The sequence below is a fragment of the Clavelina lepadiformis genome, chromosome 5 (assembly GCF_947623445.1).
Source record: "Clavelina lepadiformis chromosome 5, kaClaLepa1.1, whole genome shotgun sequence".
In the NCBI taxonomy this organism is placed as follows: domain Eukaryota; kingdom Metazoa; phylum Chordata; class Ascidiacea; order Aplousobranchia; family Clavelinidae; genus Clavelina; species Clavelina lepadiformis.
In genome coordinates, this window is record NC_135244.1 from 102,221 (window position 1) to 223,316 (window position 121,096).

The 121,096-nt window shown below is 40.6% G+C and overlaps 11 protein-coding genes across 19 annotated transcripts; 5 read left to right on the forward strand and 6 right to left on the reverse strand.

Annotated features, from left to right (window-relative positions):
- Positions 1 to 27,807: 27,807 nt before the first annotated feature.
- On the forward strand, positions 27,808 to 29,727 carry LOC143458744 (zinc finger MYM-type protein 1-like). Its single transcript, XM_076955596.1, has one exon. The coding sequence runs from the start codon at positions 27,808 to 27,810 to the stop codon at positions 29,725 to 29,727; it is 1,920 nt and encodes a 639-aa protein (XP_076811711.1).
- Positions 29,728 to 39,462: 9,735 nt separating this feature from the next.
- Positions 39,463 to 43,190, forward strand: LOC143459871 (histone-arginine methyltransferase CARM1-like). Its single transcript, XM_076957178.1, has 14 exons — positions 39,463 to 39,793; positions 39,913 to 40,032; positions 40,091 to 40,188; positions 40,278 to 40,316; positions 40,389 to 40,454; positions 40,508 to 40,646; positions 41,224 to 41,376; positions 41,436 to 41,578; positions 41,636 to 41,841; positions 41,911 to 42,048; positions 42,106 to 42,227; positions 42,315 to 42,493; positions 42,555 to 42,621; positions 42,713 to 43,190. Exons 1-14 carry the CDS (start codon positions 39,646 to 39,648, stop codon positions 42,835 to 42,837), a joined length of 1,743 nt encoding a protein of 580 aa, XP_076813293.1. The 5' UTR covers positions 39,463 to 39,645; the 3' UTR covers positions 42,838 to 43,190.
- Positions 43,191 to 51,487: 8,297 nt separating this feature from the next.
- LOC143459662 (uncharacterized) lies at positions 51,488 to 54,184 on the forward strand. The gene is made up of 10 exons (XM_076956887.1): positions 51,488 to 51,629; positions 51,767 to 51,870; positions 51,942 to 52,139; positions 52,204 to 52,348; positions 52,426 to 52,574; positions 52,632 to 52,819; positions 52,884 to 53,012; positions 53,408 to 53,533; positions 53,590 to 53,692; positions 53,761 to 54,184. The coding sequence occupies exons 1-10, from the start codon at positions 51,605 to 51,607 to the stop codon at positions 53,836 to 53,838; spliced, it is 1,245 nt and encodes a 414-aa protein (XP_076813002.1). The 5' UTR covers positions 51,488 to 51,604; the 3' UTR covers positions 53,839 to 54,184.
- Positions 51,517 to 60,107, reverse strand: LOC143459661 (DNA repair and recombination protein RAD54-like). 2 transcript variants are annotated; one of them, XM_076956885.1, is made up of 13 exons: positions 59,341 to 60,107; positions 58,992 to 59,147; positions 58,778 to 58,926; positions 58,542 to 58,682; positions 58,315 to 58,482; positions 58,120 to 58,257; positions 57,886 to 58,042; positions 57,704 to 57,811; positions 55,178 to 55,314; positions 54,998 to 55,117; positions 54,805 to 54,933; positions 54,550 to 54,744; positions 51,517 to 54,467 (listed from the first exon to the last, which is right to left on the reverse strand). In XM_076956885.1, the coding sequence occupies exons 1-13, from the start codon at positions 59,791 to 59,793 to the stop codon at positions 54,278 to 54,280; spliced, it is 2,241 nt and encodes a 746-aa protein (XP_076813000.1). In that variant the 5' UTR covers positions 59,794 to 60,107; the 3' UTR covers positions 51,517 to 54,277. The 2 variants fall into 2 exon arrangements, with proteins under 2 accessions (XP_076813000.1, XP_076813001.1); XM_076956886.1 differs by lacking the exon at positions 54,998 to 55,117.
- Positions 60,108 to 61,134: 1,027 nt separating this feature from the next.
- Positions 61,135 to 63,136, reverse strand: LOC143460167 (doublesex- and mab-3-related transcription factor A2-like). The gene is made up of 5 exons (XM_076957582.1): positions 62,698 to 63,136; positions 62,125 to 62,269; positions 61,827 to 62,034; positions 61,456 to 61,758; positions 61,135 to 61,395 (listed from the first exon to the last, which is right to left on the reverse strand). Exons 1-4 carry the CDS (start codon positions 62,953 to 62,955, stop codon positions 61,584 to 61,586), a joined length of 786 nt encoding a protein of 261 aa, XP_076813697.1. The 5' UTR covers positions 62,956 to 63,136; the 3' UTR covers positions 61,135 to 61,395; positions 61,456 to 61,583.
- Positions 63,137 to 64,806: 1,670 nt separating this feature from the next.
- Positions 64,807 to 68,028, forward strand: LOC143460169 (uncharacterized). Its single transcript, XM_076957585.1, has 7 exons — positions 64,807 to 65,269; positions 65,356 to 65,466; positions 65,522 to 65,641; positions 65,719 to 65,810; positions 67,160 to 67,226; positions 67,290 to 67,429; positions 67,548 to 68,028. Exons 1-7 carry the CDS (start codon positions 65,179 to 65,181, stop codon positions 67,788 to 67,790), a joined length of 864 nt encoding a protein of 287 aa, XP_076813700.1. The 5' UTR covers positions 64,807 to 65,178; the 3' UTR covers positions 67,791 to 68,028.
- On the reverse strand, positions 67,122 to 74,594 carry LOC143460168 (ribosome biogenesis protein wdr12-like). The gene is made up of 12 exons (XM_076957583.1): positions 74,501 to 74,594; positions 71,687 to 71,780; positions 71,510 to 71,620; positions 71,322 to 71,439; positions 70,174 to 70,287; positions 69,931 to 70,082; positions 69,725 to 69,865; positions 69,117 to 69,257; positions 68,946 to 69,051; positions 68,466 to 68,598; positions 68,059 to 68,131; positions 67,122 to 67,998 (listed from the first exon to the last, which is right to left on the reverse strand). The coding sequence occupies exons 1-12, from the start codon at positions 74,539 to 74,541 to the stop codon at positions 67,918 to 67,920; spliced, it is 1,305 nt and encodes a 434-aa protein (XP_076813698.1). The 5' UTR covers positions 74,542 to 74,594; the 3' UTR covers positions 67,122 to 67,917.
- A 1,805-nt stretch (positions 74,595 to 76,399) lies between these two features.
- LOC143458553 (CD109 antigen-like) lies at positions 76,400 to 88,232 on the reverse strand. Of its 5 annotated transcripts, none has more exons than XM_076955330.1 (35): positions 88,101 to 88,232; positions 87,814 to 87,971; positions 87,570 to 87,598; positions 87,274 to 87,445; positions 86,941 to 87,137; positions 86,735 to 86,859; positions 86,522 to 86,663; positions 86,228 to 86,458; positions 86,057 to 86,139; positions 85,829 to 85,988; positions 85,585 to 85,761; positions 85,299 to 85,499; positions 85,078 to 85,230; positions 84,901 to 85,017; positions 84,783 to 84,837; positions 82,211 to 82,367; positions 81,830 to 81,944; positions 81,639 to 81,752; positions 80,682 to 80,900; positions 80,483 to 80,624; positions 80,218 to 80,413; positions 79,854 to 80,160; positions 79,600 to 79,768; positions 79,313 to 79,527; positions 79,096 to 79,254; positions 78,839 to 79,014; positions 78,617 to 78,773; positions 78,456 to 78,561; positions 78,305 to 78,394; positions 77,747 to 77,932; positions 77,550 to 77,672; positions 77,298 to 77,490; positions 77,157 to 77,225; positions 76,899 to 77,086; positions 76,400 to 76,833 (listed from the first exon to the last, which is right to left on the reverse strand). In XM_076955330.1, exons 1-35 carry the CDS (start codon positions 88,160 to 88,162, stop codon positions 76,595 to 76,597), a joined length of 5,382 nt encoding a protein of 1,793 aa, XP_076811445.1. In that variant the 5' UTR covers positions 88,163 to 88,232; the 3' UTR covers positions 76,400 to 76,594. The 5 variants fall into 5 exon arrangements, with proteins under 5 accessions (XP_076811445.1, XP_076811446.1, XP_076811443.1 ...); XM_076955331.1 differs by lacking the exon at positions 82,211 to 82,367 and adding an exon at positions 82,461 to 82,605; XM_076955328.1 differs by lacking the exon at positions 82,211 to 82,367 and adding an exon at positions 84,473 to 84,641.
- A 3,854-nt stretch (positions 88,233 to 92,086) lies between these two features.
- Positions 92,087 to 94,855, reverse strand: LOC143458555 (leucine-rich repeat-containing protein 45-like). The gene is made up of 9 exons (XM_076955333.1): positions 94,465 to 94,855; positions 94,117 to 94,395; positions 93,906 to 94,030; positions 93,666 to 93,833; positions 93,432 to 93,591; positions 93,224 to 93,372; positions 92,886 to 93,168; positions 92,593 to 92,831; positions 92,087 to 92,524 (listed from the first exon to the last, which is right to left on the reverse strand). Exons 1-9 carry the CDS (start codon positions 94,804 to 94,806, stop codon positions 92,248 to 92,250), a joined length of 2,022 nt encoding a protein of 673 aa, XP_076811448.1. The 5' UTR covers positions 94,807 to 94,855; the 3' UTR covers positions 92,087 to 92,247.
- A 5,226-nt stretch (positions 94,856 to 100,081) lies between these two features.
- On the forward strand, positions 100,082 to 111,958 carry LOC143460951 (CD109 antigen-like). Of its 4 annotated transcripts, none has more exons than XM_076958649.1 (36): positions 100,082 to 100,239; positions 100,311 to 100,456; positions 100,565 to 100,596; positions 100,962 to 101,133; positions 101,228 to 101,424; positions 101,493 to 101,617; positions 101,688 to 101,793; positions 101,863 to 102,093; positions 102,159 to 102,241; positions 102,355 to 102,535; positions 102,598 to 102,777; positions 102,849 to 103,049; positions 103,133 to 103,285; positions 103,355 to 103,474; positions 103,572 to 103,626; positions 103,930 to 104,116; positions 106,972 to 107,086; positions 107,162 to 107,275; positions 107,345 to 107,563; positions 107,669 to 107,813; positions 107,886 to 108,081; positions 108,159 to 108,384; positions 108,454 to 108,534; positions 108,609 to 108,777; positions 108,850 to 109,064; positions 109,134 to 109,292; positions 109,394 to 109,569; positions 109,643 to 109,799; positions 109,863 to 109,968; positions 110,047 to 110,136; positions 110,213 to 110,398; positions 110,464 to 110,577; positions 110,704 to 110,890; positions 110,965 to 111,033; positions 111,192 to 111,379; positions 111,448 to 111,958. In XM_076958649.1, exons 1-36 carry the CDS (start codon positions 100,157 to 100,159, stop codon positions 111,723 to 111,725), a joined length of 5,442 nt encoding a protein of 1,813 aa, XP_076814764.1. In that variant the 5' UTR covers positions 100,082 to 100,156; the 3' UTR covers positions 111,726 to 111,958. The 4 variants fall into 4 exon arrangements, with proteins under 4 accessions (XP_076814764.1, XP_076814766.1, XP_076814767.1 ...); XM_076958651.1 differs by lacking the exon at positions 103,930 to 104,116 and adding an exon at positions 104,635 to 104,788; XM_076958652.1 differs by lacking the exon at positions 103,930 to 104,116 and adding an exon at positions 105,910 to 106,048.
- Positions 111,959 to 113,834: 1,876 nt separating this feature from the next.
- LOC143460903 (cytochrome P450 2B1-like) lies at positions 113,835 to 117,279 on the reverse strand. Its single transcript, XM_076958584.1, has 9 exons — positions 116,809 to 117,279; positions 116,498 to 116,643; positions 116,302 to 116,404; positions 116,073 to 116,182; positions 115,605 to 115,723; positions 115,158 to 115,276; positions 114,946 to 115,090; positions 114,463 to 114,623; positions 113,835 to 114,370 (listed from the first exon to the last, which is right to left on the reverse strand). Exons 1-9 carry the CDS (start codon positions 117,094 to 117,096, stop codon positions 114,059 to 114,061), a joined length of 1,503 nt encoding a protein of 500 aa, XP_076814699.1. The 5' UTR covers positions 117,097 to 117,279; the 3' UTR covers positions 113,835 to 114,058.
- Between the last annotated feature and the right edge of the window lie 3,817 nt (positions 117,280 to 121,096).

The following is a 121,096-nucleotide window of genomic DNA, read 5'->3' on the forward strand; positions in this document are numbered from 1 at the left end:
CCATTTAATTGAGGGGTTAGGGTTAGGGGTGAAATCGATTTTAAAATTGAGGGTTAGCATCGTAGGAAATGGTGTCTGGACAAGATCTCTATGGTGGAATTGTTCTCTACCAAATAAATTAAATACATAACCGTTTTCCAAACATTCAGGGTTAGGACTTAATGACCGGTCGAATCTGACAAAATGACTCCATTTATTTACGGGGTTAGGGTTAGGGGTGAAATCGATTTTAAAATTGAGGGTTAGCATCGTAGGAAATGGTGTCTGGACAAGTTCTCTATGGTGGAATTGTTCTCTACCAAATAAATTAAATACAATACCGGTTTCCAAATACTCAGGGTTAGGACTTAATGACCGGTCGCATCTGGCAAAATGACTCCATTTAATTGAGGGGTTAGGGTTAAGGGTGAATTAGCTTTTAAAATTGAGGGTTATCATCGTAGGAAATAGTGTCTGGACAATTTCTCTATGGTGGAATTGTTCTCTACCAAATAAATTAAATACAATACCGGTTTCCAAACATTCAGGGTTAAGACTTAATGACCGGTCAAATCTGGCAAAATGACTCCATTTAATTGAGGGGTTAGGTATTGGGGTGAAATCGCTTTTAAAATTGAGGGTTAGCATCGTAGGAAATGGTGTCTGGACAAGTTCTCTATGGTGGAATTGTCCTCTACCAAATAAATTAAATACAATACCGGTTTCCAAACATTCAGGGTTATGACTTATTGACCGGTCGAATCTGGCAAAATGACTCCATTTAATTAAGGGGTTAGGGTTAGGGGTGAAATCGATTTTAAAATTGAGGGTTAGCATCGTAGGAAATGGTGTCTGGACAAGTTCTCTATGGTGGAATTGTTCACTACCAAATAAATTAAATACAATACCGGTTTCCAAATATTCAGGGTTAGGACTTAAGGACAGGTCGCATCTGGCAAAATGACTCCATTTAATTGAGGGGTTAGGGTTAGGGGTGAAATAGTCTTTAAAATTGAAGGTTAGCATCGTAGGAAATGGTATCTGGACAAGTTCTCTATGGTGGAATTGTTCTCTACCAAATAAATTAAATACAAAATCGGTTTCCAAATATTCAGGGTTAGGACTTAATGTCCGGTCGCATCTGGCAAAATGACTACATTTAATTGAGGGGTTAGGGTTAAGGGTGAATTAGCTTTTAAAATTGAGGGTTAGCATCGTAGGAAATGGTGTCTGGACAAGATCTCTATGGTGGAATTGTTCTCTACCAAATACATTAAATACAATACCAGTTTCCAAACATTCAGGGTTAGGACTTAATGACCGGTCGAATCTGGCAAAATGACTCCATTTAATTGAAGGGTTAGGGTTAAGGGTGAAATAGTCTTTAAAATTGAGGGTTATCATCGTAGGAAATAGTGTCTGGACAAGATCTCTATGGTGGAATTGTTCTTTACCAAATAAATTAAATACAATACCGGTTTCCAAACATTCAGGGTTAGGACTTAATGACAGGTCGAATCTGGCAAAATGACTCCATTTAATTGATGGGTTAGGGTTAGGGGTGAAATAGTCTTTAAAATTGAGGGTTAGCATCGTAGGAAATGGTGTCTGGACAAGTTCTCTATGGTGGAATTGTTCTCTACCAAATAAATTAAATACATAACTGGTTTCCAAATCTTCAGGGTAAGGACTTAATGACCGGACGTATCTGGCAAAATGACTCCATTTAAATGAGAGGTTAGGGTTAGGGGTGAAAGAGCCCTTAAAATTGAGGCTCATTATCGTAGGAAATGGTGTCTGGACAAGTTTTCCATATTGGAATTGTTCTCTACCAAATAAATTAAATACAATACCGGTTTCCAAATAATTAGGGTTAGGACTTAATGACCGGTTAGGACTTAATGTGTCGCATCTGGCAAAATGACTCCATTTAATTGAGGGGTTAGGGGTGAATTAGCTTTTAAAATGAGGGTTAGTATCGTAGGAATTGTTGACTGGACAAGTTCCCTATGGTGGAATTGTACTCTACGATATAATATAAATACAATACCAGTTTCCAAATCTTCGGAGTTAGGACTTAATGACCGTTCGCATCTGGCAAAATGACTCCATTTAATTGAGGGGTTAGGGGTGAATTAGCTTTTAAAATGAGGGTTAGCATCGTAGGAAATGTTGACTGGACAAGTTCCCTATGGTGGAATTGTACTCTACGATATAATATAAATACAATACCAGTTTCCAAATCTTCGGAGTTAGGACTTAATGACCGTTCGCATCTGGCAAAATGACTCCATTTAAATTGAGGGGTTAGGGTTAGGGGTGAAATCGATTTTAAAATTGAGGGTTAGCATCGTTGGAAATGGTGTCTGGACAAGTTCTCTATGGTGGAATTGTTCTCTACCAAATAAATTAAATACAATACCGGTTTCCAAGTATTCAGGGTTAGGACTTAATGACCGGTCGCATCTGGCAAAATGACTCCATTTAATTGAGGGGTTAGGGTTAAGGGTGAATTAGCTTTTAAAATTGAGGGTTATCATCGTAGGAAATAGTGTCTGGACAATTTCTCTATGGTGGAATTGTTCTCTACCAAATAAATTAAATACAATACCGGTTTCCAAACATTCAGGGTTAGGACTTAATGACCGGTCAAATCTGGCAAAATGACTCCATTTAATTGAGGGGTTAGGTATTGGGGTGAAATCGCTTTTAAAATTGAGGGTTAGCATCGTAGGAAATGGTGTCTGGACAAGTTCTCTATGGTGGAATTGTCCTCTACCAAATAAATTAAATACAATACCGGTTTCCAAACATTCAGGGTTATGACTTATTGACCGGTCGAATCTGGCAAAATGACTCCATTTAATTAAGGGGTTAGGGTTAGGGGTGAAATCGATTTTAAAATTGAGGGTTAGCATCGTAGGAAATGGTGTCTGGACAAGTTCTCTATGGTGGAATTGTTCACTACCAAATAAATTAAATACAATACCGGTTTCCAATTATTCAGGGTTAGGACTTAAGGACAGGTCGCATCTGGCAAAATGACTCCATTTAATTGAGGGGTTAGGGTTAGGGGTGAAATAGTCTTTAAAATTGAAGGTTAGCATCGTAGGAAATGGTATCTGGACAAGTTCTCTATGGTGGAATTGTTCTCTACCAAATAAATTAAATACAAAATCGGTTTCCAAATATTCAGGGTTAGGACTTAATGTCCGGTCGCATCTGGCAAAATGACTACATTTAATTGAGGGGTTAGGGTTAAGGGTGAATTAGCTTTTAAAATTGAGGGTTAGCATCGTAGGAAATGGTGTCTGGACAAGATCTCTATGGTGGAATTGTTCTCTACCAAATACATTAAATACAATACCAGTTTCCAAACATTCAGGGTTAGGACTTAATGACCGGTCGAATCTGGCAAAATGACTCCATTTAATTGAGGGGTTAGGGTTAGGGGTGAAATAGTCTTTAAAATTGAGGGTTATCATCGTAGGAAATAGTGTCTGGACAATTTCTCTATGGTGGAATTGTTCTTTACCAAATAAATTAAATACAATACCGGTTTCCAAACATTCAGGGTTAGGACTTAATGACAGGTCGAATCTGGCAAAATGACTCCATTTAATTGAGGGGTTAGGGTTAGGGGTGAAATAGTCTTTAAAATTGAGGGTTAGCATCGTAGGAAATGGTGTCTGGACAAGTTCTCTATGGTGGAATTGTTCTCTACCAAATAAATTAAATACATAACCGGTTTCCAAATCTTCAGGGTAAGGACTTAATGACCGGACGTATCTGGCAAAATGACTCCATTTAAATGAGAGGTTAGGGTTAGGGGTGAAAGAGCCCTTAAAATTGAGGCTCATTATCGTAGGAAATGGTGTCTGGACAAGTTTTCCATATTGGAATTGTTCTCTACCAAATAAATTAAATACAATACCGGTTTCCAAATAATTAGGGTTAGGACTTAATGACCGGTCGCATCTGGCAAAATGACTCCATTTAATTGAGGGGTTAGGGTTAGGGGTGAAATAGTCTTTAAAATTGAGGGTTAGCATCGTAGGAAATGGTGTCTGGACAAGTTCTCTATGGTGGAATTGTTCTCTACCAAATAAATTAAATACATAACCGGTTTCCAAATCTTCAGGGTAAGGACTTAATGACCGGACGTATCTGGCAAAATGACTCCATTTAAATGAGAGGTTAGGGTTAGGGGTGAAAGAGCCCTTAAAATTGAGGCTCATTATCGTAGGAAATGGTGTCTGGACAAGTTTTCCATATTGGAATTGTTCTCTACCAAATAAATTAAATACAATACCGGTTTCCAAATAATTAGGGTTAGGACTTAATGACCGGTCGCATCTGGCAAAATGACTCCATTTAATTGAGGGGTTAGGGGTGAATTAGCTTTTAAAATGAGGGTTAGTATCGTAGGAATTGTTGACTGGACAAGTTCCCTATGGTGGAATTGTACTCTACGATATAATATAAATACAATACCAGTTTCCAAATCTTCGGAGTTAGGACTTAATGACCGTTCGTATCTGGCAAAATGACTCCATTTAATTGAGGGGTTAGGGTTAGGGGTGAAATCGATTTTAAAATTGAGGGTTAGCATCGTTGGAAATGGTGTCTGGACAAGTTCTCTATGGTGGAATTGTTCTCTACCATATAAATTAAATACAATACCGGTTTCAAAATCTTCAGAATTAGGACTTATTGACCGGTCGAATTTGGGAAAATGACTCCATTTAATTGAGAGGTTAGGGTTATGGGTGAAATTGCTTTTAAAATGAGGGTTAGTATCGTAGGAAATGTTGTCTGGACAAGTTCTCCATGATGGAATTGTACTCTACGATATAATATAAATACAATACCAGTTTCCAAATCTTCGGGTTTAGGACTTAATGACCGGTCACAACTGGCATAACGAATCCATTTAATTGAGGGGTTAGGGTTAGGGGTGAAATCGATTTTAAAATTGAGAGTTAGCATCGTAGGAAATAGTGTCTGGACAAGTTCTCTATGGTGGAATTGTTCTCTACCAAATAAATTAAATACATAACCGTTTTCCAAACATTCAGGGTTAGGACTTAATGACCGGTCGAATCTGACAAAATGACTCCATTTATTTAAGGGGTTTGGGTTAGGGGTGAAATCGATTTTAAAATTGAGGGTTAGCATCGTGGGAAATGGTGTCTGGACAAGTTCTCTATGGTGGAATTGTTCTCTACCAAATAAATTAAATACATAACCGTTTTCCAAACATTCAGGGTTAGGACTTAATGACCGGTCGAATCTGGAAAAATGACTCCATTTAATTGAGGGGTTAGGGGTGAAATAGCTTTTAAACTGAGGGTTAGTATCGTAGGAAATGTTGACTGGACAAGTTCCCTATGGTGGAATTGTTCTCTACCATATAAATTAAATACAATACCGGTTTCCAAATCTTCGGAGTTAGGACTTAATGACCGTTCGCATCTGGCAAAATGACTCCATTTAATTGAGGGGTTAGGGTTAGGGGTGAAATCGATTTTAAAATTGAGGGTTAGCATCGTTGGAAATGGTGTCTGGAAAAGTTCTCTATGGTGGAATTGTTCTCTACCATATAAATTAAATACAATACCGGTTTCCAAATCTTCAGAGTTAGGACTTATTGACCGGTCGAATTTGGGAAAATGACTCCATTTAATTGAGAGGTTAGGGTTATGGGTGAAATTGCTTTTGAAAATGAGGGTTAGTATCGTAGGAAATGTTGTCTGGACAAGTTCTCCATGATGGAATTGTACTCTACGATATAATATAAATACAATACCAGTTTCCAAATCTTCGGGTTTAAGACTTAATGACCGGTCACAACTGGCATAATGAATCCATTTAATTGAGGGGTTGGGGTTAAGGGTGAATTAGCTTTTAAAATTGGGGGTTATCATCGTAGGAACAAGTGTCTGGACAATTTCTCTATGGTGGAATTGTTCTCTACCAAATAAATTAAATACAATACCGGTTTCCAAACATTCAGGGTTAGGACTTAAGGACCGGTCAAATCTGGCAAAATGACTCCATTTAATTATAAGGTTAGGGTTAGGGGTGAAATTGATTTTAAAATTGAGGGTTAGCATCGTAAGAAATGGTGTCTGGACAAGTTCTCTATGGTGGAATTGTCTTCTACCAAATAAATTAAATACAATACCGGTTTCCAAACATTCAGGGTTAGGACTTAATGACCGGTCGCATCTGGCAAAATGACTCCATTTAATTGAGGGGTTAGGGTTAGGGGTGAAATCGAATTTAAAATTGACGGTTAGCATCGTAGGAAATGGTGTCTGGACAAGTTCTCTATGGTGGAATTTTTCTCTACCAAATAAATTAAATACAATACCGGATTCCAATTATTCAGGGTTAGGACTTAATGAGCGGTCGCATCTGGCAAAATGACTCCATTTAATTGAGAAGTTAGGGTTAAGGGTGAATTAGCTTTTACAATTGAGGGTTAGCATCGTAGGAAATAGTGTCTGGCCAATTTCTCTATGGTGGAATTGTTCTCTACCAAATAAATTAAATACAATACCGGTTTCCAAACATTCAGGTTTAGGACTTAATGACCGGTCGAATCTGGCAAAATGACTCCATTTAATTGATGGGTTAGTGTTAAGGGTGAAATCGATTTTAAAATTGAGGGTTATCATCGTAGGAAATAGTGTCTGGACAAGTTCTCTATGATGGAATTGTTCTCTACCAAATAAATTAAATACATAACCGGTTTCCAAACATTCACGGTTAGGACTTAATGACCGGTCGAATCTGGCAAAATGACTCCATTTAATTATAAGGTTAGGGTTAGGGGTGAAATCGATTTTAAAATTGATGGTTAGCTTCGTAGGAAATAGTGTCTGGACAATTTCTCTATGGTGGAATCGTTCTCTACCAAATAAATTAAATACAATACCGGGTTAGGACATTCAGGGTTAGGACTTAATGACAGGTCGAATCTGGCAAAATGACTCCATTTAATTGAGGGGTTAGGGTTAGGGGTGAAATCGATTTTAAAATTGAGGGTTAGCATCGTAGGAAATGGTGTCTGGACAAGATCTCTATGGTGGAATTGTTCTCTACCAAATAAATTAAATACATAACCGTTTTCCAAACATTCAGGGTTAGGACTTAATGACCGGTCGAATCTGACAAATTGACTCCATTTATTTACGGGGTTAGGGTTAGGGGTGAAATCGATTTTAAAATTGAGGGTTAGCATCGTAGGAAATGGTGTCTGGACAAGTTCTCTATGGTGGAATTGTTCTCTACCAAATAAATTAAATACAATACCGGTTTCCAAATATTCAGGGTTAGGACTTAATGACCGGTCGCATCTGGCAAAATGACTCCATTTAATTGAGGGGTTAGGGTTAAGGGTGAATTAGCTTTTAAAATTGAGGGTTATCATCGTAGGAAATAGTGTCTGGACAATTTCTCTATGGTGGAATTGTTCTCTACCAAATAAATTAAATACAATACCGGTTTCCAAACATTCAGGGTTAGGACTTAATGACCGGTCAAATCTGGCAAAATGACTCCATTTAATTGAGGGGTTAGGTATTGGGGTGAAATCGCTTTTAAAATTGAGGGTTAGCATCGTAGGAAATGGTGTCTGGACAAGTTCTCTATGGTGGAATTGTCCTCTACCAAAAAAATTAAATACAATACCGGTTTCCAAATATTTAGGGTTATGACTTATTGACCGGTCGAATCTGGCAAAATGACTCCATTTAATTAAGGGGTTAGGGTTAGGGGTGAAATCGATTTTAAAATTGAGGGTTAGCATCGTAGGAAATGGTGTCTGGACAAGTTCTCTATGGTGGAATTGTTCACTACCAAATAAATTAAATACAATACCGGTTTCCAAATATTCAGGTTTAGGACTTAAGGACAGGTCGCATCTGGCAAAATGACTCCATTTAATTGAGGGGTTAGGGTTAGGGGTGAAATAGTCTTTAAAATTGAAGGTTAGCATCGTAGGAAATGGTATCTGGACAAGTTCTCTATGGTGGAATTGTTCTCTACCAAATAAATTAAATACAAAATCGGTTTCCAAATATTCAGGGTTAGGACTTAATGTCCGGTCGCATCTGGCAAAATGACTACATTTAATTGAGGGGTTAGGGTTAAGGGTGAATTAGCTTTTAAAATTGAGGGTTAGCATCGTAGGAAATGGTGTCTGGACAAGATCTCTATGGTGGAATTGTTCTCTACCAAATACATTAAATACAATACCAGTTTCCAAACATTCAGGGTTAGGACTTAATGAGCGGTCGCATCTGGCAAAATGACTCCATTTAATTGAGAAGTTAGGGTTAAGGGTGAATTAGCTTTTAAAATTGAGAGTTAGCATCGTAGGAAATAGTGTCTGGCCAATTTCTCTATGGTGGAAGTGTTCTCTACCAAATAAATTAAATACAATACCGGTTTCCAAACATTCAGGGTTAGGACTTAATGACCGGTCGAATCTGGCAAAATGACTCCATTTAATTGATGGGTTAGTGTTAAGGGTGAAATCGATTTTAAAATTGAGGGTTATCATCGTAGGAAATAGTGTCTGGACAAGTTCTCTATGATGGAATTGTTCTCTACCAAATAAATTAAATACATAACCGGTTTCCAAACATTCAGGGTTAGGACTTAATGACCGGTCGAATCTGGCAAAATGACTCCATTTAATTATAAGGTTAGGGTTAGGGGTGAAATCGATTTTAAAATTGATGGTTAGCTTCGTAGGAAATAGTGTCTGGACAATTTCTCTATGGTGGAATCGTTCTCTACCAAATAAATTAAATACAATACCGGGTTAGGACATTCAGGGTTAGGACTTAATGACAGGTCGAATCTGGCAAAATGACTCCATTTAATTGAGGGGTTAGGGTTAGGGGTGAAATCGATTTTAAAATTAAGGGTTAGCATCGTAGGAAATGGTGTCTGGACAAGATCTCTATGGTGGAATTGTTCTTTACCAAATAAATTAAATACATAACCGTTTTCCAAACATTCAGGGTTAGGACTTAATGACCGGTCGAATCTGACAAAATGACTCCATTTATTTACGGGGTTAGGGTTAGGGGTGAAATCGATTTTAAAATTGAGGGTTAGCATCGTAGGAAATGGTGTCTGGACAAGTTCTCTATGGTGGAATTGTTCACTACCAAATAAATTAAATACAATACCGGTTTCCAAATATTCAGGTTTAGGACTTAAGGACAGGTCGCATCTGGCAAAATGACTCCATTTAATTGAGGGGTTAGGGTTAGGGGTGAAATAGTCTTTAAAATTGAAGGTTAGCATCGTAGGAAATGGTATCTGGACAAGTTCTCTATGGTGGAATTGTTCTCTACCAAATAAATTAAATACAAAATCGGTTTCCAAATATTCAGGGTTAGGACTTAATGTCCGGTCGCATCTGGCAAAATGACTACATTTAATTGAGGGGTTAGGGTTAAGGGTGAATTAGCTTTTAAAATTGAGGGTTAGCATCGTAGGAAATGGTGTCTGGACAAGATCTCTATGGTGGAATTGTTCTCTACCAAATACATTAAATACAATACCAGTTTCCAAACATTCAGGGTTAGGACTTAATGAGCGGTCGCATCTGGCAAAATGACTCCATTTAATTGAGAAGTTAGGGTTAAGGGTGAATTAGCTTTTAAAATTGAGGGTTAGCATCGTAGGAAATAGTGTCTGGCCAATTTCTCTATGGTGGAAGTGTTCTCTACCAAATAAATTAAATACAATACCGGTTTCCAAACATTCAGGGTTAGGACTTAATGACCGGTCGAATCTGGCAAAATGACTCCATTTAATTGATGGGTTAGTGTTAAGGGTGAAATCGATTTTAAAATTGAGGGTTATCATCGTAGGAAATAGTGTCTGGACAAGTTCTCTATGATGGAATTGTTCTCTACCAAATAAATTAAATACATAACCGGTTTCCAAACATTCAGGGTTAGGACTTAATGACAGGTCGAATCTGGCAAAATGACTCCATTTAATTATAAGGTTATGGTTAGGGGTGAAATCGATTTTAAAATTGATGGTTAGCTTCGTAGGAAATAGTGTCTGGACAATTTCTCTATGGTGGAATCGTTCTCTACCAAATAAATTAAATACAATACCGGGTTAGGACATTCAGGGTTAGGACTTAATGACAGGTCGAATCTGGCAAAATGACTCCATTTAATTGAGGGGTTAGGGTTAGGGGTGAAATCGATTTTAAAATTAAGGGTTAGCATCGTAGGAAATGGTGTCTGGACAAGATCTCTATGGTGGAATTGTTCTCTACCAAATAAATTAAATACATAACCGTTTTCCAAACATTCAGGGTTAGGACTTAATGACCGGTCGAATCTGGCAAAATGACTCCATTTAATTAAGGGGTTAGGGTTAGGGATGAAATCGATTTTAAAATTGAGGGTTAGCATCGTAGGAAATGGTGTCTGGACAAGTTCTCTATGGTGGAATTGTTCACTACCAAATAAATTAAATACAATACCGGTTTCCAAATATTCAGGGTTAGGACTTAAGGACAGGTCGCATCTGGCAAAATGACTCCATTTAATTGAGGGGTTAGGGTTAGGGGTGAAATAGTCTTTAAAATTGAAGGTTAGCATCGTAGGAAATGGTATCTGGACAAGTTCTCTATGGTGGAATTGTTCTCTACCAAATAAATTAAATACAAAATCGGTTTCCAAATATTCAGGGTTAGGACTTAATGTCCGGTCGCATCTGGCAAAATGACTACATTTAATTGAGGGGTTAGGGTTAAGGGTGAATTAGCTTTTAAAATTGAGGGTTAGCATCGTAGGAAATGGTGTCTGGACAAGATCTCTATGGTGGAATTGTTCTCTACCAAATACATTAAATACAATACCAGTTTCCAAACATTCAGGGTTAGGACTTAATGACCGGTCGAATCTGGCAAAATGACTCCATTTAATTGAGGGGTTAGGGTTAGGGGTGAAATAGTCTTTAAAATTGAGGGTTATCATCGTAGGAAATAGTGTCTGGACAAGATCTCTATGGTGGAATTGTTCTTTACCAAATAAATTAAATACAATACCGGTTTCCAAACATTCAGGGTTAGGACTTAATGACAGGTCGAATCTGGCAAAATGACTCCATTTAATTGAGGGGTTAGGGTTAGGGGTGAAATAGTCTTTAAAATTGAGGGTTAGCATCGTAGGAAATGGTGTCTGGACAAGTTCTCTATGGTGGAATTGTCCTCTACCAAATAAATTAAATACATAACCGGTTTCCAAATCTTCAGGGTAAGGACTTAATGACCGGACGTATCTGGCAAAATGACTCCATTTAAATGAGAGGTTAGGGTTAGGGGTGAAAGAGCCCTTAAAATTGAGGCTCATTATCGTAGGAAATGGTGTCTGGACAAGTTTTCCATATTGGAATTGTTCTCTACCAAATAAATTAAATACAATACCGGTTTCCAAATAATTAGGGTTAGGACTTAATGACCGGTCGCATCTGGCAAAATGACTCCATTTAATTGAGGGGTTAGGGGTGAATTAGCTTTTAAAATGAGGGTTAGTATCGTAGGAATTGTTGACTGGACAAGTTCCCTATGGTGGAATTGTACTCTACGATATAATATAAATACAATACCAGTTTCCAAATCTTCGGAGTTAGGACTTAATGACCGTTCGCATCTGGCAAAATGACTCCATTTAATTGAGGGGTTAGGGGTGAATTAGTATTTAAAATGAGGGTTAGCATCGTAGGAAATGTTGACTGGACAAGTTTCCTATGGTGGAATTGTACTCTACGATATAATATAAATACAATACCAGTTTCCAAATCTTCGGAGTTAGGACTTAATGACCGTTCGCATCTGGCAAAATGACTCCATTTAAATTGAGGGGTTAGGGTTAGGGGTGAAATCGATTTTAAAATTGAGGGTTAGCATCGTTGGAAATGGTGTCTGGACAAGTTCTCTATGGTGGAATTGTTCTCTACCAAATAAATTAAATACAATACCGGTTTCCAAATATTCAGGGTTAGGACTTAATGACCGGTCGCATCTGGCAAAATGACTCCATTTAATTGAGGGGTTAGGGTTAAGGGTCAATTAGCTTTTAAAATTGAGGGTTATCATCGCAGGAAATAGTGTCTGGACAATTTCTCTATGGTGGAATTGTTCTCTACCAAATAAATTAAATACAATACCGGTTTCCAAACATTCAGGGTTAGGACTTAATGACCGGTCAAATCTGGCAAAATGACTCCATTTAATTGAGGGGTTAGGTATTGGGGTGAAATCGCTTTTAAAATTGAGGGTTAGCATCGTAGGAAATGGTGTCTGGACAAGTTCTCTATGGTGGAATTGTCCTCTACCAAATAAATTAAATACAATACCGGTTTCCAAACATTCAGGGTTATGACTTATTGACCGGTCGAATCTGGCAAAATGACTCCATTTAATTAAGGGGTTAGGGTTAGGGGTGAAATCGATTTTAAAATTGAGGGTTAGCATCGTAGGAAATGGTGTCTGGACCAGTTCTCTATGGTGGAATTGTTCTCTACCAAATAAATTAAATACAATACCGGTTTCCAAATATTCAGGGTTAGGACTTAAGGACAGGTCGCATCTGGCAAAATGACTCCATTTAATTGAGGGGTTAGGGTTAGGGGTGAAATAGTCTTTAAAATTGAAGGTTAGCATCGTAGGAAATGGTATCTGGACAAGTTCTCTATGGTGGAATTGTTCTCTACCAAATAAATTAAATACAAAATCGGTTTCCAAATATTCAGGGTTAGGACTTAATGTCCGGTCGCATCTGGCAAAATGACTACATTTAATTGAGGGGTTGGGGTTAAGGGTGAATTAGCTTTTAAAATTGAGGGTTATCATCGTAGGAACAAGTGTCTGGACAATTTCTCTATGGTGGAATTGTTCTCTACCAAATAAATTAAATACAATACCGGTTTCCAAACATTCAGGGTTAGGACTTAATGACCGGTCAAATCTGGCAAAATGACTCCATTTAATTGAGGGGTTAGGTATTGGGGTGAAATCGCTTTTAAAATTGAGGGTTAGCATCGTAGGAAATGGTGTCTGGACAAGTTCTCTATGATGGAATTGTTCTCTACCAAATAAATTAAATACAATACCGTTTTCCAAACATTCAGGGTTAGGACTTAATGACCGGTCGAATCTGGCAAAATGACTCCATTTAATTGAGAAGTTAGGGTTAGGGGTGAATTCGATTTTAAAATTGAGGGTTAGCATCGTAGGAAATAGTGTCTGGCCAATTTCTCTATGGTGGAATTGTTCTTTACCAAATAAATTAAATACAATACCGGTTTCCAAACATTCAGGGTTAGGACTTAATGACCGGTCGAATCTGGTAAAATGACTCTATTTAATTGATGGGTTAGGGTTAGGGGTGAAATCAATTTTAAAGTTGAGGGTTAGCATCGTAGGAAATAGTGTCTGGACAAGTTCTCTATGGTGGAATTGTTCTCTACCAAATAAATTAAATACATAACCGGTTTCCAAACATTCAGAGTTAGGACTTAATGACCGGTCGAATCTGGCAAAATGACTCCATTTAATTAAAAGGTTAGGGTTAGGGGTGAAATCGATTTTAAAATTGAGGGTTAGCATCGTAGGAAATGGTGTCTGGACAAGTTCTCTATGGTGGAATTGTTCTCTACCAAATAAATTAAATACAAAACCGGTTTCCAAATATTCAGGGTTAGGACTTAATGTCTGGTCGCATCTGGCAAAATGACTACATTTAATTGAGGGGTTAGGGTTAAGGGTGAATTAGCTTTTAAAATTGAGGGTTAGCATCGTAGGAAATAGTGTCTGGACAATTTCTCTATGGTGGAATTGTTCTCTACCAAATAAATTAAATACAATACCGGGTTAGGACATTCAGGGTTAGGACTTAATGACCGGTCGCATCTGGCAAAATGACTCCATTTAATTAAGGGGTTAGGGTTAGGGGTGAAATCGCTTTTAAAATTGAGGGTTAGCATCGTAGGAAATGGTGTCTGGACAAGATCTCTATGGTGGAATTGTTCTCCACCAAATACATTAAATACAATACCAGTTTCCAAACATTCAGGGTTAGGACTTAATGACCGGTCGAATCTGGCAAAATGACTTCATTTACGTGAGGGGATAGGGTTAGGGGTGAAATAGTCTTTAAATATGAGGGTTATCATCGTAGGAAATAGTGTCTGGACAATTTCTCTATGGTGGAATTGTTCTTTACCAAATAAATTAAATACAATACCGGTTTCCAAACATTCAGGGTTAGGACTTAATGACAGGTCGAATCTGGCAAAATGACTCCATTTAATTGAGGGGTTAGGGTTAGGGGTGAAATAGTCTTTAAAATTGAGGGTTAGCATCGTAGGAAATGGTGTCTGGACAAGTTCTCTATGGTGGAATTGTTCTCTACCAAATAAATTAAATACATAACCGGTTTCCAAATCTTTAGGGTAAGGACTTAATGACCGGACGCATCTGGCAAAATGACTCCATTTAAATGAGAGGTTAGGGTTAGGGGTGAAAGAGCCCTTAAAATTGAGGCTCATTATCGTAGGAAATGGTGTCTGGACAAGTTTTCCATATTGGAATTGTTCTCTACCAAATAAATTAAATACAATACCGGTTTCCAAATAATTAGGGTTAGGACTTAATGACCGGTCGCATCTGGCAAAATGACTCCATTTAATTGAGGGGTTAGGGTTAGAGGTGAATTAGCTTTTAAAATGAGGGTTAGTATCGTAGGAAATGTTGACTGGACAAGTTCCCTATGGTGGAATTGTACTCTACGATATAATATAAATACAATACCAGTTTCCAAATCTTCGGAGTTAGGACTTAATGACCGGTCGCATCTGGCAAAATGACTCCATTTAATTGAGGGGTTAGGGTTAGGGGTGAAATCGATTTTAAAATTGAGGGTTAGCATCGTTGGAAATGGTGTCTGGAAAAGTTCTCTATGGTGGAATTGTTCTCTACCATATAAATTAAATACAATACCGGTTTCCAAATCTTCAGAGTTAGGACTTATTGACCGGTCGCATTTGGGAAAATGACTCCATTTAATTGAGAGGTTAGGGTTATGGGTGAAATTGCTTTTTAAAATGAGGGTTAGTATCGTAGGAAATGTTTTCTGGACAAGTTCTCCATGATGGAATTGTACTCTACGATATAATATAAATACAATACCAGTTTCCAAATCTTCGGGTTTAGGAATTAATGACAGGTCACAACTGGCATAATGAATCCATTTAATTGAGGGGTTAGGGTTAGGGGTGAAATCGATTTTAAAATTGAGAGTTAGCATCGTAGGAAATAGTGTCTGGACAAGTTCTCTATGGTGGAATTGTTCTCTACCAAATAAATTAAATACAATACCGGTTTCCAAAAATTCAGGGTAAGGACTTAATGACCGGTCGCATCTGGCAAAATGACTCCATTTAATTGAGGGGTTAGGGTTAGGGGTGAATTAGTTTTTAAAATTGAGGGTCAGCATCGTAGGAAATAGTGTCTGGACAATTTCTCTATTGTGGAATTGTTCTCTACCAAATAAGTTAAATACAATACCGGTTTCCAAACATTCAGGGTTAGGACTTAATAACCGGTCGAATCTGGCAAAATGACTCCATTTAATTGAGGGGTTAGGGTTAGGGGAGAAATCGCTTTTAAAATTGAGGGTTAGAAGCGTAAGAAATGGTGTCTGGACAAGTTCTCCATGGTGGAATTGTACTCTACGATATAATATAAATACAATACCGGTTTCCAAATCTTCAGGGGTAGAACTTAATGACCGGTCGCATCTGGCAAAATGTCTCCATTTAATTGATGGGTGAGGGTTAGCGGTGAAAGCGCGCCTTAGACTTGAGATTTAGCACCATAGGAATGCGCGTATGGAAAAGTTGTTCATCGTGGAGCTGTTCTCTACGATCTAAAATAAATGCAATAACGGTTTCTAAAATTATAGTGTTAGAACCTAATGTCCGTTTGCATCTGGCAAAATGACTCCATTTAATTGAGGGGTTAGAGTTAGGGGTGAAACGTCAGCCTTACAATAAAATTCAACAAATTTTCTGCACCACCACCCCATCCCTGGTGGTTTAACGTAGCCATTTGACAATTAGGTAGTAGTTTGTTAATTCTCACTGACAAAGAATTGCATAACTTACAAATGTCTACGAAGTTACAAATTGTAAAATGTATCTGACAATGTGCACGTGTAGCCATTTGTCAAAAAGTATGGTCTCTGGCAAATTGCTACGAATTTTGCAGCCAATTTTAAAATACAATTAACCATTTGGAAGACCCTAATTATCAAATGACTACACAAGTTTAGAAATTTGGCAGGGCAATTCACTAAGGGCTACATAATTGACAAAGTGCTACCGTAGCAGATTGTCATTTGTCAAAAGATATGGTCTCTAACAAATTGCAACGAATTTTGTTGCCAATTGTGAAATACAAGTTGCCATTTGACAAACCCTAATTATCAAATAACTACACAATCTTAGAAATTTGGCTGAGCAATTCACAAATGGCTACATAATTGACAAAGTGCTACCGTAGCAGATTGTCATTTGTCAAAAGGTATGGTCTCTAACAAATGGCTACGAATTTTGTAGCCAATTGTGAAATACAAGTAACCATTTGGCAAACCCTAATTATCAAATGACTACACAATCTTAGAAACTTGGCTGGGCAATTAAAAAATGGCTACAGAATTGACAAAGTGGTACCGTAGCAGTTTGTCATTTGTCAAAAGGTATGGTCTTTAACAAATTGCTACGAATTTTGTAGCCAATTGTGAAATACAAGTAGCCATTTGACAAACCCTAATTATCAAATGACTACACAAGCTTAGAAATTTGGCTGGGCAATTCACAAATGGCAAAATGACTCCATTTAATTGAGAGGTTAGGGTTAGGGGTGAAAGCGCTTCGAAATTGAGAGTTAGTATCGTAGGAGATGGTGTCTGGACAAGTTCTCTACGGTGGAATTGTACTCTACCAAATAAATTAAATACATTACTGGTTTCCAAATATTCAGGGTTAGGACTTAATGACCGGTCGCATCTGGCAAAATGACTCCATTTAATTGAGGGGTTAGGGTTAGGGGTGAAATCGCTTTTAAAATTGAGGGTTAGCATCGTAGGAAATGGTGTCTGGACAAGTTCTGTATGTTGGAGTTGTTCTCTACCCAATAAATTAAATACAATACCGGTTTCCAAATATTTCCAAAAACAACAAATACAATTTTACGTTTAGCAGCGATAGAAACGCAAGATAGAAATGGCCACGCAGATTTTTACAAGATCATCGTTCGTTGTTTCTTCTACGAATCAATTTAAATTTTGTTTTAATTTCATCATTCATTTTTATTTCAAAGGCAAATTTTTTAAGATTCGATTTTAATTAAAGCAAATTTATACTGTTAAAGATTTATACTTATTGTCCCATCTTGGTTTACCACGGTCATCCAAGATGGGACAAAAAAGTCATTTATTTTGTAAATCGCACAATAAATAACAAGAAAATTTACTTAAACTCGTGCGGTTAATTTCAAGCAATGCCAAATCTAACATAATCCGATTAAAGATGAGCCAAAGAATATTGTCGTGTTTTTGATTGAGAACAATTTTCAGAAAAGTCTCACATCTTGGGTGACTTTATCCTAACATATAACCGTGTATAATGAACATAGTTGCCATCTCGTCTGGAGCACTATTAACTGAGTCAGTGTGACAATGTAGTAGCAGGGCGTTGTTCGAAGGACTGTCGATTGTTGAAACTCACATAATCATGTGAAATAAAACTTAGAGGCATGGGCGCCCACAAGGTAATTTATAAAGGAGGACAAGTTCGTGGTTTTTTTCAGTTTCATGTCATTTAATTGCAGGAAAAGCAACGACAAACCTGGTACACGCGACCTGTTTGTTTACAGGTAGAGAACCCCAATCTTTTACAACAATATTTCTGAGCAAGATGTGAACAAATTTTACTTTGCTTTCTTAATCATATGGAAATTTAGAATAGCAAAATAGCAAAAACTTGATTACGACGCGTCCAAAGCAATAGGTTTTACCGAATTAGACTGCAATTAAACTACAATGCAGTAAATCAAAAATACCATAAACCAGAACGCATATAAAATAGAAAATCGTGAACAACAGTAAACAAACAAGAAGTCGCCTTTGTACTCGTATACGAATTCCCAGTATGCTTATAATTGAGAAGTTGTACACACGAGGCAGGACGAGAATGACAGGATGTAAAAATTTCCTCGTTTGGAGAGCCACATGGGCTTAATGGTTGAAAGGAGTTTTACTGTATCACGTATGCATTACATAGGTTCATTCCGCTTACTGACCAGCCAAACTTTGGCCAACAGTCAAAATAATAGTAACCGAGTGGTGGGGGTAAAGTGGACCTATGATCCTGATCCATATTGATCCTGTTCCAACCAACACCGATACTTACTCCGTTAATATTAGTTCAACTAGCATTGACTTGTGTGATGGCAGAAATATTGGCTTAGATGCGGCTGGTCTTCCCGAGATGCCTGAATCGTTACCTGCACAGCCAATAGATGTCTCCCAACCGTCCTCTCCTGAAGATGCAAATTCCAGTTTCACAATTACAAGTCCTGTTGAACTGCTTCCTATGCCGAAAGCAGCTCACACTCGCCAAAAGAGGAAGTCTAAGAGGTGCAACTGCTATTTTAACCAGTTCACCATACAAGAAGCAGTTGGCTGCAACAAATCGTAGCCAATCCGCGGTATCTGGCAACAGCAGTAAAACAAGTTCATCGAAAAAGCGTTCTATGAAGAAAGCTAAGGTTTCCAGGTCATCAATGCAGCAGAAGGACACAGTCGATGAAAGTGATAACAACGTAGATGCAGAATGCTTTTACTGCAACGAAATGTATTCCAAATCATCCGAGAATGATGGGTGGATCCAGTGCTCCAAATGCATGCGATGGGCGCATGAAGCCTGCTCTGGGTGTAATGAAGAGGATGACAACTTTATTTGTGAATTATGTTTTCAAAAATTGATGGTGAACTGCGATTACTTTCATAACTACTTCGCTTATGATGACAATTTGTAAATAAATTGATTGTGATGTGGGACAAATTGCCTTGTTTACTCAAAAACGTACGGTGGTCTACTTTACCCCACACATTTGGGGTAAAGTGGACTATTGGAGTTGCTTTTAAATCAAAAAACTTTTATGTAAGAAAGCAAGCAATCAATAAAAGGGCACTTCAAAAATTAGCGAAATACCTTATAGTTAACTCTCAAAACAAACATGTCAAATGTTTTGGTGAAATCAGTGAATTGTAACAATTTAAGCCTTAGGTCGTCCGCTTTACCTCACCCTCCCCTACTTTTGTTCTAAACGCCAAGTCATGATTTCAATATTGTCAAGGTTAAGGCCCCCCACGACCCCATCATTTCAAACTCATGAGTGGATTTTTAAACAGGCCATGTTGAAATTTGGAAAACTGGTAAATTTGTTCCTGTTAAAATGAAAAACAGGGCACCCGTGCAAAACACATCTACTGATATGATAAAAACCTAGCAGATAATCAATCAGAGGAATCAAATTGCAGTGGAAATCTTGCTGATATGTAACCCTACAAAACGAGCAGATACACCTGATCTGATACAACTGATACAGTAAAACTCCTTTCTACCATTCAACGAAACTTCTACCTTAAGCATGTAAAATGAAATCTAAGTTACAAGACATACCTTTCAATAGATCAGAGAGTACAAAAAACGAATTCCGTGCCTTTTCTTGCCTTTATTTCCACGTAACCTCGAACAATGGCGTGTGCAACCACGTTATGTCATGCTTCTTCTTTTCCTCCTGTGTGCTGGCTTGTGTGGCGATCTGCTTTTGAAGTCGCGAAAGAGAGACCTATCTGTCAAAAGGTATCCTTCAAGACTCAAAAAGTCCTAACCCCAAATCTGCAATTTCAAACGATTGTAATTTGTCTGTTTCTTAAGCAAAACTGCTTTCGCTTTTAAAATTGAGGGTTAACATCGTAGGAAATGGTGTCTGGACAAGTTCTCTATGGTGGAATTTTTCTCTAGCAAATAAATTAAATACAATACCGGTTTCCAAATCTTCAGGGTTAGAACTTAATGACCGGTCGCATCTGGCAATATGACTCCATTTATTTGAGGGGTTAGGATTAGGGGTAAATCCGCCCTTAAAATTGAAGTTTAGTATCGTAGGAAATGGTGTCTGGACAAGTTCTCCATCGTGAAACTGTATTTTGGGGCATTGCAATGCCATATCGACCGAATTGGTACGCGAACCTTTTTAATGGGGCTCGGCTTTTTCTGATTGTCTGAGCTGTCGATTTGCGTGACGAAGTTGTTAGGCTTACGGCTTGTTTGCATTACGGCCGGAAAGTTAGTTCCTTACGCTGTAAAATAAAGATAATACCGGTTTCTAACTCTTCAAGGTTAGAACTTAATAACCCGCCGCATCTGGCAATATGACTCCATTTCAAAAAGAGGTTAGGGTTAGGGTGATTGCGCCCTTAAAATTGAGCGTTAGAAACGTTAGAAGCTAAGAATGGCAAGTTGTTTCCGTTGTGGAACAGTGTTTTGGACAATTACAAAGCTGTTTCGACCGAAAAACAAGCCGAAAATTATTGCTGGGGTTACGCATTTTCCAATCGTTGGATCTGGAAATTTGCATCGCGACCTTGGTAGGGTTACGACCGTTGCGAACTTTTTAATCCAATACATGGCTCTTTGTGGGGATAGTCCCTAGGCGTTCATCGGATATGGAATTTGGTTTCCATACCAATAAAATTACAACAAAGTATCGGGGTTAGGATTTCATATTTAGCAAATGCTACCCCATATGTTATAAATACGGAAATATCTCCTCTGTCACTCGATAAAAAGCGGCCAAAGTTTGGTAACGTCGAACACTCGATATCCAGGTTACGTGTACCCAAATACAACTTTTAAACGTACCATGTTTTCGACTTTACATCCGAAACACAAATATCAAATTTAAAGATTAATTAAACGTCTGCAGCACATTTCCGACCCGTCACGATGTTTGTCGTCGGTAGAGCTGTTTCTTGAACGCATTAAATCACGTTTACACTCACACAAACAACAGTTTAAGTGGAAAAACTGTTCGGGTTCCGGCAGGCGTTTACAGGCAAAAGAAAGAACGTACGCCGCTGAATGTTGACCTCCACATCAGCAAGCTTCTTCTCCTCCTGTGTCCTGACTTTCGTGGCGATCTGCTTTTGCAATCGCGAAATAGAGACCTTTCTGTCAAAATGTATCCTTAAAACTCAAAAAGTCCTAACCCCAGAATCGCAATTTCAAACGGCTGTAACTCGTCCGTTTTTAATGCAAAACCACTCAAATTCAGTTATGTTTAAGATCGTCACAGTGTGCGTCGGCAACGCGAGTTTGGTTGAATTTCTTTAAGTAGAATTTGTGTTAGAGCACTTTATGTTTGAAAAATACTTCTTGTTCAGAATCCTCTATGATCTCTACATAGGTCGACCCTATTTCGACGAGCAGAGTCGTCAAAATTTAAAATGGATTTTTACGCCTTGAAATTAACTACACATATTCTTACAATAATATTTGCCCCCTGGCCAGAAGGACGTTCCCCTAGACCCTAGATTAAAGAAGATATAGACCCCTAAAATTTCAGGGTTAGAACTTAATGACTGGTCGCTCCTGGGAATATGACTCCATATATTTGAGGGGTTAGGGTTAGGGGTGAAAGCGCCCTTAAAATTGAGGGTTAGTATCGTAGGAAATGGTAGCTGTACAAGTTCTCCATCGTGGAACGGTGTGTAGGGGCATTGCGAAACCATATCCATCGAAATCCCTCAGGAACATTTCGAATGGGCCAATTCGACAACCTAATTTAAAGTCTTGGGGTTAGGACATTTTGGTTTGTCATCCCACGAAAAATGTTCCCTTACGTGTACTTTGTAGATTATTTCCTTATGCTTTACTCAGACGTGGCTCAGAGTTTAGCAAGGATTTTGTTTCGATAAGAGTGTGTGGTGATTTCGATTTCAACCTCCTATTGCACGCTGTTACCAAGAAACGAAACCTGTGCTGTTAAAAGAATTTAACCGCAATTATACGACTTTGAGACGCAAAAAGCGTCTACAGACAAAGCGACGTAATTGTACGGCTTATAATAAAGAAAATATGGGGGTTTAAATGTTCCACTGCCTTTTAAGTTGGCTCAAGTCTATAAATTAATTTGCGGAGAATAGAAACATACTTAGCCAAAACGACGACCTTCTACGGCATAAAACTAAGCAGTAATAAAGTTTTCAATTTCACGATTGAATGTGTTACGGGCAGGGTTAACGTGGTGGAACTTGTCAAATTGACTCCTGCTATAGGGTTAGGATCTTTCCCTCGGTGATACTCGGATAACGCTACTCCAAGGTGTGGGGTTAGGACCAACACTTCAGCGGCAATCGTAAAAATGCATCCCTTCACCAGAAATATGGAAGCAATTTTCCCGAAACTACTGAAAAAAAGTGGTATTTGGAAAAAAATACACCGAGGTAACATTTTCCATACGTATTCGGAAAAATGTTTCCTTCGTAACCCCAGAAATTTTTCAGTGGAACTTGGAAAAATGTTTCCTGGCAAGTAACTTTTTCCAAACCGGGCTCGCGACTACTATTTTCACTAGGTGTGGCCGACACTGCACACACATTTTCATTCGTTAATTACTCGAAAACTATACGTTGTAAACTGATCGGATTTTTACAGGTTAGTAGCAAAAACATCTGGCTTCCTGTATACATTATAATTGTAAAACTAAAGAAAGTGAATTTAGAGTAAATTAAGTATTTCTAAAAGTGATACATTTCTAGAAATTTTTCTTGTTACGCCGTGCCCCCGCTGTGCGGAAAACCAGCTGACCGCGAGAAGACAACGCAAGAGAATAGTTAATCGAGTTAGTTGTGCGCAAATAAGTAAAAGAAAACGATGCGCTTCAATGCGGAGAGAGAGCAAAATTATGAAAATATGACAATATCTCAAAAATTACAAAATCCAACTTTATAAAACAAACATGGACAGATAGCTGAACATTTTTTAGGAAAAGTCACCTAATTTCAAGTTTCTACAGCAAACAATGTAACCGTCCGCCACGTTTCGCTGTAATTGTGTGCAGAAGAAGCCAAGGCTAGTGTAAATAGGGTTAACGGTTAGTAACACATATAGGCAATCGTTACTTAACAAGCCTTTAATTATCATTTCAACTCTTAACTTGAACCTGAGTGGAATCAAAACATAGGTGTTAGCATCACAGTCAGTAAATTCAACAGTCTTCCTTACACAAAAGCATGGCGTAGAATAATAACTCAACCCTTGGACACCAAACCCCGTGCAATTAATTTTTTGGGGGTGTTACAGATTTCCTGGTGCCAGGTCCTTCTCCACCGCTTTCACGGCCCACTCAAAGCCAACAAGCCTCTTTTAACGTAGTGAGATTGTATTTCGATATCAGATTAAAAGCACTCCACTCCGCTTTTGGGGCTTGACTTACGGTGCACACGTTTTACAATCAAAATGGTAAAATATAATAAAGCAACCAGGGCAGTTCTGAGTGACCAACATCCACGACAGGTCCTCTTCCTAACCGCCCATACCACGACTGCCATGAAAGCCACGTTTTTTTCGCCAGCTCATCTCTCCCGCCCGAAGCCCATGCGGGAAACCAACCGAAAACAGGACACGTATGAATCTGCACTGGACCACATCGAAACACTTGAGGCGGTATAAACAACGTGAAAAAACAGTGGACAAGCGAAATCAATAAAATCAGATCATCAAGAGAAATAACAAACAGAATAAAAGTTAACTGATAATTAAAGATAAGAAAAGCGTGGGAAGATGCACGAAAAACAAACAAACAATAGTGCGAAATATTATTTCGCCACAGGGGTTTCGATCAATTCTTTACTTCACAGTCGCATTGCTGTCTAGTATATATTTAGTTAAAGTACTTATTTACATCAAGTCACATAACACCAAAACATTTACTAATTATTATCTTCAATCGCTTTATCAAATAATTGCTTCACACCAGACTAATCATGATAATAGGAGAGATAATCACGAAAAATAACACTAAAAACAATTATGTTGGAATTATGTTATGAAACCTTTTAGTTTTGTTTTAAATGGTGAAATAAACTTTCTCTCTCTCTCTCTCCAATAACCTTCTCAACTCCAGGTAAAATATAATCTCATCCGCAACTCACCTCACTCTTTCCAGGAGCTTGAAGAATAATCTCAAGTGGTGGGTTTGTTTCTCTTTATGTCGAAAAATTTCAGGGGTTATAAGGTACCTGTACCGAATAAGGCCCGGTCCCTAATAAGGCCCATTGCTCATATTTCGCAAACCCGTGCAAATAAATAAAAGATTTTGTCCCTACATAAAAACTAATATAAATTCATGATGGTTTACCAGATTTCATCCTTGTCACGTGATCAACCGATTCGCTAGAGCACAACAAAAATTTGATACTTGCAGTTAAGGTGGTTTTGTTAATTTAGAAAAAAAGTAAGTGAGAATTTGGCCGGTTAAATGAACTGTTGTCTGCCGGCTGAAGTTTTCATGTAACAACCAACTTAGTATTGAAAAGGATAATGCACTTTTTTTTGCTAAAACTTTTCTGATGATAAAAATGTGACGTTTTTTTCGTGGATGCCACATGCGCCTAATAAGGCCCATACAAGATGCTTGGCTAATTGATGTCCAGACTTCAAGAGTGGTTCCAGTCATCAGTTGGCAAATTGTTGCAATTACTTTGATGCGCCTAGTGGAATCTTTTTAAATGTTTGTACAACTTAAAATGTGAAATTTCTAATAATGTTATATGTTGTCTATTACTATGTTTTGAATCAAAATACTCACAAAATTGGTGGGCCTTATTAGGAGCCTATGCTCCTAATAAGGCCCATTTTTTGGAATTTTTTATTTCTTTATAAATTTTTTTGAGGGGTTGTCAGTTATTGTGGTTTGAATATGTTGTAGTCATATACCCTCACTAATACTATACGATTTTTCAGTCTATTCTCATTTATGGTTCTTGAGTTATTTTCAAAAAAGTGTTAGGTGGACCTTATTCGGTACAGGTACCTTAGTTAGCTTTTCGTCCGATAGAAATCAGTCATGAAAATGCTACACGATACGTACCAGTGACCCGTCTTGGTTTCAAGGAGTGAAAATGTGCGAGACTTTACCCCTAAATGACGAAACCAATCGATTCATTTATTTCTGCCGCAACTCCATCAGTTACTACTTCCTCGGTTCTTGTACCAGTATAACTTATACACTTACTACAGGGATAATCGGTAAGCATTTGGCATACACTTGGTGGTTACTGTTTTTTTATAAGCTTACAGTAACTACCATACTATGGAAAATTAATATATTGTATTCTGACTCTTATGAGCGTTTAGAAGGTTGCAAAGACTGTCTAGAAATTCCTAAACTTCAATTGATTAGTTTATATAATTTTTAAACAATGCAGTGAATCTGATTAATATCGATTTTAATATTCTTCATTACTAGCCTACTTCAAATAAGCAATAAAAATTACAACAATATTATTATTATATAAAAAGGATTTTAAGAACTAATTAGCAATCAAAGCGCATCACTCTACAGTCCATTTTGATTTAAAAGAATTGTTCACAGAGTTATTACGATCTATATCTTCTCATTCATTGAACTTAAAAACTATAATTGTAAGTTATACCGAAGAACTAATACTAAAAGAAAACTAAAACCAATCTAATCTAATAAAAAACATAGCATGCAACGATACTTTTATACGCTGAAGGAGATAGGCTAATAAAGAAACAGAAATTCAAATTCAGGCGCAATGCGTTTATCAATAACAGGAAATGATTTGGACTTTTAGACTCTCGAAGTTTTACGGTCCGGTGATAATTTCAATTTAGAAATTTTCAATAAAAGGAAACAAATGTCAACATTGTCTATTTTTACGTTAACAATGTTGTTAATACGAGGTCAATCATGCAGTTAAACATTTGTACCCATTAAGTTGTCTATCACATATAGGGGTTATTTCGAATTCGACAAGTTCATAATGCAATGTAAATAACATGTTTACAAAATATGATGACAAATACGGAGTTATAATAGCGCAATCAGTGCAGGATTAAGGTGGATGCTATTGATGCTGCAGCATTAGGCCCATTTCTGAAATAGGCCCAGACGAAAACAGACGTGAATTTTCCGGACGCTGAACAGTTTTCCTTTGCTTAATTAACCCACAAATAATTCTTATTATGAAATTTGTAGTCCGACTTTCGCACGCCTAGGCACAGTGTTACGCCTAGGCACGTAAGATAAAGCAAGATTTTGGCATAGACTACTTATTTAAGATGAAAAATTATAACACTTTTCGAGCTGTTTCAGGGCCCTTCATTACTTCAGCCGCAGATAAGATGCACGGCTTTATTAACTCTTCCCCAATCGTGTATGCTTTTTTTGGTTTTAACTATTCGTAGAGAAACTAGATAGGATTCATGAAGAAAGGATTTTTCGGTAGTCGTCATCTTTTCATTTGCTTTTTTTAATCGTTCATATCAGAGAATATTCGTCCAAAATATTCAAGTGGCTTGCCTTCAAGATTGTTGTGCTTTGAATGAAAGTGACGAACAACTTTAGAAGGTTTCATAACGTCATTTGGCAGAATTTGGGAGCACACCAAACATTAGGGCCGTGACGATTGTTCACTACCCGGAACTATTGTAAAACCAAGCTCCAAGTATTTTTATTGTATTGCCTGACAAATTCCCCTTTTCGTTTCTTACTTCCCTCTGTGACACTCAACTTATCTGCATATGCCCTTTTCGTAGTTTACATTTGCACCTACTGATACTTGGTTCATTTCCATTTTGAGAATTATTTGTTTCAGAAGTCTTAGTTTTTTCCTTCTTGTTAAAATACACTTGTTGGTTCGTTGATTCCATATTAATCCTTCTGTAGTTTAACAGGACAAGCTATTGCAGCATCTGAAAAGTGAAGAATGACCTTGTATTACAAAACTTTTTGAAAGCTAGACGCAGTTTATGACGAAACAATCATAAACGGCACAAAATCTAGGTCATCGGAAGGTTAACCTTTATTATTAAACAGTTCTGCTGTATCAACGAAGGAGAGATAGGCTATGCCAGTTTTAGCCTACTGCTGTGAATCGGCCAAGCGTAAAATGAGTTTTACAGGAAGTATCAACTTTGCAATGCTTATGATTCCAGATTAAAATTAGCTTGGCAGAAAGTAAGATACGGTACTTCGCGGACCGGCGGTTGAGAACCACTGAGTTAGGCTAAGCCTTAGGAATAGATTAGGTTAAGGCAGTAAGATTAGTACTCATTATGGTTGGGAAAAGAGTTAGCAATCATTATTGTTGAGTTCAATGTTGTTTCATTGCCGATTCACAAGCTAACACCGTGCAAACAACTGCCGGTTCACAACAAAAAATGATGGAAACCAGTGTCAGTTTATAACAAAAAATGATGGAAAGCATTGGGGTTCACTTGGACGCTAGCGACTGCCTTAATTCTAAGACAATTGCTAATGTTTTTTTTTTTTGCACTGTGACGTAGGCTAAATATACGGCGTTGTGTTTATTGTAACGGAAGATTTCAAGTTAATGCGATAAATTTTACGGTTCCACAATTTACAAATTTAGCTGCGTTTTGTGCACGCTTGCTATGGCGTCTCAACTCAGTGGATGGGATAAAGCGAAAAAGAAAAGGAAAGAAGCAGCAAATGAAAGCAGCGATGGTCATCGCAAGGCTATGTTGTCTTTTGCGAGCCGACAGAGGGAGGCCGGTCGTGTTGACTACCTAGCCGCTAAACAGGTCGAGGAAGAGCGGTGTTACTGGCGCCAGATTGTAAAGCGGCTCATCGACGTTCTGATATTCCTAGCTAAGCGTGGCCTTGCTATAAGGGGCGCGGATGAGATCATAGGTTCCCCTCATAATGGTAACTACCTTGGCATCATTGAGTTGTTGGCGGAGTACGATACTCTGCTGGCTAGCCATATTAGAAAATATGCGAACTGCGGGAAAGGTCACATTTCTTATTTGTCATCCACAATTTGCGAGGAGCTGGTGCAGCTCATGGGACAAAAGGTGCAGGACACCATCCTGAAAGAAGCCAAGAAGGCGAAGTATTTCTCTGTCTCGATTGACTCTACACCTGACGTATCACACCTCGACCAGCTAACGATTGTTATTCGATATGTTCTGCCGTTGGGTCCAGTTGAACGGTTCCTGACATTCTTGCCTATGATGAGACACACCGCTACGCACATGGCTAGCATACTTCTGAACTTTCTGAAGGAAAATGGCTTGGATGTTACTAACTGCAGAGGCCAGTCGTATGACAATGCGTCAAACATGTCAGGACGGTACAACGGTGTCCAGGCAATTGTGAAGCGAGAATGTAAATATGCTGCTTTTATTCCATGCTGCAACCACAGTTTAAACCTGGTAGGAGACCAGGCTGTTAATAGCTGCGCTGGCTGTACCAGGTTTTTTCATTTTGTCAATGGACTATACGTTTTCCTGTCTGAATCGACATATCGCTGGCAGAAACTGAAGAATCGCTGCACATTAACGCTCAAAGGTTTGTCTGGAACCCGATGGTGTGAACGTGCAGATGCTGTCAAAGCGCTAGTAGAAGGGTGGAAGAGCATTCAAGAAGTCCTGGATGAGCTTGCGGCAGATAAGGAGCAGAAGGCCGATACGAGAAACCAGGCCGACGGATTTTCGCGCAGGATGGACGAACTTGAGACAGCAGTTATGGCGACTGCCTGGAACGATATCCTATGCCGTCTCAACAGTACGAGCATTAGCCTCCAAGACCCTACAGTCAGTCTGAATACGGCAACTAGTTTATTGGCATCACTGGTCGACACGATTCAATTTGCACGGGACAGATTTGACGTGTATGAGCAGATGGCGATCGAAAAGGTTCCTCACGGCGAATACAAGGCTGAAGAACGTCGAGGCCGTAAGCGAAAGCGAATGCCTGATGAAGGAGCTGCAAACGAAGAAAACCTCACCCCTAGGGAAACATTCAAAACCCATATATATCTGGTCATGATCGACAGACTGTTAGCTGAACTGGAAAAGCGAATGAAGGCGTATGAGGATATATCTACAACATTCGGATTTCTTTCGGAGCTAACGTCATTGAGCATAAAGCAGATCGAGAATAAAGCTCAAAATCTCGTTTCCTCGTATCCAGATGACTTGGAAGACACGCTGGTGGCTGAGCTCATACAGTTTGCTGCATTTATGCGCACCCAGAAATCGGTGAGTGTGAACGAGTCAGCAGAGCTTACCATGTACAAGCTTTTGTCGTCGTTGAACCTTTCTCAAACATTTCCAAACGTCGAGATTGCTTTGCGCATCTATCTGTGCTTGATGGTGTCTAATGCCTCCGGCGAGCGGAGCTTCTCAAAACTGGGAATAGTCAAAGGAGAGCTGCGGTCCTCGATGAGGGAGGAAAGGCTAAACATGCTGGCGCTTATGAGCATTGAACATGAGGTGCTGAGCAGCCTTGACTGCACTGACATGATCGAAGATTTCGCGCTTGCTAAGGCTCGAAAAACAGTAGTATAAGTAAGCAGCACTAGCGCAGCATTGACAATATGCCAACGTTAAGTTGATCTGGATTAGCCTTTTCTTCATTAACTCCGCTTTTCAGGCAATATTGGTATTGAATTGTGTTGGTGTTACATAGCCTGATGTTACTCTCGAGTTTTTACGATAACACGTCGTTATTATTGTTCATGTTCATTAAAATTTGGCTGACTGCGTCGAAAGCAATAAAGGCTCTTTGGTCGGTCTGATTACGCGTGTACGGTGGAGTCAGAGTGTCGAATGCATATCTACCAATGCCTAGAAAAAATAGGCCTGTTTTTGCGCTGCAGCATCAGGCCCAGTTTCGTCTTAATCCGGCCCTGAGCGCAATAAGTTGAAAAGTTCAAAGTAGGTAGCATGTTAACGGAACAGATTGTCAATCAACTATTCTTCGATAAGTTTGCAATTATACCTTGAACTGAGATTGAACTTATGGCAAGTATGACGTTATGTAATAGCGCGGTAAATAGCAGAAATATAATTATAACGATACAACTTGGAAGACAATGGAAACAGTGTCTTCCACACTTAATACAGAGATAATCTGTAAGCATTTCTCACTCACATCGGAAGCTGGTCATAACAATTTATTGATATATTTGGTACAAACTTGCTGAGAATAATCGGAGAAAATATAAAGGGAGCCTGAGAAACCTGGTACTGAAATTTACCTAGATTTTGCAAGTACACCATTTACACCAACAATGAAACATATAATCTATAAATATGATGTAAATCTGCAGAGGAAAAGGAATCTGGGAATAATTCATCACACATAACTCCACTGCTGGAGCTAACTTTAAATATATTACCGAACAGTAGCATGGCTGATGATCAGAGTGGGAACACATTGCATTGATAAAAAGTACAAAAATAGCCTATGCAGGAAACATAAATTGATGATAATCACATATATTAGGGTAAAGCGTGGAACGTAGTGATAAATACGAAAATGCCAATAATGTAATAGCTACTGTAAGCGTTAGAGGTTATAAGAGTGATTAATATTGTGGTAGTATGATAATATGTGTAACCAAAAAAGTGGTGGGTAAGATTTCGATGGAATGTGGACCTCATGCATTTGCCCAGGTTTCGTCCATGGTGTTTGTCAAGAAAAATGTAGGCTAGAGTGCTAGACTATAGGCTTGTTAGTTGCTTGTTATCCTCTTTGTGGTTGTGCCGCTCTTTGAGTGGTTATGGTTTAACTCACTACTTAAACTGATGAAATTTTCGTTTGAATATAATTTCCCGGTCTAGGCCTTAGTTAATAAGTTCAAATTTATTAATGTAAGTTTAAACTTATAGCCTATATATAGGCTAGGCGGGTTCACAACCAGATGATGTCACAATTTGAGTAGCTGGGGTCCAGTATACAGAGTCATCCTTGTAGTTGCGCACTTGTATACCAGACCCGGCTAGCCTGTCTGGATATAAGCTTCACACCTATCTACCGGCTATAAAGGAAAGCGTGGCACCTGCCTTCAAGAGATTTATCCACCCTAAACTTTTCCATTTTATTGCCGATTTCTAATAAATAAAAAAAATACTTATGGCTTCAGCGCATTCCATCAAGCCTAATTTTACCTCTTTGCGCCCTGATTGAATTTTCAGATTTTAGGTTTTTCTACGACAAGTTCTTGAGTGCGCAGAAGATGTAAGAGTGCATCTCAAGAACTCAAAGGCTGTCAGGTGCTGGTTTTCATCTTAAGCAGGCCTCTGTCTGCCCAGACTGCATAGAGTTTGGCATATAGGGGGAAAAAATATTGCTTTTTATGAGCTTAAGTGCCGCAGTTAATGTGGGTTATTTTTTATTTTGCACTTAATGACTTGGACAGAACTTCTGTGCACTCAATTTTTAATTGATTTGTAGATTGAATAAGTTAAACTGTTTTGTGTTATTGTGTAATTGCACACCAAAGGTGGCACTTCCATTGCATCTGTGCATTCAAGTACACCACACTTTTCCTTTTTGGTTGTTTGGCACACCCAAGATACAGACTGCAGTATATGGCAAGAGCAAACTGGAAAATTTTTTTCCAAAATGGCTTTGCACACCATAAAAAATGGTGTCTCCAAAAAAAGGAGACACTACTTTTTGCTTTGATTTGTAAAATACGTTGTATACTTACGGTACTTCATACTTAAAATACAAATATTTTATACTGTAAAATTAGTGTTTAAAAGTGATGTCTCTGAAAAAGACAACTGACTATTTCACCGTATGTAAGTCACGCAGCCTGTTGTTAAGGATAGGCAGTCAGGTTAGGAGAATGGTTATGCAAAAACTTAATCTGAGTTATTCTTAAAAGGTTTAATGAAAGGTAGATTTAGGTTAGGCTTAGGTTACTACGTTATAGCATTTAAGTCAGGTTAACGAAAAGCCGTTAAAATAGCTTCTAACCCAAGATTTGTTCCAGTGAAATAGTGGTAGCCAAAAAAATGGGAAGCACTGATTTTTCAGTAAATGGCTAGCCGGTGACGCAGTTGGTATCTTCTTGCTTCGGCAGACGGTGAAGTAGACACTTATTTTACTGGCCTCGGTTACCAAAGTAGGAAAATAATAACACGATAGATGGCAATAGATCCTTTCCAAGTTACCGCTGCCTGTTTTAAGAAAGTTACTTACCAATGGAAGTACTTACCAATTGTCGACCCGCTTTGATTCTCTTTTAAATTACAAATGTTCTAGGCATTGGATGAGTAAGGTTGGTAACATTAAGTACTCAACAGGAGAATACGAAATGAGAGCACAACAAAGCCACATGCTCACTTCGCAGATCGTGTTTCCTTATATTATTTATGTCATTACGTTATGTAGTAACGTTACGCGTTTAAGAGTTTACTTATTTAACGTTTGTGTTTTTAATATATAAACAAACACTTTACTTGCAAGCTGAAACCTTTACATCATTGTTGAGAGTTCAGATTTATTAGTTTTAAACGATTTTAGCATTGAAATAACTGACGTACCGAATGGGAGCATATGTCACTGATGCACAAATGATGTACAAGCAATATAAATAAAATAAGCCAACACGAACTGAGAAGTGACCATGCGGCTTTGTTTTGTATTTATGATACAGTTTAATTTAATGTGTATCACTTGTCGCTAGTGAGGATTCCTCTTCTCTGTAACTACCCCCCCACAATCGGTACATCGATGACGCCCCAGTTCATATCCCCTCATTTGGTGCATGACTTCGCCCATATATCTGCGCTGGATTGTTAAGATTTTGCTCAAGCGAATCCCCTTACGCGATAAAATTTTTTTTAAATATTTTGCCAATTCTTATGTCGTATTTTACCATACAGTCAAATCCGGTTAATTGCATATTCAATTTGCCAAGCCTTTTTATGCGATTAAACGAATTATGCGTTTATGCGAAAGTGCAAATTCCACTTATTTTCTTACTTGACGTGCGAAGCTGGTCACGTGTAAAGACGTCAACACGCAAAACACTATTGTTTATTGTGTATTGCGATCATCCATTCATTCAAGCACGCAAAAGATGAAAGCATGCTTTCTTGCATTTGTGTTTTTAAACGAACAAATGTGGCCATGTCTGCCCCTTCAAACTGTAGTCGTTGGCGAATTGTATGAAGTACATGCAGAACTTCTTTATTTTTTTGGTGTTGTCACAACGATTGCGTCAGCAGAGCTTTCTTTATTGTTGTCGTCTTTTTCAACTTGTTTGTTTTGTAAAACTTCTTCACATATTACGGCATCATCTTAACGCAACGCTTAAATGAAACAAAAACAGTGCAAATGTTAATGTCTGCATATTGACAGCCACGTGTTAATGCTTAAATTGAGCATTGTTGGTTTGATTGTTTCGTAACAAAGCGCAGTACAAGTCACAAAGCTTAAGCATTGCGTGTGCGCTCCCAGTGCTCTTTGTTTTCAATTTTATCTTTTAAAAGCTTTTGAATAATCGAATAAATCACCTTCATTTTTATTCAATTACCGTATTTTATGGACCATAAAGCGCACCCGATTATAAGGCGCACTGTCAATAAATTGCTTTGATTAGTTTTTTGCTCATACATAAGGCGCACCGGGCTATAAGGCGCACCCGATTATATGGTGCATCGGCAAGTTTACTTGTTACGTAATAAATGTAAGCAAGTCACAATAGTACAATGAGCAAAAGAAAAAATGAGCCTAGTAAATATCACAGTTGCTAGTTGCTTTTACCATAATTTATTGTGTAAGACGGTGGTTTATTTATATAATAATACATTATTATAGGCGTTAGGCGCACCGGCTTATAAGGCGTACAATCAATTTATGAGAAAAAAAAGGATTTAAATTGCACCTTACGGTCCGTAAAATACGGTAAGCGGATTATGCAATAAACCGTTATGCGATAAACCGAAATATTTTCTTTACAAATGGTAGGCTATGGTTTGGGACTTGCGCCCTTTATGTGATAAAACGGATTATGCGATTATCCAGAATGCAATTAACCGGATTTGACTGTACTTTGAATTCTACGCACTGAGCTTGTTCGATATGATGTCTATGTGGTCAGTAAAGATTGTGTTGTCAAATGCATAATAGTTTGCGTGTAATCTGCAGCACGTTACACACGCTGACATTGATTGGCTTGTCAAGTTTAAAATAATCGACTAGAAGTAAATGCAAACGGAACTATAACATTCGAATGTGTCGCAGATACCCAGTAATTAGCTTGTAGCAGGCGAGTCCAACTTCAAGGCGAACTCCATCTGTTTCAATCTCTTGAGATACTCAATCAAAACAGAATTTTGTTTCCACCCAAAAGCCCGGCAACATCACTGTTACTTGTTTTTCCAAGTGAAGTGTTAAGTCAGCTTGGCTGATTGTATCATAATGCCGTTTATTTTTCGTCATTAACTGAGCATGATGAGAATTGCAATACCAGCTGTTCTAGCACTCTAAAAACCAAACGATATAAAACATGTTTGTATCGTTAAAAGGACAAAACAAATGTTGTATGACATTTTCGATTTATTGCAAAAGTTGGACAAAGCTTCGAAATTAAAAATATATGATGTCTATATTAACAATTATTATTAACAAAAATTAACCAATCAGAAAACAGTAAAACCAGCCCCAATAAGGGTAAAATTCGTGCCAATTAAAAACTATTGTGTTTTGGCAGGATTTATCGACCCATTAACTCAGGTGTGTGACGGCTAGCCAAGTGTACACCTGTTTAATCTTTCTCCAGTGCGTAAGTAGGCAAACACTTGCAAATATAGATTTTTCTTACACCTATTCATACAAATCTCGTAGGCCGGATATGTTTTCATCGATTCTTATCGAAATTTGGCCAACTATTATGGCTATGCGCATGAAGCCTGCCTTGTTCATTCGTCACATTTTGACAATTCAAACATTTTTCAAAGTTTTTCTTTCCGAATTTTTCATTGCTATGATTATGTCCTTACTTGCGGGATTTTACAAGATGGTAGTCTTCGACGCAAATTTGTTGTGATGGTGTGCACTCAATCCTCCATTCTTTTTTTATTTTATTTATAATTATTTTTTATAAATTGGCGTTCAAGCAACCCGTTTTTCTTTGTTTATTTATTATAAATTGGTGAGAAAGTAAAATTTAGCACGTTCCTGAACTTCATGCCTGCAGGTGCCGCACTTTCTACTGTGGCTTACTTAGTGTTTGTCCAAAGCGTTGTGGCTTCTCGCTTGCCGCTGCCACTGTATAAGGTGCCACAAACACTAAGTCTACACAGCTTGGAAATGTGTTAGACTTGAACCCATCCATCGACCAGGGCACCAGGCTGCATTCTTTGTCAAGATTGTCGGTTTGCAAAAGGTGTGCGGCGTTAGTGGGCACTACACACCCAAACCCCACATAGAAATGTCAAGACACCAATCTTTAATTCTTATTATGCGTAAAGTCGTGTTACAGAAAGACCACAAACCATGCATATTTCTGCACATTGTATCATAGACAAAACACAGACTTTACTACAGCACTACCATGTTCGATACAGGGCTGGGAGCCACTGCAAAAAAGCATAGGCTCCAGCTCCGGAGCTATCAAGCATTCATCCACTAGCTCCAGCTCCGGAGCTATAAACTTTTAAACAGCAGCTCCGGCTCCATTAAGAGTGTTTTGTAGCATTTGTCACAGTAGGATGCAATGGTTTAGAAGTCTGCACTGCAGCGCTTAAAATTCTGTTAAAAAATATAAACACACATTTCAGATTTAAGCTGAATGAAAAACAAGGGAAGCCACACTTTTGTTGACTTTTGTTGTGCTTTTTGCTAGTCTGAAATCAAACAACGAAATCACCACAACGAAAATGTAAAAAAAAAAACAATTCGAACAAGAAAATTCAAACTAAATGTGTTTTTGTTGTAAAATAACAAGAATATAAAAAGTTCATTGCAAATAATTTGATCTCAGAAACAAAATTGCTTCAATCAAATCTTCCTTCATCGAAGCTCTAAGGTCTGATCGAATAAGACGCAGAGCTGAAAACAATCGTTCCACGCTAACTTGGGGGTAGAGCAGTTACAGTGTAAGCAACCTTCTGGACAATTTGTGGATATCGCTCTATAGCTTGAAGAACACTCAGTTTAGAAGATCGGTCAATCTTTTCCATTTCAAGTAGTGCCTTTTAAAAGCAACCTCTGGATTTGGTTCATGTGTAGTTTATTTTTCAAGCCGCTGCTTCTTAGCCTGCATATCCAGATGCTTCTCAAAATCTGACTCATCATCAGAGAGAGAAGCTGTTGAAGATGTTTCAGTCAATAAAGGTGTGGAGTTTTCACAAATTTCATTTGTTCTAGAGAAGTGATTCATACGAATGGCTATATCAACCAATGTACGTGCCTCTTTCTACTTGTTCTTTGTTTAAGGTTATTTTGTACTTAAGATCAACATATATAGCCGACAAAAGCACATCATTGTTCATAAGTCTTGTCTCCCTGCGTTGCATAGATGCCGTGATTGCATCAGCTAGCTTGCCACCAATTTGGGAAAACTTGAAGATTAGAGTCTTCCACTCTTTGTAGAAAGAACCTGGTGTCAAATGTGCGGATTGCATTTGTTTTGTTGTGAGGAAAGGATTCCTCATCAATTCTTCCAATTGTTTGACTTCATTCCATTGGTATTCTGTCAGCGTGAGATCAGGGTGTGCCAAATCCAGTAAAGCGTCCTTTAATTCCAATAATCGTTGGATCATAAGGTAGGTACTACCCCATCTTGTTGCTTGGTCAATGATTGCACCTTTTTTCAATCTCCGCTTTAGAATGGCATCAATCTTAGGTGTCCTCGCTGTTGTAGCAACTTTTCGAAGTTTGCTGATAAAAGTTTCCGCATATTTTTCCTTGAGGCCATCACGAATAGCTAACTGCAGTGTATGCACTGCACATCGCATATGAGCTGTTGACGAAAATTCTACCATTCCTGACAAAGCTCTATCAAATTCTTCATTTAAATCACTGGTGTCTTCGTCAACTTCCACTGAAATATTCATTTCGTTAAATTTTTCCACAGTACTAGCCATATTTGAGGCATTATCAGTAATAATGGCCAAAATCTGCTGTTTTTTAGATCGAATTCTTTGAGAACAGTTTCAAGTGTGTGCCGCAGAAATTCACTGCTGTGCTCTGCTTGGGTATCACGCACTACCAACGTTAAGCCAACCACTGCCCAAATCTGTCGTCCAGGATTCTTGAAATGATCTGACATCTAATTTACGTCTCTTGGGAGAAGCCATTAAACCTAATTTCATGAGTTAAATTCTGTAAATATATCTTAACCCTGCTGAACAATCATCTTTTCACAAATTGGGACTAGGTGGGCAATTTTGAACACTTAATTTTTGTTTAAGTTTGTTCCTAGTTCTATCATACTACATTTACAATTGAACACTTCACTTCTGCGATCTATCAACTGGCAACACTGAAAACAGCAAGGGGCAAATGCAGCGTTTTCAAGGTCTGGTGACTTCAGCTGATAAAGTCCAATGTAAAATTTAACTGGCTGGTTTACTGCTGCCAGCAAAAACCAGTATTCTGGTGTGAAGATGTTGTGATAGCCTAACCATTTAGTTAGCCCTACAGTTAGTGATGTAACAATAATGTTAGTGATGCAACAATTGCACTTTCTTTAGGTGATACAACGTGCGCGTCAAATGATTTGGCGTGCCATGAAAAATCATCTCGCGTGCCACTTGTGCCAGGGGTTGCCAACCCCTGCTATAGGTTTTAAAAATAGCAGCCAAGACAAATTATTAAAGTTTGTTATATTCAATACTGGAGCTGGAGCTGATAAATATTTTGTAGCTCCAGCTCCACAAGAAATGTTTAAAAAGGCTCCAGCTCGGCTCCGGCTCCGGAGAAAATGCTTGGCTCCAGGCTCCGGCTCCCCAGCCCTGGTTCGATATCAACCACACTTGAGTGTGCTTCTGCCTGACTCTGCATATTGGTCGATCAAAGTGTAAGTCGGCCATATCTCTTTGGATATTGTCAAGTGGCAGATGAGCCCAATCAGTACAGACGGTGATACTGAACTTGAAGCTGAACTTGAAGCTGCTCGCTCTCCTAGCACTCAATCTTGATGTAACCAGCCAGGAATCCCTGCACTCAAATGCAGGCGTCCATGTTCTTGGGAAGGGTGTGGGGCAGTGTAGCATCTTGCTTGTCGCTACCACTCTAATAGCTACCACAAACACAAAGTTTATAGATCTTAGCAGTGTAAGACACTTGGATGTGTCGCTTATTAGAGAGAGTGAAATTCAGACTATTTTGCAGCTATTTATTTGGCTCTCAAAGCACTGGTTTATGGTGAAGTGTAAGAAACGTTTGAAAGAAATTTAACTTTGGTGCGCATCTGCCACAAAATTACAGCCCGTCACATAGGAGAGTTTCATGTAAACTTGGTATTGTTTCCATGGTTACCAGTGGTATCAGCAGTGGCTTTTCCAACAGTAGTCTCTCCTGCTCATGTTTCCTTTTTCCCGTCGTATATTTCTTGTTGCTGATGTCGGATTTTAGCCTGCGGTGTGATATGAACAGTAAAAGTTCGCTAGCTTAGCCCTGAGTGATTAAAAAATGCAGATAACTTAAAATTGAGGGGAAAGTCCAAAACCAAATTGGCCTTAAATCAAAGAGTAGTTGCCGATAAACAAACTGGAAAAGGGAATTTTAACAATATGTCACAGTGGTTAAGCAGTTGTTGCCAAAAATGTATCGAAAATTTGGTCTCCTGTTATGATGACGGTCATTATGATGTCACAATTGAAAGACAATATGCTGGCTGACTGTTGTTTGCATTAGATATGGCTGTAGTGGTAGGCTAGCTACAGCATTTGGGGTGGAATACGTCTCCAAATGTAGGTAATTAGTGTCATGTGCTATTTGTTTGCAGTATAGGAATGTTACAAGTGACAGAACATAAACTGGTAAGCATTCTTGTTTTAACAGAGTTGCCTTTACCAAACAAGCCTGGAGCCAAAACTGTACTGTAGGTTCCCATTTACATTAGCCCCTATAAATACGTAAGCGGTAAGCTGGTTTAGGCTTATTTAACGCAAAATATTCTTGTTATACACTTATGTACGATTTCATTAATACTATTTTTTTGTCAACCACAGAAAGCATTCCATTCATACTGATCCAAATCCTATTGTTTCTTTTATTGTGACATTATAAGAATTTGTCATAATGAATTGAATTTGCATTTTTTGCCACTTATTTATGACAGTAACTGCTTAACCACTGCATAATAGTACAAATACTTCACCTGTATATTTGCTGGGGACCACTCTTTGATTTTCAGCGAATTTGTTTTTGGGCTTGTCCCTCTCTATAATGAACTTAACCTGTATTTTTATATGTGTGAGATAAACTTGTGTTTGTCAGATATCTCTGCGTAAAAGATGGCTTGCTCTGTTATAAGTTTTAACCAAGTCAATTTGTCGTATTTAAATGATCCTACAAAGAACTCGGATCTTAGTGGGAAGTCCTTCCTCGTTCAAGTCCGACGTGTAGCTGAGGAGGCACAAGTTTCCATCTTGAATGATAATGGTATTCACTTCAGCTCGTTATAAGATCTTCATGGTGCTGGTTAACGATGACATAATTACATCTCATGTGGTTAAACTCGTGTTTTGGAAGAAACGCCAAATTTGAATTTTTTCTTCCAGATGTTTACTTGAAGTGTACTTTGACTCTGGAAAGTGACGATTGCAAGGTGGCCAGCGACCGCTACCTTATTCATGTTCACGCCGACTCAAGTATCATACTCAAGTTTTCTACCCCTTCAGGTAAAACAAAATAAACTAAATTCTTGTCGTATGAACGTGAACGCTTCTTTTTGTTCAGAACTAAAGAGATTTCAGGATTGCGTTGACTTCCGATCAAAGTCACCTTCAGCATTCGATAAACGGACTGAAGAATCATCCGCTGTTCAATATTTCCAGGCAAGGACTCCATACCTCATGTGCTTAGTAATGCAATAATTCATTATCAAAACATGCCTGTTATAATAGTCTTGTTTATTTTGTCATAGTTTTATGGATATCTCTCTCAGCAACAGAATATGATGCAGGTCGGTGTCTCGTAATTTCTTCACTTTGTTGTTGCTTGGTTATTGTTTATGTGATTTTTATGTATTTTAAAGGATTACATCCGGACCGGTACCTACCAGAAAGCGATGCTTCAAAACTACATCAATTTCAGAGACAAGGTGAGTTGGTGGTTTGTCAATCATCTTATTCTCGTCTCATCCAACTTCTTCAGGTTGTCCTGGATGTTGGCGCTGGTTCAGGAATTTTATCGTTTTTTGCGATGCAAGCGGGAGCAAGGAAGGTCTACGCCGTTGAAGCGAGCACAATGGCCGCCCATTCCAAGAAGCTTGTATCTTGCAGCCAGTACGCAGGTGTGCTTGCCACTGTCATTGTGCGAAGCCGACGCACAACTTGATCATAAATCATAGAAAAGTTGTTAACAATTATATTGCAGAAAGATTTTCAATAATATGCAGTGCCAAAAACGCCACGCACACGTTTGCCCACATCTGTGACGTATGTGACAGCGATTATAACATCAAGGACGTGATGTGTGCTTAAAGCAAACTACAAATTTTCACTTAATATTTTAAGGTTATGTTAAGTGTGTTGTGCTTTGTTTCCGTACGGGTCAAAGTTTGGTTACAAATGCAAACACATGTGTAAATTCTGGTACAGATTGTTTTATGTAAAATGAACCAAGTATCATAGCACCAAGAAAATGAGAACAAATGACAAAATTGTCAGCCTGCCAAACGTTTTACAGCTTGGACTGTATATCACTTGCAGATGAAATTTTCATGACACCAGAAGGTGCAAACCATCATGAAAGAGATTGAAAAGCACTGATCTAAATCCACTACAAATGTTTGAAAAATTTTTCCCTGACATAGTTACTGACAACTGTTCATTGACATAAAATCGACTTTTCAACTTTTCATGCTGCAGGACGCATCATTGTTGTTCCTGGAAAGATTGAAGAAATTAGTCTTCCAGAGAAAGTTGATGTGATAATATCAGAGCCGATGGGCTACATGCTTTTTAACGAGCGCATGTTGGAGACATTCCTGCATGCTAAGAAGTTTTTGAAGCAACAGAATGGTGAGTTGTCTTGTGACGTCATCTCGTTCGTTGCAGTAAACGATTATGACCTCACAAAGGTCTCATGTTCCCCACCGTCGGCGACCTCCACATCGCACCTTTCACTGACGAGTTGCTTTACATGGAGCAGTTCACCAAAGCAAACTTCTGGTACCAGCAATCCTTCCACGGCGTAGACCTCAGCCCGCTACGAGACGACGCTGTGAGTGATGATGTCATGAGGTCGTTTTAAAGTTACGTGATGTCAATGTTTGTCTAGGTGGAAGAATATTTCAAGCAGCCGATTGTGGACACGTTTGATGTCAGGATATTGATGGCGAAGAGCACCAAACACACGATCAACTTTTCCACAGCCAATGAGGAGGATCTACACAGGATAGAGATTCCTCTTCATTTCACTGCACACACTTCCGGGACTGTCCATGGATTCGCGTTCTGGTTTGACATCGCGTTCATCGGCACAATGTATGTCCCTGCACCAGCTTTAATATCACCCTGGTTCGTCGTTTTCATCGCTTTTCTTTAATTAAACAGAAGCACGGTTTGGTTGTCAACGGCACCAACCGAGGCGCTGACGCATTGGTACCAAGTTCGCTGCTTGCTCCGGTCTCCTCTGTTCATCAAAGCCGGCGAGGTTATGCTTGGGAAGGTCGTTCTGCGCTCAAACAAAAGGTAGGTGCTTGCACTCAAATATGGTTGTTCTCTGACTAACAGCTGCTTCATTGGCAGGCAAAGCTATGATGTTGACATTGAAGCCCTGGTGGAATCTACCGGATGCAAATCGGAGAACTCACTTGATCTGAAAAATCCATTTTTCCACTACAATGGGCAACCACCATCTGTCCCTGCAGGTGAATGTCAAAGATGTCTTAGTCATAATGTCTGGTCTTGTTTGGGCTCAAATATTTCAAGCAAATATCTTGCATCGATGTTTTCAGGAGCCCACAACTCGTCCCCATCTGATCCGTACACTTCCAATGTTCCGTCTGAGCCACAGCCATCAAGTGGAGTGTCTGGTGCCAGTAGCAACTACCCTGGCTCCATCTCCTCACGCCACAGCTCAGTGCAGGAGAGCCAGGCCAGACAGGTTCAGCTTCAGCATCAAAATAACTACCAGGTAGCCTGCTTGCTGGTCTAATCCCAAATCTGCTTTTCAAAACATTTTTTATAAATTCTAGAACCATGAGGGGGCTTTCAACAATCATCATAACGGGTTGAATGCTTACTGCAGCACAGTGCCACTTAGTAAGTATGGCGTGGTCTTGTTCAGTGCGGTCCAAGTCAAAACATGACTCTCTTAAAGTATAAACCAACCTAACCAGACTTTTGTTTTTAGTAAGTGGGGGAATACCCTATCCCGGTCCTTCTCACGCGAAAACATCGGCGGGGATGGGTGAGGCGGCAATCCCGCAAAATCTTCAGCGCAACTCGGTGCACAATGGTTCAAATCTTTATTACTAATCCTGCCATGTTGCTTTCTTAACGCACGTATTTCCTTTCTATACAATAATGCCGCATCGCTCTCCACTGCACTGCCACTAGCTGTCGCAGTTCACAATGATCATATTCGCATGAGGTCGCTGTGACATGTCCAGACTTTGGTATAGAACCATATATGATTTCTATGAAATCATCACCCCATCTGTTGAAGTTCGACGTCAGTGCTTACTAACAAAATCTGGAAATATTGTAAGATTTTGTCATCGTGAGATTTGAAGAAATTTTTGACTTGGTGCGCCAATTCCTCAATTTGCCTCCTTCTGAAGGAAAGGCGACGATTGTGGTCAAATAAAACTAGATTTTGCAAACACCCATTTAACTGGTGAAGGTTTTCTACATAGATAAAATAAGAAGGGTGCATGATGTCTATAGACATCAAAGAAGTTTTAACAGGAACCATTCATGCAGTTCGCGTTGCATTGTGGATATTATATAAGAAGAAAGAACACTGACATGGATGAAGCTACAGTCGGTTACTTCAGAAGTTAGCTTGATAACAAGGAAATATATGCACGGATAATACTGTTATTTAGCACAATTCTTAGATGAAACGCCGAAAATCTTTTGGAATGAGTTGTCACCAGGGAGAGGTTTAGATGTCTATGGTGTTTTGAAAGATGCGAAGAGACCATTTTAACTTGAAGGGGTGTCAGACACTTGAAACTAAGATTTTGTTTGACTCTTACGTAGGGCTTCAAAAACCTTGTTTAGACCAATCAGAAGTCAACATGGTTGGTGTTTTTTCCAGCCTGGAAATTACCCGATCAATTCGCCTGATTGAGTATCTTAGGTCGCTTGCAGAATTAGGCTAAAAATAGCCATGAGAGTAGCTAAAATCGTTTTTAGGCCAAACATTCTGGTGTCAAATTTTCGCCTCTGTTAGAAAACTTTGAATCATGGTTTTTTGATGGCATTTTATGGAAAGGTAGTTCAAAGCATAATAAATTAACATGCAAAATTTCAGAAAGCCCCATGGAGGATTTTTTCGAGTAATCAGTCTCTTAGTAAAATAACGGTATAATAAAACAACGATTTTTTGGTGTATGACGCCTCCTTAAGAGGGTATTTTAATTTAATTATCTTTTAAATTATCGGACTCTATTGTTGCGTGCGGATAGAATAGCCTACTCTGTAATGAAATGGTTGTATACCTGTAAGGTTGAACCATTTCACTACAATGTTTGTCAGTTGAATTGTTTATTGTGGGTGATGGATGATGTATGAGTCTCATAAGGTCATTGTCTGCTTTTTCCAATCTTAGACTTAATTGTTCACCTTAACGAATTATTGTCTTATGAAGGTGACAACAATATAAGTTGTCTAACTTGATACTGAACTTCTTCAAATCAAATTCAACAATGGTTGCACAGAAATGACAACTATATACTGTAATTTTATCAGTGTTAAAGTTAAGAAGGGGGCAATTCCAACAAAGACTTCTTATCAGCATAGATACTGGAAAACAACGTGGAAACGTATTAAAAGGGAGTGTTTACACGAAGTTTTTCAGAGCAAGTTTCCAAATATCAAATGACAGTTGAAGTGTTTGCTAAAAACAAGTTCATTAACTTTAGGCTTACCATACGTCCCGTTTTAGCCGGGACAGTCCCCCTTTTTAACGTCTTGTCCCGGCGTCCCGATCAGTCGGCCAAACGTCCAGGTTTGGCATTCAGTCAGCCAGCATAGGCATATCGCATAGAAGCCATACAAAAACATTAGCATGTTCTTATTATTGTTTTTGCTGTGTAGCGTACCGGTAGCCTACTTCTTGAAGAAGAATTCGTGATCTTGTTTGTTATTTATTTCATTGTATTCGATAAAAATGTTATTGTGACGTCATATGTCGAAAGCGTCCCGCTTTTAAGCCACAAAATTATGGTAAGCCTAATTAACTTCAATCAATTACTAGAAAACACTTTTGCAAGAAATGATGTAATGGTATTAAAAATTCCACCCAAGCCGCTACAGAGTAGGCTAAATTGCGATCTGATAAACATCAGGTTTAAGAGGTTCTTGGTAGTTTAAAAGTTAAGTAAAGTATCAGGCTTCTAATGGTTGGCTGTGACTGCCAAGTGTTCTTCCCATGCAACAATATTTAATCGCCTCAAAATCTTTAAAACTGAGATCGAATAGTAGACTATAGAGAAGGGATGTCCAACCTTTTATTATAGTTGGCCGCATTGTCACTTAAAATAATTGAATGGGCCACAAAACCTATTAAATTTCAAGAAAAATGGGCACATGAAGTACATACTTTTGGAGTGAAAATGACTAGCGGGCCGCAGGTTGGACATCCCTGCTATAGAGTATAGAGCGTGTATTGTGGAGAACTCACACTACCGTCTGTGACGGTGTCACAAGTAGAATGGGTTATGGTGACAAGTAGAATGGGTCACAAGTAGAATGGTTACAAAGAAGACAGTTGAGCAGTGGACGAAGACGAATGAGATGTTGATTGGCCTATAGTGTTGTCTCACCATTGTTCCCTTTAAACATATTGCTGCTTTGTTAGTGTTATCACTCATCATCAGTGCTGTAACCAGGACATTTTTCAGGACTCGAGTCAAGTCAAGTCATTTAGGAAGTTGACCTAAGTCAAATTACTGATTGGATCAAGTCAAGTAAAGTTAAAATACAATGCAAGTCAAATCAAGTCATGTCATTGGCTATAGTATATAGCCATGTCCTACCGAAATTCTTACGAGAGATAAAATTATCTAGCATTTTATTTGAGAGCCGCACAATAAAATTTTTCGAGCAATAATACAAACTTACACGGTTTTTCAGTCACAAAATGTAAATACAAAATCAGATATTTCTTAATGTACTGCTTTAATGTGAGACTTGCTTTTGAATGCAATTGCACTTTGTTTTGATATTGATAGGAATTTTTGACGCTGCTCATCGTAATTGGTTTATCATATTTCCATCTGTCAGTTTGTTGTGATTTTTCGACTTCACAATCTTTAACTTGGAAAGAATGATTAACACAGATTTGTTGTTCCCATTGCTGCTGTGATGCGCATTGCCAATTGCTTGAGGTTGGGGAATTTGTCTTCATGGACATATTCTCCATAAAACTCAATTTTTCTGTTTTTTCCGAAAAAATGCTTTAATTCCTTACTCGACTGATTAACTCCATCTGCAAATACATTGGAGCTGATTCCACCTGAACGTCAAATGGACACATAAAAATGTGGAATAAATTGTCAATTTTTTGTAGAAAAGTGAATCTTTCATTGAATGCTTTCAACAACTTGTTGATTTCGTTGGCGTATTTACAAAATCTTTGCTGTCACTTTCGAATCCATTCAATAATGGAAAGTGAATAGCCGATTTATATTTCAGCTGACTTTCGTAAAGTTGAAGTTTCTTTGTAAATGCTTGTACATCTTGATAGGTCTCTGGGGTCAATTTATTTTCGCTTTGAAGTTTTTGATTGAGTTCATTTAACTTTTTTGTGATGTCAACAAGAAAAGCTCAGTCTAAAAGCCACTTATTATCATATAATTGAGGAATGTCATCACATGTTTCTTTCATAAAAATTCGAATTTCTTTTTTCAAATCCCAAAACCTTTCTAAAGATTTGCCGCGACTCAACCAGCGAATTTTCGTGTAAAAAAGCACAACTAATTACAAAAAAGCACAACTAATTTCACTACTAATGTCATAACGTGAGACATATTTAATACATGTGCACACAAATTTTCCAAGTGCAGAAAACAATGTTCTGCTTCAGTTTGCTGGAGAAACAAAGTAACCGCTCCAACATTTTTGCCGATCATTGATGGTGCTCCATCTGTTGCGATGCCGATAAGTTTTTTCAAATCCAGTTGCTGGAGTCCCACACATCTGATCACTGCATCTTTAATATCGTTTCCAGTTGTTCTAATTTTAAGCTCACAACGTCCAGAAATGCCTCAGTCACATTCATTTGGCTGTCAACGCCTCTAATAAAGACAGCCAATTGAGATGTGTCAACGGTATCTGATGTTTCATCAAAAGTCAGCGAGAAATATGCAAAATTCTTCGAAGTTATTTTCAGCGTTTCACGTATTTCTCTCCAAATGACCTCAATTCTACGTGTTACTGTTTGATGAGAAAGACTAATTTTGCGAAATTCTTTGACTGTGTAAGATGCGACTACTTCAGCTGCTGCAATAAAGCACTCTTTTATATACTCGCCGTCCGCAAAGGGCTTCATTTTTTGCAATAATGTGTGAGATGCGCATACTGGCATGTAGGCCTACAACTACTGCTGCTTCAGCTGATTACTTTTGGAATATGTTTTGCTGAGCGTTTAATGAAGTTTTGAGAAAGTGCAGCTTGGCTTTTCGTTCGCTCACTCAAGTTTTTTTATTTTTTTGTGTTACAGTTCGTAATGGCGTTTCAAGTTAAAAGCTTTTAAACTTGAAATAGATTTGCGACATATCAAAAAAATAGATTAAACATACGGCCTTTTCTTTCACTTGAACAAAGAAGTACAACTCTTCCCAATCCTTCTGAAATTGGCTGTTTTCGTCTTCAATCTTTCTTTTTTTATTTTCAGACATGGCGATAACTAGGCTAAAATTTATATCTTGTGCTCTTAAGTCACTTGCACGTTCGTCGCTTTCCACCTCTCTAATTATGATGACGAAATGAAGCTACGTTCAAACAGGGGATCACGTCAATTAACCGTGAACAAATTAACCGGCGACAATTGGTCTTGATCAACTGACCGGCAACAAATTGGCCGGCGACACAAATCAACCGCTATGCATTTTAACCGTACAATTGTATGAAATAAGTAGTCCAAATTAGCATCGTTGTTTATTCAAATTATATGATTTAAGACTTTAAGTAATAATGATTTATATCATTTGTGAACCGTGACCTGCTTGCTAACCATGTGCTTCCAGTTTCTTTGTGTTATATCTGGTCATATAATATACTACCATCAACTTAAACACAATAATTCAGCACTTGCACGGTCAATTTACCTCCCGGTCAATTTTGATTCCGGTCAATTTACGTCACGGTCAGTTGTCCCCGGTTAGTTTGTTCGCGGTCAATTTCACACGGTTAATTGTCGTAGAACCTTCAAACAGACAGGTTTCGCGACCAGGCAAAATTTAATGACATGCGCTAATTATTACGTCACATTAAAACTGCAAGAACCGTTGTTAGCATTATTACGCATGGTTACAGCAGAATGCTCTTTCTTAATGAACTGCCACATCATTATATCACATCGTCAGTGTTTTATTGGGTAGTACTAGTGTACTTCTATTGATATTTTATCAGGAAGACACCGTAATTTCCCAAAAAAGTGTTTGTACAAATTTCTTGTTGTTTTCCCAGATTGGGCCTCGGGCTGGACATGGCTGGGCTATACCTTTAACCCAGGGGTGTGCAACCTTTTGTACAAGAGGGCCAGATCCCAACAACTGGTTGAAACCGCGGGCCACACCTTTAATTAACATACACGTAGTTAAAAGCACGAAATCAATAACATCAATTCTCATCCTCCAACTTTCTCTTTTTTGTCTGCTGCAAGTTTACTACAAAATTAGCCATTGCAGAGTGATTAGTAAATCTGATATATATTACAATTATTTGCAGAGTGAAAAGTTTGTAGCTGAAAACCAGTTTACAGTAAGTCAGTCATTTCAAGGTGCTAGTTAAGACTGTTACATACTTTAGCTGCTGTATCTCTCAGATTATTTACTAATTGCTTAACCTTCAATTGCCCTTTCTTACTTATTTAACAGCGTCTACATTTTCCTTGAAATGCTAACTGCTCAGCAATTGACATCTTTATGAATTGCGTTCTTGCTTTGCACAAGCTAGCCGTTAGGCCCTAATCGTCTGTCTGTGACGCAAGAATACCCTAACCGTTAGGGTATTGTTGCGTCACAGACATTCAGCCAAGGTTTGATTCAGCACTGCAAGGGGATTGGAATTGATTGCACATAGCAGACTAAACTAAATTAAAACTCGTTTCGCGGGCCGCACACCGTCCAAAATTGTCACTTCTCCGCGGGCCGCATATTTTTCCTTTGCGGGCCGCATTTGGCCCGCGGGCCGCGGGTTGCACACCCCTGCTTTAACCGATCGTTCGCAATGAAATCAAATGTCTGTAATTCAGTTGGTAAATAAATTAACAGCCAAGATTTAATGACTTGGTCAACTTACTTTCCGAGACTCGAGTCAAGTCAAGTCATTACCTCGAGTCATTACAACGCTGGTCATTATTGTACGAGGTGCATAATACATTCAACTTGGTATTTTATTTCTTTGTTGCCTGATTATTTTGATTGGTAAAGTTTGTGTAGTGCAGCAGTGCTCACTAGGAACGAAACACGCCTTCTTAATTTTTTATTTGGAGTCAGATAGCTCTGTAATCAGTCTTTTGACCAAATTCCACTGTTACCAGGAAGACTCCAGGAGCCACATACGCCACATTTCTGGCCCCTAAAGTCACAAGGGGAATAGGCTTTTTTATGTCTTCATTCCTTTTTGTTCATCGCATTTCTTTGTTTGCGATCACTTATTAGATATAACCAGTGTGATTGTGGCAAAAGAGGCGACAGGATTAGATTTTCTTTGTTCTCCAGAATGGTATTACACCGTAATACTGCAATAGATTAGCAAGCATTATTCTAATTGAGCAGCTTGTGTTCCTGCGCTGAGAAATTTTTTCCCTCGATATGGATTTTTACGTTTAATTAATGACGTCATTTCTCAACGACGGAGCTCAAGGGACCTGTCAACAATAGTTCGAGCTGTTCGTAAAGTTCCTTTTACTTCATTCTGATTTGTGGGACAGTTACTTTAAGGGAAACAGTACTGGGATAATTTAAGCAAAATCTTAAAAGAAATGTTTACGGAATATTTTCTTTAATCGGTATACAGTGCAGGCATTATACATATAAATTACACTAGGCTATTATAAATCATAGAATATACAGTTGATAAGCGGAATGGCTTATGGCAGTATGGCTATACATAGGCTAGGGCCCAAACAGTTTTCCCAGTGCGTCAAAGTGTATCCTGTAGCCTAGACGACCAGAAAAACATTTTGTTATGGGCCGATGGATCCCAGCCTGGGGCCCGCGAGTTGCACTTTAAATCCTCACCAACAGCCTGGCGCCCTAATCCTAACCCTACAGCCTAATATTAAATATCAATTATAATGTTGGGACACGACTGAAAAGTAGCTCACGACCTACATAATGGTGTTCACTGAAGCCTCAATTCTTTGTTTATTTTAAATCGGCTTCGTGAGTAAAATTTTCGGCAAGTATGTTAATGAATCTCGTTGCCACACGTTCCACTACATTATGCTGACATAGGTTGGGAATCCATGTACTACTCAACTGAGCAGAACTTTTATAATCCAATGCTCAGAACGCTTGTAATTTAAAAAAGAATCATAGTGGGTCGACAATATTCATTGTTCAGTATCCGTAATCAAAAAAATCTTGCCAGCCAGACAGTAACTCTGAAAGGGTCTATTGAGGAACTGAAGCATAGCCAGGGCCTGGCTATATCAGTGAATCTCAAGATTTTTTTACATTGCTCCCTAACCAGACAGAGACATTATCATCGCAAACTGGAAAGTATGGCAGTTTTCGATGAGAAATCCTGGGTGCAAAGAGCCTCAATTTTTTGTGTATTTATTATAAATTTTGAATAAAAAATTTAGGCACACACATTAATGAACGTCGTGCGTACAGCTGCCTCAACTACGGACATTATATCTTCTGAGCTTACATTAAATTCTCCTCACCCCAAGTTACAAAGATAACTGGACGATATTTTTATTAGGCCTTTGGCCTGCAAATAATACTGTAATTAAGTTGTTATTATCAGCTGCTTTGCTGCTTCAAAGCAGTCCTGCTTTCACTGACTGCTTCGACATAAAATTTGCATTGCTATCGTCTTGTCTCGCCATCTTCATTCTGAGGTTAGGTAGACGGGGAAAAGTATGTACAGCTTAAATGTTAATTTCAAATATCATCGTAAATTTTGTACCATGTAAATATTTTGATTACTATTAGAGGTTGATTTGTGCCTAAGTTAGAGACGTCTGGCATCAAGTTTAATATCAGTTTTATTGCTTAATATGTTGGGAGATTAACTGAAAGCTTAGCAGCTGATAGCAATAGCATGCTTCTACCAACCGCCATTTACTGCTTTATTTAAGTGGTTACATCTGGCATATGAACTTTTTGTTGCACAACATGGGTTTTGGTTGTTCATTCATGTTTTGCTATTAAGACAAAGCGATTTCCTTCATTTTACCTCTGATCATGTCCAACAGTACAACAGCCTTTACTGTACAATGCTGCATTCTTTTTTCTTACTTCAACTATGATTGTGCTTATCAACCTTCTTTTCATATTTGATGATAACGCCAAACATTATGACAGGTTAATAAGATGTCTTTTGCCTGTGCTTCCGGCTCTGTAGCTGTCAGGAGATTGCGAAGTATTTGAACATATCATTAGCAACTTGGACCAAACATTTTATGCAATTAACCGATTTCATCTGTTTTCACATTTTAATGAATCTTGCCTCAGTGATGCTTCTGATTAAATTAATTTTTTATTGAATTTGTCCTCACTCTAGAACCAACAAAATTCCGATCTGATCAGCAGGAGTGAATCATTTTATATAATTGGTGTTATTCTTAAATTGATGGTAGACATTGCACGTAGTTGTGAAGTTTAGGTCTGGCAAGATGACAGATGTGTATGGGCTAAACGGTACGTCTAATTTTCGGGTCAAGTTTTGTACAATAACATTTAAGCTTTATGTGAACATTCGTAAATTTTCATGGAATGTATTGTTTTCTTGCCACTGTGACATCATAATGACTTCTTTTAAATCTCAACAAATAAAGCTTCGCACCCTGCAAGAGAGAGACGCAGCAGAGCTCGAGGATTCTGCTCATGCGATGGAAATTATGCAAAATCTCTGCAGGGAATATGCAAGATAACCTCAGTTGTGAGTGCAGCATGAGTTGCGATGAAATAAAATGTGTATTCAACTTATGTCATAATATATGTTTATTGCAGTTTATTGCACTTCTGACCTTCATAATAATTGGTGCATCCCCTTACTGGAGAACTTTATTTGTGATTGACGGTGTGACCTGGCCATTTCACATCGTCATGCTGTTCACGATATGCGTGTTCCTCGCCACACTCTGCATGTACGCCATCTTCCTCAGCGGCCAGCACCTGAACTACGCCCACATTGCGTGGCCCACTGTCGTACGTCAAATGTTGTCGGCTGCCCCATCATTTCCGCGATAAAAACATCCCATTTGATCTCCAGGAGCTTTACTTCAACATCGCGATGTTCTTCTCGACCCTGTTTGCTGCCATCTTGGAAGCCACGAATGTGTGGAGGTGGGACATGGGGAGAGGACTCACCGCATCTCAGTTAACTGGAGGAGTAGGAAGCAACGGATTTAATGGATGTGAATATCACAATTTTCAATGGGTGCGGTTACCAGTGTTGTGTGCTTGCTAATCCTTCCTTTTGAATACTTTACAGTGGGGAATTATGGGTATCAGAGTGGGCTCACATTCAGCCAGTCGTTGGATTATGGCTCCTACTGCACTCGATACCCTCGTGACTGCTCTGATTACTTTTCACTCATGTTGGGACATAATTCCTACTACGGGAACCACATATTCGCCACGGTAAGTTGAATGAGTTGAGTTGACGGAAACCTTTCTTGACTCGTGCTCCTCCACCAGATTCTGCTCTTCCTGCTGCTCATATCGTACGCAGTTTCAACATTCTTCTCACATCGAACGTGGAAAGTGTTCAAGCGTGACATGACAAATGGGAAAGTGTCTCTGAAGCCTTCAAAGTGGGCGAGGTTGCGGTTCAGAATGTCCGAGATAAAGAAGCCCAATCTACCAGCATTGAACATTCGAGAACGGTTCGTGCAACTCCGTGAGCTTTCTCGCATAAGTTCTCATTTATTTAGTTTAGGAGCATTGCAGGGTTGACAAGTTGTTGGGTCGGAACGAGGTCGATGAATCTGCCGGTGATGACATCGACTTTCAACCTGTTCCAACCAATGAGAGCACAGATAAGGACAGACACAAGGATGACCAGTCAGTGCACGCCAGGTACAAATTGCACGCTGTTGAAATACTCCACAAAACCGGTCAGTCCAGTTTGGTGCAATGCAAGTTTAGCTGAAAACTTGTGCTGCTAAACAAAGAAAATTGTTGCGTTGAATGACTTGTGAGATGCCGCACATCAGCATAATAGACGGCCATGATTATTTTACGCTCATAACCTGATTATTTTAACAACCGATTTAGTATTGCTGCTTTACGTTCTACATCCTTAAACAGATATCATTTGCTTGTATTATGCCTGGATTGCAGCCCCAGTAATGGAGGGTTAACAACCAACCAAGTTTCAAATTACCACAGCACAGATCAGTTTTATGACGTAATAATAAGATATAATCGGCTTGCTGGTCAATATTGGTCACTTGTTGGACTTCTTGTTCCAGCTCAGTGTACAGCGACGGGAAGAAGTCGCGACACTCCAGCCATTATCCAGACAGAAGGTCAAGGTCATCGTCAGGGAGCAACAGGAGGGGAGATCGGGGCTCAAACAGGGACGATAGGTCACACAGGTAGGTCCCTATCATGCGTTCTACCAGCAGCTGTCTGACAACTTCAATGCACGCAGGTCCCACAAATCCGGAATGTCCTCGGCCAGATCTGAGCGCAGAAGGAGTGACAAAGAAAGCGAAAGTTCGAGCCGACGTCGCGAGAAGTCTCCCGCTCCAATTGTGAGTGAAACACTTCCCTATTATTACGTCACACAGTATAGGAGACGAATGATAAATGTGTTTGTCAGGTGGTGGACATGAAGAAAGTTTCGAAGGACGACAGCAGCGAAGGAAATTTATCGCCTGTCGCCTCAGTCATGATTTGAACTCGTTGTAGAAGTGATTTGCACAGAAACAAGTTCTAAAGTGAGAAGCAAGCACACACCACAGAGTTATTACTCTAAGCATACTGCAAAACTCTACTCTCAAACACTTGCATGATATACATTGTGATGTCATAATTGACGGCAAGTTTGTTTCATTTTGCTTCAGCGCATTTTATTCTTTTTTGTCCAGGTCCTAGGGGCGACGTTTTAAAACCATCCCGTCATACCTGCGGTACTTAGTTGCACATTCATATATTGCTTTCCCAGTAGTTACCTAGCTGTACAATCCATATATCCTTAGGTGCACTTTTCTACAACAATCTGTATATATTGCAGTTTTCTATAACTTCTGCCTGTTTTTATCTTTTTAAGAAATCACTGAATTTATGTGACAATGTATTAGGTAGTGTCTCACACCGTCAATATATTAGGTAGTGTCTCACACCGTCAATCTCTGCTCCTCGTGAGAAATTTGAGAAAACGCAAAAGTAGCTCCAGATTGTTTCCATATCTGACGTAACAAAGGGTCAGCGATATCTTTTGTCTTGTAACAATGAAACCAGTCCGATAAATCTGAATTACGGTCCGCGTCTGCCGGTGGAGGGCGCACTTGAATGCTATTGACACACCTAGGGACATCATATATACACAGTGAATGATTCAATTCGCATCTTACACATAAAAATATTATTGCACTCGGGATTATCCTACCTGGCACATTTCAGACTTTGATGAGTCGTGCTCGCCATTACGTCATCTCCTATCTCTGAGAAAAGGTTGCGCAATTGATCACGTGAGAAATGACGCGCGACGTCTTCTTCCTGGTCAACCACGCACGATGAGAGCGCCTTCTTGTGGGCTTGCCGCTGAAATATTTTTTCTTCAATGGACCCGGTGGCCAGGAGCCTTCATAGAGATAACAGCGTCACTAAGTGGCCAGCTAAGAGCTCAGACGCAATCACCGACCTGTATATGAAGCAGGGCTTCTTCTGTCCATCCCTCCATACCCTCGCCATCGCCTGTTCGTCATTGGCTGGGTTCCAATCAGGGTCAAACATCACCAGACGATTTGCACCAATCAGGTTCAAACCGCATCTATTATGACAAAAACAATCGTCCCAGCAAGTCACCACAAAACATTTTTGAAGATAGAACGGACCCTCCGGCCTTGCTGCTGAGCATGAAGATGAACTCCGGACTCGTAGGATTGTTGAATTTGTCAACAACTTTCGCTCGTTTCTTGATCGTCATCGAACCGTCGAGGCGGACAAACAAATATCTTCAACATAAGTTTTGCATTGAAACTTAGTTCTGCGATAGATCTGTCTCACAAACCAACCTGCGTGAACGGCAAAGTTTTTCACAAAGATCGAGGGTTTGAGTGTAATTTGAAACGAGGACAATTTTGTCGTCGGTCGTTGATCGAATCATAGCCAGGAGATAATCAACCAACATCAGCTTTCCCGACAACTCAGGCTAAAAAACGTCAAAACATCAAAGTAGACTTGCTTAGTATTTGCAAAACTATTACTGTATTTTCCTATGAACAAAATTGACATTATTTTCCTATTTCTTCAGTATGTGGCTCATCACCATAAAAAGCGTGAGACTCACCGTCCAGTCATGCTGATGTTTTCGCAAGATCAGTTCTAACAAAAACTGTTGGACCTGATTTCTATGGTTGTTACAGGTAGCAAATCTAATTACAGTTCATTCATTTTGCTTGTTCGATTAGCTTTGTTTAATAGATATCTCAGACAACACAACTTGAGATATGTGAAAACCGAAGCATACAACAGGACATGAAAAAAATCAAGGATAAGACAGATTTTGAATTTTAGACTTAACAATGCAAACCTGTTAATAACTGCATGTGGTACATCAGCTAAATTACAATATATGCACACGAACAATCCGCTGTGCGCATTAATTTTTTATAAGCACCGCTTTCGTTTTACGTCTTTAAAGCTCATAGATCACGACTCATATATGCATTCCGACAAACGCCGGGACAAGTCCCGAGTGGCGAACCATTGAAAAGTCAAGCTGCGTGTGAAAGCCTATAGCAGGGGTGGGCAAACTTGTTCAATGAAAGAGTCACTTGCGGAAAACCATAAACACCAGCGAGCCGCAAAATCAGTAATGTTTGTCAATTTGGTTATTATATTATTAGTAGTCAGTTTGGGATATTACTTTTCAGCTAGAAGACATAAAAAACTTACTAAAAAACTTGTCGCGAGGCGCACTTTGCCCACCTTTGTCATAGAGTATTGAGTCTATACCTGAAAACGATGTCGGATTCTATGTCTAGTGTTACGTCATAAACGAAATGCTGGCCTAAATAAAAAAAAAGAAAACAAGAGAAACGTTCATAAACGGTACTCTTGGTAGCCTTTGCAATTTTTTTTGAATTTTACGATTCGACTAGAAGAGCCACAAAAAACATGCCGCCGAGCCGCAGTTTGCCCACCACTGGCCTATAGCCTATGATATGAGTCTACAACGTTAAAAGTTACTAAACGAGAATAACCTAGTTAGAGTTTGATAAAAGAAATTTAAATAGGTCTATTTTAGGCTTGAAAGTAACTTACAATGGTACGGTACCCTAGTTACTGAACTACCAGTAGACGGATATACAGAGTACAGACCATATCCATACAACTGTTTTTTTAGTTACAATATTGTGGAGAAATTGTAGGTATGGAATCTACCAAAATATAAACAAATTTCTAAAATAAACTGGTTTACAATATTGAAAAAACCAACAAAAAGAAGTCTGCATTGTAAAATATGGGCAAAACAGTTGATTGTCCTCAAAAAGTGTCACGTGACTGACATCTTCATTCAAGCATCTTTAGTGTGCAATTGGTCTATTAGAGTGAATGTGATGCTTTTTGGGTGCTTTCTGTGTGAGCTACGCATAGATACCTGAACGTTAACCTGCTGTGAAGGATTACTTGAAAAGGTTTGGACATGAAAATTTTTTGAGCAGACAAAACGATATAAAAGACACATCGGAGTGATGGTGAAGGCGCCAAACGGTTGCTTTGCTAAGCTGACTCCAATCAAACATTGCGTTTCAGTCTTACCAGGGACACCAAGATGTAAGAAATTTTGCCAAATGTATTGTTAAGCTGTTCCTGCTGCTGTCTAGCGGTCAGGATGGCGAACACTACATGCTTTCCTGTACAGTATAAAAACGTACGACAAGTTGATGCTTGGTTGCTGCGGCATGACTGGTGAGGATAAGAAATGATTCACTTTTTTACCGCAGTTGCATCAAAATGAACAGACAATGACTGTGAAACGTTTAATACATTCCCTAGACAAAAACGCGCTGTAACAAAGCAGCCTGAAGTAGTCACACTGTGTGCAACAAACTGGATACAATGCATGTGTTTTGTTGCTTTTGCATTGAAATATTTTGCAAATGTGGCCAGTGACTGCATTTTTACTCCTAGCATGGCCACGATCAGATGCCAACCCAACATTTAATCAATTCGTTGTTACATTACCAGCAAGCTTTTCAAGTTCTTGATTAATATGATTGCAAAACTCGAAAACAAACTGCGGCGCAACCATGAGCTCATGGAGCAAAAAATAAGCAAAAATGAAAATAGGGGAATCAGGTTTGATGTGAATAGTGAATAAGAATCAATTTCATTACATTTTGCAGAAAAGCATCTTGTAAAAGGATCAGATGTTCTTTCGTATGGAAAATTAGGGGAATTTCTATTTTGTCAAGTGAAACTTTTTGTTATGTGTTAAGCACAACATTGACACAATTTTACTTTTGTTAAAAGAAATTTTCTGCAAAAAAAAGCCATTCATAGCGCAGCACATCACAAACAGCATTTTTAAGCACCTGGATCTCTTTTCCACTGAACGTTGATGGGAATAAATCAAGAATTTCTCGAAAAGCGTCATCTTTTGAGACACAATCCTCATAAATTAGGCTTGGATGGTTGCAGAGCTTTAACAAACAATGCAAGTGGGAATTGGTGATGTGACGTCGCATTTAATCAAAGAATTTGAGGCATAACAAACTTTTTTAAGTTGAGTAATTGCTGAAAGGCCGCGCGCACTTAATCCATTGCCAGACTTCCCAGGAAAGTCCTGTTTTCTCACGTAAGCGTTGTATAGTTGTCGCTGAATTGAAGTCAAGGGACAGCAAATTATGAGCTCTGTCTTCACTGGTAGATACCTTCATGACATGTTTGTAAAATCCCCGGTTTATGTTTGTTGAAAATGTTTATAATTGGAAATAATAAATTGACAAACTTGGACAAAATATCGGAAGTCCTCCTGATAATGCATCTGTTGACCAAACTCAGTAGTTCTCTTAACTTCTCCTCACCAGCTGCCTTCTGCTTATCACTTGCGCCTGAGTCACGACCACGAAGAATAGGAAGCTCAAACCTAATCGAAACATCACGTTACAAGTAAGATTTCTATGTCCACACAACCGACACTCACTTTTTCTTAAACTCAGCTGCATTTCCGAGCATTCCTGTGTTGACGAAATGGATCAAGCTGAAATATTCGAGGAGATCATTTTGAATGGGAGTTCCCGAGAGCAACACCCGTCTCTCACAGCTCACTTTGCTCAATGCTGAGTACGTCTGATTTTCACAATTTTTCAACCTGCAATAAAAACCAGGTTGATGGTTTGTGGAATCGAGAAAGCACAGAAATGTAGGAACCTGTGTCCTTCATCGCAGATGATGAGCCCAATCTTCCCTTTATGCAGAACAGTGCTATGAAGTCTGAATGTCTCATACGAGATGAACAGAATTGGAGTGAAAACTCTTCTGCCTCTGTCATTCATAAATTGCTCCAGTTTGCTAAATTAAAAAGTTCTAAATCATTGAAATTTACGTTGCACATTTATTCTCAAATTCTTAGGTAACAACAATAAATGATTTTGATGTGAGCTCACCGATCAATCTCATCTTTTGATCCAGAGTCAATGGCAAGGGTGTGTACTCGATGACTCAACCATTTACTGACTTCCTTCTCCCAATTCTTAACCAAACTTGAAGGAGAAACAACAACAGCTTTGTCTATAATTGGTTTTATTTGTGGACCCTGCACATTCAATGAAATGCTTAACTCGAAACCATCCTTGACTACGTCTAACAAAAAAGTCAAACCTGCTTAAGCAAGGTCCAGATGAGGGTTATGCATTGTAGAGTTTTCCCCAACCCCATTTCATCAGCCATTATACAACCATGAGCCCCCTTAACCCTTTCGCCAGTAACACAGTCGTAAAGAAATTTGACACCTTCTCTTTGGTGAGGCCTCAAGACCTAGAACAGAGTTTTAAATTATATTTAGCTCACTACTCCACTAAAACAGTTCAGAAGAACAAAGAAAATTTGGACAAAAGTTATTAAACAACTTAAAGCTTTTCAAAATTAATGCAAAATGTTTCCAGACGAAAGTTTAAAGTGCTTGGCCACTGTACATGTCATAATGCAAAAACAACCAATAATAACCAGCCTTAGAAAGGACAGGGTCAACAACAACGTGTACTGGTATCTGTGACTTTTCCATCTTCAGGACTTCATGAGTTGAAATGTCCGGGGGAGAGAAGAGAACAAGCGCATCCTCCTCAAATGGATCGTGAAGTGGTTTCCGTAGCAACTGCCTCCTGATGCCCAAACCTCTTCCTTGTAAAAAACCTCCCTTGTAATGTGGGAGAGGAATTTTAAAGGGTTTTGATAAAATTTGTTTGATGAATCTCTCATGGCAAGTGGAAGCGGAGTCTGGGTGTGAAGACAATGACTTTACGGACTCAACAATGTCTTCATTGTTAGATAATAATTGCAGGGGCTCTCGGAATGATGATCGATAAATGTCTGGAGAATAAAAACGTTTTTCTTTTTTTTTCTCCTCCTCTGGTTCACTTCTACGACGCTTTGCGATTTGGCTTGGCGCCAAACTCCTTCTCATTATGAGAAAAATCAGACTTTCCACTATGTGCCTATGGCGCGTATATGTTAGGCTGCAGCCTATACCGGTATTGCGTGGGCACTCACAGACATAGGCTTAGGCGTGTAGTATGCAATAGCTCTCTGGCCTGCCAACCGTGTTAAAATTAGAATTGTTTGGCTTTTAAGGAGATTCAGTGGCTAAAATCCAAATAACTTTTTACATGTAGGCTACACTGAAACGTGAAACACCCCAATGCAGTTGAAAACATCAAAAAATCTCCAGAACTGGACAAATTTCTTCAACACTGCCGCCAATTTCTATGTAAATTTTATTGTTGCTGTGCATCACATAGAAATTCTATTTTTCAAATTTCTTCTCGATAGTGTCACTTGCTTATGACACAGGGAGGAAGAAGTGTTCTTTTTGCGGTTAGGTTATTGAAAGAACTATTTCGTACCGGTAATATACTTGTTTGCATTTAGTTCTGCAAAAACCATTATCTGATAAGGCTCGTTGTTCTGAAGCGTCCCGGTTTTCAATCACAAAAAATAGTAAGTCTAGACAAAAAGAAAGAAACATTTAAAACTAAGAAGAAGTGAGAAGGCATGTATGATATCAATGCTAATCGATTGCGTCATTAGCGAACTCGCATCTACTGTTATGTGGTAGAGATGAGCTTATTCCCATTTGAATGTTAATATTTCTTCTATTGACTCTCCTCATTCCAAAGCAGACGCCAAATTTCCATTAATCAATCTCGTTTAAACAACTCATCACCATAGCAAGTTACATCCTAATAAACTGATCAGGCCAGAAGCCAACTTTGACGTATAAGGACACAGACCGTTTCAAGGCGCACAAACGGTGCCGAATCCAATCTAATCTGAACTGGTCTAGAAAATCTTTTAAAAACTCTTTTGTCAAGCTCTTTGCTGTTAATAGAAACAAGTTTGTAAATAATTGCATAAACGATGCAATTTTACGCTTGTTCGTTGTTTAAACTTCTTGCTCTTTTTAGCGTCGTGAGCGGGTCGTATCATATCATATATCATATCATACATCATATCATATATATCATGGATTGATTTAAACTTCCTGCTTTCCTGTTCGTCGTTGCATTGTCGTGTAATAATTTGCTCTGTGATAAAAACATCCAACAAGACTGTTCTTGGACAAGATGTCCATGATGTCACCAATGACGTCACCACAATACTCGAGTAAGTAAAGAAAAGTTTTGTAATGTTACATAGCTGACAAATAAACATATTGTGACGTCATTTTAATTTGCCGCAGCGGAAGAAATATTAAGAGGAGTCGTCGGTGCTGAGTCGTACAGGATTTGGCGGCGCCACGCACTTGGCCCCGATGTTTTGGCAGCAGTCAAAGGAGGGCTAGCACATCTCGGTGGCTTAGGGGGTTGGAGGCCACCAAATATCTCAAACCCTGGAAACAGAAAGTGTTCGTGCATGAGGAGGGGCTGATTTTGTGCCCGGGACGAGAGACGGAGAGATTCGGGTCCGAGATACTGTCCCGGAAGGAAGTTGTTATAAATCCCGGAAGTGACGCTCTCGAGTAGGGAAGAAAACCTGTTGAGTAGATCGGAAGTCCAACTTCCGGGTCCTGAAATTAAAGAATCGCTTGTTACGTCACGATGACTAATAAAGCTGATAAACTGCTTACCATTTGATATGAGCGTTGCTATAATGGATGAGGCTGAGAAAACGGAATTGTTGTCAGGTGATGGCGCCACCGAGCACTTTGCACTGGAGGAATCGCGGTTTAGAATCTTAGAATCAAAATGTCGAGTTTTAACAAAGAGCTTCGCAAAAGATGAGATGAAAATTATTTATTTTTCCTGATAAACGAGAATCAATCAAATTTGCCTCTTCGATCGCTCTGAGGTGGTCGTCACCGCATTTCTCAAGAATTTTCTCCAGAAATAAAGTTTCTTCGCGCGGGAAAATCCGACGCAGCATTTTAAGGCTGAAACATAGCTCATCAACTTTAAAATCTTGACCGCAATGATTAACTGGAAAAATCCAGACACTTACTTCGCCTCGGTTAACTTGGAGTCAGTGTAATTTGGCACACTAGACGGCGCGTCAGAGTCCTGCGATACTTCCGGGGAAAAAACCTTTTCATCGGTTCTCACGTTCGAAGCGCCCTTTTGTGAAGAACACTTTCGAAAGCCGGATAACGTAGAACGGTAGTTTGAAACAGCAGGTGGCGCTGTCGATTCGATTCGAGCTCGTTTTTGGCCTGAGATCATGAAATATCATCAAAATAATTTAGAGATAAATTCAAGAAATATTGTTCTTTGCAAAACATTAACTCGCAGCTGATCTTCACCGTCTATCCATCCGCTTGTGTTGGGGGATTCCCATTTGTCATCCACCGTGCGCTTTATACTTTGTGACGTCATTCCGCAAGAAGCTCCGTAAATAAATCTTTGACTTCCATTTTCTTCTTGGGCTTGCTGACGTCGATGAGCGACCTGTGACGTAATAATACTTAGCCTAACACTGAGAAAGTGCGATGCAATTGTGATGAAATAAAGGCTGAAAGCAATAGAAAAGGAGAATGATGAAGATAAGAACAAAATCTTATCACCCTGAGCGAATTGGAATTTTAGACTTGGAAAGTTTAAGGTCTCCCAGATTCGCGTTTCTCAAAGGTTGGTTTCGACACAAAGTTGTCTCGCACACGCAGTGAGCTACAAGCTTCATTCTTATTGGTTTAACGTACTTTCATTAAGGCGTCACAAGACCCAAAGCTAAGAAGCGAAAGTAAAGATTGTGACAAAAAATCTGGACTCTATCCCGATACCTCGGGGTATAAAGCACCACAGTCAGTTCATCATCGGTTCTGTTAAACATCGACATCAGCTTAATCTACTTTTTATCAACTTAAAAAACTTCTCACTTGGGCGGCCATGATTCTCTGTCGCTCGGCGATCAAATTGCACTTGGGGCAGAAGCATTCCTTCCACCTGCAATACCTCTTGTGGCCTTTCAGTGCGTTCACTAACCCATGGTTCCTACACCTGGCGCACTTTGGCGTGCGCGGGCATTTCTCGCTTGATCGAAGAATATGCTCCCCCTCCGCCGTATTTCGAATCTCCGAACTCAGGCGGGAAAACTCTATACAAGCCGATGTGTTTAGCTGGGCTTCGCTATTCATGCTCTTCAAGGCGACTTGCCTCAATTGAATGAGACTTATGTGGAGACGTCCGCCATAATTATGTATATGTAAGTTGGAACCAGAAAAAATGTATTATGACATCAATAATAATCATTGTTCTGCTATGCACTATAATACTATATCATCGCATAATTATGGCTTTTGTGTATAAAGAGTAGGATTTGAATCGTTTGGTTTCCAAGAACACTTTCTCTTTCTAGAAAATTGTTTTGTAAAAGCGTTGGTTCAATGAAAAGAACTGGAAGGTAAATAAAATTAATAAATTTCAGAGGGAAACACTTTTGAAATCTTCTTTTGAATTATGCTGTTGTAGAAATTTTCAAGACGTCTTCGTCATTATGAAGGTTCCGGTCAATATGACGTAATAAGTATGTCATAAATTAACTGTGAACGTGACCTTCTTTCCAAGGTCAGTTAAAACTCTTACCTTTGTCCTTGATATGTTTTGCAGTATCTAAATTTTACCCTCATTATGACGTTATAAAATCATATTAAAACGTGACAATATGAAATAGTTTTCGTTAATTACTTGTTTGTGATGAAACAATTGATTTGTTCTTTGCTCGTTGCATCATACTCAGATTATTTCTGCGTCACTTTACGTCATAATGACAGTGAAATTAGCTCCAAAGTATCTTCATCGTGACAAGGTCATGTCATTCTCCACTGAAATAAGCTTCAAATCAGTGACGTCAAAATATGAGCGGAGCCTTCTTTGATATCTGAGAGAAAATTTGGGATCAAACCTAGGACGAGATTGATTGGTCGTTACATTTGCGACCAAGACAAGGGTTTATTGCGTCCAATTGTGACGGAGCGATTAATATAAGGCTCCGGTTATTTTAACAATGAGCGATTGTCGAGCACAATGGTGGCCGCTAAGCGCAAATACTAATCTCAATGGAACGGAAATCAAAGAATTTTCACATTAAACGTGATAATTTTATGTAACGAATAAAATAGAAGAACTCAAAAATTTAATTGAAAGACAACAATGGCGATAATGTAGCGCATGACGCTTATTGTTACGCCACATTCATTAAATTATGACACATGCGACAAAAAATTGACTTAAGCGCGAGCCATCTGCTGATGACGTATTAAGTGATAAAAATCTTTCTTCCGAGAAATAAAAAGATTTGTTGTTTAACACGTCACAGGCGTCGTTGATCAAATGGAGCAAACCTTCAAGCGAGCCGGTATTTCATGGAGCAAGTTTCCCGGGAAATTCAAATCATCTTCTTCAATGAACCATGCTACCTCTGTGATGTAATAAAGCACACAGGTTGCGTAAACGCGAGAGAAATCTTTTTCTTGAAATAAATTATTTTGGAAACTGACGAAGCTTCACGGATGATCAGACCGGGCCATATTACATCACTTCCGCTGTAGAGACTGGCTACTTCCGCTTTTGTCAATTTCAGAAAATTTCCAACCACGGAAGGGATTTTCACAAACTTTCATATGACGTCATAAACCCATGAAATAGTAAAAGCTGGCATGGCTAAATTTTCCTAAACATTTACATCTCCGCAATTGGCTTCACTTCTTTGTTATGACGTCATAATATGCTCCCTGAACTCATTCTTTCAGGGATGAACCGCAGTATGAAAAGAACAGATGATCGTGAAAATACGGTTTTGACACTCTTCAGTTATGCGCCATGTCATGGAAAAGATCAAAGCACAAATAATATGGCGAATCTAACTGTGGTTGAGAAACTTATTGGTAAAAACGTTGCAAAAAACATTATGTCAGTAAATCTTCACATTCAGATGCAGATGGTTTTTTATTTCAAAGAAGTCGTTTAAGCTAGCAATGGACCTATGGCTTAGAACTTATCAGCATAAGCAATTGATGACACGACAGAGTAAGTTAAAGAAGTCTCGCAAGCTAAGCCAAGACCACCGTGAATTAACCGTATATTAGCCTCGGCGCAGCAGCGATCCAGCAGAAGATTTATTTTCCATGGCAACCAGTTATATTTTGGCTGCTGATTGTGGAAGCGACGCAGCTACTGTGATGTCACACCATGTATGACAGTTTCACATGCGTTGCATCTAATCAATTTTTGTTACGTCACAATCGGAAGTATGACTAACGCAAACAACAGATTGCGGAAATGACGTCGGCGCATGCAGTAAGGGAAGCAGTCAATTGTGCGCGATCAGGTTGCAGTAGCTTTAGCTTTGAAGAGACGGCATGGTGTCGCCGGATTATAGATGCAGCATGGCTGATTCTGAATGGAGTCAGGATGACGTAGAACCCCGCTACGTCACCACCACAAACCCAGGTAGGAGTGTTTGTAGAGGGCAGTGTTGCATGAAACATATATTCGATTATTGCGTCATAGTTAACTGTAGGCCTATTTGACAACAGGTCGTTCGATGTATGACGTGCCACCGGACGCGGCTTCAAGAGTGATGTTGAGAGCAGTTGAAGAGGAAAGCGTCAATGTCGAGGTCGCTTCCAAATCGGCAAAGAAAAAAGGTAACTGCTTTGTGATGTCATAGTACGTTAAGGAAGTGACCATATTGACCTACAGATGAAGCGATGTCGGGATTTCCCCGGAGGGAGAGGGGTCCGACGCGGTGCTGGGTGAAAGCTTCCCTCGTGCTTCTCATCCTGCTTGTCCTGGCGCTGGCGGGCGTGCTCGTCTACACAAGTGAGTCCAAGCAGCGATATTCAAAATAACTCGAAGCAGTAATTTCGGCACTAAGTAAATTTGAATCTTTGTTAAAGTTTGCAGAAAACCCAGCACCACATCACCGCCACCTAGTGGGGGACAGATGAGAAATGGGGAGGTTCAGACGAGGGAGATCGCAGCTATCAAGGTGGGTTTTGTTTTTGTGTTGGGGACTTCCAAAAATACAAAACGGAGGCAGTGAAGCAACCGATATTGCAAGTAAAGCGAAAATCAATAACAAAGACAGGCGCGCGTGCTGATATTGTGACGTAACAATAGATCACGTTGTAAGCGACTTCATGACACCGACGCCAAGCCTGGACCTCAATTGAGAATCCGGAATAATCTTGCATTTATATTAAGCGCTTCATCACACCGTCTGTGTTGTCTGGTTATGACTAGGGTTGGATTATCCGGATAGCGGTTAACCGCAGGGTTTTTTTCTATCTGATATCCGGATATAAATCTGCCGGTTAACCGGTTAAAAGAGTATCGTTGCTAATGCGTTTTACACTTTTTAATAAGTTTGAACATTCTTTGTTACGTAGAGGCTGACTCCCGCTGAGCGCAATTAAACCTTTTTTCACCCTTCTATTGTCTTATACCAGGGGTGGACAACCTTTTTGAACCCGAGAGCCGCTTTGGTTGTTAAATTTTTACTGACGAGCCAAGTCATAAGAACTTATGACGTCATAAATAGTTATATCGTTTAATTTTTCCATATCTGCATTCCTCAATCGAAAAATATCATTAAATTTGAATAATTAACAACTTGTCATGAATGCTGGCCTAAATAAGGAAAAGAAAAAGAGAGAAACGTTCATAAACGGTAGTCTTGGTAGCCTATACAATTTCTGTGAAATTTTACGTAAATTCTCGTAAAATGCACGAGTGAAATTTAGTATCACGTCACAAAGAAAGCATTATGAATGATTGAATGATGCATTGTGCTTTATAAGGAGGGCGTTGCAGAAGCAGTGAACATTAAATTTGCGTGATTTTTCTCGTACTGCGCGTGTGCGTAGATCTGCAATAAAACTGTGCAATGATTTTACAATCCAATTTTCATGCAAACCTCGTGAAACCGATTGTTTCACTTAGCAGTTATCTATCCGGTTAACCGGTTAGATAAATTCCAAATATACGGATATATCCGTTATCCGGATAGTAAAAATTATTGATATCCGAACTAACTCCAGTTATGACGCACTCAGCAGTGGGGTGGTGGGGGATTACCCTCAGATTTATACGAACTTAAATTAAGTTATATCCGCACTCAAGCGCGACCTTGCGTCAAAATATTCCCGCAGCGTTAACGAAATATTTTAAGACAGAATATTCTTACAAAATAAATGCCAGTGGGCGAGTGGATCCTGCCGTGATTGTGCGAGGCTGTGGCCCTTCTACTCAGCTGCCTGCTCTCAATGGATTTCTCTTTTGAGATAAAACCAATCAAGTGCATTGTGATGTCATAATTGATAATAACAATTTATGCAGAGAATCTTGAGCGAGCTTTTGTTGAGAACGAGCAACTCTTCAACGACGAAAAGCGTCACAAAAAGCGGTTTGTTTCCTTTGAAGTATTACGTAATAATCAGAACACTATGAACATGGTTTCGCACAACAGGTTGCCAGGGAGACGACATACGTATAGGCATGACGTGCTACGGCGTCCATGTAGAAAGTGACGTCATACAGCTGGAGGCGGTTGAGCGATGTTGGAGAAGAGGAGGAGGACTCGCCTCCGTCAAAGACGAAGGCATCCAGGTCCTTTAACAATCGCTCATTGTTACAGAACAATACCAATTAAATAGCGACAAATTCAAGGTTACTGCGACGTCTGGCGTCATAATCCAGACATTTGAACAATAAGCTTCTTTTACAGCGTCGTATTACGTCACATCTCCACAGCGACCAACCGTTCTGGATCGACGGTCAAGCAATAAGCGGGGGATTCACCTTTTCTGACAAAGAAAACATCACCGACACCAAGTGGCGAAAGATGACCGGGGATGGAAAATGTCTCGCCATTGTAATAAACAAAGGGATAAATGACGTCATAATATGGAAGCGGGAGCCATGTTTCACCCAGTTAGGGGGTTACGTGTGCGAGTATGGGGTAAACTAATTTCGACCACTTAAGCTTATGGGGGGGAGGCTAAACTTGGAGAAAATTGCCACCAAGTCACGTGACCAAGACAAAATCTTCCTAAAATATTCCTTGTGACATCACTAGAAAGATGTTTTGTGCAAATTTATTCCAGTTTTTGTTCGATATTTCCGCTGTTTGATGAAAAGAGAAAGATTTTGTTGTCCGCGCCTCCGCTTGCGATTGTCTGCCAAGTTCAAATAAAAAGTCAAAGTCACGAAGCGAGTCAAAGAATTTCCAAACTCACCTCTGATTGGCTCCAGTCAACGCACATGACCTTGTCCGTGTGTGACGTGAGATCGTACAGGGGCGTCTTTGGACTAAACAGTAATCATGCGTAGTAAATGGCGCGCAATAGTACAATGCAATGCACAATAATGTTGTTTATCCTCGGACCAAGGAAAGTCTTTGCACGACTTAAACCCGGCGATGATTCCTCATCACTCGAGCCCCAGCTACCGAGCTTGCCTCTGTGCACTTTGTAACATGAAGTGGGGCTAAAACGGTTTCCTAAAACTTGTACTTCTCCAACTGGAGCAGAAAATTAGCCGTTAGTCTGTAAACGTCGCAATCTATAAAATTTTAAGGTTTGCCAAAGCTTGCTGGCGGCGTGCCCGACGCGATTCAAGCGCCCGTTAAAATCGAACCATTCACCTGCGCGTGTCCCAAGTTTTTACCACGTTGTCGAGCGACCCACTGACCAGCAGGTGGGGCGAGAGAGGCGACCAGCGTACGGACGTAACCCAACCCTGGTGTGACGTCAGACTGGATTTGACGACAGCGCCCTCTGCAGAAAACACTAGGTGTAAGATTAACGACGTCATAGTTTGCTTTGGATGTGAACGCCTCGATCTGGAAGGTTGAATTTGCTGACTAAGCATTTTAATCTTGAAAATAGTTAGACACGTTTAATTCAACTTGAAACGCGGCCGTTTTATGTTTACTTTGAATAAATTTGGTTTTGCTAAGCCATGAAGAGATTAAGAACTCCGGCCCCTAACAACAGAGCCGTGTTACTTCAAAGCATATGCTGGCAATTTTCCGCCTGCTGTGGTCAGGTAAGATTCACTACATGACGTATAATTACTTGTGCTCCGAATGCAAAGCCAGTGCTTGTACAGTTTATCCACAAACCTTCGCTTCTTGGATCCCACAACCTAATATGGCGATCGACGTTTCCCGTGGCAACCATCCGACTCAAATTCGAGTAATCCAACGATGTGATTGCTTTTGATCCTCTCTGTGACGTAACAATGATTATTATGACATCAATCGTGAGATATACTCACTGAGTAGGATGAATACCAGGCAGGATAATTCCTCCCCGGTGCGAAGGTCCCAGGTCCTGATTGTGTGGTCCCACGATCCGCTGCATATCTCGTGTTCGCTCAACCATGACACACCGCTTACTGCCTCCGTGTGGCCACATAATGTCATTTTCGGCGTCTGTTGAAGTTTTGCAAATATTTTTACCAGGGCTGTAATGACTCGAGTCAATGCTTGAAATGACTTGACTCGAGTCTCGGAAAGTAAGTTGACCAAGTTATTAAATCTTAGTTGTTAATTTATTTACCAACTGAATTACAGACATTTGATTTCATTGCGAACGATCGGTTAAAGGTATAGCCAATGATATGACTTGATTTTTTATATTTTAACTTGACTTGAGATAATCAGTAATTTCACTTGACTTGAGTCAACTTCCTAAATGACTTAAATTGACTCGAGTCTTAAAACACTGACTTGGTTACAGCACAGATTTTTATTTCACTGAAAATTAACGCTATCCGCTATCAACATGCAAATGGGGACCACCCGGTGGTGGCCCACAACTGGCCCACAAGTCACAACTCACCCGGTGGTGGCCCACAAGTCACAACTCACCCGGTGGTGGCCCACAAGTCACAACTCACCCGGTGGTATCCCTTCTTCTCAACTTTTTGCCTCTTCCTTGAGCTCAGCTTCTCCACCTCCTCGACTTCTTTGGTGCCAGGTTCAAGATCAGGTGAAGTCGTCCATAACTTTATGGAACAATCCCAAGACCCCGACACAAACTGCAAACATTTATGGTTTGATCGATTGCCATGACGACGCCTTGAAGCATTATTTGACAACAAACCTTCGTGCCACTGCGATTGACGGAGAGACACTCCACACTCTTCGAATGACCTTTGCACCGAAACAGACACTTCACTTTCAACAAACTTGGCTCATATTTCCACAAAATGATGTTTTGATCCTGCGACCCACTCAAAAAATATTTCTCATCACCTGGAAAAGATGTCTGTGAGTAAGATGTTTATGAGTATCGTGTGTCATAAATCATATAACTGCAAGAGAATGATCGATGATATGAAACAACCTTTACTGTGCTTTATCCACGCAACATCTTTCACGGGTTCAGAATGTCCGACACTGCTGGATACAAGTTCATCACCTTTCCTGTCCCACACAGTGACGCTGCAGTCATATGACCCTGAATGCACAAACCACATTGAAAATTCAGTTGCGTGGGAGTTTGCATCGACTCACACAGATAGGAACGAATCATGAACATGTGGCAAAGTGGTTTCATAAATTTTGACTTCAACAACTTTCGTCTAGCCCAGGGGTCGGCAACCTGCGGCTCTTTCATCCTTCTGATGCAGCTCTTATTAATTTTATTGCTACAGTAGAAACAAACAGAAGAACACTCGCGTCTTTATCTCACTGAGCACATTATAGTAAATGAAAGCATATAATCATTCTGGTTGTGACGTCATAATTAGTCGATTAACATAAAGGTTGTTTTTAGCAGTCTACTAGCAGCAGTTAGACTAGTTAGAGAGTGCGCATGACAGTTTTGTTACAGAGTGTCGTTTTCGTTTTATTGTGAAAATAGTTTTGCGGCTCCCAGTGATTTTTATTTTGTGGAATATCGGTTAAAATGGCTCTTTAAGTGCAAAAGGTTGCCGACCCCTGGTCTAGCCTGTAGTGTCAGGTCACATTACTTATTTACTTATTACTTTATTCTACTTTTGACTTCGATTTTTGTCTTTACTAGTTGCACTGATTTATTCCTGTAAACAAAATATTAGTACTTGGGTTTTGAATCTACTTTCAGAAATACTTTCGTCTTGAGTTTTTATGTGAGGTTGGTGATAATGGGAGGTGACAAAAAATTGTGCCATCGAGCAGTTGGCTCCACGGTTCATGAGATTACGATAAAAAAATTTCCTCGTCCATAAAAATCCTGAACCCAAAATTTATACAAAACCTGACGTCTATGAAAGTTACCATTAGTCGTGACATAACCTCGGCCAGTCGTATCCTACAATGAACAACAGACGACTTCATCGTAACTCACTTTCAAGACTCATCAGCAGAAAACATGCATTCAATATACTTTATAGCCTTAGATGGCAAAACAAGAAACACATCTTCACTGAACAACATCAAAGCTTTTTGTCAATTTCATAGAAACAAAGAAGTTTCTTTCCTGATTTAAAGAACTTGCTAAAAGAATCGAACCTGCCAAGATGAAGTCTTCATCGAGTTGAACCCCACTCATCCAGTCCTTGTGGTCTAAGCAGAGTTCTAGTTCCGGAGCATTTTCCTTCTCGAAGTATTCAACAAGAAGCACAGATTCCTGCACAAGATAACGAACACAGGTTGAGCCATAATCGATCAAAGATGGCAAGATACGATATTTGACTCACCACTGATAAACCTTTATCATGGATGTGTTCTAAAAGTGTCGACCTTAATAATTCTCCGGCAACAAGGAAATCAAACTCAACCTGACTTTTGTCGGAATCTTCATCGAGTCTCTGATCTCAAGAATATAGAAATGTAAAAAATAAATAACAAAAATGTCGTCGTATTTCCATTGTTACCTCCTCCTCCTCCAAGAGCTTGTGGATCACTTCATTCAGATCAGAGCTCGACACACTTCCCAGAACAGAGAAGGGACTTTCCCCAACTTTGTACCTAAAATAAATATTTACTTGCAAGTTGCAATGTTCACAAGTTTGCAACATTTTGTATTTAATTGTTTGTAAAAAGTTATGAAATAGGTCAAGGAACAACTGGTGGCACAGATTATTTCTTGCAGCATAAACAGTTACAAAAATGTAAATTTTGGTGATGATTATTCGATCGTTGTTGATTTTGGCTCAACAAGCTTCATCAAATAACATTTTATTGATTTGCCAAACACCCAGACAGCAGAGTAGCCTGTGGCTCCTTGCCTACCACCAACACTGGAGGGAGTGCTTGCATCGAGAGTTTGTACGATACAGCGGACCAAACACGCCGAGAGAGAAAATATTGTTACACCATTGGCCTAAATGTAAAGCCTTTCCAGCATGGTGTCACAAGAAGCATACAAATGTCTTTGTGCAAGTAAATGGCTTTCAAATTGCGACGATTGGCTTCATCCATAATAATATCATTATGGCATTATTAATGGCATCCATTAAACCAAGGGACAGGCTAGGTCCATTATTGCGGCGATTGGCTTCATCCATTAAACCAAGGGACAGGCTAGGTCCATTATTGCGGCGGAAAATAATTTTTGAGTTTTAATATTGGTTAAAAACATAGAACCAAAATTTTCGAAAATTTCTAAATACTAAAAGAATTAACAGAGCTAAGAGAATTAAGGGAATCTAAGATGTCTATGGTATACTGCTTTCTTAGTGCTATTCTTGTTAGAGCGTGACCAAACATGATACGATAAATATTAGACACATAGGCCTATATGGCATACAACAAAATATTAAGACCAGGTTGAAAGAAAATGAGCCAAATACCAAGAAATTGGAGAAATCAAAAGTAGCGAGTCGTTTTATTTACTGCTAAAGAACATCGGAAACTTAAGATAAAAGAACATCCAAATCCACAACCGTCAATGAATATTCAACATCTACGTGCAATTAGAAGCATTGCATTTATATACACTGTAACAGTCGACACTTTTCTGTTGCTAAAACTTTATTATACATCTCTATCTTTTATAGTTTTAAATCAGTTTTTATTCACGCATTGTTATCATGTCCCTTGGTAAATAATCGCACTATCTAAGAATTAAGCAGTAAAGAATGAATATCACTCTACTTTTTGGCTTCAAATTGCAATTATTTTCTATAATGCACATTTGCGTTTCTTGATACACTTTGACAAATTTTCAGACAATAAACTTCTGTATCTTTTCTGTTTTCAAGAATTCAATGAAAACAGCAAAATCATTTGCAACGAACGAGTTAAATATCCCGCTTGAAAGCAATCACAATATGGAAAGCAAACAACTTTAAAATAACAACAGAATGGCAACTAGCGTAAAAGTTGAAATTGTCATCGGAAAAGTAGCATTCAGATATGCGTCCACACACAATTATGACAGAGGTAAGTGAGCTTTTCGACTTGATGTTGGGTGAGATTGGGATCCAAGTGGGTGCATTTAACATGATACCAGCAGTCGCAGTCATCACATTCTACCCACCACGTGTGACGCAAAAGATTTTGCAGTGCTGTGAAAAAATCTTGGCATATTGACTACCCCACCAAAGTTGGACCGATGTAGAAAAAGCGATTAAAAAAACTTGAAAATGAAAGAGCTCCACGAAAATTTAAAGAGAGTTAGAGGAGGAACTGTTGCGCAAGTGAGTGAAAAAGGAGCTGTCTAGCTACTAGTAATCGCAAAAAAATAAAAGATTTGTACAGGGACCAATTTCTTGCCTCAATAAAAAATTAGCTTTTTTGAGTACTGTATGGTGTGTTTGTCTTGTTGAAAAAGAAGGATAAATTTGTAGAAACTTGAAAAGTGGAATATTAACAGAGAAGGGCTTTAAAATGTTGCACACGAAATTTCATTTAGAAATATACAAAACTAAAAATTTGATTAGCAATTTTTGGCAAAATTTTGCTTACTAGGTATTTTTGCATATTGGCTAGCCCAGGGGTGGGCAAACTACGGCCCGCGGGCCGCATGCGGCCCGCAGAACCATTTTATGCGGCCCGCCGGCACTTGCAGAAACTCCTACTCATCACTTATTTTTTTAATTAAACGGATTACATGACAAAATATTATTCCCTTTACGAGTGTGTTTTTCTCTTCACTTTCAGTGCGTAAACACACACACGTCAGCCGCACATGTATTGCAACATGCTCTCAGCAACTAGCCGTACACTTCTCACGCATTGTTTGATCATAAAATAAAAATACGGTAGCGGCTACCGTAGGCCTACCAGTACTTCCACTTTCCTCCAAATAGCTTTTCATTGTTATTTGAGACGCAAAAATTTAAAAATACAAAAATTGTGTTTGATATTAATATGCGTTTATTTACACACCGGGTAAGTTTTCCTACTTTGTAATGAGAGTGTGCGGCCCGCCGGCTGCAACATTTTTTCAAATGCGGCCCTCAGTACAAAAAGTTTGCCCACCCCTGGGCTAGCCTATACCCTATCTACCTAGGCTAGGTCCAAATTTTTTGAGCATCAATCTCCCTGTGCTAAAATACAAGCTTTCCATTCCACCTTTAGTGGATGTGCACATGCTTGGTTCACCACATCACCAGCTGCTTCCTTGCACACTGACGTTTTTATTCTGCAACCCTGAGATTTCGGCGAAAACTGCCATACCTACTCTGCAGTCCGGCCAAACAACTTGAGTGCGTTATAACATAAACTTCAAAAAATTTTCTTACCTTTGTTGCTTCGTGTGAAACTTCACTTGCAAGTGAGACATTGCTGTGCTTAGCGAAACCTACAGACCTAAAATCGTTAAACAGCCTAATATCTACAACAAACAGCTGTTAAGACAGATCATTGTGAAATAACATTCAAGCACGTCACTCATCTGCGACTGACAGCTACTCATGAACCAGATTGCAGGAGTATGTGGCGGCAGCACAGCCGAGATTTTTTGTCCAAACTCGTGTCCAGCCCGGGAGAAAATCGATCGCGCGCTCCTTCCTTGCACTCCGGAGCACAGAAGTTTTGCTTCTGCACTTCCAACTGCCATACCCTGCAGTCCGGTAGGTACAAATAGGCCTAACTTTAATTCTCACGTCTGACAGTGCTATATTTATTTTAACTTCTACTGCCTTTACACTTTACAGCCTGAGCCTACCGTTGAGTCGTAGAGGGTACAGGTTTTATCAATTTTTCTTCTTTTCCTGAAAAGCATGTATCTTCTATTAGATGTTTATGTTGTCAATATTATTATCATAGACATCTCATAAGATAGTTGTGCGATTAGAAGAGTAGCAATTTACTTGAAAATTTACTGTATTTCCAGAGGTGGGCAGTCGTTACTTTGAAAGTACCGTCGGTAACGGTACCGGTACTTGGCAACAAATATCGACGGTTCCTGTATTCGGTAATATTTTAAAAAAGCAGTTTGGTACTTTGTCGGTACCGGCACTTTTTGTGTAAAGTATGCTGTTACAAATGCAATGTTTGCCGCAATTACGTCCCCTGTAAAGGTTACTCCAGGTCAAAACATATGTGACGTTAATCGCTTGCAATTTTACATGACATTTCTAGATTAAAAAAAATCAACAAATGGAAACATTAGTATTAAGGATTAATTAATTAACATGTATTTTTGAAAACAAATTTGTTAAAATTTTGAGATTATCACGTGAAAAGTACCGAGTACCGGAACCAAAAGAAATTTCTTGAAAACAGTAACTCGGTACAGAGATTCGGTAGCTAGAGTACCGCGGTACTGCCCACCTATGAGCATTGCTATGCTCGGCTGCGAGGTGTTATAGTGCTATACACTGTCGCAAAACTGTCTTTGGCAAAAAATAAATTTGCTTTTGTTGTTTCTTTTGGGAACAGTTTCAAACTTGGGTGAAACCATTATGTGCAATGGGCTACATCCCATGCACGGCATAAGCGCCCTGCTTGTTACTATACAATTATAATGAGTACCATAAATGAGAAGTTACTTCTACAGAACACTGTATAAAGCCACAACTGCTTGCATTCTCAGAGGAATGTGTTGGCCGCATGTCTGTGGTTGAAACCAGCCAGCAGACGACGATGACCAGCTCTACTACGAGAGCATCTAGTACCTAGTTAACGCAACCACGGTTAATTTGCAGATGGTAGAAATAAGATCTTGTAATGGCTGATTATGATGTCACTGAAGATTTTCCTTCTCCTCAACCTCGATCCCATTTGTTTTGCCTCTATGGCCAGTAACGTAATTGATGGGATCATATTTTTCTACCAGCCTGCTGACTGACTATGCGGGAAAGGTCAATATGACGTCGCTCATATTTCCCGCCTTTTCGTCGGAGTTAAAGTTACATGTAAGTTAGACATACTGCAGCATTCTGTGCCTAGTATAAGCTTAATATCCACCAACTGCAGTGGATGCGTAACTTGCCGACCTTGCATCCATCTTCGCTATGGCGATGTTTTTGGATGTTACTTTGCGGTACTCGACCCCCCTGATCCCTATAAGTTGCCTGTTTCCGCTTTCTGTCTTTCCGAAAACTCCCTCAAGCCTACAATCTAACTGCCTGAGCTCGACCAGCAAAACTCGGGTATTTGCTTGCAGGTGGATGTATTGCTGTGAAATGGATGCGGACGCGACTACTTAGAGTCACCAGATACGAAATCGAAAGAGTCAAAGCGATGACCGATGATTAAAATAAGTCTCAGAACTTTAAACACGATTTCATGTTGGACACAGAATCACGATGAAGTGTTATCGGTCGATGAAATGCGAATGAAATAAAACAAAAACAACAAAACTTGGATATTCTGGAACAGTCGATTGTTCGTCAACAATGCTCAGCAATTGCCGCGCTTCTCGCTTGGATATCGGATAGTGACGCAGGTTCAATGAAGCATGACGACACAGACATGGGGGAGATTAACCGGAGATGGGAGAGAGACAATACCAAGGAGGAATTGTTTCTTGGAAGGATTTCCTCAAAGAATTTGTAAAGTGAACCCACCTGACCTTTGCTAATTACCTCCGACCAGTACATGAAGCTTGAGAGCGCCCCCTTGTAGAAACCTGTAGACAGAAAGGAAGTAGCGTTGACGATAAATTCTCAACGCATTACACAAACATCTAATAACCTTTTCTCCATGAACTTCCGAAGTTGTTTCGTCCCAGATAAAATTTCATTTTGCTCGAGTAGTCCGATACACGACGCGATGAAGTTTCGCTGGAACGACCTTCTTCCTCCCCGTTTACAAACAACATCGCGCCATCTTCCTCATTCCACGTCACAACCACGTGGTTCCACTGATTCAAAAGCAGTTTTCTGCGCATGCGTAATAGTAAGACACCAATATACGTTGCTATGGAGACACAGAGGTATAACCGGCACCAACCTGCTGGGCACGTGCCTCACTCTGTAACGGCGCCTCCCGAAGTTTATCGAAACACTCAGCTGGTTCTTCCTGAAACAAGCATGTGACGTCATCGTATGTGACCTATATACGTGTATGTGACGACACAGAACGCCAACTCACCACCACAGCTTTTCTACGATGAACAGAGGGACGCGATTTTTCGCGCCGAGAGCGAATAGAGTGACCGGTTTGCCGCTTACGCTGAAGGCGGTGTCGGGTTTGAGGAGGACCGAGATGGTGAAACCGGTCGAGGGGAATCCCTCAAATACGTCACAGTTGATGAACTGCTGCGATGATCCGTCCAGAACGACCCCTTCATTGAGATTTCGATGAAAAGTCGATCTAGCGGTCGAACGATAATGAATGACTCACCGGGAACGTCGGTGTCCGAAGAGCGTGGTCGTCCGTGAATCTCGCAGCGTCGCTCGCGGACTCCGATCTGGAGTTGTGGCGTGAAAAGAAATGAGGCGCCGAGCCACAGGCCGTCATGGAAATCTAACAACAAGCTTGTATGATGTCTGTGGAGTGACATCAGTGGCATAAACATCGAATAACATGAACGCTCTTACCCGGACAAGGAAAGTTGTGGTTTGAACACTCCATTGTTTCCGACGGAAGTGACGTCACACCGCATTGAATGGGGGGAACCACCTGGTTTGATATCGGGTCGATACACTCGCGCACTCTAGTCACTAGTTCGATCCCACAAAACTGTCCGCAAGGTGGATACGGGCGCCACTCGCTAAGCACTGCGCCTGAAAGAGAGGCCTCGGTGCGAGGTTAGGGCCGATAAATTCGAGTGACGTCACGATTATGAAGATTTTATTAGATTCCAACTAGTGAGGGTGGATCTTCAGGTTAGTTTCCATGGAATAAGACGATGATAAATGAAATATACAGAATTTATTCACAAGGTCGCAGGTAAAACACAAAGAACAATTTAAGCGCACTGATACAAATAAAAAGTAACACGAGCGACATCTAGCGGCAGTACTTTGCCCGATCGCTGACAATGGTATCACGTGACATGAGGTGTTAGTCTCAAACCAGAAGTGCAGTTAGTAGAAAAAGGAAGGTGATGACGTGAAGGGTCAAAGGTTGTGTTTTGCTGCTTCCGTTCCCGTTACCTGGGCATCCGGCGCAGTCAGAGGCGCAGACATCGCAGGCGCCGGCGTCGGACATCGCTTGGATGTCGAGCTGCCTGACCACACGCTCAGCTGTGACAGAAACAAAGTTTAAAAGTTGATGACGTAACAGAAGTGGGCTGAAGGGTCTTACCAGGTTTGTAATAATCAGACGCAACCATGGTGGCGGGCTTCACCTCCCCGACTTCGGCAAAACGAAGAAATTCCAGCTCCGAGCACAACTCCTCGCGAGGACTCAGCTGTAATAAGGCAAGGTCAGATATGGCTCGCATGGATCTCATCCAAGCAACTCACCCTGTCGAAGTAGAGGTTGACTTTTTGGTCGTCCAGTTCTATGAGCTGCGCCGACGGGTTTCTCGCTTTCTCGGCCTCAACATCCACCGTGAATCCGTTGAAGAGTCCGACCTCCTGGAGGAACATGCCAGTGGCGCTTGTCTTGTCTGGCTTGGAACTGAAGAGAAACTTTTTAGTGACTGGAAACCAGAAATAGAGCAAAAACGCTAGAAAGCTGCTCACTTGCAGCAGAACTTGACACGGGCGGACTGGATTCCCTCGTTCTTGTGGGTGACGGAGCAGTCGAAGGGTTCGTTGTCGAACGGGGCATCCGGGATGTTGTAGCAAACAGTCAACTGTGCGACACCGACACCGACCCCTTCCGCCGACACAACAATGACTCCGTTCTGGGGCGGCACCTAGAGGAAGGACCAGGTGACTCTTCAATATGACCAGCCGAGTCAGCAAAGACAAACAAATCGAGTGAGCGAGAAACTCACCAGGACAGTGTTGACCACGACAGAGTTTGATTGGTCGATGGAGAGCGAGGCCGAGAACGGGTCGACATGGGAGTGGGCGAGCTTAATTGTCAGCTTCTCCGTCCCTGCGTTGAACAAGCTCGCGATCTGCGCCATCGCCTGGACCGCTATCACCGTGTCCTGCAACCAATCGCGATTCCAGGATCTGTGTTTGGATTACGTCACAATGGCAACAAACCTGCGTTGAAGAATACCCGCCGAGCTCATTCTGTTTTGACGTCAGCCACCTGATGACGGGGATGGCGGAACCTACGTCACCCTTCCTTGCGTAAGTGAGCAGAGCGTATGACGTCATCTCTATGTCGTTGGTGGGGGCGTGCTGGTACGGGGGGCGCCATCTCTCGCTGTACGTCGACGCATCCACGCTGGTGTCGTGCCAGTACTTGTAACCATCTGAGCGTAAAAATATCAACGTTGGCGCGAGTCGTCGTCTCCACAAACGTCACTTTCGCGAATGCGCGCGACCTTCAGTGGTGGCGAGAGCTTCGAGGGCGACCAGGGCGTCGGACGCGCGCGAACTCTCCGACACGTGAAGTGCGTACGTGACCAGGGACAGCGCGTATTGGTCCGACGTAATTTCCTCCAAGTTTGCTTCCAAGAATCTTCGAGCTGAATCCGACGCTTCTTGAACTGCCTGTTCATGAGGTCATAATAACAACGATGACGTCACATATCATTTGTAGAATGTCATTGGACTCATTATGTAATTGGAACTTTACCTTATTTTTGATTGGGTAACCGGTCTCTTTCATCATAATGAGCACATAGGCGGTCATAGTCAGAGGACTGGACACGCGACCTTGCATGTCCGCGTGGAGCACCTTGCCGGGTTCTCGGAACGTCCCGTCCGGGTTCTGCTGGGACACGAGGAAGCTCAGAGCTTGGGCGATGATCCGTTCCTCGACCAGGTTCGGTCTGAGCTCCCGGGCAAATATGAAGCATTTGGCGACGAAGGCGGTGAGCCAGGTGCTGCCAGACGGGTCCCTCTCGCCGAACGCGCTGTACGAGCCGTCGCTGTGCTTGTACCTGCCGGACAAAGCACGTAGTTAATGGGCACATGCAAGCCAGCACACCACAACTCACTGTAGCTCGCGCATGTAGCCGTCGTGGAAGTGCTTGTATGCCCTCGCCCTCGTCTCAGCGTCAAGGATGCCCGCTCGGTGGAGGTAGAGAGTAACAAATACATCGGGGGCGAACCCCAGCATATTCTGTTCCCCGCACCCATACGGGGTCGTCAATAACCTCCCCAAGTTGCTCATCGTACTACCCAGTATGTCGCCTGGAAACAGACAGTTACGTCATAATACCAAAATGTCAGTAATTATCGCAGGAGTCATAATTGTCCCACCATAGATGAGCATTTTCACGTTTTCTGATCCTTCGACCATCCCTTGAGGAAGCCGCACTTCGAGGCCTTCGCTGAAGTCTTCATCTTCGGACTCTAAGCTGATCAGTGTTGACGTCGAGTAACACTGCCTCACTCCTTCCGGCTGAACAATCGACCAATCAGATGCCAGCACGTACGCATTAAAAACTTGCTGACTTACCCTGACGTAAACATTTCTCGTCAAAGCGTCCCCGGCCAATTCTGAAACTGCCGAAACCGTGATAGGGACTTCCCCAAGCGTAGTCATTCGAACGGGGAACTTCACCGAAACTGCGCCATCGGGTGGGAGGGTTAGCAAGCGATCCGGGCCGGCCACATCAACGTCATCGCCGGGGATCAGGAGCTCAAATTTGTCGGACTCAGCCAACCTTAATTGAACCTTCACAAGAAATAGGAAATCACGGTCACGCACTAGCGCACTGTGTCTCAACCCCGAGTCCACTTAAGATTTTTGTGAGTCCGCAAGCCAATTAATTTACCTTAAATAATTGGGCATAGGTCATATTTTTTGCGACGGCTATTCGCCTTAAAAGTAGGGGTCGCAACTCGCAAGAGATATCTTGGTTTGTTGGATAATTTTGGTAATTTTGATAACACTGCACTAGCGGGTAGTGTCATGTGAATACGGAAGTAGAGTTGGTTCGTCTTTTGTTCAACCTTTTCAACGAGAGTTCATCAATAAACACATTTTAACAACAACTTTGTCATGTCAGACGTGGCGCTTGTTGGGACAGATAACTCGATGAAGTGGAAAACCTAAATAATGAGCTTGAGCGCACAATTAATACGAGCGCACAATTAAAACGAGCGAGATTACAAACACAAGCGTAAACAAAGGCAACGGTGCGTTTATCTGCGGCACAAAGGTAACGTACGACGGAAGTTGTCCGCTGCCTTACAACCTGAGAACGATTGTCTTTGAAACGATGACGTAACAGCAACTAAGTTGACGTCATCACCTGACCCAGAAGTGGAGAGACGCAAAGAAACAGAGCAAGCTGCTTTCACAGCAACCGACTACATGCGTCAAAGTTATGCAATTTGTTCCTACATCGTAGTTAAGTGAAGGTTTTAATTAATGCCAGCTCCAGTAGGCTGAGCCAAGATGGCGACTCACCTGCAGTTCAGTTTCCAGGTAATTGAAGACGATGGCCTGCACCACGATTATCTCGCCGCGGGTTATTTTTAACGGAAGGTTCAGATTGACAAAGAACTTTCTGAAGACCGTGATCTAAAAAAACACATAACGCCACGATGAGTTATTGCGGCGACAACCACGCTGACATGCTGCCACGCCACAAGACGGACCTGCATGGTGTCGGCCAGCCCAAGTCCATGTTGGTCCGAGACCGAGAACGCGCTCAGAATCCATGAAGTGATCGTGTCCGGGGCCGATGTGTTGAAAATCGCGGAACCATTCTCGCTGTTCAAAAAATAAACGTTGAAGTTTCAGGTTGAGCAGATGACGTCACTGAAATACAACTTTGTTAATCGCAGTAAACGAGGATTATATTCGACGGCAATCTACGATCAAAATAATTCATCAATCGCGCATCATGCAAAGTCAAAGAAATAAAGTGGAGCGATGGTGTTAATGCGAGCTCATGCAATGCGTGATTGGGTACACGATGTCTAACGATGTCGTGAAATTATGTGATCAGTCAAATGTGGATGGGTTTTGGGGAATACCCTGACAATTTGCCGTCCCATAACCAAGTTTCTGGAAAATAGCTTCGAGGCTTCTGTGGTTGACTGCGGCCCCGCTCTCGACGGACCGGCGCCACCTCAGCAACTGCTGGCACGATATCCTCAAATTTAAAGCGAGCAAACAAGACAGGCCCGTACACTGGAAAGAAATTTGCTCAAATCAGAGCATGCAGGGTCATGCAAGGCTCAGCAAGCATACAAGGTGCAAGGGTGAGCAGGCACACACTTATACCGGCTCATCTGTCCTTCCCACAACCAAGTTTCAGGGAAATAACTTCTAACTCGACTTTCAGAAGAATATGGAGTGACCACTTCTGGCGCTATATCCTGTGGCTTGGACTCAGCAGCGAAAAGTATTATGTCAGGGTAGATCGGGTCTGGTAACGAAAATAAACAACTTGAACAAATTGTTGTGAGCTTTCTTATTCTTCCAGAAGTGCTCTACCTGATACAAATCTAATATCATCCTGACTGCGCCCTCACGTGGCTGCCTCACTGTATGTCTGTGCACTCGGCTTAATTTGAAGTGAAAGTTTGTGACGGTTATGATGTTTCGATTTGGCCGAAAATAAAACAAAAATTTCACAGCTGCAGGCTTATTGGTTTTAGTGATAGGACGATGTTCCCACCCACCACATGCTGGGGTTAGCGTGGTGAAAATGGACATGCAAGAAGTACCCCGATATGTCCTCTGTCCACAGCCAAGTCTCCGGGAAATAACTTCTCGGTGTCGGCGGCGATTGTTTTTGTACTGATGTGACTGAAACTTCATTGAATGCCACATCATAAAGTGGGGCTTCATCATCGAGCGCGAAACCATAGTAAACGCCGTAACCACCGTAACCTGCATAAAATAAGAATCAAATCGAAGAGCAGAGACTGTTTTGCTCTTGAGCAGAAGTGAGCCACCAACTCAACTTTATACAAAGTGTCTGTCACAGTCTCATATTTTACACAACTATGACAGCCATCAATGCTGGTTTTGCATCACAACCTTCATTTGTGCTCAAAATGCTGCCGTCCTCACCAAGATCTTTCACAATTAAATGTGATTTTTCAACAAAGTTTCAATTCCCCTCAAAATTGATTAAATGGAGATAAAATTTAAACCAAAAACAAACTTAATTTGGGAAAAAAATTAACGAAAAATTTACAAAAAAAAACTCAGAATCGGTTTTGCAACATCACAATGCATCTAACAATTGTGAACCGTTCTTTAACTTCCAGGATTGTGAACCCAGAATTAATAATCTGGGAAACAAATTCTCAGAGTCAATTGAGAATTATCATGTGTGAAACAATTTGGACATAGAAATGAAACAATGTTGTGATTATCGGAGCAACGAAAACCCAAAACGAAGAGAATGTTGAAATGAGCAAGAACCAACTTAAACCAGCAAAGTATGAAAAACTACAAAGCTAAGAAACTGTGAAAATATCTCTGCAAGTTTTCATTACACGGCCAGCATGACACATATTGGGAAGCGTGAACAATCATTTGGTTGTGGTCTTCTCTACTATTTCGACAGGTTCCAATTTGGCAATTCATCCTACTGCAACGTACAATAGGCAGCAATCTAGGATGTTTGTGTTAGACGTCAACGCATTTCAGTGTCAAGGTGATTCAAGAAAAGTTGGAACATTTGAAATTTACAAAAAACACAACTTTTTAGGCAAAGTTTAAGCAGAGAAGATGGAACTAAACTGGATGATCTGATCAACAAAGCTCCAGAATCTACATAACCTGTCACCTCATCCAACATAATAATAATATTTTCTTTCGCAAGTAACTTCAAACAAAATGAAAAATATTAAACAAAAAATTCGAGGAAAATTACGATGTGGCCTGAACCCTCACCCTGCGCTGAAGCTGGACCATAACCAGGTCTCTGGGAAATTCTGTCTAACCTTCAAAATTTTGCTTCTCTCTGGGTTTGAACTGTCCGACTGTAGCACGATGCCATTGCCACTGACCGCACTGTCCGCAATCTCCGCCCAGTTATCGTCAGAAACAAGATAATCAACTGAAAACCACCCAAAGTAAAAATCCAGCGTCTGATACAAGTTTAAATCAGGGAACAGGGTGGTTTATATATTTCTAAAAAGTTTAAACTAGCACACCAGACCGAGGCACAATATACCGCACATCCCACAGCGAACAAACCCATGCCACACCCCCACAACGAACAAACCCATGCCACACCCCCACAACGAACAAACCCATGCCACACCCCCACCCTGTACCCTGCAAGTGTCTCTCCCCATAGCCAGGTCTCAGGGAAATATTTCCTCGCACTGGACACGTGGGGCTCCGTGTTAGAGCTGGCTGCAATCTCAAGGCTTTTCATAAATTCATCCCCGGGGTTTACATTCTCGGCCACTCCCACATTCTTAAACATATATGCAGGATGCTCTGCACAAACACAACATGAATGCTTTCAACAGCCTCCACACACGTCATTCTACCAAGGCAGGTTCGTCAAACTTTGCTCGCAGTAAAACCAACATCAGCAGATTATTCCATTAAGATGTTCATGGCAATGTATAAACTCACCGTCACTGTCGGACTCAAAGAGCAGAGCGTCGGTGAGAACAATCATCCCGGCCTTCTGCAAAGAAAGACAAACAAACCTCAATGATGGCGATTCTATGCAGAGATGATGAGAATTTACCTTGAACACGTCATTTGCATCCTTTGCCCCTGATGGTATCGGGTAAAAGCAACCCCAGTTCCAACCATCGTCGTAATCAGGCGACGACACGGAATAATCGTTCAAGTCATTCGCCACCTTCCAACAAAATTAAGTTAAAGGAAACTTCAATACAAACGAAAGCAATTATGACCTCACCCTCTCTTTTGTGATGTCATTTCCTGATTTGAGGAGTAGAACGCTTTGGTCGATCGCTCTCAATCCGACGTAGGATCCTTGAGATGACGTTTGTACTCGGATGCTGACGTCATCGCCTGCATCGACGGTCATGGCCGAGCTGCTCATGGTGACCTGGTGGTGGAGATGAATTGTTTGAAAAATAGTTCGAAGAAAAAATTTGAAGAAACTGATCCACAGACCTGATTTTCTAGAGCAACGGAGACGGTGAGTTTTGTGAAATCTGCGACAATTTCGCCGTCGCTCCTCACATACGATGCAAGCACTTGGACATTTGGGATCATTTCATGGGTTACATCGAGTTCATAGATATGGCTGTTTGATGCAACACCAGATGGCGCTGTGTAGCTTGTTTCCTTGTAAATTTCACCGCGGGAAATCACCTGACAATAAGAGTAGAAATTTAAAAACTTTTGCGTTTTTAATTCTTGCAAATTTTATGCAAGTGTTTTACAAAAAACAAGTCACCAAAATTCTCATTGAAGAAATCTCCTCTGTGCTACGGATGTTGACCAGAACCACACTCCCTGGTGCGACTGTGCTTTCATCCGTGCTGATTTGAAGATAGGTGTTGGAGGGGGATTGGGCACGATTGGCCGTCCACTCGTTACTGTACTTGTAGCCAGATATTGCTTGTGTGTAAGGCTGCCATGGAAGATGAAGCAACATCAGATTATGTGGAGGCCAATGACTGACTGTAGCAAAGACTCACCCTGACTGTTAATGTTTCAAACTCGTCGTTCTTTGCTTGCAGTGTTAAGGTAACAATGCCATCTGGTGGCAAAGTAAAGTTAAGTTTTTCTTCACGAGATGGACTGTACCACGGAGATGGTTCAGTTGTGTCTTCTGGGAGTCTGTGCCCGCGCGGGTATCTGCATGACACGTAAAACATCCACCAATCAGAAATCAAGGATAATAGAAGGTTCATTAGGCAACAAACCTGTATACAAGCTCAACCTCAAGAGGGTTATTTCTCCGATCTTCCTCCGTCAAAACTTTCCCATCTTGTTCACCGACTTTTATCTGAGAGGATCAAACAGAGATATAAGAGAGAGAACCAAACATTGCACAAATTGTTTTAATCAATTAATATTTTAAACAAGCAGCTCACATATGCCGTGTAGTTTAACCCTGGTTTGATGGTATCGGGCTTGTACAGGGCTTCCAACTTGATATTTGTTGATTTCACGTCAAATTCAACAGTTTCATTGAAAGTGGTCGATGTCAAGGTTTCTGTGACGACTCCGATGACAACAATCTTTTGTTCTATTTCTCCTCCCCACCCAAGATCATTCGTCACCTCGGACTGTGTGATGTGGACTTCCTCCGAGCCATCGAACGCCTGCAAAAGAAATCTTATATAACGCATTGCTTCAGCAAGATAAGAACCATCAATCGCACCAACCTCAAACGACTTGAATATTGTGTTTGGTTGTGGCGCGGTCGATCCCAGCACAGAATGCACTGGTGGGCCGAAGTAGTAATACGGATGTTGCAATCTTATCTGGAGGCGGCCAGTCCCTTTCACAGGCTTGCCGTAAGTGTACCTGCCACGCATATACAATGAGCTTGTCAACATTTAATTTGCACTAAACAACCAACTCATTGTTTTACTGACGTAGCTTTCAACTTGACATTGAACCCATCTGAACCCGGGTAAATGTATGATGGGACTTCAACTTCAACCTTGAACTTGGGAAGTTTGTAACTTTTCACTTCAACCGACAATGACTCTTTGTAATCCTGCATTATTTCATAACAAATGTTCAAGTGAATAAAATCAATTCTTACAAATTCGATGAAAATATATTGGAAGAAGCGAACGTTTGCGAAGAAAGCGATTTTCCAATTTCCAACAACCGCGTCTTTGTTAAGCTCCAATTCCCCACCAGCAACACCGTGTGACAGAAAAACATCATCTTCGAGCAAGACGATGTTGTCGTTAGGATCTTGAACTTGGTACCTGACTTCCCCAGTCAAAGGTCGAAGGTCAGGTTTCAGACAAATTCCACGAAATTTAACTAAAATGGATAATTTTTTAGATATTTGACAAAAACAGAAGGTGCAGTGTGAATAGCGATAGCGAATCGCGAATGTGAATAGCGAATCTTTAGCGATTTCACTCATACTTGGCCATAAACTTGAAATATAACTTACTGGTTTGGCCAGGTTGGTAAATCGCTTTGTCTGTTTGTATATATATTGACAAAGCTTTGGAGGCAAATGAAAAATCACCGGTTGAATTAGAAAAAACTTCATCACCAGTCACAGGATCCACGGCCGTGAGATTCATTGAAAAGCTGGTGCTACCATCATAACCGATGGGAAGCTAAAATTTTGACTTGGATTTACTTTAAGTTTGTTTCTCAAAAAACATTATTCGGTATCAACTGTTTTTTAAAAGTTAATTAATTGAACAATATTTTTTCCGTGAAAACGAATTTTCAACTTACTGCTCCAAGCTGAATTCTGGAGCTTGTCCCTGCAAAAAATGACAGTTATGCTGAAAGAGAAGCATCTAAACACGGGGGTAGACATTTGGCCGACTAACCTAGGAGCTCTTAATGACTAAAAATTTGTCAGCCATTAGCCAAAAATGTACATGTAGGAGAAAATTTGGAGTAAAATTAAAAAAGTAAAAATAAACGAGACTAACAAAAATAAATTCACATATTTCGAAATTATTTATCAACGCACCACTCTCAATTCTGTCACTGGATTGAAGAGTGAAATGTCCATCAGAAGCTTGAAAAATTGTGCTCAGATTAAGAGGATTACCAGCTCGTAAGATTGAAACAGTCAATGTTATATTGAAACCCGGTCGTACATATTTTGGTATGTAAACACTGTAGGTGCTGCAGCAACAAATTTATGTGTTTAGTATTAATATTTTTTTCAAATCAAAAAATCTCAAAACTTTTTAGCGTTGTGTCATCATAATCATACTATTTACAGATAATGTAAGAATAAACTAGTTAACTCACTTTTCAGCAAGTGTTTGTGGAAATACAAAAGAAAAACAAAGCAATGATAACCACAACCACATAATGTAGCAGCACTTTGCCTACTCTGAAAAACAACGCACGAAAAACTTTACAAATTTCACAAAAATTCAACAAGTTTAAAAACACTTGAAACAGTTCAGCAAGTCAGAGTATATAGGCATGAATGATCCTTGAAAACACTTGTATTAACAGATCAAGTAAAAGGTCTACTTGTGTTCATTCTTGACAAACCTCCCAGGCTGCTAACATAACACGACACCCTATTGCTCTTACTGCCATGTACATACTGATTCTATACATCATTTTTATAAATGTTTTCAGACCATGCCTATATCTGTAGTACATAATTTTAGCATAAAGTAAAGATGAGCCAAAATATTTCACTTGTCAAATTTCATCTGAAGTCAATGATGACAAGATGACTTTGCAAGTTCAAAATATTGTGATTGCAATTAGGCCTACAATCAGATATAGGCTGCAAAACCATGGTTAGCTAACTACCCAACTCAAGTAAAACTTATCCTTTTCTTAGGCCAAACAGATTTGTTCGATTTGACAACATAAACCTCATCACAATTCTAAGGTCGTACCAGCACAACTGAGCAAATGACGCAGCTAATATTTAAATTACAACAAACATAAATGTCTGAAAGTCAAGACGGGTCTAGCGCAGAAGTGTACAACCACAGAATGCTTAAATTGCATACTAGACCTAACTACTCAAAGTATGACGTCATCTGTTGGTGCACTTCTGCACAAGTCCCCAATATTGCATCCAGCATATAATACAGGATAACTTATCATAATGCGTAATCCACAGCCAAGTCTAACTAAAAACATCCAACACAAACAGCGTTGCCCCATTTGTGCTGACAGACTGTTTAGGTTAACCCAAACAAACCCTCTATCTGTCCATGCTGAGTTATGTTATTGATCCCCAACTCAAGCGGGTCCATGTAAAAAAAAACATACAAACAACTCATCACGTCTTTCTCTTTACTTAGAGCTCAAAGCTTTGTGACCAAACCATCCCGCTTCTATTACGTCACTTGATGGGATTTGGGTGTTTGAGTGAAGCTTGCAAAATTTTGACAAATATTTTGACAAATCAGTACTGAGGTAATATATCATCGTAATTCCTTATGAAATTGAAATTGGCGTTTTTCTGATTTGAGATTGACAATAAGGCCCAAGCGGCCCTTTAATGCTAAACTTTTAAGGTAATTTCCACTTTTGTTCACCAAAAAGCAGTATGGAGTTCATTAGGACGATAAATTTTTATAGATTTGTTTCACTCAAGGCAATAGAACAAAATTTCTTAGTTTTGTTAAAAAAGCATCTAGAGCGGCTTTGGGCGAATGCCACCGGCCGACCGCGTTGGTCCCCGCTGCTTCGCACCAAAACAAAATTAACGACGTAGCTTTAATTTTGCCCAAATCAAAGTGATATTTTTCAATTTGTTCTCGAAAGAAAATGTTTTGGTGAAAATTACGAAGCAAATCTTTGATGGAGCCTGATTTGCAAAGTGTTGATGCTGTGTTTGGTTAACGCTGTCCTTATTGTCACTGCTACAAAAAGTTATTCAAAATCGACAATGAATCCCCACTCACCAGTTCTTGTATTGGACCCCGCACTTGCTAAGGCCGCTCCTGAAAGCATCCATAGGAAACTTTACAGGCCTATTTCCAAAAAATAATAAGTTCATAGTTTTGCACCAAGTCAAAGTTGTCAAACTTAGAACTGAGTTCATTTGCTTGTACGCAATCGTTGAACTGTTGCGTTGGTTTTAAGAACGACGTTTGTTTACAAAATTAAATGACTGTTTTTAAATTTTGAAAGTTAGCAGTGAAATGCAATTCCGTTGTTGACTTATCTACATGTGGAAAATTCAGTCTTTGTTCGATTAAAATTGTTTAAAACAAGTATAACAGCCTTGATTTGTGTCAAAACTTAATGAACAACTGACCAATTACGAGATGGGTCTAGCTCGAAACTTTTTATAAAAGAATGAGTAATCTAGGCAAAATTGAAAAGATTTCTTCGGTCGACATCGAGGAAGTTTTCATCGGATCGAAGAAGACACGAAATAAATCAAAGATCGGTTTGTTTAGTTCAGTCAATACACTAATTTTGTCGTTATAGAAACAACAACGCACACATTATACGGTCACAAAGCGTCAACCTCCAAAATCTAAACCTCGTCAATAATCACCTCATCTGCGTCATGCTCTCTGACCTACAGCATATTTCCGGTCTTTGTGACGTAAATAATGGCAAAGATTGTTCCATTCCAACGCTTTAACAAAACCTTTTATTACGTGCCATACGTCAGCGTTTTAAAATAAAGAGCATGCCTAGATGGCATGCCTGACGTCATAATGCGACATGAGCTGCGCAAATCTATGAAAGAAATTTTGCAGAAACATGTTGCGCGCGCGTTTTATATTGCTGCGACGTTTCTTTGCGAAAAAATGGACAATTCCGAACTAATCAAAAAACATTACGTCACAAAGAAGAACAAGAACGGGTTTCAATCAGGTTAGTTGCAAAAGATATTGATCGATGACGTACGCCTATTCTGGATTGCGCTGATGGGAGGGGGGGGGGGGGGTTAAAAAAAATCATCTGAAAAGCGATAAAAAACAAAAAGAAATAAAAACGTAATTAGGCCGGTGGCCCAAAGTTGAGCTGGTGAGGGGAAAATGACACAATAACCCCCAAATACGTCAGTGGCCGGGCCCGTAATCGCAATTTACAGGTCGCAAATTACTTAGATGCAAACCAACATGCATTGAATGTATTCACATTAATGTAACGACAATAGGCGCGTATTCAGGCAGCAATAAGGCAAATCGTTTATAAACAGTTTTTCTTCAATAAAACATATTTCTAATCAAATTCGCGTCATTTAGAAGTCGTGGAATGTGGTCATTTTCACTTTTCCGCCCGGTCCTAAAAGTTCGAAGAATCGGCCTCGGGCCAGCAAAGTTCTATGGAAGCGACTTCGAAGATTTTTGAGGAACGAGAATTCGACAAAAATTCTTTGTACTTCTATGACATCATCGCCTCCGCATATCCGGGCTTTCCCCTGCCTTGGGCACGGCGCCCTTCCTCAATCGGGGCGAAAACAAGGAATGAATGCTGTCGGCTGAATATTCAAGATCGCAAACACAAAAACCTCAACCTGTCCACGCACTCACTCCACATAGTTGCCTCTTATACCGCTTATATATATATATACTGTATACTTATACCGTCGCTCAATTCTCGGCCGACTCGGCGCATCTCATGAAGCTCATGCTGGAGTGGAGGGATCACAAATTGGTTGAACCCAGACTGCCAACCTAAGCTGATCTTGTTTTTATTTCATATATTTAGTTACACTACAGGCTAATTGTGGAAACGAACACTTTCCAAGCTAACTGCGTCTGCTTTTGGTCTATTGTTGCATCACAATAAACCGTGTTTTCTTCGTCATCAACGAAGTAAAGTTCTCATTTTGAATTAAAACTTCCAACGCCAACTTATTTGTCAACTGCTCGAAGACTTCCGCGGTTCACTGTCACCTTGGCAACAGCTTATGACGTTTGATTGAGTTGAATCTTGCAATCCACGTCAATTTATGATACAACACTTTGTTATGACGTCATAAACATAATGATTCGTCCATCGTTTATGACAGAATATGAAATACAAAGTTTTCTCTGAATAAGTTGGTGCCAGTTCTAGAAAAATCGCTGAGCCGAACAAACACATTTCCGCTTCTGCAGAAGGTCGAACTCTGAAACGCGACCTACATTTGTGCCACGTCATATGCCTGTACGCACCGGAAGTTGTTCTCCACGCTCCACTGCGCACCGATGACGACTTGAGCTCGAACTGCACAGACTGGCTGAAAACAAGATTCTGCAAAACCTTCGATAAAATGAACTCCTCAGGTTGGAAGTTGCAGCAATGGGCAGTCGTTACAAGATCTACTTCTATTTTGTATAAAAAACATTGTGACGTAACAAAGTGAAGAAAAACACATTTTACTAACATTTCAAACAAACAGTTAAAAATACCTAATTGTGACGTCAAAATATACCAAAAATCTCGAGCAAAATGTTATAATGTTTCTATGCGATCACACGCGGCTTGGTGATGTTGATCTGTGGGTGGACTGCACGTAAGTGAGGACCGCGCTCTGCAGCTCCCTGGCCCGCCTCATTTCCTCATCCCGTGCCCTCTCCGCGTCCGCCTCGCATCTGCGGAGATTCTCCGTGATCCGCTCAATTGTGCGATCCCTCTCCTGAACCACATCCCGATGCGCAGAACTCTCTTCCGCAAATTTCCGCTCAATCTCCGTCAATTTACCGCGTAATGACGTCACTTCTGCGTTGTCTTCCTCGAGTTGAATTATTCTAAAAAGTGAAGTGATGAGATAAAGGTCCAAGAGCATTTATCTTCTTCCAAGGATGTTGTGGCTTACCTTTTCTTCAGGTCGCTGCGAACTCTGCTCAGTTCTGCCTCATGTTCCGAATCCTTCGACGCAAGTTGTCGCTTCACGCCATCTAGTGTACGACGCAATCCTTCCATCTCGATGTTCAACGAAGAACGGGAGGATTCTGCTGCGGCTAAGTCCGAAGACATCGTTGAGATGTTCTTTTGGATTTCAGATTTCTCGCTGATCAAACTTTTAATCTTCTCCTGCAGTTGATTGACATGGACCTACATATGAGGATGGTGAGGTTGGGTTGGAGCAAGAAAAAGATAAGATCATACATTTTCCTCTTCCTTAAGTTTCCTCCGAAGCTCCCTGATCTCATCGTCGTGGATCAACCTCTCCTGCGCCATGCTCCTATTTACTTCTGCGATCTCCGATGCGAACGCCTCTCGAGATAATCTCATCTTCTCCACACGGTCTTCCGCTGCCTTCTTCGCATCTTCCATTTCAAGTCGAAGACGTTCCACATCGCGCATCCGGACTTCTTCGAGATCTCTCGCTTCCATCTGCATCCGGTGACGATCTGATGCTAGCCTCTCATCAGCAGTGCTCAGAGCAACGCTGCACGAAGAGATTTTAGAAAAGCACGAGAAATATTTGATGAGGAAGAGCATACCGATGGTCTGATTTAAGCTGGGCAACGTTCTCCTTTAGAAGAAGAATCTGGTCTTGCTGGTTCTTGCATCTTCTCTCCAGGTCAGAAACAGTCGCGGCTGCCTCATGGAGTTTCTCAAGATTTTCTTCAAGCTCTTTGGATAGTTTGGCCTGAGGGAATATTTTTTTAAAGTAGAATATTGAATGAATATCAAGGAAGTGGAATCAACCTCCTGCTTGCTCCTCTCTTCCCGCTCTCGCTTCATCTGGCTCTCATAGTTCTTCGCAAGATCAAGATTTTCGTTTCGTGACAATTCCAATAACGCCACTTGCTCTTTTGCTTTCTGCTCACTCAAGGTCAACGATGCCTCGCTCATATCCAGCTTTGCTCTGTGAGAAAAAGTTGCAACTATGCACAAATCAGCAACACCACACTGGATGCAAGATCATCCGTGGCTTATCACCTGAGAGCATTCAAGGCTGCTTTCCGCTCTTCCAAGGCGACCTGAAGCTGACCAATTTTAACTGAACTGCTTTTGTTTGTTGTATCAAGTTGAGATTTAGCAAGTTCAAGGTCATCCATGAAACTAATCATTTGCTTCTTCTTCTCTGTCTTCAGAAATTCTATTTCACTGGAAACAAAAAATATTTGAAAATCTCATCCAAGCGAAGACAGTGCACAGGCCATTATTACATCACAATACTTGGTCAGTGTTGTTGTCTTGTGATGTTGTTCCATTGTCATATGAGCTCGGTCTTCATTGTGCAAAGCCGATGCTTCAATCGATGCGAGAACATCTCTTGGTATGTTGTTGCCAGCAACATCAATCTATTACAAAGAAATCAGAGCAGCATGAAAATATCCAAAGGTAGGTCTTGGCAAGAATGCATTAAAAGTTGAACGCAAATTAACACCTTGACCACTCCCTCATTTTGCTGCAGAGCTTCTGACAAGCTTCGTCCCCCGACCAATCCAACGTTATTCCACCTCAGGTCAAGGGTCATCAACGTAGCATTGCTGCGTAGTGCAAGTGATAGTTCTTGCGCTCCTGTGTGATCAATCTGATTATTTCGAAGGTCAAGGTGCTTGAGTGTAACGTTTGAAGCAACTCCTTCGCAAAATGCAGTGAAAGCCGATTCCCAGACACCAAGCGAATTCCACTCAAGCAACAGGGTTTGCAAGCTGTGATTTTCCTTTGATAAAAATTGATTTACAGCCAGATCAGCCACAATTCATAATCCATTGATATCTTAAAAATCTACCTTTAAATATCTTCCAAGTGCTATTGCTGCGGTCTGTCGCAGGTTATTCCCCCGAAGGTCGAGAATCTTGACAACAGTGTTTTTTGACAAACCATTTAGAATGAGCTTGGCCCCTTCCTCACTTAACATGCAGTCGGACAAAACCACGGACGTGAACGCCAGATCATGGGCCAGCACTTTGCCCAGCACCGCGCATGACGCTAGAGTCAGAGTATTGTTTGACAAATCCAAAAATCCTGCGTTCTCGGCAGAAATCTCTTGAATTCTCTGAAGTATGCCCTCTTGTGGATCCACTCCATGCTCTTTGCACAATCGAAGAAAAAGGGTTCGAAATTCATCCATTTTATAGAAATCACATGATGCTACAAAGATCCTGTAAAAATAAATAAATCTTTAATTTAAATAATTCTTAACATAAAGGACATGGCTTAATCTCCAAGAAAGGACATACAAATAAAACTAACATACAAATTGATGAGTCCCTAATTTTCAAAGGTGGAAATAAAACAAGGTTTGGAAAGATACTTGGGCAAAATAAAATTGTTATTAACATTGTATCATTGAAATATTCATTTCTAACGAGGCATAAAGAAAAATGGTGTAGTGCAGAAGTACACAACCAAATGATGTCACGATTGGGGAGTAGTTGGGGTATAGTATACAAAGGCATCTCCCAATAGAAAAAAATATTTTCTAAAAAGCACCAATTTACTTTTTGAGAAGACAAAAGTTCGACGAGAAATCGTGCGTGCAATAACACAACTTTTGCGTGCAAGCTTCACTCCTTAGTTTAACCTTATTTATTATAATTTAGCGTTCAAACAAACGGTTTTTCTTTATTTATTTATTACAAGTCGGCGAGAAGACAAAATTTTGGCGGCACGTTGATGAATGTCGTGCGTCCAGGGTTGTGAGTATTTTGTAACTAGGCCTATGACGTTTAAAACTTTTCAATTGGTTAACCAGTTGACTGTCTTATTAATTTAGCCTATATACCGGCATCGGCATATAGCCTAGGCCCTAGGCTATGTGGGAGTTTATGCTGACATAAGCCTACGTCACATCTTTAAAAAATTCAAATGCATGGCAGTCATATGAAACACATGGTCGCCGTATCTGCCCAGGCTCTCACGTCTCATCATTCATAAAAGTATTTTCAAATCATTTGCAAAAATTGACGGTTTCTGTGATGTTTGTTGATTTAAACAACCAATCCTATCTTTCACCAATCGAGCGGAACGATTATAAGATGTTTATGAGGTTCCTCTTAGGATATTGCAGGATCAGGAAAAACTGTGCTCAAAGAAGAAATAAAAAATGATAAAAGAAAACTTCTTAAGAAATTAAAGCTATTATAACGTAAAAAAAACTTTAAAATTTAAAGAAAAAAATTCCAGGCTTAATTTAGAGTTTGACTGCTTGTCAGCTCATAACGTTATGATACCAACATGGTGTCAGAACCGCTACTTCCGATTTCAAAAGAAACTTTAAACGGTTTATTTCCGGTTTAGGTTTTACACAACTTCATTTTATCGACTCTACTCCCGTTCGAGTTTGCATAGGTTGCATGCGAATAAATGCTCCATTCCGATTTTGGTTCAGCAAACTTGCAAACATAGGCTATGATTTCCGCCGGGTTCGAATCCCAGCTAATTGCTGTCATTACAATCTCTTTAGCTGCATTGTCCAAGTTGCACGAATTGGAGTTCAGAAATTTATTAGAAGTGAATATTTCTTGGTTTAGTATATTTTTCAAAATGTTTTTCATAACGGTACTCGACTTTTGCTGGGGATCTGCCAATTTCTAACAAGTTTGGTTTTTAGAAGTGGTGGCGCCTAGACCCACGCATCTTGTTCTGCCATCTACGGGAATAAGTTTTCATAAAGTTTTGGTAAAATCATCGCACTTATAAAGCAATCAATACCGAGAAAGGTTTCAATCCGTTTCCCGGTTTTTCTTTATCTTCTTCATTTGTTCAGAAAAAGTTTAACATGAGTTATTGCATTCTGGTTCCGTCTACTCAAAAAATATTCGCTTAAGGTTCAGTTCCAGGCGCGCGCAATAAAGGTTTTATCTTTTCATGTTTACTAATAAGCACAAGAAACTAAAGTGAGTCGTGCAAACGATTTCACTGCGTCACCCCTGTGACGAATACGTTTATTTGGTGGTTTCCAGATCAACCGAAATAACATGCGTGGGTTAACTCGTCCAGGGTTGGAATTGATGGACAACCGTTTCATATGGTAATAATGGTATGTTTATGTCAAACAATCTGATGCAAGATTGCAACAAAAATAGGGTTACGATATTTTCGTGGCCTACAATCCGGACACTCTTTAGTGCCCACTAGCGGATTTTTAAAATGAGGTATGAACACATTGTCTGTCAATATGACGTCACAGTAGCAATGCTTTGCCCATCCATTGTATACCGGAGTGGGTTTTTAAACATAGTGTCGTGAATTCACTAGGCTATTGGGCCATCTCTGATTTGACCTCTGGAGATCTCTAGGCTAGGGTTACTATATTTGATAATGCGCAATCCATAACAAATTTACCTCAGTTGCCTTGACCAACTTTAAAATATTACCAAAGTACGTTACCGCCATTGCTTTTTTGTGAAAGAAGGATAAACACGAAACAGCGCTGTATTGTCGTTTATGACGTAACAATAAAATTATTACCCGTAACGCAACAAACAATTTAAAAAAATTCTGGACATTTTAGCATATTTTAGCATTTCCCCCCGGACGCAGTTTGAACACTAAAATTCCGGACATGTCCGGGGAAATGCGGACGTATGGCAAGTTTTGGCAACCCTAAACAAAAAGTGCAAAGCGAACGACCTGTGTGGTGGCAATTTTAAGGCGTCATGTTTCCTTCCTTCGCATGCTCAGTGTGAACCACAGGCAAAGTAAAGACCTGTGCATCTGACATCACTACGAGCCGAACACCTCATGCTTGGGACGTCAATTACCGCGGCTACGATAGGGTGTTGGGCAATTCGAGTAAATGTCTCTACTTAGTCGCGATAAAGGGAATTGTGACATCAATAACAACCTAATCTTTTTCAAAACGCCAATGCCGCCGTCTTCTGAAGCTTTGCAGCAATTTAGAAACTGGCGATGTGCCGGTGCAGTGCGGCAACGCAATTGATTTAATGATCTGTGCTATAATTAGATGAGGATTTTACACGAACATCGATGGTTTTTGGAAGGACGGAAATGAGGACCGGCTTATCTTGAGCAGACTCGTGCGAGCCGGGATATTTAAAATTAAATAAAATTAAATTAAAGGTTCCCAAACAAAAGGTCAGAAGTAAGAAGGGAAAGTTTTGAAATGCAACAAAATACCGAGAAATCCTTGGAGTTCTGCAAACTGCGATCTTTTAATTTTTGAACTTTTCGGACTAAAAATCACTCCTCTACTGATAGGTTGTGTGGGCGAGGACGTTTTGCTCGATTATTTTCAGCCCAAACAAATTCGGTCTCTGCCACAAATAAATTTGCACTCAGTCACGCTACTTGGCCACGTCACACAGGTTTTCACCGGTTCAAATCGTTTACCAGCGATTAATAGACCGAGTTCATTCCAGTTTGCAAAACCACGAGCATTGCGGCCCAGACAAAAGGATTGGCAAAAATAATTTCCGTGAACCGGCGTCCACCGCTTGAGCTGGCATCAATTAAGTTTGAAAATGTTCCGAACCATCACACCACTCTGATGTGATGAAACCGCGCATAAATTGCACCACGATCTGGCAGGTTGGAGCCTGTTTTCCAAACAAATCACGCAACAATGAGTCATTGTTTTGGAACAGTGGCTTTTTGAGTAATCTTAAAAAACTACTCACATTTTACGAGCTTCAAAAACCAGCAACATCTTCTCCATATCACAGCGAAACCAACGACGATGAACTTTGTCACGTTCCTCGAGACTGTGACGTCACCGGAGCCGATGGGGCGTAAAGAAAAAAAGCGATTTCTCTGAACCTGTTGTTTTTCAAGTTTTTACTTCGAGCTAATTATAGTTTCGTTGGACTCGTAAGTAAATTGGTGAAAAACACGGGATTATTTTGAGGCTGCTTCAGACAAAACAAATCATTTCAAAATTGACTCACATTTGAGCCTTGCGCTGACTATGGCGAAAATAAATGCAACGATATTGTTGAAAAACGGTTAGAAAAAATAGCTTGGTCAATTATTTTGCAGCAACAGCCTGCACAATAATTTATGACCAAATAAAGGCCCCGCTGCGAAACCGGTAATTTGTGTCTTGCTTGGTAATTATCAGCGCACAAAATATGCCGGCAAACCAAAAAAACATGAATTAAAAAGTGGTATTTAAAAACTAATGATAGCTTAAAAAAGTCGTACGCAGACAAATCGCGCGTTCGTCGTCGATTTTGCAATTAAATGTCGAGCGGCACCTCTTGCAGCTATGGTCACGTGATCATGCCACTTCTCAACCTGGTCTGGTCACGTTTTGTTGTTTCGAAAAACTCGAGAATGTTTTTTATCGCGACGATATCAAGGCATGGGACACGTCACATTCGGTGGTAAACAAAACTTTAAAATCGCGCGAAAACAGAAACGTCACTTCCGTTGCCCACTTCGCTATGTCCTTCGCATTCTGCCAGATTATTAAAGAAAATTTAATAAGAAGCTTATTATGACGTGAAACAACATCACGGGGATTTCCGCGAAACTTTAGGTGGAAAATTTTCAAAGTTCCAGCTCCGATTTAAAAATCGCGATTCTTGCGCTTAAAAACCACCAACTCACGGCCGCCCCAGGGCTAACCATCGGCAACGCTCTTTACCGAAGCCGGTCGTCTATATAAGGCCGCGGCGTTGCTGGGAACATCGACATTCGAAGAGAAATGTTTTGGGCGTGTTTGCGCAATTAAAATGCGCAGTGGAGAACTGCGCAGAATCGAAGCGCTTTTAATTTCCGACGCGATTACGCCAAAAGTCAATTTATATCTGGGTCTAAGTTTAGGTTTTATTATGAAATAAAATAAGTTTCATTGAGCAATAAGCCGCGATGTAATAGGAAGCGTCTTTGACCGAACAATGGTCCGCATTATGACGCAACTATGGTTTTATTCCGACAATTTTCGTAAATCGGTTACAAAATTCTCAAATTTTTTGATCGACTTCTGAGCTTGTAGTTTTTTTGAAAGTGCTGAGACGTTTAAAAATCAAACTCTGCTTTAATTAAAATTTAAGGATCTCGATGGTGTCACGTGATTTTAATCTCATCGGAATAATCACGTGATCGGCAACAATGCCTTTTTCTCGCGCACGGGTATAAATAGAGAGCTGGTTGGTTCATCTGTTCAAAGTTGATAATTTGAGGTAGAATCGTCATATCTTCGGCTTTAATAAGCGGATGACGTATAACAGAAAGGTCGAGCAGTTTGAGGTGAAGTCACCGGGTTTGCTATGTCCGGATCCGGTCATTTTAATGAATTTACGCCGAGTTGCGGAAGACCACGCCGCCGAGATAAGCTCAATATTCACTCAAGCGTAGAGATTTCGATTAATCTCATAACCGGGGAATTTCTATCGGTCTTCGCTGATCAAAATCAACTGATTTTGTCACGTGCGCGTTGCAATGATCTGGTGTTGACGCAATGCGCGGTTTCGAATTAACTCAACGATTGCGATGTTTTTCAGGAAATCATTGTAATGATGATTAAACTAAGTTTGTTGGCCGGCCTCCTGGTCATCTTGACTGCGAGAGCCCAGGCGAGCAACGGCCATCCAGCCACGTAAGTTTTGTCGGTATTTTTACGCTGATGTCGGCCTCGTGCGACCTGAGCAAGTCTATTTCTCATCGCAGGTACCAGGCCAACGTTCCAAAGCACATTCGGCCTGGATTTGACGTGGCCTATGATCTATGGCTCGCCTATGACATCCCAGTGCAAGTTCGCTCCATGCTTCACTCAGACGACGACTTGTTCAGCCTGGAATCGGTCGACGTTGTCAGTAAGTATCCATCAACATCTCATAAATTGCTCAAGTTGACTTAGAAATGCGGTTTTAAGGGAAAAGTGAAATATTTTAAAAGCAAATAATATTTAATTTTTGTTTCAGACAACGGTCACGCGTTGATAAACCTCGGAAAGGTAATTTCTGATTTTTGTTGTTTGACGAAACGCATGAAATCAAGTTGTGACGCTAGATAAGACTTCATTCGGGAATGACTGCCGTGAACTTTTCGTTTGAGACCACTTTCGAATAATGAAATGGTAACGGTAGATAAAGGCTTCGATCTTAAATGAACATTTCATGATGAACACTTCCGAACGAAGCCATTATCTGTCGTTACAATTTCATTTCATGCGCTTATTCAAACAATTACTCTGACGCAGAACTAAACATGTTACTTTTCGTTGAAATGAAAAGTAAATCAAGCAGCTTTAAGGTCCTGACGATTCTGACGTAATACGAGTTGTTTCTGACGTAATACGAGCTGAATTGTTTCTTCCAGCTTCCACTCGACTACAGCGGGAGCACGAAGTTTGTGTTCAACTTCACCGCGTTCGATGCAGAAACCGGAGAAATGCTTCTTGAGAACTCGACCACGATGTTCACTTTCGAGTCGAAAGCTCTTTCCATTCTGATCCAGACCGACAAAGCGATCTACCAGCCAGGAGAGACGAGTGAGTAATTGCTATGTTTCTGAAAATATTTCACCCAAGTTATTGGTTGTTGATTATTTTAAGAAAATTATGATGTCATTCTTTTTCATAATAGTCCGCTTCCGAGCTGCTTGTTTGACCCCTGACCTTCGACCCTTGACTGGTGATGTGACGTACCAGGTGAAAGACCCAAACGGCAACATTGTGCTCCTGGAGGAAAACATGGTTCTTTCACACGGTGTCGCTGGCGGGCAGCTTGCTTTGAACAAGGATGCCGAGAACGGAGAGTGGGAAATTTCTTTCATGGCAAAGGTCGGTCATCTTTTGTGACGTAACAATGCGGTTTTAGATTGAGCATTGTTCGAGTGTTTTTTATGCAGGAATACAAGGAGACCCTCCTAGTGACTGTTCGTTTCTACAAACTTCCAAAATTTGAGGTCACCCTCACCGCCCCTTCCTACATCCATCCTGGCTCCGTGGGCTTCACCGTTACCATGGACGCAAAGTAAGCGTTTTGCTTTATTACGTCATAGACGGTTTGCTTGACTAACCGTGAACACTTCATAATATTGCAGATACACTTTCGGGCAGCCTGTCAAGGGAAGCGCCACGCTTTTGATTGAGATGCAGCCCAGGTATGGCCGCGCTTTCAACCCAAGTTCAATATCGAAGACTTACAGGGTAAGTTGCATGAGTGCAAGGAAAGTGTATTATAATGAATGAGAGTTAGACCGTCATTTGCTCTCGCAGAAGTTTGATGGCTCTGTTCGAGAGTTCATCACCATGGAGGAGATCATGGGCGACCTTGGATGGGACGGCGAATCGGAGATGAACATTGAAGTCACTGGTCACGTGACTGAGAGATTCACAGACATCATATTTAACGACACGGCAACAATCAACGTGGAACGAACAAACATCAAAGTTGAAAATTTGTACAAGCCAGATACCATCAAGCCAGGCCTGCTCTACACAGCTTATGTGAGTAGCAGCATCACAAGTGACTGCACATTTCTCATTTGGGATTCAACACTTTTTACGTTTAGGTGCAAGTCACAGAACAAGACGGGAAGCCCCTAACCGAGGAAGACCGCCTCAATAACCATCTCATAGTTGAAGTGGAGTACAGGTAACTTAGATTTAATTGCTTTAGATTTCTATTCAAGCAAATTATTTCTTGCACTTTGAAAGCTGGACCCTTCTTGAAGAATCTGTCAGGTCATTCCTTTCCATGTTCAACAGATATCCCTTCAGGTCGATTGTTCCGCGCCCGATAGACTCAGCTTTGCCGGATGGAAGATCATTGTTTCCGCAGCCACGTCAGTCAGAACGTGAGACTTTGGTTTACAAAATCCCTCCAAACGGCATCGTCGTCGTCAGCTTAACTTCCAAGCCTGACAAGTTTTCGACCGTTTCGTTCAGGGTAAGATCCGCGCAGAAGTAGATGAATGACGCGCATTCTAGTTTCATTGTGTCTCGTTGCAGCCTTACACGAACGCCACAGAAAAGTATGGCCGTTATTCCAACCAATGGGAAGCCAATCGAGCGGAGTCGCCATCTGATTCGTTCGTTCAAATTATGACCGATGACAGCAACGTTGCTCCTGGAGACATGGCTGATCTCACAATTAAGACAACAGAAGCTGTTTCTCACCTCAAGATCATGGTTGGTGGTTCTGCCCCTTAACTACGTCATTCAATGAAATATCGTCAACGATGTTGTTACGTCACCCGCAGGTCATTGCCCGTGGAACGATTCTGTCGCAAGCGATGTACACAACTCAGTCTGGTTTGCCGGAGAAGGATCACAGCTACCAGCTCCGGATCACAGAGGAGATGATGCCGAGCGTCAACTTCCTCGTCTCTCACATCCGGAGCGACGGAGAGATCGTGGCAGATTACCTCACTTTGACCGTCTCTCTCTCGCTGGAGAATCAGGTAAAATATCCTCAATTTTCCTGCTATTTTATTGGTTCCCACATCTTCTGCCAAATCCTCCAACAATTCATCTCCATCACCAGGTCACCATGAGCAGCTCGGCCATGACCGTCGATGCAGGCGATGACGTCAGCATCCGAGTACAAACGTCATCTCAAGGATCCTACGTCGGATTGAGAGCGATCGACCAAAGCGTTCTACTCCTCAAATCAGGAAATGACATCACAAAAGAGAGGGTGAGTAAGTTGTTACGTCACAATGCACAATTACCTGTACTGTGTTTTTATCACAAATTGTGGTGTCAGGTGAGGGATGACTTGAACGAATACTCGGTGTCTGATGACTCTTTCTACGGAGGAGGAGGAATCTTCCGGTGGTGGTTCCCCAGACCCTCTGGCGCCAAAGACGCCAAACTCGTCTTCGAGGTTAGTACTATGATGACGTCATCACTTTACCTCACTATGTGGAAGTTTTCAATGACGTCAGTTGAAACGAAAGAAATGACGCTGGAATGTGTTTCAGGGAGCCGGCATTATTGCGTTGACAGACGGACTGATCTTCCAATCGGAACCAGACTGTGAGTTACTTTTTCGATGATTGATTTAAATAATGTCAATGAGTAATTTTAGATGTTCAAGTTTTGTTGATAATGTTGGAGGCTTGTATGGGAAGATATTAGTTTAACATATCAAATAAGCTGTTTTTTATAAGTCAATAGAAATATTCTCTACCAGTAATTTTCTACCCAAATACTCTTAAGCGTTAAAGAAAGGCTCCATAATATATTAAACCAAGAAAAGTGAATTCTTTTAAAAAAATGAAGTTAGTCCTTTTCCGTCTTGAACTTATCGCAAACATTCATGTCTCGGTTTCTTTTTAGTCCAATTACGACCAATAGAGTTTCGACCAATACTTCTACCAGTGTTTTTAAACGGTGCCGAGCCGTTAGCCCCCCATTTCGCTGTTGACGTCACTCAGCCTGCCCCCCCGCCCGCTCCCACCCCCACCCCCACTAAGACTCGAACATTTTTCCCAGAAACCTGGATATGGGATGACAGCGTTACCGGGTTAGACAAAGGCTTTTATTGTTCGGTCAAGAGCTTGCCTCACAATTGTGGGATGTTCTCATAAATTGTTGCTTTTTCTTTAGAAATAGCTTTTTATGCTCTGCTTAGATTTTCGGCGCTCTGCTTATCCTTATATGATATGTTGGTATCGCGTTGTGCGAAGCGGGACTCCATCGAAAGATCAATATCAAACTTTTTATAAGGGAATAAGAATTAAGATCCATCTTTTTAAAATATAGAGAAAAACGTTGTTGAATACCAAGCTTAGCACTAATCGTGACGGTTTCATAGCTATAGACCCCCCCCCCCCCCCCCGGGTTTTGAAGATATCTCCGATCCAATCCTGTGAGATGGTTGCATTGATTTTTACCGAAATTACAATCGTTTGTCTTAAGACTAGTCTCTCCATAGTTTCAGGCCACGTCATGCTGAAGTGCAAAGACTCTTTCAATATGAAGTTTAAAAACGACGTATCTTGATATATCTCGGTAACGCATTAGATTTTCTCTTTTATTTAGTCGGCCCTTTTCCACTCTTCTTTCAACGTGGGGTGAATGGTGCGGCAGAGAGACTGCCCGTTGCTTTTAGCGCCACTTCGGTGCAGGCCCCCACCCCCACAAGGACTCGAACATTTTTCCCAGAAACCTGGATTTGGGATGACAGCGTTACCGGGTTAGACAAAGGCTTTTATTGTTCGGTCATCAGCTTGCCTCACAATTCTGGAATGTTCTCATAAATCGTTGCTTGATCTAACATTAACCCTTAACATTCTTGGTTGAAACTTATTCTTTAGTTCTTCACTTGACTGACCAAGCGCATGATTGATTAAAATGATTTATAAGAGCAGAGTGAAATCTGGTCTCTGTGCAGTTTTATTTTGTGTCGAATGTCACCAAACTAGTTTTTGTGTTTTGAAGCTGCAAAGTTTTTAAGCTACCTGTGACATCACAAAACTTGTTTTGACACGTCGATCTTTTTCCAGTCAAACGTTTCGAAGTAATTTTGAAGAATCCCGCTGAAAAAGGGCGACCACTTGTGGCTTTCCAGTGCAGCATTAAAATTGAAACTTTGTTCGGCTTTGTCCTCATAGATGAGTATTTTGACATGGGTTATTTGGTCCATATTTATGAAGACTAAGGGTTTGAGGTTGCCGCTCTATCAGTCGATGAATCCAGGGCGGCCGCCTCTACAAAAGGTTGGCTCCAGGTGCCGAAACCTCGATCATTTTTTCCCGAAACCTGGTTATGGGAAACCGCCATATCAGAGTAATTCATTATATCAGGACGTGACGTTTTCATCATAAAAGCATTTATGCGAGTAACAAAGGATGTCTGGCATGGCAACGACTTATTTGTTTTGTTTCCAGTTTTTATAATTTTATTCGCGATTAGCATCAACGTCGCCTTTGTTTCCTCAAAAATTATTTTTTAATTTGACGGGCATCGTGCCTGTAGACAACAACGGCATGACGTATGACAAACTTTTCAACTTGACATTTACTCCGAGCGGAAATTTAACGCAGATTTGCCATGAATTAACTTCCCTCTTCGTCTGGTACAACTTGTCGTTTTAGCTCGAAAAAACTCGTTATTTTTATGACATTTTGTCTTCATTGGGACGCTGCGTAAAACATTTGTTCAAATCAAATAAGTCACTTCTGATAGTTTGTTTTCAACCAATTATACCGGTCTTTTAGTTTGCGGGTAAAATTTGTTATTTTGGCTCCAGTTACTTAAGCAATTAGCCGCTTTACTTCCGGGATTGGGATTTACTTTGAAAATGTCCTTGTGCAGTTGATTACTTTTCCGAGATTGCATTTGGCGCGGTCGACGAAGCACAAGAAAATCGAATCGTGGGTTCCACTGGTGGGGCATCCCCTAGAGTGCGATCATTTTTTCCAGAGACATGGATCTGGGATGAAGATATAACTGGGTATCAAACCTAAACTACGTTTGGTGATTTTTACCATTGTGATGGGGTTTGTCGTTTTGGTGGTTTTCCTTGCATGGGGTTGAAAGAAATTCTTTGCGATTTGAGCATAAAGCGATCCGCCGAAGCGTGCGACTGCCATTGACGCCCAACATGCGAGACTGACCAGCTAATCATCTCATGACGTAACTTCCATCATGGATCTGATTAAAAATAACGCGAATATCAACACGTGTAACATAACGCGTACGAATGATGACGCTCACCGTTCTGCGAATAGATCTTCTGCGTCTGCGAGTGTTTCAAGACAAAATAAACCGCACTATCTATTGCAGTTCAAGACATTCGTTACAAGGAGAATGTCGTAGCCGCCGTAGACTTCCAAGATAAGTCATCTTCTACTGATGCGCCATCGCCAAGTGTCAGATCATTTTTCCCTGAAACTTGGATTTGGGATGATAAGTTAACCGGGTAACGACAACTTTAAACCAATTTTACGAACAAAAAAACGAATGTGAGGTTTTAAACGTCCAGCACACAATTATCACAACATTTCAGTCCGTTTGCTTTTTATTTCAAGCTTTTTACAGTTACACCTAAAAATAGCTTTTCTCCTGCTCTGTTTCGCTGCTTCCACCTTATGTGGCCTCAGTGCATGTTTCCTTGCAACTTTCCTGCGCGAGTAGAAGTCGCATGCTCTCGAGTTATATATCAGGCTCTGGTTCGTTTCACGGCCCAAGTTTCAAGATTTCAAAGCAAATCGCCCATAAATATAAGTGAATGCATGATTTTGCATGGAGGATGGCTCAGGTCTCACTTCTTTCTGTTCGTTACAAAGCGCACTATCTGCATGTCATTTCATAACTATGCGCTTATGATTAAACAATCTTGTATCAGTGAGAAATAATTGAGATTTATGACGTCAGGGCTGATGGATCCGCAACATTCGACACAAAAGCACCAGACACGATCACGTCATGGGTGCTCAGCGCATTTTCAATCTCGGATGAACATGGACTTGGTGTTGCCGACACTTCCAAGGTCAGGATCAATCCAACTGGGCTTAACGTCGTCCCCATAAAAGGCAAAGTTGTTTAATTAACATACATTTTGTAGATCACCGTTTTCCGACAATTCTTTGTTTCTCTCAACCTCCCTGTGAAGGTCACTCGCGGGGAGATTATGATTGTCCAGGCGATTGTCTTTAACTATCAAGATAGTGACGTCACAGTAAGCAACAAACAGCTCGTTTTATTTGACCGCGTAAATGCTTCGACGTCACTCATTGTTTATATCCAGGCGAGATTGACTCTTACTCTCGATGAGGGGCTTACCCTTATTCGGCCCGGGGACGACCCAGAAGCGGCTGGACCTGTGAGGACTCTCGACATTCCGCGGCAAGGATCCGTCTCTGTCAAGTTCCCAGTGAGGAGCACAGCTCTGGGAGAGCTCGGAATCACAGCTCAAGCAGTGACTGACCTCGTTGGAGATGCGCTCACACGAACAGTCTACGTCAGAGTAAGTAATTATTATGTCACAGCCATACTTTGTTATTATCACAGCAGACTCTTGACAGTTGATAACTTTTTCCGTGATGAAACTCGAAGTGTTTGACGGTTGCAGCCTGGAGGTATTGAGCAATGCTACTCCGCGTCCGCTCTCTTCAACCGCGAGTCAGACAGAGAAGAAACGACCAGAGAAGAACTCGAGATAAAATTGCCATCAGGGATTGTCCCTGAGTCAGGAAAAGTGACATTATATGTCTATGGTGAGTGGCATTAAGCGATAAAAACTTGCGATGTTATTCCTGCGCAGAAGGTTTAACAATGCGTTGATGCAGGCGACATCCTCGGCGGGACGATGAACAACTTGGGTCGACTTCTCAAGATGCCGAGTGGATGTGGCGAGCAGAACATGTTGGGATTCGCTCCCGATGTTTTCGTAACTCTCTACCTGGAACGAGCTGGAACGCTGGACGCTGAAACGCAAAGAAAAGCGTTCCAGCATTTCCAGACCGGATACATGAATCAACTGAAGTAAATCGAGATCGGATTGAAAACATGTTGTTTAACTACAGGACAAAATTTACTCAACTTCCCCCATTTTTCCTCAGGTACATGCTCAGTGACGGTTCCTACAGCGCCTTTGGTGCAAGAGACAAGGTCGGCAGCACCTGGTTGACTGCATTTGTTGCGAAATGTTTTATTTTTGCTCGAGAATTACGACCGACTTTGGTTGAAACGCGCATCGTCGACAAAGCCCTTGAATTTCTCGTCGCCCTGCAATCCGCTGACGGCTCTTTCATGGAGCGAGGACGCGTCATTCACTCAACGATGCAAGTGAGTCCCACGCAAGGATGTTATTTACTGGAATATCAAACAGTTTTTATTCTTCTGCTTTTTACCTAGGGAGGAGTTGACAGCAACATCACAATGACGGCCTACGTGCTCATCACCCTTCGGGAAACACCTTACCCAATCAAGAACAAGGTAGTTATCGTTACATTGCTACTTGTGCTCGGAGTTGTTTAGTTTGAAACATTTTGTGAAATGTTTTTGCGAAGAAAATCGAACAAGCCGCTGCTAAAGCCCGAGCTTATCTCGAGAACAACCTTAGCATGGTGATGGACAACAAGTACGCCCTCGCCCTGGTCACTTACGCGCTCCACGTGTCGGAGAGTGACCGTGCAGGTGCAGCCCTCACAGCGCTCGAGGCAGTCGCGACAACGACTGGTAGGTTTGCTCATAGACGGATGGACTTGTTGAGTAGATAAGGTGCATGTTTTGTGACGTATAACTTTCTAGGCGGTCTCACTTACTGGACGGAATCAAGTCGAGATGCGTCGATGTACCGCGATGATTGGCGTCCCCCCTACCGCAAGCCACCAAGCAACGACATTGAGATGACCGCCTATGCCTTGCTCACTTACGTCAGGAGAGAAGACCTAGGATCGGCGGCTCCGGTCATGAAGTGGATCACATCGAAACAAAACGAGCTCGGAGGCTATTCATCCACCCAGGTACGCTCTCCTGTGTCTAACTCCCCGAAATCACCCTCTGATGCGCGATAACCAACGTTTGTTGGACAGGACACGGTGATTGCAATCCAAGCCCTGTCCCAAGTCGCGGCGCTATTGACAGGTCGCGAGCAGGACATGACCATTACCGCCGCCCACTCCGAAGACGACTCCTTCCTCGAATCTTTCAACATCGACGACTCCAACTCAATTGTGCTGCAGTCGGCCATGGTAAGTCAAACGTTCGACCAATCCACGCCATGACGCGCGATATGTTCATTCATCCATGACGCGCGATGTATCCATTCATCTATGACGCGCGATGTGTTCAGGTTCCACCGGTCGATGGGGATCTTGTTGTGACCGCAGATGGTGTGGGCATCGGAGTGGCGCAGTTGTCCGTCTGCTACAACATTCCCAACAACCCTTACATAGACGAACCCTTTAACTGCACTGTTGACGTCAGCAGTGATGACATCAACTCTGCGTCGATCAATTTCTGTTGCGCGTAAGTTAAAGTGATGTCGTCATTACGTTGAATTTTCTGTAATATTGACGTCGCGATGACGTGTTTGTTTCAGACTCGCCGAAGGTGAAACGGAGCCAACCGGAATGTTCTTGTTCGAGATCGGGCTCCTTAATGGCTTCACAGCTGACGTCGTCGATGAGGAGGAGAGGAACCCAACCGCGCAGATGGTCGAAGTTGATGAAGACAGCGTCAACGTCTACTACAATCAGGTTTGTGACGTCAACGGCTTTTAATAATGTCATGGAAACCTGTTGACCGACTTCTCCTTGCAGCTGGCCCCAGGCAAGGGTCTCTGCGCCAAAGCTGTTCTTCTCCGTTTCGCCGACGTGGGCGAGTCGAAGCCGGCAACACTGCAAGCGTTTGAATACTACAAGCCAGGTGCCTCTCATTAACCGACTGATTTCATTGGTAGCTTTAAAGTATGCCGACGACTAATCATGGATCATGTCTTGGCAGATAAAAAAGTCAGTCGCTTATATTCTGTCGATGGTCTCAGCACCGTGACCCCCTGCCAAGTATGCGGCTCAGACTGTGTTGGCTGCCCTGGTGAGTTTCCTTATAAACGCAATTCCATGCATATGCGGTGATAATCGTCGTTTTTACATCAATTATTATGTCACAGCCCCTCAACTTGGTGACTGGAAACCATGGCAACCATGTGTTGAGTTTTGCAAACCAGAAACCACCACTAGGTCGCGCTCATGCGTCGATCCCAGCCTGAATAAAGAGGTGAACATCGGCAAATGCGGCCTGGACGAAGTCCCGATCCAGACACGGATGTGTGAGTCGGAAGGACTCCAATGCCCAGGTAAATGGCGACCGATCCTGTCCAAGTTTTTTATCTCGCCTTTTCTGAATCGGTGTTCATCTTAGATTTCTACCACGGCTTGTGGTTCAACCTTCCGCCTGGTTTCGCGCGCTATGACCCAAAGTCTCGCTGCAGTTACCTGGGGGGTCGCTTACAAGGACCAACCAGTGGGATACCGGGTGAGGACACTTAGGCTTTGCGCATGCGCAGTAAATGAACGACTACTGGGCTTGCTGGAAAATAAGCAAAAAGTATGAGTTGTATGAGGAAAGGCTGATGGTTATGACGTAATAATTGTGATGCAGGCGCGACTCTTGATGGACAAACCTACGTACGTTGCAACAAACCAGAGGAGGCGCTGCCCGGCGAGAACGGATTTACGATCTCGATCCTGGTGAAGCCGGTGCCGTACGTGGCAGGAAAGTCTTACACCTTCATTGCGTTCGCAGGAGAAGGAAGTCGTCCCGTGTTCGAGATGCAGAAGCTCTGGTGGTGAGTCGGTGGGAGATTGCGCGTGAAGCGGCAATAAAGCGTCGTGCTTTTTTTAACAACGCTGTTTTTGACAGGAAAGACGAACTACGCTTCAACTTGAGGCATGAAAACTACAGCTACACAGTGAGGAGATTTGACACAAGGTACATACTTGAAAATGACACAATCTTATAAACTACACGCACAATGTATTTGAAGTGAAACCTCATAGTGTCGAAGTCTAGACTTGCTTGAACTACGGAAGATAAATTGTTGTCTGGTGCATCATGTGACGCTTTCATGGTCGTCTTTCTTTTTTTAGCTCCATTCCCCCCAACGTGTGGACTCATGTCGTGATCACCTGGCACCGGGATCAAGGAGCAAAAGTCTACATAAACGGAATAAGTGTTGGAGTCGCCTCCAGAGCGCTGGTTTCACGGAGGAGGGACCGAGGCGAGAAGAAATATCTTTACATCGGAAGAAATGGATACCGCAACACTGCGAGGCGAGGTAAGGACGTTTATTTGGAATTGACCAATGGTGTCCGCTAATTCCACCACGTGATCTCTAACTTGCAGGTTCCGTGTCTGGGAGCTTCTCATCTCTCAACTACTTCGACCAAGTCCTGGATGAGAGCAACTTGATGAAGCTCTCCTCCTTCTTCATGAAGATTGTCGATCACGACGGTCCGGAGCCGCTGCTTACTCCTCGGTATCTCCGCATGTTCTCCCCTCCCCAACTCCGCTTCTGCTTCGACGAGTCCGTCTTTCTCTCCGCGCTCTACGCCGAGACGACTGAAGCGAACAGAAAGTGCGGAAGATCTCCCTTCCTCATCGGCCCCATCCCTATTTTTTGAGTTCCCAATTCCCAAGTCCGTCATTCTCAATTTTAACCAGAAATTATCTTATTCCAGAATTGAATTTTAACGGAAATGTTATTGCAAACTGGCCTTCATAAGGGCAACTATTTTATTTGATGTCTATGTTTACAATGTGCCTACTTTCACCACCATGTGCATTTTCATACTGAGTCTAGTTTGACAAAAGAGTTCTACTTTAAACGGAAAAATAAACTATACCTTGCATGAAAGCCTGCCTGGTTTATGAAGGAATGATTACGTAATTACCACAAGACGTCACAAGTAGCAAACACATGACACCAAAATAAATGTTGAACACGATGTATAGTGGCAGCACAGAGTCGTACGTAGAAGTCATTTAAGGTCGTAGAGATCGCGTAACAAGGAAATGATATAAAGCTCGCTTTTCCGCTTCAAGTAACGCGCGACGTCAACGAATTTCTCCACAAACTTAAGAAAAATGCTGACTAGGCAGATTTTTGACAATCGTAATCAACGGTGAATCGTCGATCATGTTTCCTTGAAAAATCGGATGAATTTGACCTCGATTGGTCGATTTTTTAACTTTTTCAGTTTCGATAACTCTTCAACATAGTACGGGTGCCACGTGATCAAGCTCGGTGACGTAAAAAGTTCTACAAGGCTGTGGCGTTTGTTAAAGGCTTTCTGTGGAAAGGCATAATTTGGTTAGTTGCGTTTTCTTGGAAGCAACGGCGGTTTATTACGTAAGCTACAGGTTACCATCACACTTTCAGATTTAGCCGCGATTATGTTGATTTGGTTTGGGGGGCTGCTTGTCAAACTAACGCCATTATGAGTAGCAGCCAATCACAACCATGTCTGGGTGACAGAAATGATGTCTTTTGTTGTTCACTGCATGACGTAACTTCACTATATTGACACCGATTCAACACGTCACAATAAGATCAACAAAGAAAACGATGGAACCCGAACTTAATAATTTTTAACTGACGAATTATTACGTAATTATGTGAGTTTTTTCTCCGAATTCGTTCTAGAATATTCAGCGATGATTTCAAATCTTTACTGATACCTCGCGTTTGGCTAATATTTACGTCATAATAATCAAAGCTCGTCACGCTGCCAAACCAGCAATGATAAAATTTCAATAAAACTTAAAACTGTAATTTACCGACATAACACAGTTGACCACTTGGTGCTGACCAAGAGTGATTGACGCTACATTCAATGGTTCAGCGTCATCGCCACATCTAGAAAAATTTAAAATTTCAAATTCAAACAGTTGGATTTTCCGAAACCTGCCGCCTACTTGCACACCTGGCTACTCCTAAAAGGCAACAAACGTATTTTGATTTCCTTCTTATTTTACTTGAGCTTATTGCGACCAATCACCTTGAGATAACTGCCAATGTGCATTGAATCAATAGCAAGTTCCATCTGTTAATGAAGCAAAGACTACTTTTCTCAAAAATTTGGCTTTTGCTTAGAACGGCGTAAAAATGTTTGGCGTTCCATACTAAGTCTATATGCGTAATTACGCGCATTTGTAGATTGTCACCTTTTCTTCATTGCAGCGATAATAACATTGAAGAATAACACAGCCTATAAAACTGAACACTCAACCGATACGGTGACGTCATATCCGTTCTTGGCACACTTCTGTTGAAACGACCAATCAATTGTAAACTAAGGTTGAAAATTTTCTTTTGCATTTTCCAAATAAGCGGACTTTTGTCCTTTTCTTATAGAACAGTTTAAAAATGAGTTCAGTAGCCTGTGAACTCAGTCAATAGTTTCCAGTGAATTGAATCAACACATTCGAGTTGAAATAGGGTTCAGCGAGAAATGAGCATTTCTTGTCTAACTTGCTTAATTGCTCACTAGTGAGTGTCCTTGGAATGTTTGCCATTGTGACGTCTTGTCAAATACAATTGAAATTATCAGGGTCGTATGGTTGCAGTCAGCAAAGATAGGGGACGAATGTCACTTAAAACTGTGTTTGGTTTATCGACTTATATACACAACATAACCATTATAAAATGGGTTCGCTACACCACCTGCTGATATTGCCATAAGATAAATATTAGTTGTAAGGAAGTCCAGTGATAAATACAGTGAGTCAGCTTTCAAAATTATACTGCGTTTAGTTTATTGAAATTTCACTCGGCCACAATTCAAAAGACGTTTCAGTTGCAACAACTTGCACCTTTATTATCTCATTCAGAGTTAATTGTTTTCAAATAATCACAATTACATATTTTTACCGAGTCCATTAAACGTCAGGCATCATGTTTGCCTATTTGTGTCATGTTTTTCTGGGTTTTATTTTAGAAAATTTTGTTTTTAAGTTAACGAACTTCAAGAATGATTTTGTACGACTTTGGGCCGTAAAACACTCCAAGGTGGCCCTCCCTCATTGAAGGGAGGTCAGAAGATCCTGATGTTATGGTAAATCTCTTCACAATCCCCACAAACAAGAGGAAGACCTCCATCCTAGCGAGGAGTTCACCGGTACAAGCGCGTGCTCCGAGCGAGAAAGGAATGATCTTCGCCGAATAAACGAACTTCCCGTCCCGGTCGATGTGACGATCCGGGTTGAACTGCCGCGGGTTGGACCAAGTGCTCGGGTCAAAGTGAGCCGCGTAAATGTTCGGCTGCACCTGAAAGAAAATAAAAACAAAAAGAGTTGACTTAACGTTATAAGCTGTGACCAGTGAAAGGGCCAAGACGGCCAATTTTTCTGTTCGCTCACATTTGTCCCCTTTGGCAAAGTGAATCCGTGCAAAGTCGTTTCCTTTGTTGTTTTGTGAGTGACTGCGCTGGGTACAATGGGGCAGTATCTCATCACCTCCTGTATGAAAGCGCACGTGACTGGCATGTCTGACCTGTGAGCCATTGTAGGGTCGGCGCTTCCTACGAAAATGATTAAAAACACCGACAAGAACTGAATCTAATCGATCCAAAGGACAAAAAGTGGTCACGAATCCATAACAATCGTAATAGCGCACCGCATCGAACAACCGCGTAGCTTCAAATTGTTGTCACAATGAACAAAAAATATCACATTTTACATAAAAAAATTTTAATACATTTTGAAGATTGTTGAAGCGGGAGCTTGTACCAGGTCCTTGAAGTTAATGAAACGCATCATGTGGAGAGTGACAAAAGCAGTTTAAATACAAAGGAAACCGCCGCTTTTAAAAGAGACATCCTACAAGCATTTTGCAGAAGATACCTATGACCTGTTCCACTTCTGCAACGATCCTTTTGTAACATTCCGGATAATTTAACAAGCCTAGGACTAACCAAGCCAATGTACTGCTCGAGGTGTCGGTCCCAGCTTCAAATAAATCGCGACAAGTAACCCGCAACTGAGTGTCCTGCAAAAGCAAGTTTTCAACTTTAAAACACCTTTGCAACTTTTACGATAAATGCAGTTAAACTCACAGTAAAATATTTGCTTTCTTTTCCATATTTCTGCTCGTACAAAAACGAGTCAATGTAATCTCGGATGCAGTCTGGGTGAAAGTCCTTCCTGTGTTCGTCTATAATTGTTTGCACTGCATCTGTTGGCGGAGTTAGGGATAAAATTGATGTCATAATGACTCTAGTATGAACAAATATTTTGTTTCAGCGAATTGGCTCCCAATCTCTTCCTGGCCGCGGTTTCAGGGTTCTTAAAAAATTTGAAGTTCGTGCCAAAATTACCAAACAATGATTTAAATTAGAATTTATGAGGACACAGCATCTTTGCTTTTCATTAAAGCAAATCGTTCGCTTATAAATGCATAAAAAGTCATAAGTTAAAGAGGAAATAAAGTACAATTAACCTCTTAATTGTTTGACTTAATGCGGAGTTTATCAACATGCTCACGGAGCCCAGCAATGACTTACCTAAAATGGCGTATTCAGTTTTTGCAAATCTTTCCTTCACCCCCTTGAATGGAGGAATGAAGTGGAGGTAATTGTAAAAGAAGAACAAGAGGATGAGGAGACTTTCGTCGGCAACGTAGCTGAACCACAGTTGTAAATAATAGTTCATGGTATGGAAAGTGACGTTTAAAAGCTTTGCAGCCATCCGATAATAAATGCAAAATTAATTCTGCATTTAATAGATTTAATAAGTAATTGCGTGTTTCAATTCCTGCAAATTTGACGACGAAGTCGCCCAAGAACGTCACTTAGAAAATGACGTCCCATTTCACCTTAAAAGCTCAAAGCGAATTAAACGTGAGTTTACGTCACAATTTTGTTCTTTGAAGCGAAATTTGCCATGGACAGCTTTGCCTGAGCAAGCGCCAGATTTGGTTATTACTAAAAGAATACAACCAAGCATCCGTTGGTTAAAGGTTATGGGCTTACTGGTTTTGTAGAAGTTGAAATAAGCGCTTGAATTGCGGGTCTTCGTAGTCAAATCTTCGTCCAAATGCAGTAACGCAAATGACATTGGCGGTCATGTTGTTATAGTCCACCTATAAAATAAAAACAAAATCTTAAGACACGAATTAGGTGATTGAATAATCAAGCTTTCCCTGGATTGTATGCTCGTGAACAAAGGCAACGTGACGTATTTCTTTGAAAAGGTGGCTACCGCAAGATCGATCGGTTTTCCAACTTGTGTTTCCAGATATTTTGCAAAGTGACCCATTTCTTCATTGACAATGTCCACCATTTCTTGCTTCCCCATTCCCAGTCTATAATATTCGACAAATCGTTGGTGAACGTCACAATTGGTAATATTTCTTTTTTCAAATTTCTTTAATTTTAGCCTGTAATAGCGGACTTACCTCCTCAAAGTTTTCGCGGCAAATCGTTTTTGATTGAGCAGTTTTTCACCATAATCGGTCATAACTAAGCCATTATTACCTAGTATGTCACTCGCCGGTTTCAATTTTGTTCGTCCAGAAAAAGTGTCGCCTTGTTTCACCAAAGCCTGAAGAGAAAATGTGCGAGTCCAGATTGAAGTTTTATTCAGCGCGTCGCCACAGCTTTTGCCATAAAACGATGCAGTGAGCGAATGAAAGCGCGAGTACAAAATAAATAATAAAGCTGTATTGGAAATGAGCTTTACACAAGATTCTATTGATCAGCAACTCACCGAATTTATGGCATCAAAATTATTGAGAAATACTGTGTCCACATTTGCCATTCTAACTGACATGACTGGTCCGTATTTTTGACCCCAATCGAACAACACCTTCTGTGGATCACCTCCCAACCATGGAAGTACACCAATTACTGGGAGTCCACGTGGACCAGGAGGAAAATTAGGATGAGGCTTTTTCCACCATCGATAAAAAGACACTGCTAGCAAAACCAAGAGAGTCCAAACATTTAAAGCTGAGCATAAGGCCGAGTAAACTGCGCTAAATACGCCTGGTACCATGTTTTACTGGGGATGAGACACAAGCAGGCCGCATAAGCCGCTCGATGATATATATAGTGCATGCATGCATCCTTTCCTTGTTTGCTTAGTTCACATTTTCATCTTCCCTGGTTACTCAGCAAGCAGTGTGATATCTTTAAACAACGGTTGATTAATTATTGAACCCTCTCAACTAAGCCTGCTGAATGTCACAGCTGGAGTTGAGTTGCACGGAGTTGTCCTTATTAGTGGATTCGCTGTTCGACCGAGAGAGCTTTTCCTGGTTTTTCAATTCGTGATATGTTTTGCCTTTCGTAAAACTTTGAAATTGTTTACGTGAAAGTCAATTTGACTTCAACTACAATCGTTAGGAAAATGCAGAACAACTAACATTAACAACAGTGCGGACGTGCAGACGTGCAGACGTGGGTAAATGTGTATTTATGATTACAGAGTTCAAATGTGTTCACTTACAGCACGTACAATGTACTTAACAAACATTGTTACAACCAGTGGCTAAATTATCTTGAATTGATATGTGCACGCATAACAAAAGACAAGCACTTTTGCACTTTTGCACTTTTGCACTTTTGCACTTTTGCACTTTTGCACTTTTGCACTTTTGCACTTTTGCACTTTTGCACTTTTGCACTTTTGCACTTTGTGGCATCATTGCGCAGTTTTGCTGCGTTATGATCTGAAATACGTTGATGTAACCGTAGATGATAAAATTATGTTTCGTCGGTTGAAAACGTGGTGTGTGTTTTAAAACTGCCTGACAAACCTTAGGCTTATACAAATATACAACCGACCAACTTTGTTCCTGACCTCAACGGTTAGGTTATATCCAATTTCAAAGTATGCTATTTTCGAAAGTATCGCATACATACATTGGATATGATCCAAATGGCCTGGAAATGCAATGTATTCCCATACTTATACACATAACAGCTGAAAATTTCAAGTAAACGGTTTTGGAACGCCGTATTCTCGAGTAGTGTTATGATTTTCTAGGTTATAGCCGATAAGTTGTCGCAAATCGGAAAAAACCTAAAAAGCCAATGATCTCCCAAAAATTGGGTTCGAGGGGGAGGCCATGGTCCAATGCTTGGAAATACCGCGTATTGCGTAGCCTACAACCTATGTCCTATACGGTACTCAAAATTTATAATGACGTAATCAGTCACGTAGAATCACTCAGTGGATGTGGTTTCGTGCTTTGTGACGTGGCAACGAACAAAATGTTAAACCACGCAGTGATTACGAGTACGACGCAAAATACGTTTAACACTGAGCTAATTGTCTGTGAAAAAACTAAGTATCACGGACCCAAGCGTAATAGGCGACAATATAACGGTTACGTGTAATTGGTAGTTGTAATAGTGCAAAAGAACAGAGTAATTACAACATACAACAACCTTGAACGCAGGGGCCACAACTACCGAAGTCCACCGGGAAATTTCTCCGCTTCCCGGTGCGCCAGCCCCCGCCTGTGTTATGACCACTTGGGTCGGCGTGCTTTGAGGAACGAACGTGGGTTGTGCGCTGAATTTGTGCGCTGAAGCAGTTGCTATTTCTGGTCTTGTTGCACCACGTGACTGCACTGAAATGCGCCGAAGAAAACAAATTTAAAAATATTTTAATTTCGCCGTTTTTGGGATGAATTTCGTGTTAATCGTCTTGTTGCGAATTCTGAGAATTACAAATTCAATGTTTGTGATGATTTTATAGATTAATTAATTATTCGGATATTTGACTCCATGTAACTAACCTTCCTCATTAAAACTTATATTCGCCAATCTCCAATAGAGGTTTTTTATTGACAGCCAGCCCACTATACAACCCACTATACAGCCTACATATGGCCGGGTCTAGGGGAAGGGGGCGGCAAGGGCCCCACCAATGTTCGGCCAGCTACATTGTCATTTCCATTGTCTACATTGCGTCACAAACGAACAAAACTAAAATGATGTTTAGTACAAAAATATTCACCAAATATAAAGTTTTGTCGAAACTGAACCTTCAATTTTCCCAACATTTGAATTGCATCGCGTATTTATTTCGCTTTAATAGTTTCAAACTGCTCTGAGAAGTGTGATTTTTTTAAACTAAAACTACTTGAAAGACTGCTGCACAAATCGATGACCTGACGTATTCACCGCGGAGACCATAACTAGAACATAGCCCCTATCACGAACTCACTTTCTGGGGACCATAGTTGTTTCCACGTCTTTTTTTCACTGCTTTTTTCTTTTGTGATTCATCATCGGCTATATTGCTCTGATAACCACCGCAATACTATATATTAAGTGCAATGCTATGACATGGAAGCTTCAAACAGCATTGTTATAAAACGAGGACCAAAGTGAAAAACATAATCAGCTGATCTTGAAACACCACAGATTTCTTGTCGTTCTGGTAATGACGCATTGAGAGAAAGCTTGTAAAAAAAATTGCAGTTGCTGATACGGAGTTGTTCATTGTTTGATCGAATTGGAAAAGTATTTTTTTGTTAAAATATAAGTAGTGAAGAAAGCATTAAAATTTCAATGATGTCACTAATCGTGGTGTAGCTTGCTACCGATTTGTATCGACCTTTTCGTTTTAATATTTTTGGGACAAATCTGGTTCAGCAGATTGCCGTAAAAATTCCGTTCAGAAAAACGTCAAAATCTTAAAACATTTTCAGAGAATCTGTCATTTACTGTTAAAAATAAATAAATTCTAAATACTAGCTATAGCTATATGCTAGCACTAGCATAGTTAGGATGCGGGCATTGGGTCATATATACGCCCCACGAACCTAACTTTTTTAAACCATAAACCTTTTTACGTTTTTAGTCTTTTTCGCTGATCGCATTTCCTTGTTTGCGACCACAGCTACAACTTGCACCGAAAATCGTATAAGATAAATAGGCGGGTTTACGACGTTTCAAAGTCGATGTATGCTAGGGATGGGCCGATACGAACCCAAACCCGAATAGATTCGCCGAATATCGCCTTTATGGAAGATTCGGGCGAACACGAATACCAACAATGGCGAACCCGAATACAATATTACTTATAAATTTACTGACTTTCGTAAAAATATGATGATCTATTTTCCCGACAATGCTAAACTAAACTCAGCAGTACTTACAATGAAGGTCGTTTTCCTAACGATTTTGCTTTTTCGATCGTTTTTTAAACGCTATTTTTCGAAAGAAAGCGATTTGTTTATCGATTACGTCATTTTAGAAGCAAGACTTGACAAATTTTGGAGGAAATTTTATTGTTTGGTTCTAATGCGAATAGATTCGGGATTCGTTCGTGTCGACCCTCATGATATTCGGGTTCGCACGAACCCAAATAATCTTCCTCGCGGCGCATCCCTAATGTATACGGCCTTAGCAGTTGCACACGGCGTCTCAAAGGTAAAACTATTATATGGCGGCTGTATTGTCTGCACAAATGTGAAAATACATTTTGTTTAAGGCGCTTTAGAGCGGTATTTGTGAAGAAAAACACAAAATGTTTGCTCTTCACGCACTTTGGGCGGGGTAGACAAGCTCAGGAATTTTAAAAACAACTTTTAAGAATTTGGCTTTCCTCAACGCAACCATGAATACACCGCTGCATGCTGACCATGCACAATTTTACTTATCAACGCGATATTGCACTGATGGTCGTCGGTAGTTTAATATTGTTGCGCTGACGCTGTTATCTTAAGTATAGGTTAGTTAATTGCGCAATTCTATATCGATTGAACAATAACATCGGCCGGATAGTCTCATTAGACCTACAACAAGGTGTTGGAGTTCATAGAAGCTAAACTTGGCGCATATGCGCTTAAATTATAATTTGAATGATGAAAGGCCCCCCCCCCCCCCCTCCCAATGCTGGACCCCAGGGCACTGCCCCAGGTAAATCCGGCGCTGAGCCTGAAAATCAAGTCCAGTGAAAGCAAAACCCCAACAAACCATCGTTACAAGCCTTAAGTGTGAAGATACTTAAGTGTGAGGATACTTAGGATATTGTTATA

Excerpts from the sequence above, each read along its gene's own strand:
- LOC143458553 (XM_076955328.1), bottom strand. The coding sequence starts at position 88,162 with ATGTGGTTGTGGTTATCATTGCTTTGTTTTTCTTTTGTATTTCCACAA. Across the intron at positions 81,753-81,829 it reads GGCTGGCCGACACCATGCAG|ATCACGGTCTTCAGAAAGTT; the intron begins GTCCGTCTTGTG and ends GTGTTTTTTTAG. Across the intron at positions 80,414-80,482 it reads CGTGAAAATGCTCATCTATG|GCGACATACTGGGTAGTACG; the intron begins GTGGGACAATTA and ends GTCTGTTTCCAG.
- LOC143460167 (XM_076957582.1), bottom strand. The coding sequence starts at position 62,955 with ATGAATAGCGAAGCCCAGCTAAACACATCGGCTTGTATAGAGTTTTCC. Across the intron at positions 62,270-62,697 it reads AGAGAATCATGGCCGCCCAA|GTCGCTCATCGACGTCAGCA; the intron begins GTGAGAAGTTTT and ends ATTACGTCACAG. Across the intron at positions 62,035-62,124 it reads CACAAGCGGATGGATAGACG|GCCAAAAACGAGCTCGAATC; the intron begins GTGAAGATCAGC and ends TCATGATCTCAG.
- LOC143459661 (XM_076956885.1), bottom strand. The coding sequence starts at position 59,793 with ATGAGAAGGAGTTTGGCGCCAAGCCAAATCGCAAAGCGTCGTAGAAGT. Across the intron at positions 58,258-58,314 it reads GCAGCTGAGTTTAAGAAAAA|GTTTGAGCTTCCTATTCTTC; the intron begins GTGAGTGTCGGT and ends TGTTTCGATTAG. Across the intron at positions 54,468-54,549 it reads CAAAGTCTGAAATGTGCCAG|GTGTGTCAATAGCATTCAAG; the intron begins GTAGGATAATCC and ends TGATGTCCCTAG.
- LOC143460903 (XM_076958584.1), bottom strand. The coding sequence starts at position 117,096 with ATGGTACCAGGCGTATTTAGCGCAGTTTACTCGGCCTTATGCTCAGCT. Across the intron at positions 116,644-116,808 it reads ATTTTGATGCCATAAATTCG|GCTTTGGTGAAACAAGGCGA; the intron begins GTGAGTTGCTGA and ends TTTTCTCTTCAG. Across the intron at positions 114,371-114,462 it reads CTTTGCCAAAGGGGACAAAT|GTGCAGCCGAACATTTACGC; the intron begins GTGAGCGAACAG and ends ATTTTCTTTCAG.
- LOC143460168 (XM_076957583.1), bottom strand. The coding sequence starts at position 74,541 with ATGTCTCACTTGCAAGTGAAGTTTCACACGAAGCAACAAAG. Across the intron at positions 70,288-71,321 it reads TGAAGACTTCATCTTGGCAG|GGTCATATGACTGCAGCGTC; the intron begins GTTCGATTCTTT and ends TTGTGCATTCAG. Across the intron at positions 68,599-68,945 it reads GTGGGATCCAAGAAGCGAAG|AGGGCGCTGTCGTCAAATCC; the intron begins GTTTGTGGATAA and ends TGTTTTCTGCAG.
- LOC143460951 (XM_076958649.1), top strand. The coding sequence starts at position 100,157 with ATGATGATTAAACTAAGTTTGTTGGCCGGCCTCCTGGTCATCTTGACT. Across the intron at positions 103,050-103,132 it reads CTCTCTCGCTGGAGAATCAG|GTCACCATGAGCAGCTCGGC; the intron begins GTAAAATATCCT and ends CTCCATCACCAG. Across the intron at positions 109,570-109,642 it reads TCGATCAATTTCTGTTGCGC|ACTCGCCGAAGGTGAAACGG; the intron begins GTAAGTTAAAGT and ends TGTTTGTTTCAG.
- LOC143458744 (XM_076955596.1), top strand. The coding sequence starts at position 27,808 with ATGGCGTCTCAACTCAGTGGATGGGATAAAGCGAAAAAGAAAAGGAAA.
- LOC143459662 (XM_076956887.1), top strand. The coding sequence starts at position 51,605 with ATGACAGATGTGTATGGGCTAAACG. Across the intron at positions 51,630-51,766 it reads AGATGTGTATGGGCTAAACG|CTTCGCACCCTGCAAGAGAG; the intron begins GTACGTCTAATT and ends CAACAAATAAAG. Across the intron at positions 51,871-51,941 it reads TATGCAAGATAACCTCAGTT|TTTATTGCACTTCTGACCTT; the intron begins GTGAGTGCAGCA and ends TGTTTATTGCAG.
- LOC143458555 (XM_076955333.1), bottom strand. The coding sequence starts at position 94,806 with ATGGATGAATTTCGAACCCTTTTTCTTCGATTGTGCAAAGAGCATGGA. Across the intron at positions 94,031-94,116 it reads AAAATGAGGGAGTGGTCAAG|ATTGATGTTGCTGGCAACAA; the intron begins GTGTTAATTTGC and ends TCTTTGTAATAG. Across the intron at positions 92,832-92,885 it reads AACTTAAGGAAGAGGAAAAT|GTCCATGTCAATCAACTGCA; the intron begins GTATGATCTTAT and ends CCTCATATGTAG.
- LOC143459871 (XM_076957178.1), top strand. The coding sequence starts at position 39,646 with ATGGCTTGCTCTGTTATAAGTTTTAACCAAGTCAATTTGTCGTATTTA. Across the intron at positions 40,317-40,388 it reads AGCAACAGAATATGATGCAG|GATTACATCCGGACCGGTAC; the intron begins GTCGGTGTCTCG and ends TGTATTTTAAAG. Across the intron at positions 41,377-41,435 it reads GTTTTTGAAGCAACAGAATG|GTCTCATGTTCCCCACCGTC; the intron begins GTGAGTTGTCTT and ends GACCTCACAAAG.
- LOC143460169 (XM_076957585.1), top strand. The coding sequence starts at position 65,179 with ATGGTGTCGCCGGATTATAGATGCAGCATGGCTGATTCTGAATGGAGT. Across the intron at positions 65,811-67,159 it reads GGGAGATCGCAGCTATCAAG|AGAATCTTGAGCGAGCTTTT; the intron begins GTGGGTTTTGTT and ends CAATTTATGCAG. Across the intron at positions 67,430-67,547 it reads TCAAAGACGAAGGCATCCAG|CGTCGTATTACGTCACATCT; the intron begins GTCCTTTAACAA and ends CTTCTTTTACAG.